A 141,632-nucleotide genomic window follows, 5' to 3' on the forward strand; every position below is an offset into this window, starting at 1 on the left:
CGAAGATCACAATTCCGTTAAAAATATAGTGAAATAAATAACTTTCAATATAACAAGAATAGAAGAACGGTAAAAAAAAAAAAAAAAAGTATCATGCATTTTTATTATTCATCCAGCAAAAGATAATTATATATAATTATATATATATATATATATATATAGTCTTTGATGTATTTTAATATTTATAAATTGAATTTAAAGTTATATATATATATATATTCTTTGATGTATTTTAATATTTATAAATTGAATTTAAAGTTATACGTTTAATTTTATTTTTTTATATAATTTTGTTTATATAATTTATTTTATTTTTGTTGTGTATGAATTATTGATATATTATTAATTTTATCTTAATTTTATTAAATGAATGAGAAAAGATTTGGAGTTAAATATGTAAAGTTGATAAATATATAAATAATATTAATAAGGTTAAAAAATTAGTCTAATAAAGGAATATTTTAAAAATACTTTTTTTAATTTGGAAATGAGTTTTTAGGCTGGAAATAAATTACTATTTAATGTGACGTTTACTGTATTTTAGGTTTGAGAATGAATTCGTGGGTTAGAGATGGTCTAAAAAATTTGGACACAAAATCCCTTTAACTTATAATTGAGAAATAATTGATATGAAAAGTGAATGAAAATAAAAAATGAAAGAATAAATTTAAATAAATTTGTCTTCCAAATAAAATTGAGATAGTAAGTTTGTCCCCAATTAAAAAAATAGCCCAGTTACACATTAATTATCAATTTCTTTTAATATATTGTGTGATAAACAAAAAAAAATTATTCTTATAATAATTTTTTGGCTTAAGTCACTGGTGGGTTCAAATAACACTTAAACAAAATATGAAATAATTAAGAAGTTCTCCTTATCGGCAATCAATTGCCAAGATTTATTGGTTTTATTTATTAAAATCAACTGTGACGGATTAATTGAATTTTCTTTCCTCAAAGAAAGATCAACATGTTTTCAATTTCCAGCAACTAAGATCATACACAATAGATTTTCGTGAATTATATCAATTAAAAAAAATCTAGCAACCATAGTTTCCTTTGATGGTTTAAAGTCTTTATTCGATATTGTTCATTTTGTTGGATTTTGTCCTCCTAGCTAGTTGGAGAGACCCAACTTGATGTGAGCTTTATTTAGACTGACGCTGTATAATTATGTGAAATGAAATTATTTTATATTTAGATTAACTTAGTTTTAAAAACAACAAGAGAGATCAGAGTAAAAATAGAGAGTTTGAGGTAGCAGCTGGAAGAGATTTCTGTTTGCTGGAGTTTACACCGTTTTGATCGATTTCAAACGTTGACAGCTTATTGGTTATTTCTGAAGCTACATTCTGAACATTGAAAATCTGTTTTTGTGAAGCTTTCATGTCAGTATAAGAGAAACCCGAATTGTAAAATTGATAAGATTGGTTGATCTTACTCTCTATGATATTTATTGTTATTTGCCAAGATTGTTGTGTGATCTTGGTGCAATTGATTAACGACTCTAGTTTGATTATAAGTAGAGTGAACAAATGTTTGTAATTTTGTTGATGATAGTGGATTGTTAAGTGCCTTGACTGGTTCTGTTGTTTCTTACTCTCAATTTGAAGAGTGGTTTTGAACGCTAAAACTTTTTTTGTATTGTCGTTTTGATTTCACTTGTGTTATGTTGTTATACTCATTTAACTATTGAGAAATTGTTTTGTTTTAAAAATTACATTTTTCCATCATATTTGTCTCCCGGTCCCAAGAGGTAATCCATATATTTGTCAAATTCATTAATCATTTTGCATAAAGTTTTAGTTTAATTAATTTGGAGACAATTTTGAAATGGTCAAGTAGGTATGTGAATGAACATAGGATGCTCCTACTAGGATTAATTGGTTGACCATGCACATATATCGTCTCTTGAAGCTGGCAAATGACAACGTTTTCACATGAAACTATTGAGTTGAATTATCAATTGTCAGAGTAAGTGTCGAGAAAATCATTACTTTAATGAATGGTATTGATTAGGGATTTTATATTGTATAATCATGGATGCCTAGCTACGAAAAAATGCAAGTGTGATTTGACGTGTCACTTGATCCAGGGTACACGTACGTCATCCACCTGCATGCCACGTTTCAATATCATCATGATTTATGTGTTGGATTAATTTAAACTAGAAAATTAATAATTGTTGAATGATTAATGTGGGATTTTGATCTTTGGTTAGGTGGTGTTATGTGTGTGGTAAATAATTAATTAATATGTGGTTTATTTAAATAGTTATGTTATTTTTAGATGAAGAATTCTAAACATATAAATTTAAGATATATATTTTAGTTGATAATTTTGAATGATAAACAAATAAATATAAATGTATGATTGAAATTTAAAATTATTTTCAAAAAAGTATTCAAATCAAACTAGGCTTAGCTAGTATATGATAGTATTTCATCATTGGAGAAAGAGTGACGGCTTTACATCCTATAAATTTGAATTAATTAAGGCCTTGTGCGATAAGGTATTTTAAAAAATAAATGATAAAAAAGTTAAATGATTAGGGATGATTTTGAAGAGATAATGATTATTTTTTTTAAAAAATATTTAAAATGTATTGATATATATATAAATAAAATAAAAAATATTTTAGTATTTTGGGTAACGAATTGTTTAATGTAATTGATAAGAGGTAGTGAAATAATGTTTGATTTATATGAATTTTTTGTAAAAACTCATACCAAACAAGGCTTTAAATTATATCTTTTTGGATAAGACTTGTTTTGATTTGAATTTTTATAAATAACTTATTTATTTAAAAAGGAAAGATTTGAGTTTAAACGGGATTATTTAATTTAAAAAATAAATATAATAATAAAATTTAAAATATAAAGTATTTTAATATTTTATTAATGAATTAAGAAATTTGATAAATGAAATAAATGATGAAATAATATATAATTAAATTAGCTTATTTAAATAATTCAAATCAAATAATAAAAACTTGTGATTTTTTTTTCTAATTCACTTCCATAAGTTACGGCGTTTATGGGGACAATGGGTCCCAAATTAAAACCATAACCTCATCATATTTTATTCCTTTCTAATTAGGTGACATTTGTAGCTCGATTTAATCATAAATATGAAATGGGATCCATGTAACTTTTTTAATGCACCACATATACTCTATCTTAAGATTATATTTACCATCATATATGTATTACGTATACTCTCTTTTTATTTTAAGAACAATCAATACATTATATGATTAATAATAAATAAATTAAGCGTTGGCTAAACGCCTAAACATAATAAATGATAAAACAAAAACACTTACATAAAACAAAAAAGTTAATTAAATCTTAAAATGATATAATTAAGATTCCCCATAATACAGTTAACACCTTAAAAAAAGTTCTATAAATTAGATTATTAATGTATTAAGTTTAATATGAATTTTTACTTAATTTAATTTTTAAGTTATTTTAAAAAGCCAAGCAGTTGAGGATACGACGTAAATATAATCACTGAAATTCGAGAAATGCAGATTGGGTTTTGAGGAATCTAAATTGGGATTCTAAACAGAGTAAGAGTAGTAAAAAAGGAAACTCACAACACAATCAGAATTTTAAAATTGTAGGTATGCTTTTGTTGTTTGTTACGGTAATCTTTGTTTATTTGTTTCTTTCTAATCAGATACTTTAGGGTCGTTTTTTGTCATTCTTTAATCAAATTTAGTGATTGTCTCTCTCCCACTTTTGAATTTTTTTAATGAAATAGTTAAACTGTTTTTCAAAAAAAAAAATATTATTTTATATTTGTACATTACGACTATAAATTAGATCAAAATAACTTTAAACCACGTAAATCCAATTAAAAAGCATAATTTTATTTTTAAATCATTAGTATTTAATTTTTATTTAAAATTTCTTAAATTGAAATAAGTATCTAAACCAAAAAAAAAAGTATGTTGTTTAATTATTATTATTATAACTTTTTGTATCTATATAAAATATTAAATTTATTCTATATCTTACATTATTTTTACACAAAATCATAAGTAAATTTAATATTTAATCCACAAAATAATTAACATAATGAATTTTATTTTCTTTACTTAATTTTCTGTACAAGTGGGTTTTATTATTTTATCATGTAATATACGCCTTCCTAAGATTTGCCAAGTGACTCATGATGGACACGTTTTCTCAAATCCAAGTCACATTAAGATTTGTTTAATTTGTCTAATAACTAAATAATTAATTAGTTAATTAATGAGCTTTTACATTACAACAAAATTAACTGGTTATCCATCAAGGAACCCTTTTATTTTACAAGAGTCATGTATTTTTTTTCAAAAATGAAATTTCCCTAAATTATTACATAATATCATTTTAATAATCAAATAACTTTTTTCCTTATTTATCAAACACTGTTTTTTTCAAAAATATCCTTAAAAATTTAAGATAACAGCTCTAAGAAACCTACTTTATTTCCAAATGACTTTATTTTCTCTTTCCCTGATTTTCTGCCCCAAAAATTATTTCATGCTTAGCCAAAATCCTAGCTAACTAGGTTGGGGATGATCTTGTGAAGGGCATGTTTGAGTACCAGCACTATAACGAATGGCCCATGAATATTTTGATCATTAATTTATATATATTATTAACTTATTTATAATTAAAATGTATGGTTATTTTCATTTACATGAATTAAACTTGAATATATTGATTTAAATATAATGGAAAATTTTAAATATTTATAAAATAGATACAATAGTATAACAGATTATATATAAGAGCATGGGGACAGAAAAGGAGCTTCTTGTTCACTAAAAAGACTTTAAAAGGGTAAAAAGCAGTCACCTTTTTGACTAATTATTTCACTATATAAAATTAAAGATAGATAGATAGATAATAAAGTTGATTCCCTTAATTTCTTTATGAAAACGCAAGGCCTTTTGGTGTGACATAAATAAATAAATGATCACATTTATATCTAGTTAAGGAACTGCACTTTCAATTTCAATTTATTACTCCATATTTCTCCAAAACAATGGAGAGTTTGTTTTATATTAGCTTAAGCTATTTCTCGCGATCCATAAGATAAGGATATTAGAGCGAATCTAGTATATGTTAGATCAATGTTGCTTAGGGCTTGTTTGATGAATGGGTTATTGAAATAAAATTCAGTTTTTATCCAAAAACTCAACCATCACATCATCAATCTAATTAATTTATTTATCTTTTAAAATACTAAAATTATACCTTACTTTTTTTAATATAAATTAATTATTAAATAAAAATTTAAAGAAATAAAGGATAATTTGGTCAAAAATAAATAAATAAACAAAATTTTCCTACTTTTAATGAAACAATGATTTTTTGAAGAAAAAAAATCCAAATAACCACTCCCTCAAACAAGCTCTAACAAATATTTGGCATTTGATGATAAAAGTATCACTATGAAGCCTTTAAGATTTTTTCAAGGTCACAGTAACATATTTTGTAAATATATTTACAAATTATTATAGTTTCGTTTTATATTTACATGTTACGCAAATGAATGAATAGTTTACGTTTCACTAAACAATCCCAACAATCCCTCAAATTTAAGGAGCCAAATATATCATTCATGGTTACTTTTTCTTTGAAATCTTAATTAGTTGGTTCTAGAAGCTGTACTTATTACCTCGTTTGTAAGATGGTCGTTATTAACAAGAAGGAGATTAATTCGAACATAGACTTCTAGGAATTATCCGGACTTAAAACTCGATCTAATACAATGAAAGAATTAAAATAATTATCTTTGACAACAGACAAATCAACAAGAAGAAAATATAAACCAAAGGCTTTATGGAATTATCAATTTAATATACCCATTTGTAAACATTTTGAATTCAAAATCTAAAAAGTGTTTTCAAATGAGCTCATTATTTTTTTTTTATTCTTTCATTTTTCATGTGTTGCTTGGAGCTAGAAAACGATGACCTAATAGATTGATGTTGTTGTTCTATTGGTAATGAATCTTGAATGGAACGAGGCTGATGGTTTGTGAAGCCACTATATTTTTTTTTTAAGAAGTAAGACTTTTTTTCATTAGATCAGAGTCCCGTGGAAATCACGTATAACTGTGAGTCAATATCGTGAACAAATAAATACCAAATTACAAATTATGACAAAAATAAATTATCACAAATATAATAAAATGAAACTAAAGTTTTGATAAGTGGATCACACAAAAATCAATGTTGATCTAAGCCTTGTTAGGGCACATATTAGTCTAAAATAACTACTCAAATTGATTTATAACTGATAATTATTTGTATATTTAATAATTTATAGCTAATCATTTCTATGATCCATTATTTTACATTTTTGTATATGAATTTGATTCTGATTAATTAAAGAAGGTCCTTAATTATCCGCTTGCCAGATATTTGTATACTACAAGTACTTGCACTAATTATGCATGGGTCTAGCTAGCTATAGTTAAAAGACAAGGCACCAAATCATATTACTAGCTAGTATTCCCCACATTTGCTTCATTATATACTTTGAAAAAGGCAATAGAAAATGCCAAACAAATACAAATAAATTATGATATATGTATAGTCACATCTCGCAACCATTTAATCATATTATACCATTTCAAAGTCCATTTCATTGAAAATTATCAAAAATAAATAAATTATGATATTTATGTTTTTAAATTGCATTCTTTAAAGAGATTACAAGTGTAGATAGTCTATGTGATTTGGGTGACATGAAATGAAGTTAGATCTTCGTCGAAAAACAAATAGACTAATAGGCTCATGACCAGCCTAGTTTTATGATATTATTGAGAATCTTAATTAATTAAACTTATAAAGGGGTCATATCAGCAATTTATGATCATGAGTGAGTCCATTATAGGATTGGAATGGCTACTATCTTTTAGAGTTGCTACCATATATACTCTTTTAAAATAAGAGTTTATTCATGAAGCAAATTAGTTCCAAATATTGAACACTCTGTAGATAATATTATTGTGTTTGAAGCCATTATTGCTTGCTAAATGATCAACCCTAATTATATAATGTACTTCTCTAATCAACTTTGATTACTGTTTAAATATAGCTTACGAAATGAAAGCAGGTCTCACCATCATCATAACTTGTTTTTTTCAAGTACAAGACCCCATCTATCTATCTATTCCTCATGAGTAGTAACACATCAAGATGATCAATCAATGATCGAATTAGACTATATCCACTCAAACTAATCCTTCATCATAAAACTTCTTAACCATAACGAAAACCTCATTCATACATACATATTCATCTAAATCCTTTCCAAGGCATTCTAGTCCAACACTATGGTGATCTTTTTTGAAAAAGTGAGAAGCTTCCGCATTAACTCTTGACAAATATATATTTTAAACTAATTCATAAATCCTATTAACGAATGAAAATGATAACTTGGGTAGATAAAATCAAATAAAATTTAAACAAAATTCATACAAAATTTAAACATGAATTAAAGGGTTATATTTATTAATTATGTAATTAACATTTAATGTTTGAAGAACAATTACCAAATTAAATATATTTAATTTTTTAATTGTCATTGTAACACTAATGAAATTATTGCTATCAATTTATTAGCAATTTAGAAAATTGTGTAATATATTTTTTTAATGAGGAGAAAATGCAAAGGGCAATAAAGAGGCAATTAAAGTCAGTCGTTAGATCAAAGATTGATGGTTGATTTAATTTTTATGAAAGTTTATCTTTTCAACAATATAAAACCCATCATCTCTAATTACAAACACACATCATCTTATCTTTTCTCACTCTAGATTTTCAAAAGTTCTATCCTTATTTTGTGAGTAATCCTCGAGTTTTTTGCTCGACATTTTCTGTTTAAACCCGGTAATAGTTTAGATATATATGTTGGTCAAGTTCGATACGTATTGATTTTAGTGCAAAATCATTATTGGATTCATTGTATCCTAGGAGATAGTCATCTGCAATAAGCTCCAGCACAAATGAGAGACAATTGAACTGTTTTAAAGGAAATGTGCTAAGCACATGCCTCAAATCAACCACTTATTCGGTGATATCGTTTTCATATATATTGTATTTAATTATTTTCTTTGTAACATCATATGTATATATATATTTTTAACTTAAAAACAAGATATCTAACAATTTTAAAATAGTTTCGTGTACTAAGTTATTTAGTAGCTTTTGCTGTTGAAAAATCTTTGTCTTTGATATTTCAAAAATACGAGTTACGATGATGCAAAATAGATAATGTCTCATTTCAAAAAGTTGAAATTATTCATCTTAAAAATGAGAAGAATCGGTTAATAAAGATAAGTCTTTATTATACATGTATATATATTAATTATTAACATTTTTTTTGTGCTATCAAAACTTAATTTTATAAGTTAATATATGTTGATATATAAATTTTTTGAAGAAAATTTCTATATACAATATACAAACGTTATCTTGAAAATAAATTAGAAAATAATAATTTATTTTCTTTTTAATTAAAAGTTTGTTGATTACTAAAATTATTATTAATAATAAATGAAAAGATAATTAAAAAGTTAGTTTTTAATTTTTAAAAAATTAATTGTTATATTTATTAATATTAATTATAATTAAACATATGCTTTCAATTTTAAAATAATTAATTATAATATATACATTCTAAAATTAATTAAGTGTCCCTTAATAAAGACTTGATAAGAATGTGTGGTATGGTGATCGATCGATCTATTTATTTATATATATATATATATAATATTTTGTTTTATATTCTACATTTTTCTTATGGTATGAAAACATTATTTTTAATGTGTATATATTTGTTTGTTGATAGAATTGAGTCACGGAAAAAGAATAAATTCTTCTAAATAAAGGAAAGAGAATGTGTAATAGAGTTAAAACAAGAGACCAAAAAGTTGAAGAGTTGTGTAGCTTGAATTTAAAGAGAGAACAAAACTCATAATTATACGACATTAATAAAGAGGGCATACTTGATTCTAGATTTGAATAATGGAGACTAAGAAGTTAAAGAGTTGTGTATTTTGAATTTGAAGAGTAAAAGAAAAACTCATAATTATGCGAGATTAATAGAGAGGGCTTACTTGTTCTAGATCTCAATAATAAGACCTTGTTTGATTTGGTCTTACAAGGAAAAATCTTAATTGATTTGAGAAACGATGCGGCATATATGCCAACATCATTAGATGCAAACTTGCATCCGAAAATAAATGTTCAAACAGTTTTGGCCAAAGATACTTGAAATATTATAAAAAAATTTAGAAATCATATGACATTATGATGAATATTTAGTTGATTAAATATTCTAATTTTTTATAGAAATAATATGCTGAGGGAATATTTTACATGATTCGACATTATAGTTTCTTATATAGAGATTATGTGAAGAATAATTTATATATGAATAAACATTTTAATCTCTTATATACAAATTATATATGAATGATTTATTCAATTAAATATCACAATAATAGTTATCTTATTAATTTAATGATAAGTATAATAAAAGAATTGTGTGTCAATTTCTTGATTTAAAAAAATGTACCAACACGAATGTGAGGGCAAATATTTTTATTGATAATAAATACAAAAATTATTATGTATATTATGATAAATAAAAATATAATTAATTATTAGAGAAATATGTTATCTACAAAAGATAAAATTGTGCAACTTTATAAAAATAAATAAAATAACAAGAAAATGTCTTATTTGTATTTGTTGAGTTGTTGCTCAAATTGATATTTTAAATTTGAGGATTTTGAAATTAATTAAGAAACTGTCATTATTTGACATTACTTTCATAAAAATTTAAAGAACCAATGTCTTCAAAAGGATTTTATGAAATAAATGAAAAAGAAAGTTTATAAAGTTTTGTATGATTTGTAACAAATTTTATAATAACGATATTAAAATTTAATCTTACTTTGATTAAAAAATGAATGTGACAATTGTATATAACAGGAAGACAATGAAAACTATTTCATTACGTGTCTTTTGTACGATATATTTATCGTTGAAAATTACGATAAAATGATTAAATCCACTAAAGGTATGCATTGCACTACACGAAATATCATGTTATCATCAAATTATATATATTGATATTATTAAATGAAAGACTTAACGTCTACAAGTGAATATATTTACACTTGAAAGTGCAATTTACGCATAGAAATCTTCTAAGAAAAATATGATGGAAAGATTAAACGTTATAATATATAATTTAGACTTATGTCGAAAAATAAAATATTTCTATGAAAAAATTGTAATCGTTTACACGAAGACGGAATAGTTCAAAAACATTTTGTCTACTAGTTAGTTAAGTAAATAATATTTTTATAAAAAAATGTGTTTAAATGGTAAGCATGTACAAATGACTATGTTTTTTATTATAAGATATTTCAAGATTATCTAAGAATGTACCAACAGAAAATTTTAATTATTATGATAATAATTTGAAATTGGATAAGCATAGAGTAAATGACAAATTTAAACATTTACATCTTAGACATAATGTCATTAGATTATATTCTCTAATAGAATCACATTTGACTGTGTTAATCAAAGATAACATTGTGAATTCACTAATCAAATTATTGAATACAGAGTTAGTTTAAAGTATTTTGAGACATTAGCCTAATTTAAGATGGTATGAAGGAAAACTCAACATATGCAGACTAGAGATCCCCAAAACTAAGTTCAATAAGACAACCTAATTGTAATTGTTGAGGATTAATCATATAACGAAACAATATATATTTTGACGAGATAAACAAATCACTTTTAATGATTCTTTGTGAGTAAAGAGATCACCTATGTGAGGGAGAAGTGGGTCGCTTCGAAAGAATTGCACGACTCAATTATAGACCCTCTCATAGAATCAAGTGCGTGTTCCATGGCCAAAACGGACACAACCATGAGAGTTTGACATGTATCAAGAAGAATTTTATGTGAAAGTGTGTAATCATTTACACAAAAATCAGAATAGTTTAAAGACATCGAGTTTATTAATCAGCTAGTAAAGTTATATACTTTCATAAGGGAAGATTCAAAATGTTACAATTACATATCCAACGTAGGACTCAACTATTAAACTTTTTATCAGGTTAATATTTCAATTTTCATTAATGTGGGAGATTGTTAGAATTTTAAACTAATTCATAAATTCTATTAATGAATGAAAATGAGAATTTTGGTGGATAAAATCAAATAAAATTCAAACTATATTCACATGAAATTTAAACGTGAATTAAAGGGTGAAATTTGATTAAATGTATAATTTGAATTAATTAATTTAAATTTATTAATTATGTAATTAACATTAAATGGCTTGAAGAACAATTATCAAATTAACTATATTTAATTTTGTTAATTGTCATTGTAACATTCATGAGATTATTGTTATCAATTTATTAACAATTTAGAAAATTATGTATTTTTAATGAAGAGAAAATGCAAAGGGCAATGAAGTCATTGGATCAAAGATTAATGATTGATTTTATTTTTATGAAAGTTTATCTTTTCAATATTATAAAACTCTTCATCTCTAATCTCAAATACACACATCATCTTATCCTTCTTTACTCTAGAATTCCAAAAGTCCTCTCCTTATTTTGTGAGTACTTTTCGAGTTCTTTGCTCGATGTTTTCCTTTTAAACCTGGTGATAGTTCAGGTGCGTTGGTCAAATTCAATGCATAGTAGTTTTAGTATAGAATCACTATTGAATTCGTTGTACCCTAAGAAACAACCATCTACAATAAACTCCAGCACAAACGGGAGACGATTGAATTGTTTTAAAGGAAATGTGTTAAGCACATACCTCGAATCAATCAATTATTCAGTGATATCGTTCTCCATATATATTGTATTTAATTATTTTCTTTGTAACATCATATGTATATATATTTTTGTAACTTAAAGACAATATATCTAACATATGGAAGATCGAGCTTTTCGGCAAGATTTTTTCTTCTAATGTGAATTATATTTGATGTTAATATATTGGTCTTTCTTAGGAAGTAGATTTCACTTAATATTTTGAAAATAAGTTTAAGCCGTATGATATAAATAAGAGTCTGCCAAGCATAGGATCCAAAGTGTCATGAAATACACCTGAAACTCAATGAGATTAATTATTTAGGAAATAATACTGAAAACATAAGCAAAAATTCTCACCAACGAACAAACATAAAAACTAGTGTTAACGAGTTCGGACGTTCGTAAGAAGATCAATTAGTTTATCGGCAACCTTCACCAATTAATTTTTTTTAAAGAGATCTCTCATATCATCGTTATAATAGTTTTACGTGAAAATTGAATGATACAAATATGAAACATTTTGTTTCTGACCTATTTATAGAGAAAACAAAAATGTATCAGTTTGTACTAGTTGTATCGGTTAAATGTGAAAATTTCTATACTTAACAATTTTGATAATATATTTGAAAAGAGTCTTGTCTAATAGAGCAAATATTTTAGATTATATTCTATAACATTAAAAATATTAAAGCCTTGTTTTTATTCAGGTTTTTCAAATAACCCAACAAAATCAATTATTACATCTCTCATCTATCCAATCAATCAATTCATTAAACAAAATACTAAAATACCATCTATTTTAAATTATTATTATTTATTTTATTTATATATATAAATACCTTTTAGGTCTTTTTACCAAAAAAAAAAATATCATCATTTTCTCAAAATCATCACTCATAATCATTATTTTCTTCCTCTAAGTTATTTAAATAACCTGAAACTTATGAATTATTACTGTTTGGCCAGGTTAACTTTTTTGTTATAAAAAATGGTTAGTCTTTATAATTGGTTAGATATGAAAGTATTGGCTAAATAATCTTGATTTTATAGGTACCCTGTCTTTGATAAGTTAAAATTTGTAAATTTGAATCCTAATTATAAATATTTTGTATTCTATGTAAAATTGATTTTTTTTTCCATAAATTTTGAAATAATATTGAATAATAAAAACTCTGATCTTTTAAAAAAATTAGACAGTCTATAATAACAAGTAAATATAAAATAACTTGGTTAAAATTTTAGTAATAAAATAAATTAAATACCGACGCTTAATTTGTCTTTACCGGCGTTGTTTTATGCTTTTCTAACTTTTTACCGACCCAATATTTGCGACGCATAATTAGTCATTTTAGGTGTCAGTAAAAACGTAATTTGTTATCTAATGGCTTTGTAGTCAGATCTAGCTAGGTTTTTCCTCTTCAACTGCAACAGGTCCGGTTTTGACCGTTTGTGTTCATATTCTAACCCAAATTAAATTTATTTTATTTATTAGTATGGACATAAACTTTTTTTTATCTGCTAACGTTGTAAAAATTCAGATGAAAATTAAACAATCATTATTATTATAAATTAAGTAATTGTTTTGTGTTGATTCAGATGAAATATACAATTTCATACCTATTTGATACAAGTACAATTTAAAATTTTGATCAAGATTATTATTGTTGTTCCTATTAGATGTTTTTGAGGCAATTATTTATACTGTAGCTAGGTTCTTTACTGCAATAATAATGAAGAATCTAATCAATAAGCCTTACCCCCGAAGGGCCCAACACACCAAATAAAACAATAAGAAATCTAACAATTGAGAGACATGAAGTATAATTGATGTCACCATCATTCATTCTTACACCAACCCGTGAGCAGGAAGCAGCTGTACTCTTCTGGATGTCCTCATCTACCCTAATCCATTATCATTTCGTCGTCATCATCATCGTTGTCGTATTTATTGTTTTTTCTTTTGAGTATATCCGAAAGGATTTGAGAGAGTAAGCCTTATGAGCCAAATTTGATTCCAAACATATCAGTTCCACAAACTTGTCAATAGGAGAAGGACGAGAATAAGTGTAAAAATCTTGTTTGCAATATCCGCAATACTTCTCAAGAAGTTCTTACACTTATTCTCATTCTTCTCTTTACATATTTCAAACAAGCTTTTAGATTTTAGTCCTCTCATCAGCCACTCTTTCATTTTAATCACACATAATACAACCTTTTTTATAAATAGTAAAAGAAGCCGAAAAAAGAAGAATCCTTAAAAAAGAGTTGGGAAAAACTGTTATTTAATTATTTTCTAATAATTATTCCTTTTTTCTGTCACTTCACATGAAAGGGGGAAAAGCTTTAATTTATGAAGAGACTCTTTTTATGTTTCCTTCTGAAAAGACTTCTTATCTTAATCTCTATCAAAGAAATATTGAAGAAAAAGGCAGCTTTAGGCTCAACTGAGATAAATTAGATCTTTTTTGTTAGCTTTAGATTCGGCTATGATAAGTTGATCAACAATCACAAGAATATGTAGCCAGAGAAGTTATGTTTACTAATGGTAGATGCACTAAACAAGAGTAAAAATCAAACATCACGAAAAACTTCTAACGTGTGCGCTTTGATACCGTGTTTAACAATCTTGAGTAAAAGTGATGTATAATATTGTATTCATCGATGTATAAGATGTTTAATTTTATAGACATTCAACCATGCTATACAGAAATTTTCCTAATAATTCGTTGATAGATAGTATCACAATCTCTAAAATATAAACTTAACCAAAATTTAGAAAGTAGTCATTAGAAAGATCTGAATACTGTGTCAAAAGCTAATAATAGTATTAATTAACTTAAAGTAAAACTGATGTAGTTATAGAAAAACAATGGGAAAAAAAGGGTCATCTTTCAAGAATGCATATTATGTGTGCTATTATAATAACCTGAAAGGATCTAAAGAGAAAACAGTGTCCAAACAGCAAAAAAAGAAAATTTGGGTAAGAGGAACCTTCTTTTGACGCCATTCTCATTCATGCGGTTTGCTCAAATTTATCCTATTATCCTCTTTCCCGGGTTTATCCTACATTTCTCTTCACTCTCTAAGACTTACAATCCATCAGGCAGATTTCAACTTGGATGAAGCGGATGCGAGGTGAGAAAGGTTCCTCTGCCCGACAAACAATATGAAGATTCCCAAGAGCCCGAGCACTTTCAATGTTGTGAAAAGATCCAACTGCAAAACAATAGAACAGTATTGGAGCCTACAGTTGGCATTGCAAATCTTAACCACAATTAGGGCTTGTTCATTTTTGGGTTATTGAAATGTGGGATCACAGTACCAGTGATAATTTGAATGACCAAATTAACAAAATGACCAAATTTATGATACTGACCTTCAACCAAAATAGCACGTAAAGTGAAAGAACTGCCGCTATGCCTAAATGGAACAGCAAGGCAAACGAGGCTGGTACCGTAGATGAAGGGAAGCTTTTAAAATTCACACCCAAACGCAAGCACTATTGAAAAATCATGAAAATCACACATAAGTCAAGATTCAAACTCAGAAAAAAACGATGGGTTGGTATATGAATAAATGAAAGAGAATTAGACCAACCCCGATAAGGAAGCCTAGGAAGGGCAAGAGAACCAGTCCTAAGAAGGCAAGAGCGAGCTCTTGTGGAGGACGCTTGTCAGGAACCCGGAAGATGTGGGCTATCTCTGCTTTGGGCCCATATCTTGATAAAGGATCAACAGATTGAGGAGGAGGTCTAGCTGATTTTTCTGGTGCTTCAGGAAGATCCAATTCGATATATCCCAGTTCTCGGAAGAATGAGTTATCCTGAAAATTATAAGAATAAGATAAATAATGATTGGTTGATGTATCTAAATAGAATCCTTCTCATGTCAATTGTGGACCTGTGGTAGTGAGTTATACCATTATTATTCCAAAAAAAAGTTAACTATCAGGGAAATATAAAAAAACTCCATAGTTACTTCCAATTACTGGGCAGAATTATCATTCATTTAATTAGGCTTTGCAAAATTGTGAAAAAAAAAAATCACAAACAAAACACTGTTTTAAAGAATTCTAAACCATAAACACAACCCAAATGCCTAAAGCTATTGGAATAAGGAGTAGGTCTTACCATAACAGAATCGCCAACAGTAAGTTGGATATCATATTTACCAGAAAGATAGAAAAACTTATCAACCAGCCCAAGGAAGTCCTACAAAAACGTAATGAAGCACAGTGTCAGGCAGCTATTTCAATCCAAATGCTAACATTCTTATTTTTTTCATAATGGTTGGTTGCATTCCAATGTAGAAGAGAAAACATGGATTGTTACTCACTAGTGTTAGCTCAAATTGCTTCTGAGAATTTTCCAAGACAAAGATGTGTTCGACCTTGGATTCATGTCTCAACTTGAGGAAAGCCTGAAAAAAATTATAATAATAAAGATTATGCAAAATCAAGAAATAAGGTTTTAATAAAATATATGAAAATGATCAAAAAAACAAAGGCCTTGTTTCATGTGGGTTATTTGAGATTAACTTCAAATAATTCACTATCCAATCAACAATCTACTCATCATTCAAATTATCAACCAAAATAAATTTTTATGAGAAAATCAATATATTTTATACCCTAACACGACTTTTTACCCAAATTTCCAAAAAACTACTTCAAACAAAATTATTTGAAAATAACCCACTTGATTATGCAAATAACCCTATATCAAACAAGGTCCAATACAGACACTAGAAGAATAAAAAAAAAGAAGAGGGAAAAAACCTGGTGTGGTTTAAACAGCTTTCCACGCGGAGTGGTCAATTTAAGGGACAACCGCAGCTTTTGTAGGTGGTTTGCTGACAAAGAAAATAGACTATCTCCTGCTATGTCTAGCCTGAGCCCATAAATGAATATATGATCATCACAAAACCGCAAATCCAATTCAGAAAAAGCATGTTAAAGGAGGAAACAGCAGCACAGATTTTTGTTAATGGTGTGATGATTTCATAATAGGTTAATGATGACATACTTTTTCTTTGTTTCAACACTCCCAAGGTCACTGTCCAGCACCGCAATTTCTGCATTATCCACATTGATAACTCCTGTGACATAAATGGGTACCCTTGACCTGCCTGCAGTGGCATATATTTTCTCATTCTCTGAATCAGATAACACAGTCTGCCACATGCAGAAGAAACAAATTAGGGATAAGGAAGGCGCATGACATTTTGTGCACAAGTTAGATACTAGTGGCTTCATTTGGAAACAATTTTTTGTATCTGAAATTTGATTAGTTTGTAGATATCTCCAAGACGAATTTTTTGAGCTCGCCAAGCCACATAGTATATCGCCTCCTAAGGGAAGAAAAATTCTGTCATCAACGCCTTTTTTAGGCGTATCTGGATCTGGGCCGGGATAATTTCAAATACACTCCCTTACCAAACGGAATCTCAACCGGATTCACACTCATACGAGAAAACAGATAAAATGGCATTTCCAAATGAAACCACTATCAGATGGACATATAGAATGGAAAAGCGAAAGAGGACATTACTTCAAAGATGAAAATGTAATTTCCAACATCAACGGTCTCTGGTAATGAGTCCAAGATATAAACATCATTGTCAGCATCGAATCTCAGCTCCTGCATCAAGAAATGACAAGACTCAGCCAATGAAGGAGATATAAACTAGCAGACCAGCAATACAAGCACATCATATAAACAAAGATTAGTCCATGGAGTAGTACCTGTTCTTCAATGACAGAAGAACCTTTTGAGGCCGAATGGGAAGCTTGAACTAGTTTTACTAGTAAAGACGGTGCAGAGGATCCAAGTGGAGTGCTAACCCTTACCTGATGTGAAAAACATCATAAACATAAGAGAAAAGAGACATCTTAGTTTCAACAGAAAAGGATTCGTGAAAGAAGAAACAGCTCTAACAGAAAAAACGGTTACAAGAAAACCTTTAGTTGATCATTTCTAGTCAGGGATAGCACGGTAGCTGGAAGTGATAGAATGAGTGGAATTGAAACACTGCAAAGAGAATGAAAATGTCAAATACTTTGCATATCATGAAAGAAAATAATTATATCAGTGCAGGTAGGAAAAGAAGCAGGCATGAAAGATTATTAGGTACAAGCCCAAAACATAACACTCGGGGAATAAATTTACATGAGCGGTCTTGGAGGATAGATCTCAATTAATAAGTTTTAAACTATATTTTTTCTATTACGAATGCAGAATATACAAGTAGATGATATATTTCTAACATGCAGGTTACTAGATACTATGAAAATATGTTTCATTTGTAAAACATGTCATTAAAGAACAGCGGAACTCAGTTGCATGAGCAAGAGAAAAGATTATACATACATAGTGACAAAATATATGAAATTCCATGCTTTCCATGCATGAAACTCAATCAAAGAGGATATATTGTAACTTTATGAGACAAATCAATTGTTTGCTATGTAGTCAGAAATACAGTAAGAGAGGATGTGTGTGTTAATGCAACAAAATTTCAGGTTAAATTCATAAAGATGGTGACCTGCTGCTTTCCAAGCACGCTAATGCATCAAGCTGGTCATACAATTCTTTTGGAGTACCAGGAATAACGCTTAGGAAAAAATTTGCCAGTCCGAGTATTTTTTCTCCTGGAAGCTGCACCATCCAATTCACAAACTTTTTAGTGATGACCAGAAATCAGACAAAAAAACTGAAGACAAAGGAATAAATGGTTGTCAGAAATTTACAAAATATATATATGAAAGAAAAGTACATTTAGATTTCCAGATGTAGCACTAGCAAATGCTGTCACGCCACGGACAACTGATGAGGTGACGGAAAGAATTCCATGGTTTTCACGGGCATCAACAAGTTTCTCATCAAAGTAATATGCCCCATCATCTAATCAAATGAAAGAAAACTCGTTAAAAGGGGGGAAAAAAGTATTCGCCAAGCCATTCCTTTGGAAGGTTAAGATACAAGCAGATAAAATAAAGTTCAGCAGCAAATCTCAAAATGTTGGTGTTCTTCTCCATCTAATGAAAGTGGTTAGTTACCCTAGAAGATGTTGTGAATAGAATGCCTTAACATTCAGAGCATGTCAACAAAAAATTAGTATGATCAGTCGACAAATCAATATGCATGACCTGGAAACAATTCTAATAATTATTTTAACATTTAAAACAAAATGAAGAAAGAAACTTTTAAAACTTCAACGAGATATATAAATGTGGCTTTTGATTAGAACGTAAAGGAACTTCAACATGAGGTCTAAGTAAGATAACATTGGACAGGCCATTACTTGGCTGTTTATGTTTAATCTTCCATTCAAATGAACCATTATAGCTTTTAAGCGTCACAAACTTGTTAAGTGAAGTTTGTTATCAACTAAGTTCTCAGATATTCATTCATCTAGAACATAACAACTGCAAAAAAAACAAAGTGAAGGTCCAACTCTCCATTGATAATCAAGTCTTAAAAAAGGTTCAGTTTTCTTTCTAGAGAACTGACCATCTTAGACAGAGAAGGCAAATTCTAACTGCACCATTTTCAACATTGCTCTCTTAAAATATAACTTGATCCCAATATAATCGAAAGACCACACCTAGAACACCCTAAGAATTTATGCATGGGACTTGGGTCTTGGAGAATGAGATTATCCACCATAATTACTCAGAATCAAGTAGGAGAAAAATGAAATAAAACACGTACCATATTTCTCAATACTGTCAAAAAGCTTCAGTATATCACTCTTCAAAGTAGCAACCTGTCCATAGTAAGAAAACATAAGTGAAGACATGAAGCAACTACGTCAATATGTACAAAGTAACACTACAATATTAAGATTCATGATACTATATTAAACTCAGTGACATGGAACTTTAGAATTGACAATAGTTTTAAGCATATAAATGAACCAGCTATACGAGTCCTATTTGTAACTGTCTTCTTTCATTAGGGTGCATGTCACAGAAGTGCAAATGGAAAAAATGATCTTTTCATTCAAGAAGACAAATATAATTATATAATAGATGGTTGAGTAAACCGTACACGTAATCAAGTATTTTTTTTTTCAACTTCCTGCAAATCAATGTTTATTGACAGAAACATGTAAAAAATGTAACATAAGTACCAGAAACTTATTATTTTTGTGCTCCAACCAAAATTCTATTACAGCGATGAGAAATGGAAGAATTTTTTGAAGGATGGTTAATTCATCTAAACAACACGTACTTGCTAAGAAGACTTGAACAGAAAGGTTATCAACTTAGATTGCATTTTGACAATAATTAGTAGCTATATGATTAACCTAAGATGTGTATATATGGCATATTTGTTATCACCTTTTATGATTGGATCATGATCCATAAAAATCTACATTTCTTATATTTGCCAAAAATCACAATGACCTAGAAAATTATATGGATAATTATATAGAAAATAATCTGATTTGTAATTTTCTACCAAACCAAAAATTACACTATAATTTGGATCATGATCTAGAAACAATCTTATTATACCAAACGGAAAAGAAAAAAAAATCACTTTCAAATTTAAATACTCTTTCCACTTGAGGTACTCTAGTGGGATATACTAGTTTCCAAATAGGCCCATAGCCTATCCAATATCACTATTCTCTTTTTGATGTGCTCAAAATGATGCTGAAATATAGATTTTTTATATACTTAGTCAACCAAAAACTGTTTTCAATAGCAAAAACAAGATAAAGTATTAGAGAGTTGTCTGCAGGAGGATAATTTGAAAATTGAGCTTCCGTCATAAGAGCCGTTGCATTTATTAACAAATGAGAACTACAATTAAGATAAAAAAAATTACATGCAGATATTATAAGACGGAAAATAAATAAATGTTTACCAGAGATGCGTCTATCTCAGAAGTTGTCAATGAGACTACACCTGCTAGTGTTTCAAAAGCTATTCCTGCAAAATTTGAATAACCATATGGGGATGTGGTGAGCAAAAAAACAAATATACCCCAAGAAATAGTGCAAAGTACTTGAAGTCAAGATCATGGAGGAAAAAATTACCAGCAGCATAAGTACTTGACTCTGTGTTGCTGGAACTGTAGCGCCATCTTCCATCACTTTGGCTCAACGCCTGTAAGATATTTTAGGGTGGGATGAGCTCAATAAAATCCCAAACAATGAAACAGAAAGTCAACATCATAACAGCATCAATGAACCTTTATGGATTTGAAAACTCCATTGGCGTCTGCAAGAAGCACGTCAATTTCTGAATTTTGGCCCTGCATAACAACACCGATGAGATAGAATGTCATTTTTAACATATTTCATCAATATGAAAATGCAAAATAAATGACACTATATTTTGGTACTATTACATTGAACGATGACAAATAAAGTTTAGCTTCAAGGAAATAGTGGATGGAGATAACTGTTACCTTGATAAGGAGTAGACTTCCTACAGAGTAGTAAAAGTCGAGCAAAGAATTTGCACTCTCAATAGATGCTTTAAGTCTCGAAGCAATGCCCTTGGGTCCCACAAGAAAAAAAACACGGTTAATTCATATTGTCATTAAGCACACAATGCATAAACAAAAGCTCGTTAATCCTATGAAAAAAACGTACCTCAAAAAGATCCTCTTTAACTTCACACTTCAATGCATTATTCACTTTTAATGCATAGAACAATTCTTTTGGACTTGATGAGGGTGATTCAAGAGTATGCACCACAGAAGAGCAAGTGGAATCCCTTATATTAAGATCCTTCTCAATTCCAAGAATGCTGAATGTTCTTATAGCTTCATGAGCTTCTGTTAAGCTGTTCATGTAGAAAGACAAATCAATAAATTACTTTCCCAGTGAAACAGTCACTATTTTCTATGGATAGCAAAATTTTACATAAGAGACTAGATGAGAAGAAACTGGAAAAACATCTAAGCCACGCAATTCAATAGAAAAAAATGTGTTAAAATTTCACCAACAAAAGGAACCACAAATAATCACATATAGAAAAATAAAAACAGGCAATTGAATCTAAGAAAATATACAAGGTCTGGCGTAAATGGGTTCTCATAGATCAAGCCTAATGTATACTAAAACTTAACTAGAATTGGCAGTAACGACAGGTTAAGTCAAAAGTCAAATCAATCAAATGAATAACCCATCAGTGAGACCCCGATCCCGACCCTGAAAATGATTTGATATAATTCGTGCAGTGAATCCGTAGCAGACATCAAAAATCAAGAAATGGAGCTCATTTCCTCCAAATCAAGTGGCGAACAGATAAAAGATGAATCAAGAAATTACACCAAATCTGGGTTTACCAAAGGTTTAGTATATTACCTTCCGAAAGATCCATCTGTTGTGGTGAAAAGTTTCAATGCGGCGGAGCGGTGAGCATCAGAAATGGGATTAAAGATCGAACCATTGCAGATCGATGTGAGACAGAGTGTGAGGACCAGAAAGGCTAGATTTCTGGCCATTCTTGGAAAAATTGTGGATTTTGTGAAGAACCCTAGTAACTAGATCGATCAGAAATTGACAAATGGGCTTCACTATGAGGGTGAGAGATTCTGAAGTGATGAGACTTGGAGTCGTCTCCGCTTGTACAAAGAGAAATTTCCGCTTAACAAGCTCTCTAATATAACTAGTAAGAAATCCTTTCACTTATAAAAATTAAAAATTAATATTAAACTCATTTCATCAATTAGTAAAAACCTTTTAAAGTGTTTCAAAATATTCTAAATTAATACAAGAGTATTGCAAATTTAAGAACATAAATAATATAATTATATTAAAAAATATATATAAAAAATAATAATAATTTAATAGTATAACATGACTTAAATTCTCATTATATAGTTTGTAATTGTTGAAGTGTATTTATAATTTTATTATTATTATATATATTATAAATAAGATTTGACTAATGAAAATTCATAATATCTTCGTTTACATTCACATAAGGATCTAAATCGAGATGTATGAAGTGATTTATATCTGTATAAAAAATTATGTATTTTGATTTTTCAGTTTAAACATATCTCTAATTCATTTGTAAATAAAATACTAAGATTTTGAATTAAAAAAATTAACATAAATCATGTATCACACGACACTACATATGAATATATTAAAAATAAATTCTAATTTTAAAAAATGAACTTTCAGACAGTATTGGTATTGAAAATAAATACAAAATCAATCAAAAATTAATGTAATCCGCTAGATATTAAAAGAATGGTTGAATTTGAAATATAAACATCTTTACATAAAAAAATATAGTTTAGTTTAAATTTTTAAATATAAAAAAAATAATATATAACAAACCAATTTTTACATTATATTATATTTTGATTAGTAACCCAAGTTAATGTAAATTTTTATTACACTAATTGATATAAAAAGATTTAAAATAATATTACAATTTAGATTATAATCTTTTATCTCAATTGTTATACAAAAAAAAAAATCAACAAGTTTTTAAAACATTATTTTCTAGATCTAGATTTTGGCTAACATTACAATTGTAATTTTTTTTCAGATTATGATTAAACATGAAAAAAAAGGTATATCAAACCACCCAAAAATCTGTGAATTGCAATTGAATCATGGGCAGTTTAATTGATTAAACAAAAACAAAGCACACAGACTACATTAACCAGTTGAAAGCACAATGTAGAAGATTTTAGAACACTAGAAAGTGTAGTGAAACATATTACAGAGAGGGTGGTTTAGACCAGATTACAAACTACCCAAGTTGCATATTTTCAAATTGAAAGATTCAAACCTAAGATAATAATAAAAAACACCAAAAATGAACAGCCGCTTAGCATAATGTTTAATGGGGGTTGTTAATCATCAACTTCCGCAAGAGCACCCCGAAAACACACACCCCTTCAGTATTTAGGAGGTGGGTTTTGGGTTGGGAGCAATCCAAAACGCTTCTTCAATAGAACCCTTTGCCTTGAAAACTTGTCATCAGGAGAAAACCGGGCTACACCAATATAATGAACAATGGTTATTGTCAAATTTTGTAAAGGGGAATACAAACCATGAGAAAGATTGAAGTTTGAGTCCCAATATCATTGCTACAGAATAAAATAAGCAAATCCCACTTCATATTCAGACAAGTTGATTAGGAATGATGAATTGTAAAACCCTAAATTAAATAGTCAATTGTATTCATTCAGCAATAAAATCAGTACCTGGATGAGCAGATTGTGTGGCTAGTCCAACTGGCGACTGTTTCTGCATTTACAAAAACAGATCAAGCAGTAGAGTATCAGGACAAACAATGATCTAAGCAATCACCATTAAACAACTTGTATCTAAAATTCAAATCAAACTATACAGAATGTTAAGAGATGAGTTTATCAACATGATTAATCGAAATAAGAATAACTCTACCATCAAAGAATCAATCACTGAATACAAAGAAAAAGATCAGTAATTAACTTCTAGTTATTGCATTGACATAGTCTTGAAATGGCTAAGAAATCAAATAATAACATTAAACACAAAATGGATCAAGCTTGAATACCTTAGTGGTGTAGACCTTGTCACCATTGTCATTAATATAAAACTGAAGATACATTGCAACAAATTGTTCACCTGCGCATATTTAAGAACTATCAGATTCATGTAAACAAAAACAAAAAACATAGCATATGATTCTATTAGCTCGTCCAGATCAATCAAATCAGTCCAAATCTAGGATGAAAAGTAAAAACCCTAGGTAGTCGGCAGTCAGAATAACAGTTCATGACTCCGAAAATCGATTAATATGTCTACAGAAACCTGCTTAATGACAACCTTCACAGAGCGGTAAGATGTAGAATACATACCAGCAGTGTGTGTGTGTGAGAGAGAATACTTAGAATTCCTGATATGTAGAGAGAGAAACTTACTCACAAGAGGCGACTCTCTTCTTCTTCTTCGTCTTCTCCGGAAACCCTAATTTCGATATTACGGCTAGAAGGGGTTTATCCCACATATATAAATATTATACAGTTAGGTCTTGTTTGACCTTGAGTTATTAGATTTAATTATTTGGGCCTAGTTTTGATATGGATTATTTGATATTATTTTCTACTAATTTATCATTGTTTCATTCAAATTATTAAATTAATCTTCTTTTATTTTATAATAATTTAATAGGTTTTTTCTTCTGAATTTAAACTTTAAGGAAATTAACACACTTATTATAATTTAATATATTAAATAATAAATACATTTTAACTCACTCTTTTAAATTAGGTTATGAAAATAGTTAGATGATTTTAGATAAAACTTGTATCAAACAAGATCTTTGATTATTTGAACAAAAATAATTTAAATATTTTAATTAATTATTTAAAAAAATGTTTAAGAATATCATATTCAATTGAAAGGGATATAAGTTTTTTTGGTTGTTTCATAAGATTGGATTAAATCAATTAAAATTGTTATTTGAATAAAATTGCAAGTTGGTGATAGATTGTCTTCATATTAAATTGTTGGAATGAAATATTACTTAGCTATAGACCAATAAATCTGATTATACTTTTATCAAGAATGTTGTGTAAACTAAAGTATGGTGGTGTTATTTATTTTATTTAACTGAAAAAAAAATGTTGCTTTACATTGTCCAACATGTTAATGTTTTTTAAAATAAATTTATCAATAAATACAATTTAGTATGAAAAATAACTAGTTGAGTAATTCTAATATATTTATAATACATATAATATCTTATAAATGTCTTAAGTTGAAAGGTAGGCTAACATTAAGAAAAAATAATACATATAATATTTGATCATATTTTCTTATAAAATAAATAATGATAAATATAACTATGAATAATTTTATAATTAGTATTGTGTCACGTATATCACTGACTTATAATTACCATCATATTTACGATTACTTTGATTTTGTTTTCATTTATTTTTTTTATTAAATTGTTATTTGAGACTCTAACATGAATCATTTTTCATCAAATAAGGTTGAAACTTTAAATTGTGTCACATGAGCTCTAAATTATTAAAATTTTAGTTATTTAAATTTTTTCTAAATTGAGAAAACATGGATTATCTTGTTTTAACGTATCATTTTTGTTTTTTTAATTAATTTATTATTTAAAATATTTTTAAATTTCAATGAAATGATAGTTAAAGACGTTTTAAAAGTAATTTTAAAAATTAAGTATTATTTTTGAAATTCAAACATTCTACTTTATTAAAAAAAACTTAATTTGATTCACTAAAAAAATATGTAATCTAAAGAAAGACTTGATAATTTTGAATATATATATGTTTTTCAAATAACTTCTTAACAATGTTAAGACTGTGTACTATCTACATTTAGATTTATTTGTATTTTTGTTAGATATACGCATTTAAATCCGTCGAATGTTTGAATGACTTGAAATTGTGTGAAAATATATTGAAAAATCAAAGAGAGAATTGTTATTTTATTTGTACAAATGTGGTAAATTAATTAAGAAAATGAAACTATTATGTTAAAATAAGAAGATTGATATTTATTCGTTTTGTAAAAAAGTCTTAAATAACTAAAATTACGATAGTTTAAATCTCATGTGACACAATTCAAAATCCAAAACCTATTTAATAAAAACGAATCAAATTCGAGCCGCAAATAGTAGTTGATCTTTTATTATTTAAATGATTTTTTTTATATATATATTTATTTTTAATAAAATTTTCAGTAAGTTACACAACAAAATTAATCATTTTTTTCTAACAAATATGATTGGTTTTGATTTAAAAAAAAAATGTAACAAATAAGATGTATCATGTGTTTTTATTTATGAGCAAATATTTAAATTGCTCTATCATCCTCTAAGTAAAATAAATATTTTTTTCACAAATTATTTTATTGTTCTTGTCAACTCCTTATTTTTTTTATTTAAGATTATCTCCAACAGAAAAACTCATTTCCAAACTCATTTTGGTGTAATGTCACATTAAATCTTTTTTAACTGAAAAATTCATTCTCAAACTCAAAAAAATATTCTTATAATATTTTTTCTTACATCAACTTTTTAATATAATCTCATATATTTTACAATATTATAGATTACACTACAATATTTTAATATCACCCCATTATTTTAAATTTATTTTAAAACAAATTATTAAAAATTAAAAAATCAAAATACACAAACTAAATAAAAAAATTTATTATAATATTTTTAAACATTATTATAACATTTTTTTTAACATTATTATAATATTTTTAAATATTATTATAATATTTAAACATTATTATAACTTTTGAATATTATTATAATTTTATTTTTTTAAATATTATTATAAATTTTTGTTATACAAAAAAAATATTATATAAATGAATTAAATTATATAAATAAATTAAAACAATAAATTATATAAATAAGTTTAACGTATAAAATAGATCTAAATTAAATATAGGGGTTAAATTTAAAATAAAATAAAATTGAGTTTCATGAATAGTGCCACCACCAGGGACGAATTTATATAGAGGCTTAGGTGGGCCGAAGCCCACCCCGAAAAAAATAATTATATATATATATATATATATATATATATATATATATTTACAGTAGAAATATGACATTACCCTTAATTTCTTAAAAAAAAATTAATATAATTCATTGTTTTTTATTTAATTATTAAAAAAATGGTAAAACTTTACTTTTATATACTTGTTTTTTTTCAAAATTTTCTTTTTATTATTTTAAGCCCACCCCATTTCGAAATCCTGAGTCCGTCCCTGGCCACTGCCAACCCCCAGAGAAAAAATGAAGGAAAACACATTTTGGGTTTGGGTATTGGTATCAGTTGGAGTGAAAAAGGGATTTTGAGTATGAATTTGGTGTTGGGTTGGAATTACTCTAACTACATGTGTCTGGATAATTGTTACATAATATAGATTATTTAAATCACACTAAAAACTTTAATTTGAAAGTTAGAAATATTTTGGCATAGAAGATTTTGTTAATAATAAAAAGTGATGTCAAACAAACAAAAATAAAAATTACACTGCTAATATAACCAAACAATTTTAGCAAAATAAATAAATATATATAAATATAAAGAAACCTCTGAAAATCTGCACCAAAATTCAAGCCCTTGGGAAATAACTCCGGCCATTCTCCGATTTATCGCCGGCAGCTGCACCGGAAAAAGTATGTCATTCAAAGAGGAAATAGAGGAGGAGGAATCATTCGATCACACTCTCCTAGTCGTCCGAGAAGTTTCCGTTTTCAAGATCCCGCCGCGATCCAGCAGCGGCGGTTACAAATGCGGCCAATGGCTTCAGTCCAATAAGATCTGGTCCGGTAGACTCCGAGTCGTGTCCTGTAAACAGCGATGTGAGATCCGTCTCGAGGATCCGAATTCCGGCGAATTGTTTGCCACCTGCTTAGTCTATCCGGGCACCCGAGACAGCTCCGTGGAGACGACGCTGGATTCTTCAAGATACTTCGTTTTGAAGATCGAGAACGGTAGGGGAAAACATGCATTCATTGGACTTGGATTCAATGAAAGGAATGAAGCGTTTGATTTCAATGTGGCATTGTCTGATCATGATAAGTATGTTAAAAGAAAGAAGGAGGATGAAGAATCAACTGATCATATTGATATCCATCCAGCAGTTAATCATAGATTGAAGGTAAACTAAATAAACTGTTTGATTTACTTACATTCCCTTCAATCATGATTCATGAATCATATGATTATATTGAACTGTACACAGGAAGGGGAAACTATAAGGATAAATGTGAAGAACAAACCAATATCAAATGGAACTGGTATGATTTCAGCTGCTGGAACTGTAAAACATAATAAACCACTGGGTCTTGCTCCTCCACCACCACCATCAAAAGGGTTTGTGAAAACAAGGTATCCATTGCTGCCCCCGCCAAATGTTGTTCACCCTGTCAGCCGGAAAATCTCCAATGGGGTGAACCCACAAAAGGAAAGTTCCAGGAATTCAAATGATCATGCTTTTTCTGACTTTTCTCAACTTGGGGTAATTTTTTTTATCAAAAAAATTCTTGCTTGGTTGATTGAGTTCTGTTTCATTGATTCATTTTCTATCTGCAGAAGAATCTTCCTTCGAGTGCTGGATCGGGAGCAGCTGAATGGACAGCATTTTGAGTTATAAAAATAGTAATGTCTTACTGGGAAAATGGTCATGTTTTAAAAAATAATAATAAGTCTTTTAATATGTGTTTGCTGTTTTGGGGAACTCTACTACCTAAAAAATTGTTTACAGATAGTTATTGATTGTCAAACTAAAACTAATGAATGCCTTATATAAAACATGCTTTATTATTATTATTATTTATTTAATTAATTTTAGGAAAATAGTAGATCATTAAGTCTTTCTTGTAGAAATGAAACTCAATTCATTTTTCAAACTAGGGATATTCAATTCTTCTTGTAGAAATGGAACTCAATTCATTTTTCAAACTAGGGATATTCAATTCAATGTATATATGATAAGAACTTCACATTAAGACGAGGGATGCACCGTTGAAACAATGAGAAGGAAAAGGGCTAGAGAAGATTTCATCAAATGTTCATAATTTATATTTTCTTAAATTCAAAAAAGGATTTAATTTGGAGGAAATTTTAGAAAATGGACATACATATATAGGATCCAACTGTATGAAATTGAAAAAATGGTCTGAAGACTTGAACTTATTGAGTAAGCCAAAAGGAACTGCACAAATATGGTTCAAGCTCTGGAATATACATGTAAATATGTACAATTCTGAAACACTTAGTCATTTTGCAGGTTTATTGGGTAGACCATTATACATGAATTCAATTACTGAAGAAGAAGAGCACTTATCATTTGCTAGAATTAGCATTGAAGTGCATTATAGTAAAACACTGCTGAAAAGTATGACCGCGGTAAACAGAAAAGGAAAATCTACTGTCATTGAAATCACTTATGAGTGGAGGTCAGATAGATGCTCTTTCTGCAATACTTTCCAACATGCAAACCCAAAATGTGATTTGGCTAAGGAAGAAGATAAGAAAATTCATAAATGCCAGAAAGTAAAGATGCAGGTAAATCAAACAGAGGTGCCTATTTTCAAAGCAAAATGTGGTTAAAGAACAGAAAACGAAAGATAAAAAAAATTATATACAAGAAGAAAGCAGTACGAAGAAGGAGGTAGAACCTCAACCTAATCATGATGAAGAGATAGTTGATGATTTTTAATCAAATCAAATTAAAGTGGTTGCTGATGAAAATAGAGAGAAATATACTCAAATTAATCAAGAGGAAGAAGAGAATTCTAAGGTTGATATAGAGGAATCCAAAGTTGCTGAGAATTATAAAGCTGAAGTTGAAGGAAATAAAGACAATGATCTCGAAATTCAAGTTGATAACAACAAGGTGAAGAACCCGGAAATTCTGAATAAAAATTATTTCTATCAAATCAGAATCGGTTCATATAAAGAAAAAATCTAAATGAGAATAGACAATATTCATCAACATCTTCAGTTCATCCCCTTTCATTGCAAGAGGAAGGGGAAGAGGAAGACAACATGTTGAAACATCAAGTTGGTATGAAAAAAAAATCTTAATTGGGATAATTAGGATTTGATATAGTTTGTAATCTCTGTTTCTTGTATTTTGATTGCTATTAATCAGGTTATTTAGGGTCTTTTGATTGTCATCATTTAATCATAGCTAAAATTTGTCTAGTTTTGATTTTTGACCCTCCCACTTTTGAGATTTTAATGAAATGGATATAACCGTTTTCCAAAAAAAAGTAACCCACTTTAAGGATTAGCTTAGCCAAATAGACAGCAACCAAAATAAATTATAAAAAGATAAAACAAGTTCTGAGACCTCCATTAAAAAAAAAAGAATACAAAATAAAAGAATTCAAAATTAAATATTTTGACTCCATAGTATCTGTTAGGGCGACATATGAGTCGAGCCGCTCAGTCAAAGTTCAATTTAAGTTTGATTTTGACTAAGTTCGAGTCAGTGTTCTAAATGACGGTAGGCGGTGGCGGAGCGGTAAGTGACTGCCTACTGCCTCATGTGCCTAGGCGGTACTTAGGCGGTGCCTAAGCGGTTGAATATAAAAAAATTTAAATATAAATATAATAAAGATATTCTATAATTATCATTTTATCAAAGAGCCAAATTAATATTCTCTAACATAGTAACATCTAACAAAAATAAGTATGTAGACGAGCTGAAGAAGAGATAGATGTTTAGATGATCTAATTATATGTAGATGATAAGGGAGGTGAGGTGAGGTGAATGAGATAAGAAACGGAAAAGAAGAAGATAAATGAATTGGAATGTAAAGAATCATTTAAAAATTTATATAAATAGTGGGAGATAAAGAGTGTTTTTATTGAATTTATATATATATATATATTAATATTAATAATTAATTAATTAAAAATAATAAATAATTAAATAATCTGACCGCCTCATGTATAGGCGGAGCGGTGTCGGACCGCCTACCGCCTAGGCGGCCGCCTCGACCGCCATTTAGAACACTGGTTCGAGTCAAGCTCATATAACACTTGATCGATAATTTGTCGAACTTTTTTGAGTATGATAATATATAATATATATTTTTTATTTTAATATTAAAATCTAAAATAAATATATTTCTTCACAAATGTTTGAAAATTTAATTTTAGTTCAAATTTTTCGAATCGAGCAGAGTTTATAGATAAATAGTCGAGTTGAACTTGAACTCAAATTTATAAACTCGTTCAAGTTCGAATTCGAGCTGAGCTAATAAATACTGAATTAAGTCGAGTTCGAACTTAACCGCTTGAGCTCGGCTTGACTCGTTTACAATATGAATGGATGTCATATAATGAAGTGATAATTTGATTTTATTACAATAATAACTTTTAAAAAATAAGTAATAAATGAAGTTATCAAATTTGCTATTTTTGTTTGTTTGTTCAAACACAACTGAATTGGGTATAAAAATACTAATGCTCGTAAACAAAGAGTTAGATATCGATCATTTTTCAAATCATATGTGTTGGTGTTTTTTTTTTTAAACTAAGAAAGTTAGAATGACCCACAGTCATGTCATCCCTTTCAATTTGAAGTATTTTAAGTGAGAATCGAACTCGTGACATTTGGTCTCTTAAGAATCACTCTTGTCACTTGAGCTAACTTAGTGGGTTATGTAATATTTTAACGTTAAAATTAATAAAATTAAATCAACTGATTATTATTATTATTATTATTAATTTTCTTTTGTAAAAACTTAGTTGTAAAATTATTAAAAATAAAAGCTTGGTTAATTCCTTTCATTAGCTTGCACTATTCATAGCACATGTATCCCAATTTCTTATATTTGTAAAGCCACCCAAATGTCAGTTTTTCCTTCTCTTGTTACACATATCCCTTTACTAATTCATTTTGTAGTAACAATTCTCATTTCAACATGTACAAAGTTATTAAAATCCTTCTTCAAATAACTGAATTGGAAACTGGAGAAGAGATGTAGTTATTGGAGGAGGAAACAAACAATAGTAAAAAGTGCCAAATAAATAAATAAAGCTCTTTTAAGGGGAGGGTCTTTTACAGAGTTGGTAATAACAATATTATCAGTAAAGATAAACAAGGATGGAAAGATCAAATGCCAGAATCCAGAATAAAAAGAGATAAAAAGATGGGGGAATAAAATTTACCCACAAACAATACATTATGAATCAATAATAATAATAATAATATTAGTACCAGTTAGTACCAGTTGCCGCGTTGCGATCTCCATCCCATCAGAGACTGGCACTGCTAGCACAAATTTTTCGTTCTTTACAGATTTATGGTTAATTCTGAGTCAAATTGGCTCTCTACAAATATCAAGAAGAATACGAAGAAGGAATAAAGAAACCTTTCCATATCATTCGCGTTCACTGCCTGCTGCTTCTGATGTGTCACAATCTTCCTCTGCAATGATAAATAAGGATGAGGTTAGTATAGTAATATACTAATGGGCAGTGGGACTGAAAAATAAAATGTTAAAGAGGCTGAGAAAACATCCCCTTACCAAATAATGATTTGATGGTTGGCCTCTTTGCCTTTGTGTTTTTCTTCTTCAATTCAGCTGCACAACAGAACAAAGACAAAGATTATATATCTCAAATGTTTTAGTATCCTTAATTGTGTCATTTATGCATAGATATAGGTTTTTCTTTTTTCCTGGAGGAGGTTAGCTCCCCACTTCAATCAATGACCTTTCTAATTCTGACTCTAATATAACTGCAAATAGATCCTTATTGTATTTCCATTTTAGCAAAATTCGATTACCTTTCACCAGATTATTTCCTACCATGTCCTAAGCCTATGAATAGCATATAAAATCGGATAATGGGAAATGCTGAGGAAGAGAGTAAAGGAATTACCCATTCCCGGTACTTGGTAATCATTGACAATTTCAAAATTCTTGTATGTGTAGCCAACAAAGTTAACATCCTTGGAGGACAGCATCTGAATAGAAGAAAAATTATAAGCAATGGGAAGCACTCAACTAAAACATATAATATACAACTGACAAGTCTAGACTTCATTTGAAAAAATTTAAAAATAAGAATAGGCTATTGAAAATGACCATTGAGTGAAAAATAAAGTTACTTTTTTTTATTTTTTGGAGAAAAGAACAATCAAGTCCCAAGTCAGCCAAATGAATTACCTTTCTCCAAGGACCACCTTTCGACGGAGTATGAGATTTGTTGTCAATCTGCAAAATTAAAACAGTGGAGCAAGTAAGAAACAGTAGCAAATATGTCGAATACTTTTTCTAAATAAAATCAAATGTAGTACAAAATGACAAATAATATATATTAAGAATGAAAAACCTCTTCAAACTTTTCAAAGTTTTGTGTATCCAACTCATCATTGACCTCAGGAATGAATGCAGCATCCATATGATATATTTTATCCCAATCGATGCTACTGAACCAAGGGTGAGCCTGTAAATGACAAAAGCAAACAGGTCGTTTCATTAATGAGAAAATTGTCGTGAATGCGAGAATCATTCAAAAGAAAAAAAAATGGAACACAATTACAGAAAATTAGATTCCAAAAGCAAACAGGTCGTTTGTATTATTAGCAAATTGTTCTTAATGGACATACAATACGCCACCTTTATTTCGTATGCCCCTTTTGATCCGAGCCTATTGTGGACACTACAAAGTAGTTTAGCGATAAGATCTTTAGCTTCCGGGGACAATTTCGCTTCTTCGGGAAACTTCAGATGTGTTCTCCAATTTACTATCTACAAATGCATCATAATCCAAAATGAGGAAATAAAAGATGATGGGTGAAAAGAAAAAGGATGTGAAAACCACACTAAAAGGATATAGCGTATTGTTCATAAAAATAAAAAATAAACACTAATGGTGAGGGGAAAATTGACATATTCTGGTGCAGCACAGTGTTAGAATAAATTGATTACATAATTTCTACCTTTCTACACGTGGACATGGGATCATCTGAGTAAAAAGGTGGATATCCTACAAGCATTTCGTACATAATAGCACCCAGTGACCACCTAAAAGAGATTTAAGATCGGTTATGTATACGACTATAGTATATATAACTGGAACTAATAACCCCATTTGGAAATACTTGTATTTTTTTTGTAACCAGATCCGGATGAGAAACAACCAATAAATTTTTTGAATTCGTCTCCGATTCAGTTTAGTTTCCAAACATAATCTCATCCGCATAAGTTGTAACCAAATTTTTTGTATCTATGTGATTTCCAAATGGGGATTTTGCTTCACTAACATATGAAATGATTAGATACAGCCTAAACAAATTGCCATAAATAACTGTTTTGATCATTTTAATTTCCCACAAATGCGTGCAAAAGTACTGACCAGTCGCATTCCATTGCATAGCCTTTTTTTAGCAGAACTTCAGGTGCAATATAGTCAGGTGTACCAACAGTAGAATAAGCCTGCATGTTCCAGAGCTCAAGATCAGAAAAAGAGAAAAGCCAAATAAAAAAGATGATAATCCAACCAACCCCAGAAAAACAATTAAAAAAATTATCTTCCGACTATGTATGAAGTTGCATTTGATCCACATCCAAAAACCACAATTTTAAGGTGGACATGAGATAAGTAGATTGCTTTGAAAAGCTAATCTCCTCCAAGAAGAATAAATAATAAAAAAAAAATTAACTTTAGGGAAGAAGCATACAAGCATCCTCCTGTTTTTCTGCCAATGCTGTAATTGCTCTTGTTGAGTTCTCTTTGGAGCTGAAGGGCGAGCATCATTTTGGGCAGTTCCATTAAGGTGATCCCCTAAGGAGAAATCTTTCTCTTGCAGAGTGCTGCAATCTAGAGGTTTACACAAACCAAAATCTGAGAGCCGCAAGTGACCATATTTATCCAACAGCAAGTTATCGGGTTTGATGTCTCTGTTTTAGATAAATTTTGAAAATTAAAAACAATCGCAATAGTTGCAAAGTAAAGAATAATTTAACCAAGCAGAATTCAAAAACGTATTCACGTGGAAACCTGTGAATGTAGTTATGTTTGTGAATGGATTCAATTGCCAAAACTGTTTCCGCTACATAAAATCTAGCCTCATCTTCAGTCAAGGTATCTTTCCTCATAAGCAAAGTCATCATATCTCCACCAGGTAGATATTCCATGATCAGATAGAGATGTTCTTCATCTTGGAAAGAACAATAGAGTTTGACAATGCAATTGCTGTCAACTTCTGCAAGAAGATCCCTTTCAGCTTTCACATGTTCAACCTAAAGGATGTCAGCAGCCAAGAACGCATAAATGTAGAGTTATAGCATAATCAATGTCGATTATTATTAAAATAATAAGATACCTGGCCCCTACGGAGCATCTCTGATTTCTTAAGCTTTTTCATTGCATATACATGTTCAGTAGTCTTTTCCCTACAAATTCTGACCTGAACGAAAATCCAACTGCTAATATTATTACAGGCTTCCATATTAACGCATAAAAAGAAAAACATTCAAGATGGAAACGCTCCTCTTTGAGATTTTCTTTTAGTTTGGACAGTGGTATTTCTAGCTTTTCAGTGGTAACAAATGCAAATGCATAAAATCTTAGGGGAATAACAACATTCAAATATAATTACCTCTCCAAATGCACCCTTTCCAATCATTGTCAATAATTCAAAGTCATCTACACCCATTTTATGCCTTTGAAGTCTCATGTATTCCGTTTCCTTCTTCTCCAAGAACTTTAGAAGGTTATTTTGATCTTCCTCTGAAACATCAGCATCCGCCAACTTCTTCTCAAGTAAATTGCGTCTGTTCACAGGAAAAAAGCACAGCAATGCTCAATCAATGATTCTCAAGTAAGATTTAGATCTACCAATAAGTACACAACATAAAGAAATTGAAAAACCGAGAAAAACTAAAAAAGTGCAAAACTATATTTCCAGACTACAGAAAAGGGAACTAAACACCAAAAAAAAGTAACAATTCTGTCTATCTTGAAGTGATCACGGATGTTTCTTCGACCATGCTACTTGAGATTTGTAGAAACACAGAAAATAAAGAACAATAAATGAAGTTAAAAGAAGAAGAAAAGCATTTGGCTGACCGTTCTTTCCTCTCTTGCAGATTCTTCATCTGCTCCTTGTAATGATTCTCAATATACTGCTTTGCAGCTGCAACCTTCTGTTTTGTAACATTAGAGGCTTCTTCTTCTGTCATCTCCCTGATATCCTCTCTTCCAGTTTCCTTCTTCCTAGTTGCTTTCATCTTGTCTCTAGGTTGAAGTTTCTGTAACCAACTTCTTGCCGAATCCATCACTTTTTAGTCAGCACAAGATTCAGCTGACAGTCATTGCGCAAATAGTTGAACTTGACAATCACACCTTGATCAATAGGATTTGAAAAACCAGGACTAAGAAGAAAATTGACAAATCCTCATCAAATGACTTTCCTCAACAATAAAAAATTAACCAGATTCAGTAAGGATCCAAGTCCTTAGTGTCTTTTTCCAACCTACATGCAAAATTAACCCCAGAATATGAGGATTGAATGTAAAATCAAGACAAGAATAGATCGCAGTTACAAATTCTAGCACACTAGAAACAGAACAATAAAAGATGAACCCTAAGAATTGAAGAAAGCTGATGAAAGAGGATCGTGGAGTTGAGCAATGAGCACAAAAAGGAAGTATAGAGAAGTGGAATTACCGTAAACGTCGTGCGTGCAGGAAACACAGTCGAGGAATCCGATCTATCCAAATAATCCTGATAAAAAAGAATAAATTATATGATTGACTAAAGAAGATGAACTAAAATATGAACTTCATTGGATAACATGAAACTCTTAATCCGCCATTTCAGTTCATATGGACATGCTTACAACTAACGATGACCTCTCCCTCTCTCTCTTTCCTTTCTCCTTCTTTTCTTATACTTTCTCCTGGTTATTTTTTTTACTTCATTTAGAAACAATTTTATTTATATAATTACAAAATATTTATTTTTTAAAACATTTCTAATTTCATAAGATAACTCGATCTTATCTCTTATACTTTTTAGTGAGAATAAACTCGTAAACTTTGATCTCTTAGGTAAGATTATTGTTACTTGATAGTTACGTTAATCGGGTTATTGTTGATTGAAAAAAAAAATGTAGATCATGCGGGGTTAAATGTTTAATGAGTAAGAAAAAATGTTTAAATAATATATTAGATTAGTGTATAGTTTTGATCAAAGTCCTATGATTGAGATAGCCCAGCCAGATTCATATTAATTAATTAGATTTCAATGCACAGGTTGGCATTGTTATCCCATGTTAAATATACATGGGTTCAGATGTGGTCAAAATTATTTTTAAAAAAAATCCTTTTTTTACCTCTTTATTCAGTTTTGTGATCTTTTAATAAATAAAGGAGATATTGTAATTTTATGAATCTGACATGCATTATAGATATGTTTTTATTTAATGTGGAAAATGGTTATTTATTAGGAAGATAACACCTTGCCCTAAGTTAGTGTCTTTGTTTAGTTTTTTTTAGTTTTATTTCGATATTAATTTGTTATTAAAATTTAATAGAAAATTATAATATTAAATATGTCTCGATAATCTCAATTTCATTTTCAAATGAAGCGTAGAATCATGATACCTTCAACTTAAAACGTTAGATTTAAAATCAAATTCTCTTAGCAATCACCTAGTCATCTTTTATTATGTAGTTATTATAATTTCTCGTGATAATTCATGTAACAACTATAATTTTATGAGTTATTATATTAAGTTTTATTACATGATTTTTTCACGTAATATTGGATAATAAAAAATAAACATTTTTCTTTACATAAGATTGGTAATAAATCTCATCTAATTGAAGTTTCTTAAAATTATTTAAATTTGTATTGAATTATGTAGGATAAGTGAATTTCATTAAAATTTAAAGTTTAATATATAAACAACACCACATAATTTAATTTCACCAATTAACGTGTAGCCCACTAATCATTGTGGAGTGCTCCTAAATGCTAAGTAATTTTATTTATCAAAATATATGAATTTTTATAATTACTTCACATTAACTAATCATTTTCTTAAAGATTGATCATTTTTTATATGTTTTGAAGGCGTAAACAAATTAATGCAACCCTTCATAATTTTGTATGTATTCTCTTACATTCTTTTTTAAATCGAGACTTTTTTCACGATCTGATTTAAACAAGGATTATGGTAATAAAATTCCAAATGGATAAGAGAACATTAAAAACATCTGTCCATTGAATAATGGACAATTCTTATCAATTGGATTGTATTATTCAATGAACATTATTCAGGACACTTATTGAAGACATTTAAATAAGTAATGACAAGAGTCTTTATAATATTATTGATACAAATTCAAGCCTTTAAAAAGAAAATGTTCAAGCACTTGTCTGAATTCTTCTTGAAAATTCAAACTCTAATTTTGGTTTTGACCTATACAAATACAATAATCTCAATACAACATCAGAGATGCAAGCAAAGCTTAAGTGAGATAGCAATCTTTGGAGAGATAACTAACCAAAAGATAGAACAATTGCAATTCTATAGATCATAAAGGAATTCACATATTGAAAGTGAAGTTTCGTAAGGATTGACAAGAAAAGAAGCACATCATCGATTCTTCAGCTCATGGGTTTCGTAAGGATGCCAACCTTTTCTCTAGATCATCAATGCCAGAACTGCTATGACAAACAACATAAATTATTTTTCTAAAAGAAAGAAAAACAACAGAGATTAGAACACAAAGTCAAGAGAATCAATAATGTTAGGCAAGACGTTCTCCAGTTATCCAGCATGAGCCATTTGCTCTCTTGGGCAAGACTCTTTTTACTCGAGCTACCTTAGTGGATTAATAATGTTCAAAGTTTTACAACACCCATATGAAATTTGTTTAGTCAAGCTACAGAAGAAGAAGACAAGGAAAGCTGTTTTGGAGACGCTTTATTTTTGTTCTATTGTTTATGATGATCTGGATCCAGATACTTTTGAAAACAAAACTTAGTCAGAGACATAAAAAAAAAATTGTTGTTTCTCTTCTGGATATATAACCAAAACATGTGTTTCAAATGGGACCATTATTATTCCTTGATGCGAGTTTCTAATTCTCGACAAATGAAAGTACAATTGCTTGATTCTATATTAAAGGGTCCAATAGTGGTGGTTGTTTAGATGTGAGGAGAAAATTAGTTGAGACATAAAGTAAGAACAAACAATGCCTATTTAATTTGTATTTATTTTGAGTAATATTTTTAACAGGATTCCAAAAATTCATACTTTTCACCCAGCAATAATCTTAAGAGTACCAAAAAAATGCTCTATTTAACCACCATACCATACCTGCTGATTTCCTCAGTCTTCTTACCAGCGATTTTCCCCTTTGGTGCAGAAGATAACTGTAGAACAAAGTAATAATGGTTAGAGACATGAAGTATGTCAATGAAGGAGATTCCCAATAAATTAATCGTATCAAACCTGTGAGGCAACATCAATGCCAATTTCATCCAGGACCTGCACCACCACAATACAAGACTTAAACATTAATACTGACTACAACCCTTTTCTCCACTGTATGCAACAAAACACGAGTGGAAAATGAACCTGGTTAGTTAGCTCATCAGTTTCTTCCTCAGCCTCATCGCTATCCAGAACATCATCTATGCTATCGGACATCATTTCTGACTGGATTATCAATCAATCAGTCAAAAACAGTTAAATTCAATTAACCAATCAACTCACATATGCAAATTTGCAATACAGACTGTTTTACTATTATCTTACAGTCATGTCCATTTGTGCCGACTGCTTCTGGAATTCCTTCATAACCTGAATCTGCTTAGCTGGTGCCATTTGCTGTAAAGGAATAGACAGTTAAAAATAGTATATACATAAGACTAATAGACTGTAATGTAACCTTATTCATTGCAGACATCGCATCAGTGGCTCCCTTCATCCCTGCAGCAACTGATGATTGAGCAGACATTGCCTGCACAAGAGGAAGGCATCATTCCAAAAGTGTGCCATGGAAATTTACATAAGCCTGTAAAATCTCATCTATAAGACTACTATACCTGTGTATGAGTAGCTATGCCTCTCATTTGTGCTCGACTAGTTTGCAATTTGGAAATTTGTTGTCTAAGTTGGATTAACTGACGTGCTAACATCTTAGTTGCAGCCTGCATTCGAAAGACATGATAACCTGAATATAGATACTTAGTGTTTCCAGGGCAGCATTTGATTATTTATTTCACCTCATTTCCTGTTTTTGCAGTTCTTTTTATCTCCACAACAAGTTTCTTTTCCTGTCATAACTAAACCAAATCAGATCAAGCACCCAAAGATGAACAGATCCAACATCAGAATTCCTTTGACTTACTTCGGATTGTAAAGTTGTAATTTCTCTCTCAATACCTGAAAGTAAGTGAAATACAATGCTTTTATGATATTGAACAACCTATTGATTAAAGAACATTAAGACACATAGGAAAGAATGTTTAAATCTACCTCTGGTGGCATTTGTCATGTCTCGTCTACTCTGTCTGAGGGCCTCTGTGATCAAAATAAAAGAACAAATTAATCTTATTGACCTTCTATCCTACCAGTTGAGCGAAAAATTGAATTCCAAACAGCTTTGTTTCATGAAGTGGATGTCAAATTAAGACCACAAAACGAAAAAGAGAGGAACTTGTGAAAGAAAAAACATAGCCCAAGATTTCCGAACCTTTGGCGGTGGGTTTTTTGGAGAAGATATTCATGTTTGAGTCTGATCGCAGACTTTCCTCAGCAATAAGAATAGGGATTCAATATGATCTAGATGAAAGAAAGGTGATTCAAAGAGAAAGAACTAACGAAGATTCCGAATTTTAGAAAGGGGAAAAAGGAAAGAGACGATGCATATATTTCTGGAATCGGCGTTTGGCTGGCTCCGTGGCTTCAACCGCTATCCAAAGAAAATGGTCAAAAGCAAAGAAGTCGACCTCTGCCATGTTAGCGCGCGAGCGAGCGAGAAGGGGAAGCTGAAAACGACTAAATAATTTACTATTTTTTATCTCTTCAAAATCATTTTCTCTTTTTATTAATATACATATTATTCTATACCAAATTAATATATATCAAATTATATTAGAAAAAGGTTAACAGATAAACACAAATAAAAATTGTAAAAAATATCCCTCCCCAAACTCGATTTTCATTTTACTATTCTATTTCGAACTCGACGAATATCTTTATTTATATCATCTTCTTTTATTCGTTGGATATCTAATACCTAATTAAATACATATAAATTAAAAAATAATACATATAATTTTATATAATAAATAATTTAAAACTAGTAATATTGAAAGTTTAAGAAAGAAATGAAAACATTAGTTAACTATTTGTTGTGGGTGTTCCTTGTCATTGCGGGCGAGTTTTAAATTTTGGGTAAACAGGTCAGGGTTTCTGTTATGAAAACGAGTTAGAGTATAAATACATTTTTTTGGTATTTTTCTCATAACACATCAAGGTTTAGAGAGGTCGAGAGAAAGTGAACATATATATGGTTTAATGATTTCCTTCTTGTTTCTTTGGCTATTTAGAGAAAAAGATTGGGGAGTTTATTAGTCATAAATTAATTATTTTTTCTCTTATTAATCATAAATTTTCAATTTTTTTAAATAGAAAAAATATTTTTTATTAGAAAAAAGTTAAAAAAAAAATTATAGAGTAAATGTTGAAAAAAAAAGAGAGTAAAGGTTGAAGATTAATATTTGTGAAAAAATATTTTATTATTTATAAAAAATTGAAGATTTATGACTAATAAGAGAAAAAATAATTAATGTTATTAATAAAAGAAAGTTTGTGAAAATATATGAAAATTTACATTAAACCTTAACAAAATACATGGAGGCACCTAAATTGGGAAACTTGTAATAAATGGTACATCAAAGTTTGAAAGAACTCACGAAATTTCTAATTTCTAATTTCTAAGTGCAATAAATTTATTTAGTTTGTAACTGGTTAGTATGCACTTATTTCCTTGTTCGTTTGATGCTTGTTTTCTTTTAAAAATCAAAATAGGGCTTATCTCTAGTTTGATTATGATCTTTAATGTTATTTTTTTTCTTTCTTTTTTTAAGATTTTTTTTAATAAAATGATATTAAGTTGTTTTTAAAAATAATAATAATTAATTTTAATATAATTGAGTTTCACACGCTCTTCGAACCCAATTGTGTACCTTCTCTTCTCCCGATTTAAAATACTTGAACCCAATCATACCCACATATATCGAATATACAAGTAACTTCTCGCAAGGTCGGTTTCCTTATTTATATATTTCATGAATTTTTTGTTCTGATGTGATATTTAGAGTTTTAGACATGCACCATTTTAAAAAAGAGAAGAAAGGTGCTATTTGACCCTTTTCATTTGGGTTATGATTGATCTCTTCCTACACAAATTTCAAGAGGCTTAATGTGACATTTTCCACATGTAACTATATTTTCTGACTTAAATACATCCAGAAATTTAGGGCAGATGTATGGTTTTTAGTTGACCAAAGGGGCATTCCCATATTCTGTTAATATTCTTCACCATAGTTTTGGTATATTGACATATCTACCCCCAACAACATGCATGCATCCCCAAAACCAAAAACTATCTCCAATATTTTCACATACAATTTTTCTTACCTTGATCATTTATTTTCTTTCCTTTCAAATCCCAAAAGAAAAAAAAAGATCAAGAAGGGGACAAGACAACCTATGTAATAACACACGATCGAGACCAGTTCAGCGCCCTAAACCCTGTCAATATCTCGCCCGCTTTCATCGCAAAAAGATAACATGCATACATAGCTTTTGTTTCAAAATGACCTTTAATTATTGGTTTTAGAGGATATAATTATGGATTTTGATCCCATATTATATCTATTAGCCTTATAATTAAGGTTTATATGTCAAAATGAGCACAAAGATAAAAGGAATCTTGAAAAGCCTGAGATTTATTTATCAAGTATTTGGTATGACCTTTTTTTTGGGTAATTAATTAAATTTGATAGGAATAAAGATTTTAATTGTTTTTCTAATCCTCAGAGGAGAAGAAGGAACATCAAGACATACAGATTGGAAATCCAACCGATGTTAAACATGTTGCTCACATCGGATGGGATGGTGCCTCTGTCGATCAACCACCTACATGGGTATTTTCGCGCCCCGCCATTTCTCTTCTTCATAGTCTTCGAGTCTTCGATTCTTCGTCTTCATATATTAATTACAATTTCTTCTTCATCTTGTTATAATTCAGATGAAAGAGTACAACTCAACCAATGAACATCACACAAAGTCTTTAAATAATGATAATGGAACACAAGCTAGAGGTTTGTCATTATGAAAAAAATGTTACATGTTCTTAATTTCTCTATCAATTTATTTTTCGTTTGTGTCTTAAAAGATGAAAATAAATCAGGTGCAAACCAAAAGGTTTCAAAGGATTCGTCGAGAGCATACTTGTCGGACTCTCCAGTATCTTTGCGAACGAAAGAGCGGTCAATGACAGCTACTTCAACCTCGGATAATTCACAAACTCTAAAATCATCGACTTCGACTAGACAAAGGCGCCCGAAAAAACAATTATCGACGGGTACTTCAAAAAGCTCTCCTTCAAAACAACCTACACGAAAAAACAAGGATGTAAGTATTAGGTCGGATTCTACGGATCCGGAGGAAGGTTCTGTAAAGAAGGTAAGACAGAAGAAATTGAAGGATTCGGAAGGCAGAGTTTCGAATAGACCTTCAAAATCTTTGAAGGACAATAATATTACTTTATCATCACCTTCTTGAATTAAATAATTAAACTTACATTATAATTAAATTATATTTATAATGTAATTGTGAATGTGAAATATGATTATACATTCCAAAACATTCAAAATGAGCATTCATTTCATTTGTATTTCAAAATTATTGAAGGGATAAACATAAATATGTTAACATTCAATTTTTTTTTTTATTATTGTTTCAAAAACCTCAAAACAAACTAGACCTTCTCTAATTTTAACACTATAATGTACTTCAAATTCAAAGAGTTTTGCATCATAAAAAAGTCAAAATCTAATATTTACTTTAAAATTGTTGGTTGATTGTAAATTCGTAAAATTGAGAGTTTATTTAGATGGTAAAAGTTAATTTTTAAAAAATATTAGTTATATATAATTAATATTTTTTTTTATATATTGACTAATTTTAAATATATATATATAATTAAGAATTAATTTCATTAAAAATGATAATAAATAAATGAGAGAATATATATTTATAAAATTAATTACATCATCTCTTATTTATTTGTATAAATAATAACTTTTTTTATTTATATAAATTCACTTTTTTTCGAGTAAAATGGTATAAAATTGTAAAGTCGAAATAATTTATAAAATCATAAATAAATGTAAAATAATAAGAGTTTAACTAATTTTAAGGTATATTTTAACTGATATAGAATTGTAAGATTTTAAGAGTTAACTTAATATTTTGATAATCTTAACATAGATTACATGTTAACATTTAGGTTAAAAACACTTTAATTTAAGTGAAAGTTTATGTTAATTTCGGTTCAGAAATAAATGATGTTATAAAAAATAAAAAGACATAAAAAAGACCTAAAAAGAGTAACATAATTCTCATATGAAAATGGAAATAAAAGAACATAGGATGTTGCTTACAATGTATTTACTATCTTTATGTTACTTAATTAGTTTCTCCTAATAGACAAGATAGAAGATGAAGAATTTATATTTATAAAATAAAATCGTTGAAGCTTGTGAAGATTGGGGGATTTCTCGATCATGAAATAATTTAATGGAAAAAAAGACAAGTTGATTTTGAATATAATTAAACAAGTTGATTTTATATAATTAAACAACTGAACTAAGCCAAGTTGATTAGATAAATTGAATGAAACAAAAGTTTCCGGTAAATAATAGTAATAATTAAAGATTCTAATAAGATAATTAAATTTGTGGTGAGACTATTTAAATAAAGTTTCAAATCTTCGTGATATCCGGTCCTAGATATTTGTCTAAGTGACTAAAATATCATTGTTATTAACAAACTTTTTTTATATAGTTTTAATAAATAATTAAAAAAATTAATTCGTTTTTCACTTAAAAAAAATATTGATCTATTATTAGTTTATTAATATTAAAAACATTAAATTAAAATAGTTATATTTTTGATGCTGTAAAATAAATGGAATTAAAATATGAGAAACATAAAACGAAAAAGTTCACCTTTTACATTCTCAAGGGATCCTGAATTTGGGTTTAGAAGTTCTCCGGACTACTGATCGGCTTTCATGGCGACGGCGAGCTTGTACCGGAGAATCCTCCCTTCTCCTCCTGCTATTGACTTCGCTTCCTCTGAAGGAAAGGTCTGTTCTTTCTTCTAACGCATTTATTAAGATTTTCTCCGTAAATTGCTTTTATTGTATGCTTTTCTTCGGTTCTTACTCCATGTGGTGCACTCACTGTTGCTCCAAATGGTATTTTACGCTATTTAACCTACCTTACATAATTTTACCCTTTTATGCTATGAGTTGGTTTATGATTTATGGTGTACAACAATTCCAATCACATTAGGTGAGATTTAATGAACCTCTGATGGTCCTTAATATGCAACTTCTTCTGAATGATTGAATAGACATGATCTAACGTTAAACCCATGATTTGAGTTCTTATGATTATACCTAAACACTATGTCACTCTGCTGTATTGGTTTGATGTGTTTTTTCAAACACATTTCTGGTAGGCTAAATTCTTAGACTGATGTTCTAGTTTGAGTTGTTGATCAATCATTTTATATATCAGATATTGGTAATTGATGTATTTTATGTTTCAGAATGTTATAATACAAGCATTGACCTTATTGTGTTAATGGAATTTTGCAGCAACTATTTGCAGAGGCCATTCAAAGTCATACGATGGAAGGTTTCTTTAAGCTGATATCTTATTTTCAAACGCAATCTGAACCCGCATATTGTGGACTAGCAACTCTTTCCATGGTCTTGAATGCATTGGCTATAGATCCTGGAAGAAAATGGAAAGGTAGATAATGTTCATTTTATTGAGTTTGTTAATCCATGCGAAATGTGTTTTTTTTAATGGTTGGTTGGTTACTATTCATTCTTAGGACCCTGGAGATGGTTTGATGAATCTATGCTCGACTGTTGTGAGCCTTTGGAAAGGGTCAAAGCTGAAGGCATCTCATTTGGTAAGCTTGTCTGTTTGGCTCAATGTGCTGGTGCAAAAGTTGTAGCATTTCGTTCAAATCAGAGCACCATAGATGATTTTCGGAAGTATGTTAGGACATGTACGTCTTCAGACGACTGTCATCTGATAGCGTCATATCATAGAGGGACATTTAAGCAGGTAATCATGGACTTTTATTTGCATCTTTACATTCTAAGAGAATGTAAATTGTAAGAAGATGCGTCTTTGCATTTGTAATAGTTGTTTCCATATTTCCTTGGTATTGGAGAGAACAAATTAGTAGTCAATGAATTTCCTAATTGCTTTTACTGCTTTTAGTAATGGGGAAGAATGTTTTTCAGTTTAATTATATTTTCCATGTTCTATTGTCTACTAGTAGTTTGGAATACTTCCATTTTTTTCCTTAATAGAGTATAAAGGTCAATTCAGAAGACTATATATACTACTGAATTTGGGTCTCAAATAGTTCATTTGGAAAAAAAAAGTATAAAACTTAAACTTAAGTGTTTGAATGCTGAATATTTCATTTTAAATGTCGAACTAGTTAATTGTGTGGAAAACTAAATCTGAATAAACCAAGTGAAAATATATGAATTTGAAGTACTTTATAGATAATTTGATTTGACGAGAGTTAGAATTAATATCAGGAGAGTACTTAAAGACTATTTTACTTTTATATTGACGTAAGTTTATTAATTTTTAGGGTTAAAGTTGTCTATTAGATGCTCTTACTAGATTAACTGATTAAGTCATTCATAACTTACTGAATTAAGCAATAAAATGCTTCATTTTAGCTGAATCTAAGTAATTAAGTGATTTAAGTAATAACTATGAAATGAACTCAATCATTTATAGTTGAAATGATAAGTTGTGTAATCAAATGCACAGGTTCTTGGAGGTTTCTTTGATGAATTTGAGACTATTATTGATGTTTATTGCAGACTGGAACAGGACACTTTTCACCTATAGGTGGTTATCACCCTGGGAAAGATATGGCTTTGATCTTGGATGTTGCACGCTTTAAATATCCTCCTCATTGGGTTCCTTTGCCACTCCTGTGGGAAGCTATGAATACTGTTGATGAAACTAGTGATCGACATAGAGGGTATGTGTTGTATTGTGCTTTCAAGTAATGTTAATATGCTCCCAGTCTTTCAAAATTTCTTTTCCAATAGCGAAAATGAACAGATATGAAAATGATCCAATAAATTGATGCTAATTTGCATTGGTCAATCATAGAGAACATGTTTGACTATCAAATGTGATTCTAAATTACTTTTTATTCATACACTTAGCATCCAATCATCTCCAGGTTTATGCTTATTTCTAAGCTAGAGCGACCACCTGCACTGCTGTATACGTTGGTACGTTTTAATTCTACACTTTTTTTTAAGACAATAGGCATTTTGGACATTTCTAGATTTCAACCAATCAACAAACATAACTTAGCACCTTATCTAAGATTAAGTGGTTATTTAAATGATCATTTGATAGTTGTTACTTAATATCGCTTCATTATTTAGATTCAAACTCAAATTAAGCTAAACAAATAAAGTAAGCTATAAATTACTTACTGAGGTAATGTAATAAGAGTATCCAAAAGTCAAATTTAACATAAAAAAGAATCTAGTAAGTGCTTTCTAAATATTAGTTCCACATTTTATCAAATCAACTACATAAAATTGAGATATTTTATTTGGTTTATTCAATATTTATTCTTCACATATACTTGACTCAACATTCAACACTTAATTTGCAGAGCTGTAAAAATGAGAATTGGTCTGCCACGGCAAAATACCTAATAGAGGAGGTTCCTATCCTTTTAAAGTCAGAAGACATGAATGACGTGAACGCAGTTCTCACGATAATTTCATCATCATTTCCTTCAGATTTGGGGGGATTCATAAAATGGGTAGCTGAAGTAAGAACAAGAGAAGATGGTGGTCAGAGCCTAAGTCAAGAAGAAAGAGCACGCCTTACAATAAAGGTTATTCTTCAAACGGTTTTGACTCCAATATTTAATCTAAAACACAAAATTTCATCTCAAGAACCCATTCCGTTTGCAGGAGGAGATATTAAAGCAAGTTGAGGAAACGGGTCTTTATAAACACGTGAAGGAATTTCTTGTTAGCTTGAGAGACGAAGATAATTTGTCTGAGATTGCAGCCAATGTATGTTGTCAGGGAGCAGGACTTTTATCTGGTGGATCATCTGATAAGTTCTGTTGTAGAGAAGCTTGTATAAAATGTGTAAAACTAAACGGCGGAAACAAACCTGTTACGTTGTTTTCTGGGACAGTTTCAAGTGGAACTAGCGAGCAAGGTGTGGACGTGATTGTCCCTTCGTCGTCCCAAACAATGGCTAGTTGCACTGGCATGTTCCCCACCAGCAGCAATGTCCTAACTGTCCTTCTGTTGGCTTTGCCGCCACTTACATGGAACGGAATTAGAAACCATAGTGTTTTGCAGGAAATAAAGGGTCTCACTTCGACTGCTGATCTTCCTTCTTTGCTTCAAGAGGAGGTATAGTAAGATGAGAATCTCACACATTCTTTTGTTCTTATCATTGTTGATCGTTTAATGTATAATTTGTAGGTGCTACATTTGCGAAGTCAGCTTCAGCTTCTAGAGAGATGTAAAGATAATAAGCTGGAGGAAGATTTTGATCCGCCTCTACTTTAGCATTGGCAAGTAATTGCAGAAACAGGTTCTTTTGTTTTTATTTATGTTTATGTTTTCTTTTGTCCCTTCATGAGAATGAACAGTTGTGATAATGTCCTAAACATGCCTTAGTTGGAATCGATGCATGATTTCATGAACAGATTTAGTTGCTCTGTTCTAATTAGGCAGGCCAGCTTGTACTCAGCATTATTGAGAAGAGGGGAAAACAAGATTCTATACCATTTTTAAGCAAGTCGTTGGTGATTTTCTAATCTAATGTATTAAACTCAATATAAGTGTGAAAAAGATGACCATTTGAGACTATGTCATTCTGGGCTGCACGCACTACACTAATGTATTCAATAAGTCTAAGCTCTTGGCCGACAGGTCCGGATAACGAGGAATTCCTAGTAAGCGCTAGTCATTATATATTGAGATCAATCAAAATAATTTTAGGATATGATTGAACGAGTGAAATTAGAAATGACATTAGAATTCTAATTACAATTACAATTTTTTTTTAGAATCGATATTAAATTACAATACAGTTCATTTAATATGTTTATGTTTAGGAAAATTCTATAATTGTAATTCAATTTATGAAAAAATAATATAATAAAAATAAAATTAAGACATATTATCTATTTTATTAATATATTGGTTTGAACAACTAATTTTAGTTTAAGTCTCATAGTTTTTGTCTAAGATTTTTATTTAAATAAAAAAAACGATTAGACATGTTAAACCTTGACCATCGTTCCTAACATATTTAAAGGTCGGTAATGTTAGAAGACGACTGTCGGTATCTGATGGTCAGATACCTATGGTCGGTACATGTTAACATCATAATTAACAAAAATATCAATTTGACATTTAAACTTTATAGTTTGACATTTAAACTTTATCGGCTCAATATGTTAATTTCTTTTATGTATATCGGTTTAAAATGTTAATTTTTATTTTTAATAAAAAAATTCGTTTTAAGCACAACGATAAAAATATAATATAAAAAAAAGTTATGTATAATTTTAATACAAAATAAGATCCACACGAATAAATTCACATATTTTTTGAATCTAAATTCTCTGACATCGTCAAGATAATGACATTGTAAATAATCTTTAATGACATACTTATTAAAAAAATTACGATTCTTTTTTAACTCGATATTTCAACAGAAAATTATAGGGATAAAGACTCCAGTTCTAAATCTCACATAATATTCTTTTATTTATTTATTTTTTAATATAATTTATTTATGAATCAAAGTCAACATCAACTAAAATTGGATTTTTAACATAAAACATGTAATCTAGGTTAAAGTTTTCAAAATATTGAGTTAATCTTAAAATCAACATAATTTTAGTTGTTTTTAATGAAAATTTTATCACAACTGTTGACTCAAAATTTTAAGACTGTTACTTCATGAGAATGAATAGTTGTGATGATGAAAATAAAATTAACTCAAAATTTAATGTTAATCTTAAAATCGACAAAATATTGAATTAATATTTTATTTTAGGCAAAATATTATATCTTTGCATTTATAAACCCTCTAATTTAAGTTGAAGAGGGGAAAACAAAATTCCATATCATTTTTAAGCCAGCATGTTTCGATGTATTTGGTCTTTTTCTAATCTAATCTAATACAATGTATTTAGTCTTTTTCTAATCTAATCTAATGTATTAAACCTTCATGATAAGTGTGAAAAGAGACCATTAGAGAATATGTCATTATACATAGAAATCAATTCAAATAATATTAAAATATATTTGGATGAGTGAAATTGAATTTGTATTAAAATTATAGTTTTGATTTGATAAAAATTAATATTAAATTACAATTTCAATTCTAATTCCCATTCTATATTTAAAAAAAATATTGTAATATATATCTATTTTATTAAAATATTGATTTGATACAACCAATTAAAATAACTTATATGTCAAGAGTTTTATCTAGGATTCAATTCTCTTTAAGAAAAAAAATATCAACTAGTAAAAAAAATACTATTCAAAAAACAAAATATTTGTTCTGACATATTTTCTTTTTTAGTTTTTTAGTTTACATTTATATTTATATTTATATTGATTCAAAATGTTAATTTACTAAATTAAAAAATACCAGTTTGATATTTTCAAGTCCTAAATTCAAAAGAAGAATATCAATTGAATATATTAATCGTGTTGTAAATGATAAAATAATAATATTATAACTTTAAATTAAAAAAGAAGTAAAATTTATAATTAAATTTTAATTTTAATTCTTAATCTTAAATAGGCTTATATTACATGCTTACCAAACATGTCCATTATCGATATAATTGGTTAAAAAGGCTGACACGACATGAAATAGAAATATATAGTTTGGAGATTAGATAGATTGTTTTATGACCGACTACTAAATAAGAGTGAAACATCATATTTATTAAGTTGGCTAGGCTACCATTAATGTGGGTTGACTTTGCTCTTTATTGGGTCCACGAGATAAAGTAACGTTAGCGGCAAGAAGTCCTATCCAACTTTTTATTTTTATTTTTTTTTTAAATTCCTTTTGCATTTAAAAATAAAATAAAAATAATTGTAATTGTTCCGTTTGAATTTATTTTAAATAAATTTATTTTATTTAAAAAATGTTTGTAGGCGGCGATTTTAAGGAGATTGAGTTTTTATTATTTTTTTTTTGATAACTTTAAAATGTTATTAAAATATAATAATTATTTTTTTAAAAAGTAAAAAATACTTTAAAATTTTAATTAATAAATTAATTAATTATGAATTTTAAAAAAAAATCGAGTCAAAACTTTGTAATGTGAAACCACATCCCAAAAGCATTTTATAGTAGTAGCCTAGTAACCTATAGGTATCAAAATAATTTTAAAAAAAAACTCACCCAAAAAATAAATTACATAAATTAATACATAATAAGATTTAACAGTTGTTTATGCTTCATCAAAGTTCAACTCATCGTAACAATATCAACCATAATCAAGGTAAATTCAAATATAGATGGTTTCAATTCTGCAATCAATTAAAAAACAACCTATTATTTATTACAAATAATTAAATAACAAAAGATTATTTTGTTCAAAATTTTCAAGTTTTTCGACGGTAATGTGTTAGTGACAGTTGTAAGTGATTTTAAGGATGGAAGAGGGTTAAGGGTGGGTGTAGAGATTTGGACTTTATAATATTTATGAGATTTGAGTAAAAAAATGTCAAAGTGTGGGTGGCAGGCAGATGAATTGATTCGACTTAATTTAATATATAATGAAACATATAATTAAATAACAATAAACAAAATAAATTAGGTTTAATTTTCGAGTTAAATCTCAACTCGAAAATCGAATAAAAAATCGTAATAAAATTCAAATTAGTTTAAAATTCGATTTGAAAGTATGTTTATACCATCATTAGTGTTATGCCTTCATTTATCTAAATTTAAACCTAATATTGAACCGTCTTATATAGTAAGTTGTACAGTTAGGCCTTTATTTATCTGAATTTGGTGTACCGTGCATTTTATAAAGTTTGTATTAAATTGTTAATACCCATAATAAATTTGTGCCGTAACATAAATGAAACTCAATGAGTAACACATAATAATAATAATAAAAAAATAAAAAAATCTAGGCTATTTGCAACGAGAAGCATCGTCTAACTCCCACAACTGAAAATATATATATATATAAGTTTTTTTTTTGGTTAGTCTACCGACAAATGGATATTCTCAGCCTTAGGGAGGTTTTGAATTTAAGTTCGTCAAACGACAAGTTCTGTGACTGGTTAAATGGTTGAGTGTGTTTGAATGTTATGTATTTAATTTGTTGTTTCATTTTATTTAAAAAAATTAATAAAAAAATAATAATAATTTAAATCAAACTAAAAAAATCATAAAATGTAAATGAAAGAGAAAATCTAATACCAAAATAGGTCACATAAAACAATATACATATTTTTGGTCTTTTGTTTAAAATAAAACTCAGCTAAACGTAAACATTGCAATTATGTGTAGATGTGTAACAAAAGATTGCAATTTTTTTCTTACAAATGAATTATTATTAAACAATATTTCTAAGAAAAAAGGTTTTCTTTTGTGGTTGAAGATGTGACAAATAGATACAACTTATTAAAGTATAACTCATCAATAATTAAGAATGTTATTCAGATAAAAAAAAAATCTAAAAAAAAGTGTCTGTGATGGATGAGAAATAGGATAAAATCATGTTTGATTATAGATACAACTAAACTTAAATTAAAAAATAGTTAAAAGATTAAATTAAAATTAAAAACCAAGGTAAAGAGTGGTTATGAAAAATAATTAATATTATATTATTATATTTTAATTAATCTTAAGGTTAAGAATGAATATAAATTTGGACCAAACTGAATTTGAAAATAAAATAATTGAATTAAATAGACCGATAACAAAATATAATAAATATACATGCATGCATCGTTTCCAAATATTTGAATTGCTTAAAGACAATTCAATGAAAGAGTTAAAACACAATACAAAATTTTATAATTAAATTTAAAATAATAATAATAATGAATATATTTGACTTAGGTGCAAATCAAATATTGTGTGATAGACTTGTGAAGGCTTGTCAATGTCAAAATAATAAACAGTGTATTAGTGGGTATTAATTAATGAGAAGGAATATATATTATAATTATCAATTTCATTAATTTATTTATTTTACCGTCTATTTATTTTTAATTCCAAATTATCAACCAAAAAATTTGTTTTTAACTTCAAATAACCTAATTTTCTATAATCTACATCAAAATAAGGTTATTCAGAAATTCAAGATAAAATTATATTTGTGATTGAGATAAGCAAACAGTCTATAGATTGAATTTAGTGGATTCATCTTATCATTGACAACAAATAAATAAGCTACAAGTTAATAGGAGTGTCAATTAAGCTACAAGTTAAGAGGAGTTTCAATTATAAATGATTTTGGATATTTGCTAAAAGTAAATTTAGATAAATATGGTCATTTTAATTTGGAATCAATTGATCAATTGTAAGTATTATGATCATTATAGACATTATGAGTTTTACTCTCTTTTTTTAATGCAAATAAGAAGTTCAAACAAAATATATTGATGTTATAATTTGTTACTCAGAATAGTATATTAAGCATTTTATATTAAATTTTACTATAAGGTTACATTCGAAAGTGGCTAGTCGACAGGACAGGCGCGAACAAGAGCTACTTCTTGGCAGTTTGCGGCTGGATCCAGATGCGCAAAACTAAAGGAATCGAAATAGATCGAAGGTGGTGGCGTAGTCTAGCAGGACAGGCACGGGACAAGGGCTACTTCTAGGTGACGAGATGCATCTTAAGTTGTAGTTCTATATTATCTCCTCGTCACAAAACCAACAAAAATTGAAATAGGTCGAGGTTACCTTCGAAGTGGCCTAGTTTGGCAGGACAGGCGCGGGCAAGGGCTAATTATAGTGGCGTGTATAATTTCAGGGATTACAAAATCTTAATTAGGCCATGTATCAATATATATTAAGTGCATTCAAAATTGTTAACATTTGACATGATTTTAAATTTTAAACAAATTTTATTATACATATTTATATTATTAAATAACAGATTAAATTAGTTATATAAAGTTTTGAAATTTAAAAAATATTATCATAAAATTTTTAATTAAATTTTACTTATTAATATAATTTTGAACAAATTATAAAAAATAAAATTTGTAATTAATTCAAATTACATATTTAATTCTATATTATCATAAAAATTAATCTAATGTATATTTAATATAATTCATAAACTATTAATTAAAATTTAAATTATTGTCATATTTAATTAAAGAACATATAAAATTATATAATATTTGTAAATTTTAAATATCTTATCATAAAATAGGATCATTGTTTCATTAGAATATATTTTAATTATAATTTTAAATTTGATAAACTTAATATACACGTATATATATAATTTGATATTTTGTAAACTATATTATACATAATTAATTATTTTTAATAAAACTAATAAATGAAGTTAACTAAATTAAATTGGTAAGGTTAAATAAAAAATAAAATCTGCCGTAGATAAAATGGTTAGGTTAGAATTAACCACTGTATACAACATCTCAAAAATCCGGTTAGTATTAAATCATTCTATGCTAACAGTTTTATTGCAATTAGTATTAGTTTTATCCACAATTAGTATTAACCCTAACTTGCATAAATTTATTTATAAATATTTCAGATAAAATTAATATTATTTAAATTTAATTAATTTAAAATTTTAAAAATTAAGTTTAATCTTAAGCTTAATATTTATATATATATATATATATATATATATATATATATATATATATATATATATATATATATATATATTTTATCTTCGATACCCACTTAACCTTCAATTCACTCTTATCTTATATTGTGACTCACACTTTTTTATATACATTTTTTATCCTCTCGGCGAACCACCCACCAATCTTAGTAACATCAATTGATAATACACCTCTTATATCTTGTCAAATTCAACCACTAATACTCCAATTGACCCTTATCTTGTGACTTAAATTTTTTCATATAACTCTTTATCCCTCGGCAAATCACCAACTGACCATAATCTTGTGACTCACACTTTTATATGTCTTTATCCCTCGACAAACCACTCACCAATATTAGTCAACCTCTTTTTTACTCTCACTTCAACAAATTAATAATCAATCTCAATTGATCACAGACCTCTTATCCAACTCCAAACCAATCACTAACCACTATTCGATATTCATCTCGTGACCTCACACTTTCAAATGCTCGTCAAACCAACCATTAATTCCAACCTCACATTCGACAAATCACCCACCATTCGACCTCCATCTCATGACCTCACATTTTCAAATGCTCGCCAAACCTACCACTAATTTCAACCTCACACTCGACAAACCACTCACCACTCGACTTTCATCACGTGAACTCACACTTTCAAATACTCGTCATACCAACCACTAATTCCGAACTTACACTCGACAAGTCACCCACCTCCATCTCGTGACCTCACTTCCAAATGCTCGTCAAACCAACTACTAATTTCAGTCTTAAACATAAAATGTGAACATTTGAACCGTTAGACCACTCATGATTATTGAAATAATTTTATTATTTTGTGTATGTATATATATATTTTGTATTTAATATTTATTACCAATTAGTTAATTTTTATATTAATATAAAAAATATTTATACTCATAAAGAAAATATTATGAGAGAAAAAATGTATGATAAAAGATAAAATGTATTTATATAAAATTAATGATGAAAAATAATATAATATATATATAAAGTAACAAATAAATATAAAATTACGAAGGTAGGTGCATTTATAATTAAAAATAAAATAAAATTGTTTTTATATATATATATAAATAAAATAAATATAGAAATTATGAAAGTATACGTATTTATAATAAAAAAAATTATTTATATCTTGATAATTAATATTAATATAAATAAATTTTTTAAATGATATATATATATATGATAATGAAAAATAAAATTTAATTAAAAAATAGATATAAAAAATGATAGAGAGAGAAAATAGCTCATAATGACCGTTGATTACGTGGAGTTAATTATATATATATATATATATATATATTTTTTTTTTTTATATATTTTTTTATTCTTTTTTCTAGCTGTTAGTAATTTTCGTTATATATAAAACGTGAAGTGAAATTACAATTTCTATCTTGAGATTTTATTATTATCATTAATTTACAATTTCAATCTTGAGATTTTATTATTATCATTAATTTCCAACTGTATTGTTGTTTATATTTTATTATAAAAAATGATTTATATTTATAGGTAATTCATATTATTATAAAATAAATAAACTTAAATTTTTTATAAAATATAAAAAATAAATATATTAGTTATAATATAAATTTAATTGTGTTTAGTGTTTTGAGCGATATCATCGTATCTTATTTCTGATTAACTATAGGTCAATTCGAAAAAAATTGTCCCAAACGGAACAATTTGTATCAAAAACCACCACTAATATTATAATTGTCTTAATCTTAATCTTAATCCTAATCCTAATCCTAATCATAATATTGTCTAATCAAACAAATATTGAAAACTACCTGCTAGCTCACAACTGCCAAATTAGGTATTTTAAATACAAAATTAATTGATATATAAGTATTCTTTTTATAATAAACATGACATTTGAAAAAAAATCACTACCAAAATACTTCAATTTTTGGACTTTTGTTTAATTTCATGAATAAACAATAGTTATAAGGAAAAAAAATTTGACCACTCATCTTCTTTTGCCTTCTTTTGTTATTGATAATGATATATCACCAATACAACTAAAAAAACGAAACATTATTAAATTCTCATTTAAAAAAAAAAAACGAAACATATTAAATTCTCATTTATAAAAAAAAAAAACTTATTTAAAGCAAGCAAGACCGGTTAGTTAGTAAAAAAACCGAAAAAAAAAACTAATATTATATTATTATATTTTAATTAATATTAAAAATGCAAATAATGAATACATTTATATAAACAAAAACGAATTAAATAATCGGTAGAGCAAAAATAGTATAAATATAATATATGCATCATTGTAAATAATGTGTCAAGGGATGGAAGAGATGAGAGAGAGTCATCCATTATTGAGAGGAGGGACCGATGAAGAAGAAAAAGACAACAGTTTCAGCCATGGTTTCTCAAAATCTCAGATCGAAGTTTTATCTTCCATCTGTGAGGCTTTTCTTCCTTCTTTGCCGGCGCCGTCGCCGTCGTCGGAGCAGCAGCAGCAGCAAGCCCTTGTCTCTTTCTACCATTCTTCAGCATCTCTTCCTCCTTTTCCCGATAAGGTATCTATCTATCTATCTATCAATGGAAATTCTGAATATTCTTCTGTTTTTTGTTTCGATTACTGATAATTGTATCTGATTGATTTATTTCAGGTGGCAGAGATTCTGGTGAAAAGGACATTACCAGAAGGATTGATATTGGTGAAATTAGTGTTGTTGATTTTGTCGACCAGATTAGGAACGTTATTTCTTTGTGGGTGGAATTGCTTGGATAAAGATTGGCCTTTTATTAATAGATTTTCTCGAATTCAGTTGGAGAAAAGAGAGAAAATTTTGCAGAGATGGTCAACGGCTACTGGGTTTTTTCCGATAAGGTTAACCTTTAGTATTCTCAAGATCTTGTCTCTCTTGGTGTTCTTCACTTGGGTCGGTACTCTCTCTCCTCTTTCTCTCTCTCTCCAATCATATCTAATCATAACGGACTAAATTAAGTTAAATAATAATAATATTAATATTTAACCAAAATCTAAATATATAATATATATATATATATCACCGAGTTGTGTATTATAATTTTTTTAATTTGAACTAATATTTTGGAATAATTTTTAAATTGGAATAATTGTTGTCAACCCCATGAATGGAATTAGAGCATGACAACAGAAGTTTGGTTCACTTTCTTAAGGAAATAAACTTGGTTTTGTAAAAATAAATACTTAATTTTAAAATAAATGATATTTAGCTGGACTTTTATTCCGCTAAAAAATAATCCTAAATATAGGGGTCAGTCAATAATGCCTTGTTTTTGTCAATAATTTAAGGCTTGTTTTTGTCAATAATTTAAGGTTGTATTTAGTTTAATGTTAATTGGTGAAGAATGTAAGTTGTCCTATATAATTCAGATAATAGATTCTGATTTAAATTAAAAAAAAAAAATAGTTAAGGTTGTGTTACTTTCTCAACAGTTGTGAAGCAGCAGTTGTATCTTATAAATTGCTTTTAATATTTTGATGGTCCATTCTTTAAAAGAGAAGATAATGTATTTTAAATTATCTTTTAGGATAGGCTCTTTTTGAATTTTAAAAAAATTCATTCAAAATCAATTTTTTAATAGATCACTTCTCAACGAATCAAATCTTTCATTTTATTAACTAAAATACTAAAATACTCTTTATTTTAAATTATCATTTTTTATTTTATTCATACATATCAATATCTTTTAAGTCTTTTTATCAAAAATAATCATCACCACATCACCATTGTCACTAATCATTACTTTTTTCCCTCTAAGTTTTAAAAAATTTTCAATCTGAACAATGCCTTAGAAAACCAGTGTTTTTTTAGTTATTCTATTATTACAGACCTAATTTATTATTATGAAAAGTAATAGTTAAATAATATACTGATTCTCAATATTTAAAATAATTTTAATATATATTTTGGAAATACTTTTACATTTTTTCAAAATTCTCATCTCTCAATCACCTAAAATCAAACTAGCCCTAACAAGTTAATGAAATTTATTGAATTGAAAATTTTGTTTCCTCACATCATGCTGTTTTGTGATAAGATATTTTCTCTCGTGTATGTCGGTTCCATGAAAAACTAGTTTATCGAAGTTTGAATGTATGAAATCATTTCATTAAAATAAATCTCAAAATTAAAAAAACTCCTCATCAATGTAATACAAATTAAGGACATTATTTGACTATAATTTGAGAAATTTGATATTAATAATATATAATTGAGTAGAGACTCATGTCTATTAGGTCTAGGGTAAGAACTCATGTTATTTTGGTGATAAAATTATCGATATTTTTGATATATAGAAATAAAGTAGCGTAAAATATCAATTTTTTTGGTATATTGAAAAATTTGTAATATATGTTACTGATGCCGAAATTGTGGGTAGAGTAAAAGTAGAAGGTTTTTAAAATTTTGATATATGACATATATCAAAATAATATTTATAAATTAAAAATATATATAATAGTTATAAATAATTAAGTTTTAATTTCTATTTCAATAAAATTTTAGTAAATTTATTTATTTTTTAATAAAAATTTGAAGTTAATTCTAAAAATATGTATATTATTTCTCTTTAATATTAATAAATTTATTTTCTTTTTTTAAATAAATTTGATGTTAATTTAATTATAAGAATTTATTTTTTTAAATTAAATTATAATATTATTAGATAAGAAAGGTCACAACTAATGGTATATAATTATATCATGTTAAAATTTCAGTATACTAAAAGTATGATAAAGAATATAATGTTTCGATATACCGAAATTTTTGGTAAGGATAATCTGAATGTATAAAAAAAAAAGAATGATAGGAGAGCACGACTTTGGGGGAGCGACTCGTAGTGACCTCGCTGTTATACGAAAGTGATCTCGCTATTATACAAAAGAGACCTCGTCCATTTCGTATAACAACGATGTCTCTTTTGTATAACAGCGATATCACTTTCGTATAACAATGATGTCACTTTCATTGTAGAGTCTCCCTCAAAATGACGTGTTCCCAATAATTTTTCATAAAAAAAAATCTGATATACCCATCCTACTTGCACTGTCTATGCCATGACATTTTTTCAAAAGAAAGAACATATCTTTTTCGATTGATCTTCATTTGTTAAGACAATATTATTTGTACTAAATTAACTTTTTTGATGAAACAGATAGATAAGAACATGAGAAATCCTTCATGGGAAGCAATTGGATATAAGATGAGCCCCAAACGCAACCCAAAGTCACCACCAAAAGAGGAAATTTCTCTTGAAAAGGGAATTGTAGAAACCATTAAGGAAGACGACACAACCCTACTTCACTCTCTCACAAAAAAAGGCTTAAATGTCACAAAAGACCCACAAGAAAACACCTACACAGTCAACTGCGATGTTTTAGTCATTGGCTCCGGCTGCGGCGGCGGTGTTGCAGCCGCCGTTTTAGCCAATTCCGGCAAGAAAGTTGTCGTCTTGGAAAAAGGAAACTACTTTACCCCTGAAGACTATTCCTCAATAGAAGGTCCATCAATGTCAGAATTGTTTGAATCTGGTGGAGTTCTATCAACAATGGATGCCCAAGTTATGATCATGGCAGGATCCACCGTCGGAGGAGGATCCGCCGTAAATTGGTCTGCTTCTATCCGTACACCGGATTACGTTCTCCGTGATTGGGCTGTTAATCAGAAGATAAGCATGTACGGAAGTTCGAGTTACCAATCTGCAATGGATATTGTCTGCAAGAGGATTGGAGTTACAGAAGATTGCATCAAGGAAGGATTTCAGAATCAAATTCTACGAAAAGGGTGCGAGAATCTTGGAATGGATGTGGAATTCGTGCCGAGAAATTCCTCAAATGATCATTATTGCGGGTCGTGTTCTTTTGGGTGTAAAACAGGGGATAAGAAAGGTACCCAATTGACTTGGCTAGTTGATGCAGTTAAAAACAGTGCTGTTATCATAACAGGATGCAAAGCAGAGAACTTGATAATGGAGAATGACAGTTCAAGTTCCCGAAAGAGATGTTTGGGAGTGACAACCTCAATCTTAAACAAGAACATAACAAAAAAACTTCAAATTCATGCGACAGTCACAATTTCATCAGGTGGGTCTCTTTTAACTCCTCCCCTTTTAATCCGTAGCGGTCTGAAGAACAAACACATAGGTACAAATCTCCATCTCCACCCTGTAGCAGTTGGATGGGGATACTTCCCTGAATCCAAAACAGAGTTTTCCGGCAGCAGCTACGAAGGAGGGATCATAACCTCAATGCACAGGGTAATAAACCCAGTTGATTCAAGTGTCCGTGCCATTATCCAAACACCTGGTATCGGACCTGGTTCATTCGCAGCCTTCTCTCCATGGACATCAGGTTCGGCCATCAAAGACAGATTAACAAGATTCTCAAGAACAGCCAATATCTTCGCTCTAGTTCGAGACCAAGGATCCGGTGAAGTAAAGATAGAGAAGAAGATAAAATACAAGTTCCATGAAACCGATAAGGAGAATTTGAAGGTGGGTTTGAGGGAAGCGCTGCGGATATTGATTGCAGCCGGGGCAGAGGAGGTGGGGACTCTTAGGAATGATGGGCAAAGGATTAATTGTAAAGGTATAAAGGAGGAAGAGATAGAGGAGTTTTTGGATAATGTAAAGTTTGATGGTGGACCGAGATCGAATGGAGAGAAATGGTGTATTTATGGTTCTGCACATCAAATGGGAAGTTGTAGAATGGGAGTTAGTGAAGAAGATGGTGCGGTTGATGAGAATGGTGAAAGTTGGGAAGCTAAGGGCTTGTTTGTTTGTGATGGAAGTGTTTTACCTAGTGCTATTGGGATGAATCCAATGGTGACTATTGAATCTACTGCTTATTGCATCTCAACCAGAATTGCAGAGTCCATGAAGAAGAAGAAGATAGAGATTTAGTTTACTTAATTAGTTCATCATTAGCATTATTATTAGTATTCTATTATTTATAATTCTCTCCCACTGCATTTCATTCCCTTATATTATGTATTTAATGAATAAGATGGCAATTTACTTTAATTTAAATTATTATTTATTATGAATTTTAAGTAGATTCTAAATAATGACAGTTGAGTTTTATTTTGGTTGGCTATAGAAACAAAATTATGTAAGAAATGAATGAATTAATCTAAATTTTATTTTTTTTAAAATAGAAAAGTAAATAGTCAATTAAATTTTAAAAAATAAAATAAATTATAAAGACATATTACATTTAATCATTTATACTTCATTTTTTTTAGGTAGATCCTTCTCTAGTTGAGGTGGATAGATGGTTTGGGAAGTACATCAAACTCTCCCGTCCATTCTATCTATCTTTTTCCTGCTGTAAAGTAGTTTCGGAAAATTATTACGGACATCGTTTATATCATATTTTTTATATAATATATTGAAAAATCATTCAAATTAATAAGGGTAATTTTTTAAAGAACAATTATAACCATTTCATTCTAATTAAGTTAAAATAGAGATAATAGATATGAGTGATTATACTAAAAGTTTTTTACACTAAAATAAAATATATTATAAATTGTTGTTATTATAAATAAATAAATTTACCCCATTAAAATAATTTAAATTTTTACAAGATTAAAAGTCATGAATTCAATTCTCATTTAAAATGCTATTAAATTGAATTGAATATAAAATTTGTAAAAATAATTTTAGCCGTCTTTATTAAAAAAAAAAAACTCTTAAAACTCTAATAAATAAATATATTAATATCTTAAGTGTGTTTATTGGTGTTACAATTAGATCATGGGACACAAATGTGGTAAAAATCATCCCAATTGGTAAATTTTATAATTGCCGTCCAAAATTTTAATTGAACAATGTTAAAATATAAAATAAAAACAATTATATATCTTAAAATAATATGATATTTAAATTAAAAAAAAAAGTAAATGATCTGACTTGAAAAAGGCACTAAAGAATTTGTCAGTTTGGATAGTAACAACGGTTAATTTACCGGTAGAGAAACGGTTGCCATGTGGCAGGAACGGAGCCTCACAAATAACAGTAAGTTAAAATTCCCGTAAAAACTAATTATAATAATTTAATTTTTATTGCTTTTCCCAATTCATTCAAAGATTCCTCTCTCCATTCCTATTCGATTCGATTCTAAATCAGAACGGGAAGGGAATCTCTCTCTAAAACCCTTTGATTTGATTGCTTATTACAGGATTAAAGCAAAAACGGAGTTCAATTATTGGAAAGTAAATATTCTTAAGAGCTTTACTAGATTCCTTGGTTGATCGGAGGGGTTTATCCGTGCCTTTCATGGTGGAGAGAGCGATCAGTTTGGTGAGTTTTATCTCTAGGGTTTCCTATTCTCTTTCAGCAGTTTGGTGCCGATCATTCATATTGAACTAGATCATCATGTGTTTTGTTAATGGATCATCTCCTTTGTCCAATGTTTGTTGATTTTTGGTTTGTGTAAAGTCATGATCATCTCAAACTCAATCGTTCTCATCTTTTGACTCTAGGTAATCAAACTTTGCTTCGTTTTTACTGATTTGGCAGTTGAAGTAGGGTGAATCAACCAACATGAGGGATGAGAATGGAGTGAATTGGAGAGGAGGGAGAAGTCGCAGTAGAAAGAGTCTGGAGAGAATGATGAAATGCCTTCGATCTGGAGAAAAGGATACGGTTGGAATGATACTTTCTTCTGAATCACCTGCAACCAAGGATTACGCTGAATATTTATCCCAGAATGATTATTCAGAAAGGAAGCCAGAAAATGGGAATATTGAAGAAGCTGAGTCCTCCCTTAGAGACCGTGGTAGCTTGAATTATGAGGTATAATTTACTTACTTTAGTTAAAGTTAAATCTGATTCTATGATCAAACTCAATGGACCTGCATTTGAAGTTGTTTCTAAAACTAACTTACATTAATGCTTTAGCGATCTGACTGAATGCTCTAATTATTGCTTCCCAAGTAATTGTTGTTAGTCCTTAATGAATGAACACTTGACGAGTTGAAGATAACTGGTAAGGCTCAATTTGCTTATATATATATATATATTAATTTTATTTTCAGGAAGCTAGAGCATTATTAGGAAGATATGAGTATCAAAAAGGAAATATAGAAGCTGCTTTACAGGTATTCGAAGGAATAAACATAAGTACAGTGACTCCAAAGCTGAAACTCACGCTTTCTAGAAGAGGAGGATATCAACAGAAACAGTTACACAGTGATGCAACAGCTCCCATGTCAATGCCTGCTGTTAATCTACTTTCCGAATCAGTATTTCTTAAAGCAAAATCATTGCAGGCTCTTGGGAGGTATAAAGGTAGTTCTTTGTGCAAGTGGGTAGATTTGTAGATTCAAATCAAATGAACTTATTTAGATAACAAATATTGACTCTGTGATTATATTAACAAAATAACAAAGTCTGGAAGATAAGTTGCACGCAAGTTATGTTTAAATGGAATTTAGAGTTCTGTTTAATTTCTTCAAGTTTTCATACTAAATGTTTGCATATAATCTCTTGCAGAAGCTGCTCAATCATGTCAAGTTATTCTGGACATTTTTGAATCTTCATTACCAGAAGGTGTGCCTGAAAATTTTGATTTTGACCGAAAATTGCTGGAGATCTTGATCAAGGCTGTTGAGTTGCTTCCTGAATTATGGAAACTTGCTGACCACCCAAGTGAAACAATCTTATCCTACAGAAGGGCCCTTCTCCATCAGTGGAACCTGGGGGAAGAAATAAAAGCAAAGATTCAAAAGAACTTCGCTGTTTATCTTCTGTACAGTGGAGTCGAAGCCAACCCCCATAGCCTCCTATCTCAAAGAGACGATTCGTATGTACCTAGGAGCAATATTGAGGAGGCTATTCTTCTTTTAATGATTATTGTAAGAAATTCTTCCTTGAAAAGAATTAAATGGGATCCATCAATCCTCAATCATCTTTCATATGCTCTATCTATATCAGGCCAACTAAGATCATTAGCAACACAAGTTGAAGATATCTTTCCTGGTTTGGTGGATGAGAAAGAGATGTATCTCATATTATCTCTTTGTTATTACGGAGAAAATCAGCACACAGATGCCCTGAATTTGCTCAAGAAACTGCTCAGTAACAGAGTCGACGCGAATTGCATTCCAGGTCTGTTAATGGCTTCAAAGATTTGCGGGGAAAACTCTTGTCCAACCGAAGAAGGTGTTAATTTAGCTCAGAGAGCCATTAACTGCTCACAGAGGACTTGTAATCGAACAGAAGGTATGGCTACTGCTTTCTTAGGCGTTTCACTTTCTGCTTACTCTAAATCGATGGTGGCCTACTCCGAGAAGGTTGATATGCAATCTAAGGCACTGCAATCCCTTGAAAAGGCAGGGAGAATGACTGAAATGGGGGAGCCAGATATCATGTATTATCTTTGCTTAGAAAATGCTGAACAGAGAAATTTGGATGCTGCACTTGTTTATGCAAAGTGCTTGCTGAATTGGAAGGTGGGTCTAGTCTTAGAGGATGGACATTACTGGCTCGGATACTATCAGCTATGAAACGTTTGTGGATGCTGAAGCTGTCATAGATGGTGCTCTAGACCATACTGGAAAAATGGGAACAGGGCTCTTTACTACGAACTAAAGCCAAGCTCCAACTTGCACAAGGAGGATAAATATGGCTATTGATACATTTATTCAGCTTCTTGCTATTATTCAACTCCAGAGCAGAGGTTTTGGAGTTTCGAACAAGCATATGAAAGGTACCTCAATTCATTTTGATTCCTTCATTCATCATTTCAAAATGACTTACAAAAAGTATATCTGGTCTTTTGACAACTTTCTTATTGTTAATTTAACCATGTTTACAGGGTGGTATTATGAATGACGATGAAAAAAATCTGGAATTGGAAACATGGCATGATCTGGGTAGAGTCTACATAAACTTATCTCGATGGCAGGATGCCCAGTTATGTGTTTCGAAATGCGAAGCCATCAGACAGTATTCTGCTTTGACATGGAATCTTAAGGGTATATAATTTTGTATTCATTACTAATGAAGTCTATATTTTATGGGGTTAAAATTGATTAGATATGAAATGTTGTTGGGGGAGGATGTGATGGGGTTTAGTCTTTTTTCAGGTTTGATTAATCAAGGGAAGGGTGAGAAGAAAGAAGCTGTTAGAGATTTCTCAAACGCTCTAGTAATTGAGCCAAGTCACATCCCGAGCCTGGTGGCAATGGCAGTTATTCTGAGGGAAGAGGGAGGGCAGGGTCGGGTTGTTGCTCGAAGCCTTCTGACAGAAGCGGTGAAGTTGGATAGGATGAATGCTTCGGCTTGGTATAATCTTGGTGTTCTTTATAGAGATGAAGAACATGGGTTAGGATCTGATCTTGAGGCTAGCTGAAGTTTTGGAGGCTGCTTCCATTCTTGAAGAGACCGCACCAATTGAGCCTTTCAGATAAGCCTTACTTTCTTTTTATATCTTGTAGTATGTGTGGTGGTTTGATTTTTTTGAAAGTTAATTGATAATGAATGTACATGATAATATGATATGGGAAAAGGGGATTTATAATTCATGATTATCATTGTGAAATATATAAAAAAAAAAATGGTTTGAACATTCAAAGCTAACACATCGCCCCTTTTGGTGTTAACATTGAAGGAGTAATTCTCACATATGAAAATTAATTTTATAAAAAATATATAAATTAGCATCTAAAAAATCAAAATAATACTATTCATAGTATAGTAATTTCAATACAAAAATTTAACAATTTTTGAATTATTTTTAGGGTGACTTCAAATACAAACTTATTTGAGTTTCATAACTAGATGTTGATTCTGATATCGGATCTTCTAAAAACAATTATAAAGAAATGAAAAAAATGGGAATACAATAACATTGATGTGAAGATAAAAAGTTTTAAGTGTGTATATATACTTTTTAACAACTCTTATAAAAGAATAAATTAGCATAAAACCCTTAAATTATGTATATACAAGCCCAAAAACCCATTAATAATTAATTAAGTTCATAATTGTATAAAAAACAATAACAAACCAACAACTTTTCATTTGCTGACAATCAATACTTAGACTCACAATCTCCCCCGTATAACTTGATTTTGTTCGAGATCTTCACACCAAGAACTCTCGCATTCTCGCGAATGTCTGCCGTGCTCTTGGTGCTTACGAACTCTACGATGATATGTCGATTTTTAGACACATTCACGAATGAATGGAACTCAAGTGTCGATGTGTTTGATGCGTCCATGAAACACTGGGTTCTTTCATTTAATGCTACTTACGAACTTGTTGTCGACATAAAGGGTTATTGGCCTCGGCTTGCATCCGAGCACCTCGCTCAATAAGTTTCCCAGCCAAAGTCCATGACACGACGCTGCAGTAGCTGTCATAAACTCCGTCTCACATGAAGATAAAAAAAACAATTTGCTGATTTTGAGATTGTCGGGTAATCAGATTTTCGTTGAGATAAAACACTATCCCTCCAGTGCTTTTTCTATCGTTTGTGTCACCGACTAGATCGCTGTCAGTAAAACCAGCGAGTTCTTCAACCTCTCGTCCTCTTCTTAATTGAATCTCATAGTTCATCATTCTCTTCTCATAACCAATAACGAAGAATGTGTTTTACTGCCTATTGATGTAAAGTGGTAGGATGCTCCATGTATCGACTGAGATATCAGGTCGAGTGTGCATCAAGTACTTGAGACACCCATTTGAGACACCCGATGATACGTCTATATTGCTTTGGATCCCCCAAGCTTCCTTCCACATCCATTTTGAGTTGCAACTTTGCTTCCAACGGATACTTGCTTGATTTGCAATCCTCAATTGCAAACTATTTCAACAATTTCTTTGCATAAGCTGCCTACTTCACCTCGATGCTATCTTTCTTCAGGTCCACCTCGATACCAATGTAGTACGAGAGTAACCCAAGATCACTCATCTTGAACTCATTTGTCATTTTCTTTTTGAACTCCTCAGCGCCATTGATGCATGATCATGTCACGATCAAGTCGTCGACATCTACGCCAACAATGAGTACTTCTTCTTCATGATTTCTCATGTATACATCATGCTCTTGAGAACAACTCACGAAGCCAAGACTCCTCATTCTCTTGTTGAGGCAAGTATTTCACGCCCGTGGTGCTTGACGTAGTCCGTAGAGAGCCTTGTATAACTTGTAAACTTTGTGCTATTTATCTTTTATGATGAAACTTTCAGGTTAAGCGACATAAACTTCTTCTTTGATGTCACCATTGAGAAATGCTAATTTGACATCCAAGTGGTGAATCTCCCATCTATGGTGAACTGCGATTGTAAGAATTAGTCTGACTGTGTCAAGTTTCACCACCGGTGTAAAAGTCTCCTTAGTCAATGCCTTGTTTTTGCACATAGTCTTTCACTACCAATCTCGTTTTATGCTTGATGATGTTGCATTCATTGTCTCTTTTCAACTTGAAAATTCACTTTAATCGATGATCTTATGACCGAGTGGTAAGTTAGTGAGCTCATATGTCTTGTTCTTCCTAATGGACTCGACTTTTTCTTAATGGCCTCATACCACGACTCTTCGACTGCCACCTCGCGATATGTTGTTGGCTAGTCAGTGGTGAACAACAACAATTCATCATGATCCATCTCTACAAGTGGTGCCTCCGCATAGATATCTCGTAGGATTCCGATCTCCACGAAATTTTGTACGAGCTCGTTATTGTCGGTGCACCACTACTATTTCTTCTCATCCTCGAACATGGCATCTTTGCTCACACGGATTTTACCGCAAACTGGATTAATAAACATGTGTGCCTTGCTTCCGTCTTCGAACTTCACATTTCTGGTGATCTTCTCGTTGAGCTCATTGAACTTTTCTCGATAGCTCGTCATATGATTGTTTGTTCAATGGTCAAGGTACCACACGCCGTTATGGTTGTACTCATCGTCAATTGCGACAAGGTTCGACATGACTTTCTCTTCATTAAGCAACACCACAGTTGGTCCTCATTGGGAATTTTTTTCACGAACTCTTCGAGGTTTGTTTCCTCGTCTTCAAACAAAGGATTTGTTACTCACTTAGCAAACATTAATGTTAGCTCCTCGTCATAGAAGCTAGTGATGTTTGTCTCATTGTTTCCGGGCAAAGCATCCGTCACTACCTCAATAAACATTAATGTTTGCTCCTCGTCATAGAAGCTAGTGAGGTTTGCCTCATCGTCGGGACTTTTGTTAGGGCACTCGAACGCATAGTGCCTATACTTTTTACAAACGTAACACTTCACTATGCTCTTGTCTTTGCGGGCTTGGTGTCTTTTGTCGATGTGAGTTTTCTCCACGACATCGCCTTTGTCATGACCTCGGTTATCTTCACCATTGTTGTTGCGACTCGACGATCTAGAAGAAAAATTGGCTCCTCTGTTTTTTTTCATTCGTGAGCAATATGTGCTCCTCCTCTTGGTATCTGTAGCCGTAAAGTCTCTTCTCATGGACTTTAAGACGACCGACGATCTCCACGACGATCATATTCTTAAGGTCACCAAATTATTCGATTCCGGTAATGATCTGCATGTATTTTTGTGGTACGGCCCTAAGGAACTTCTTGACGATAGAGATCTCCTCCACCTTCGCACCCAACGAGCGTATACCAGTCACGTTGAATATATTATAGATAAAATTAAAATGTATTATCTTATTTTAAAAAAAAAATTAAGCGTTAATTTGATTTTTTTTAATTAAATGGTTTATATTTTATAATATTGAGTGAATTGTATATATTAAATATATTATATATATATATATATATATAATATATATATATATATATATATAGATATCTATATATATATATATATATATATTACCAATGAGATAAAATAAAATGATATACAAATTCAAATATTTTTTCATTAATTCTTGATATTAACTCTGTATTATTTTTTATATATCAATTATCAAACAAACCCAGAAATAGCTGATATATTTTGAATAAAAAGTTATAAATTTATTTAAAAATATATTGTTTTAATATTGACTTAAATAACTAATATTTTGAAACATATTAAGTTAATTTGGGATGTAATTTTGTGCGGTTCATAATTATAGCAAATTTATTTTTAATTGTTAAATATTTTTTAATTACTAAAATTATTTAAAATAATAATAATTACTGCAAATTTGTGAACGGATAAACCCGCTCAAATTTACAAAATACCTATTTGTTCATAAACATTAATATATATATATAATTAATATTCATGGCATGACATGATTCAATGATTGCTAATTAATTAATATATATAGTTAGGACATGAATTAAAAATAATATAATTAAATATTAGAAAAACATAAAAAATATTTCCAAATACATGATTAATAATAAATATTTTAAATGAAAATTTCTGAAATTTTAGAGCACAACATTCCACAATCTGTCAACATAGAGACTAACAATCTTAAATCAATACTATCTACTTTATGAGTTGTGAACATCTAAATCAACGTCAAAATCCTTAATGCTGTCACACAAACAAATGTTTGTCTCCAGAAAGAGGGTTGGGAATGTTTGTCTCCAGAAAGAGGATTGGGCTTGTAAATAGTGCTGGGACGTGTCATTCACGGTTTGAAGAAAGGATTTTATAAATCATATAAATCTTCTATAGTTTGCGGAGGTCATGACTGTCGAAGAAGAATTAAGGCTGGTAAATGGAGAAATAAAAGAAGGTTATGGTTTACAAGAAGATGTATTATTGATTGATAATTATATTTATATATATATATATATAATCATTTTAAATTTATATATCCTTATTCCTTCCAAAGTCGATACCCTAATTCTTTAAATGTACTATAGAGTTTGAGTTGTGAACATCTGAATCAACACATCAAAAAGATTTTGATGTTAAACTGCCACACAAACGATTGTATGGCGTCCACATTGGGCTTCATGTAAAAAAATAGTTTGTCTCAAGAGGTAAACTCGAAAGACAATATTTTGGAACTTTTGACTTGTAGATAGTGTCGAAAATTCCGTGTTAAATGACACAAACTGTGTGAAAGAGTGTGAAAGGGAGGATTTTATAAATCATATCAATATCTTCACTGATATTATATTAAGTCTGGTAGATGGAGAAATAAAAGAAGGTTATAGTTTATAAGGGGATGTATGATTAATTGATAAATTATTCCAAAAATATTATTATTATTATTTATTTATTTTTAATCAATTAAATAATTTGAATTAACAAATTATACATGAATAAATTTAGTTATTAATTACATTATCATATAATAATAATAATTATTATAATATATTATCTTATAATTATTATAGATAAAATTATAATTATAATTAAAATGTATTATTTCATTTATTTTAAAATTTTAAACGTTAATTTGATTTTTGTTTAATTAAATGGTTTATATTTTTAATATATAGTGAATTGAATATATTAAATTAATTAACAAAAGCAGAATATATATATATATATATTATATATATAATAAATATATAATTATATATATATATATATTAACCTGAGATAAAATAAAATGAATAATAAAAATATCTTGATATACAATTCAAATATATATTTTATTAATTCTTTGATTTTAACTCTCTGTTATCTTTTATATATATCAATTATCAAACAAACTCAAAAATATATGACTAATATATTTTGAATAAAAAGTTATAAATTTACTTAAAAATATATTGTTTAATATTGACTTAAATAAATTAATATTTTAAAACCTATTTAAGTCATTTTTGTGATGGTGATTTTTTTACACTTCATAATTATACAAATCTATTTTTAATTGTTAACTATTTTTTAATTACTAAAAATATTTAAAATAATAAAAATTACCGAAATTTTGTGAAGGGATAAAACCGTTAAAATAAAAATAAAAAAACATATTTGTTCATAACATTAATATATATAATTAATATTCATGGCATGGCATGATTCAATGATTCAATGATTGCATGATTGCTAATTAATTAAACATGAATTAAAAATAATATACTTGAATATTAGAAAAACATTAAAAATATTTCCAAGTACAAGATTAATAATAAATATTTAAATGAAAATTTCTGGGAAAGCTAAAAATATAACGCGCTTGAGGTTTTGGTTGATATCCATGAATTAAGGATAAAGTCCATAAAGAATGTTTTTGAATCCAATTATTTTTGTTTATCAAATAATTTGGTTTCGAGTTTATAAAATATTCCATAGTAAGAAGACTATCTGAACCAACCTGATGACTCTGTATGTCCAGTCTTTTTTTCAATTATAGAGTAGTTAACAATATGTCTAACCCATTGAAAGACTTCCTAACGTGTTTGAGTTCGAAAATTGATTCTCCGAATATTTGTTTGACTAGAACCATGAACATGATCGGATCCGATGAGAGGGGACTTCCGTTAGAATCTTAACGATGAATCCAAAATCATAGGCACCATAAAAGTGATCCAAGCGCGGGGAATTTAGAGCACATCACTCCACAATCCGTCAAATAGAGACTAACAATCCCGAATCAATACCATTTTACTTGTTTTTTAAAGGCGATACCCTGATCCTTTAAAGTGCTATAGAGGGTTAGGGTCAAAACATATAAGTAGAGATTGTCAATTCGACGGGCTAATGAAAACATAGTGTCGATGCACTTTCTAAGTATAACTAAATATCAAATCCCATTTTAAAGAATCTCTGATTCTATAGTGTTCTTACTATTTTTCTAATTTTATGGAAATAAAATGGTATAGACTTTTTGTTGAAATATTAATTTTAATAGATAAAGCTAAAAAGGAGACTCTAATTAAATCTTTCATTCATTAATAATCTTATCTAAGATTCTATTAGGAGGTAAGTTATGAGATTTAATTATTGAGTCTAATTTATTTTACGAGATCGATTTATTTCAAATAATAATCTTTCGACGCATTCCAAAAGTCCAAAAGTCGTACGCGATATTTTTTGTTTGATCTCACTTAATAATAACTACAGTTAGAGTATGATATTTGAGTGTTCCAAATTTAGAACTTGTGTGCATCTTCTTCTCTAGACTGATGACAAGAAGAGGGTGGAACCGCTTGGTGGGTTAGGGTGGGCTGTAACCCATGTTCATTGTATATATAATATCTATATTAACTATCTATAATTAGATCTATAAATACTATAATATATATATATCTAATATCTATATTAACTATCTATAGACTATATAACTACTATAATATAAGAGTCATAAGTAGTGTATATCAACCATTATAAACACCCTTATAAAAAGTACATTAGCTTAGAAACCTTAAATTACTTGTACATACAACCTAAGCCCATTAATAATTAAAAATATTCTAACTACATAAAGACCAATATCTTTCAATTTATAACAATTAATGTTAGACTCACAGATTAGTAAAGAAGTAGAGAAAATCAAACAAACCCAATAATGCGGTGTCAGAATAATCTCTACACAAAAATTGTACTTGAGTTAGTTCAATTTGTCATTGATTGTGGGTTGGTAACAATGCCAAAAAATATTTGTCATCTCATAACTGACCCTTTATATATAAGGCAAAATAATGATAAACATGTACAAATCAGATATGATACATGTAAGAGAGAACTCCAAATGAAAGATCAGTTGGACAAAAGAGAAACAACCATCCCCTTTTACGGCTAAAAGGGAATGCACACAAACTCGTGACAAGCATCCTCAAGATATTTGGTGGGTATGAGCTAGCAATCGATCCACCAAATTAGGGTTATATTATCGGATTATAAAAAACCGGGACGAAAAATTCAATTCAACTAAACAATATGTTGAACCAAACAAAATACAACACCAACTCAAATATAAGTGGTGGACAAAGAAAAACAAGGACACCTCTAATGTTAAAGGAAGTCATCGGGGCCAAGAACAAATGACTTTTGAACTTCTCTAGAAGATTTTTTTTGCGAACGTTGTGTTCCGCTTTCTCCTTCGGAGTGCGGCTATTTCTTTACGGGATAAAAACATAGTTCGCAACACACTCAATCAATTTAATCAGGCGATTAAAATTGGCGCTTGACGGACTTGAACTCAAGATCTCAGGAGGCCGAGATATCCACTTATTTTTATTTTTTTAGACGTTGTTTACCAATTCTCTAGAAGGATTTAGAGAGAAATAGATACTAATATCTAAGTTAAGGTATTGAATTAGTTATTGCTCCATAATATAAAGTTATGCATATACTTTCTTTTCTAACAGTAATAGATTTTCGATGTAGGAATTAGCTAGGTTAATGAGTTTCTTAATAAGTTGTCCATTAGGGACAAACATGAAGTTTTAAGTGACGTGGCATACTACTATTTTATAGATAGATTCCCTAATAGACTAATTGAGCCCCTTCAATCGCAGATCAGATCTTCTGCTACCGAATTGGGTGTTTCCCTGTTGCGGACCAATCAAAACTCAGCATTATTATTATATTAATAAATTAAAATTGGGTTGAAAGGAAGAAAGAGAACCCGGAACCCGTATTTTATTCCGGGTTCAGCAAAAACAGAAATGAGTGAAGCTTCCTTCGCTTCACTCTGTTTTACATGACCATTGAAGAGACAGTCTACACTGTTTTACATAAGGTTGTCCATGTAAAACTGATTGATATATATTCACTCAGATGAATATAAAATACATTCATGTAAAAGCAGTTTATATGATAGAAGTAAAGCAAACTTCACTTGATATTAAATTTGTAAGATATTTAAATGAATTTACTTTAATTATTTTATGATTATATATTAAATATATATATAAACATGTTCAAATTAGCAGGGGAGAATCGTGAGGACGAAGTTGACGATGATGATGAACATGCACGTACTGAGACTACATTTGATGAATTCGTTCCTAGTCCTCTCATTCCTCTCAAAGCCGCGCTTGAAAAAGACAAGGTCATTTCTCTCTGCATATCCGCAACTCTTTTACGTCTCTATTCCTTCATCTATCATCATTATTACTATATTCCTTTGTTGTTCTCTTCTTACCTCTTATCTTAGGGTTTCTAATCATCACACAGTTTTTCTTCTTTGCCTCTAAGTTGCGTTCGCATTCGTGATCGTGAAGTACTGATTCGTTGATCTTTATTTTTGATTCCATCATGTCTCGAATTTCAAATCCAGGTTGATCGAGCATAGGTTCGACCTTTGAGGCTTTGAAATTCGAATTTGAAATTTAAATTGTGGCTGACCAGACCATTTGATTTGAACTCAACAGCTCTTGTTCAAATAAAATAAACAATAGATGATTGCAATATTAAGTATATTTACTCCTCAGGATGATGAAAGTTTAAGGAGGTGGAAAGAAAAGCTGCTTGGCCGTGTAGAAAGTGATCTAACTGGTACTTATAAACTTGAGAGTTGAGATCTCTACTTTGTACTGAATTCTCTCTTTTAATTAGTCATTCCATTTTTCCAGAGCAAATGGAGCCTGAAGTTACATTCCTCACCATAGGAATCATTTCTGATGAACTTGGGGAAATTAACACACCCTTGCCTGTAGACGAGACTAAAAGTAGAGATGTTCTATTTGCTCTAAGAGAGAACTCCGAATACCAGCTTAAGCTGACATTCACTGTTGGCCACAACATTGTCTCTGGCCTTGCTTACACTAACACTGTGTGGAGGTATGGAGTCCAAGGTAAAGAATCTACTTTATGACATCCTTTACCATAATTTTATCTCACTGGCTTGATTGGTTTCTGCTTTTAGGAAGCACTATAACCTGCTACAATTTTTCAACTGATTTTGTCTCTGAAGTTCTTTTGTAGATTAGAAATATGAATAGAAAATAATCTAGTATATGTGTATATGTATACATGTAAGTTTACTTTCCCTCTATGAATTGCCATGATTTGAATCCTGGGTTATCTGTTTTATGCTCCTAAATGGCTGGCTGGCTGGCATTTGGAAATACTTACTATTTTTGTTTTATATGTAGATCCGTTTCCAAATAGAACATAACTAAATTTTTGATGAGTCTGTGTCATGATCCGAATGTTTTTTGTATCTTGGAAATGATCCGATACAGAAGCAATAATATGTGTTTCACATGATTTTTGTACTCTAATACAAGAGACACCCCCTGATGAATTGGGCAATAGTGTTTCATTGTTGTAAAAAGAAATAGAATCAACCTTGGAATTCTCTATATCTCTTGACTAACATTTTGTTACTGTAAGTTATAGCCTCCTGAACATATTAAGCAAACATAGAGGTCTGTTTTTTTTTTCTGTGGTATGAAGAGTACTACTATCTTTACACTTTAGATGCTCCATTGTTTACCAAGAAACGTTAAACTCGGAAAAGAAAAAAAGTGTTCACATGGATTCCCTACCTCTATGCTGTTCCTGGATTTTTTTGTGAGGTTATTATTTATCACATTCGTTTTTTTTTTTTTTTTTTTTTTTTGTATAAAATGGCATAGTGGATGGGAGCAAAGGACATGCTGGGTACTTTTGCTCCCCAGCGCGAACCATATGCATACACACTCTGAAGCAGAAACCCACTCCATCTGGCGTTCTTGCTAGAGGAATCTACTCGGCAAAACTTAAGGTTAACAAATCTAGCTTATATAGTTGTTAATGGTGCTTGAATTGTAGTTTACTACTTGTACTTTTTATGAGTTGAGGTTGAAATTAAACACCCCAAAACCCTAAAAACAAATTTCTTGTAATTTTTGTTGCGAATGACAATTTCTGGAAATTTTTCCATCCTAATAGTGTGACTATCATATATTTACCATTCATGTATATCTTTAACCAAGTAGAGAGATTCACTATTAATACTAATCCCAATATATGGAAAAGAAAACAAAGAAATCTGATAGTCTGCATTAGTATATCCTCAATAATGGACCTTCAATTAGCATGTTTTCACTTTGATGTTTGTGCGTAGTTCGAAAGACGACGACAAGAGATGTCACATGGAGCTGAAATATTGCTTTGAAATAAGAACATAACATAAGGTTAGCCAATTCTTTTTCCTGAAAATCATGTTTGTTGTTTGCGTGTTGTATTTTCCTTGTGCTCTGTTCCGAATTTAGAACATCTTCATCCTTTAGATGCGCTAAGGGATTGTGTAATATTCTTGTACTTGGGGAAATTTATGAAGAATATAGTGTTCAATAATTAATCTGCCTTGTATAGTCTACCTTTTTAGTCTCTATATTCATAATTTAGAGCTTGTTTGATGTAGGTTTGATGAAAAGGTTGATTATTTGGATTAGATGAATTGTGGATAACTTCACTTCACCCTTTTATTGAAACGAACAAGGTCTTATTCTCTTATCTTACCTCCTAGAGAAGTAATATGAGAATTTACAAGTCTTCTTGCAATTGCCTCTTGGTTCTTGTGTCGGAGTTGTAAAAAACTTGCGAGCGAACGAATTGAAAGAACATAAAGTTAATAAGACTCAACACTGCATAGAATGCATAGTACTAGTCTAGATGCGAGACGTTCAGATTGTTCTGATCCAACACCCATCACCATTTTTCCTCTTCGTGACTTGAGCCACCCGTGGATACAAAGAAAGCTGCTCAAGAAGTATCAATTCCCAAGCTGGTGGTGAAATATGCAGTTTCCAAGGCTTTTCATTCCTTCAGGCGCCTGATCGTAGAAGAACTCGATCTTAGCCACCTCACGAAGTTATCAGCCACTCATGAGCGCAAACTGCGGCAAGAGTCTATGAATATGCTCACAGGCACGATCTGTTCCTTCCGGGTGATTCCGTGGTCCTGGCCACACCTCAATCTCTTCCTCTCCAATAAGAAAGCTATGGACCATGATCATTATGTGACATGGCCATGCCCTATCCCCATTCTTTGCAGCAGCGTGATCCCCTAGGATTCTTCGTGTATTTTTAAGCGCGGGCACGAGGAGTCTGTCGTAGATGACGATGCTGACGAGCCATGAAGATGGTGACGAACGCCGTCAGGCATGCTGGTGGGATGCTGAAATGTGGCCCCATGCTCCTGATCAGGGTGGTGCCTTGTTTTATGAACAGAGTGTGTGATTGAGCTAGCATGGTGCTGGGAATGAAAGGGCCACTAATATTGAATCATCTTCATCATTTGCTTGGTTTCTTCACTTGAGTCACCGGACATAGCTCCACTTCGACTTTGACCCGCTCTCGAACCGCACGCTTATCGACGAACCTGCCCACAAAAACTCTTACATATGTCATAACGTCAATATCCAGGGACCAGGATGGAATGCTTGATTACTTACTCTAAGGAAGAGGAATGGTCTATACGATCTGTTCGGGACGAAGCATAGTGTTCCAAGCTAAGCTCATAAAGCGTTTAGGGTCATTTGGAGCAACCACTTTCCATTCTTGACCGAAGCCACAAGCACCTTAGCCATCTTAGTTAAAGGACTACCCGAAGAGTTTTAGTCTATAATAGCGAGAGCCCGAGATGAAGTATCATAATTGAAACGGGAGGCCACTAGTTGGAAGCCCATAACCGACTGGCCAACTGACGGTGTCCTGTTATGTAGACCACGAAGGGTGGAAAAGAGTGTGCCAAAGAAGATGCTGACACATCACCAATGAAGAATGATAGCTTTTGCATCTCTCTTTTGGCTCGAAAGAGTCGAACTGGTCTGCCCCATAGTCGAGATGTTCGGTTTAGTCCCTCCTGTTCCAACACGCTATTATGTATAGCGCGCAATAGAAACACTCAATTGAAGGGAGGAGGCCTTCTTGTGACAATCCCTGGTCCTTAACATTTGGGCCACATGAAGGTGGCCTTAAGGATGGCAATGATACCGACAAGGTCAACAAACACATTCCTGTTGTTGTTTGAATCGGTTAGTATATGTGAGATCAAATCAATTAAACTAAACTAAAGGGGAAAATGAAGTATTTACAAGGAGATAAATGAGGAGGAGAAGATGAAGGTCCAATAGAGTCCTAGATGAGCATCGGCGATGTAGGCGCCCAATAACGGCATCATCCAACAGTGCTACCCAGTTGGTGACATTGTTTGAAGATGTGACTGTTCCTTCATGCAACTTCTCTGATAAATAGATGACAAGATTTGTTGCAATACCATAATCATGCCAATCCTCTCAAACACTTCATACCCTATACAGTATATGATCTGTGTTGTTAATTCATATATGATATAGTAACAAGTTGAGAAATTCAAGATACTACACTTACCAACAATGAAAGAACAAGCTTTCCATTGCCAGTTGTAGATCTAAGGACAGGTCTTCCCTTTAGGCCACAGTCCCATCTGTGTGTATTCTTTCTTCTTCATCCTTCTTCTTTCCTTTGCCCATAACCCCTCTCCTGATCTTCCTTCTTCCATGTTCATGTTCATGCTCTTGCTGATGATGATGATTTAAAACTATGTTGTTTGTAGTAGTAATTCAAGGATCTAGCTACCTAGAACTCACTATATGTAACAAGATCATCATCACCCTTCAATTAATTAATAATTTTTATTTTTTTTACTTTTACCTCGAAATCATCGACACGAATCCAGCGGCTGCTGATATGGACTTCAAACCATTTGTAAGGTTAAATTAAGAGACTCCCCATTTCAAATCAAACACCCCTGTAGGGAAGTTTGACGAAATAACCCTCGTAAGAGGGTATTTTTAAACTTAGCATAGGAAAATTAATTTATCAATATAACCTTTTGCCTATGGCAAAGACTCCTTTACCCCTCAAATAAAAAAAATTTAAAAAAAGTGCTATTTTGCCTCATTTTTTTCCCTTCCCTCTCTCCTCTTTTCATATTTCTTCAGTTTCTCTTCTTCCCCAAAACCCCGACGATCCATCAAGGCAAGAACCCCAATTTCTTCCTCTTCCAAACACCGACGACGCGACGACCACGATCCCTCCCCAAACACACCTTCCCTCTGACCACGATGCGCATCTTAGGTTTAGGTTATGTTTAGGTTTAGGTTTTGGGCTGACTGAATCGTTTGGTGTTTGAAATGGATCTGTCGAAGGCGGTTGCAGGTTGTCGAAGGCTGTCGCAGACGAAATGGCATCTGTCGCAGGCGAATGCGCATCTGTCGCAGACGAATGCGCATCTGTCGTAGGCGAAATGCGGCATCTGTCGCCTGCGACAGATGCTGTATTCGTCTGCGACAGATGCGCATTCGCCTGCGACACCAATAACAAATAGTGTTCTTTATTGAACACAATAACATACTATAGCTCAAATAGTGGTTTTTTACTATTCTACCCATTAACATTCTTTTGTTTCTATTCGTAACAAAAGAATTTGTACCTTGGGCTTTTTTTTGAACCTTATTCTTTTTCTTCTTCTTCTGTTTTTGTTTCTCCTTCTACCTCTATTTCTCATTTGTAATTCACTAAACGCATCTTGCGTTTTATTTTCAATAAGAAGTTGACCTTTTTAAAAAAAAAACTATTTACACATTCAACATCAGTGCAATTGTTTCAGAAATATATAATAAAAGAGATGATCCATGACATATATAGAAAAGAGTGAACTGTTTATTACATAGAATCTTGAAAATTCTATCTTGGGGACATTGTATAACACATATATAATGCGATACTAGTATATTATCACAATTCCTGGAATTCCCAACCAGTTCATCATCAAGAACCGATCATCTAGACATCTGTCATCAGCTCAATTAATATGCAGTACAAAGTGAAACATCAACAACATGCTAAGTTCACCAATAAGAAGAGTTTCTCTGGTCCCTGGAACAAAACAACAAGAGATTCATGAAATTCAGAACATTGCATAAGTTTATTATTATGAACACACACAATAGTAAGCAACAATCCTTATATATCCTGCATGATCAAGAACAAAACAAAACAAAAAAAGAAAAAAGTCACTAACCAAGGTTCCTACAAACCAAAGTATGTGCATGGATAAGCCGATTTGATGTGGACTATGCATGAAACTATCATCATCTAGCTGAATAGGCTGCAGGCATTCATGGAATTTCCAACCAGTTCATCATCAAAACCGATCATCTAGCCATCTGTCATCAGCTCAATTCATATACAGTGCAAAGTGCACTGCTAGGTCTTCCCTTTTGAAAGTTCACCAATAAGAAGAGTTCTCTGGTCCCTGAAACAAAACAGCAAGAGATTGACGAAATTCAGAACATTGTATAAGTTCATTATTATGAAACACAAACAATAGTAAGCAATGATCCTATTATCCTGCTATGATCAAGAAACAAACAAAAAAGAAAATAAAAAAGAAAAAAAAGTCCCAGCTCCTAGCCCTGCAAAACCAACATTAATCATGTTTTAGGACCTAGATTTTCACAAACAAGAGAATTTAGTTGGAATATAAGAACATAATATGATTATTTCAACTGCACACAAACCAACTATGCCCTCTATTTGTACTGGGGGACACCTGTACTGCAGGAAACAACATTCCACAAGTGAAAACAGATAAAAAAATAATTCGAAACATCACCATATGCATCTCTGCTTTCATTATTTGCAGAGAATGCAAGAAAACCAAAAGAAAGGAATTCACAGTTCAAATATGAAGCAGATATAGAGATCATATAATAAGACAAGTGCAGGTAATTACGAGTTAAACAATAACAGTAAGTGGAATAGTTATAGATGAGAATGAAGCAGAGCAAAATGGGAATGGGTGAAACAGAATATAAAAGCAGAGCAATTGGGGGGAGAAAAGGCTAATAATATTGTCTAGTTCATATCCATTACATCTCCAACTTGACTGCTGCATACTGGAGAAACTGTTTGTAAAGGACCTCTCAAAAGGATATGGATTGAACTGAGAATCACGGCTATGCTTAAAGCAAAGGAGGTGGTATCGAGGGTTTCAGCATCAAGCTTCCTCCTCACACCCTTCACTGCCTGCTGCTTAGCGGTGTTAGAGGAAATATCTGCTTGCTAACTCTGCAAAGGGAGCTATATAGTTATCATAAACAATCCTCTGGTTTACAGTTTTTATCACAGATGTGAGGTCTGCCCTGTTAGTCTGCAGCGAAACATGTTTCCACAAACGTGTTCGTTTCCACACTTCCAATCACACTTGGAACATGGTTTGAAGAACCATCTTGCCAAGAATACTCGACAGAAAAATTACATTCGATGCATTTGGGAGAGGAACGTCTTGCTCCCTTTGTTCCTGCAGCCAAATTAGTATCCTAGAAGTAAATTACCACAAAAGGTTAAGTCATCTATCGCAGACGGATACGCATCTGTCGCAGACGGATGCGCATCTGTCGTCGTCATCAGTAGAAAAGTTCAGAGCTGGGGGTTTGATCTTATCTGTGTGGATCTTTCTTTCCTGCAAATATTTGTATGGGGAAGAAGCTGCTTGATGCCTTGTTAGGAAGGACGTCCACCTTCAAATCCACCAAACTTAAACCCTTACTCAATCTCTCTCTCTCTCGTTTATCAGTCCTTAAGAACCAGCGCCTTTCTCGCCGCTCCAATGCTCATTCAGACGTCGTTCAACTCCTCTCTTTCCCCTGTCACCATCACCGAGCTCTTCTCCGTGTATGTTTGTTTCTTTATTCAACAATTCATTCATTCATTGTTAATAACTGATTATAGGTTTTGGTTGCAGGTTGAGCAAGTTATCAAAGAAGATAACATGATCGATGCCTTTGTTATGCTTGAAGGATACTGTTTCATGATTCTCGAGAGGATCAACCTTCTTCAACAACAGAGGTATGTATATATATAATTCATAATCCGATCTCATCGAAGTGAGTTGAATTGAATTGAATCGAGATTATGCAGGAAATGTCCAGAAGAGCTTAATGAAGCGGTGTCGAATTAGCCTGATTGTGTCAAGTTTCGCCACCGGTGTAAAAGTCTCCTTAAAGTCAATGCCTTGCTTTTGCAGATAGTCTTTCACTACGAATCTCGTATTATGCTTGAGGATGTTGCATTCATTGTCTCTTTTCAACTTGAAAATTCACTTTAACCGATGATCTTATAACCGAGTGGTAAATTAGTGAGCTACTATGTCTTGTTCTTCCTAATGGACTCGAACTTTTTCTTAATGGCCTCATACCACGGCTCTTCGACTGCCACCTCGTGATATGTTGTTGGTTAGTTAGTGTTGAGCAACAACAATTCATCATGATTCATCTCTATAAGTGGTGCCTCCGCATAGACATCTCGTAAGATTCCGATCTCCACAAAATTTTGTACGAGCTCGTTATTGTTGGTGCACCACTCCTACTTTTTCTCCTCCTTGAACATGGCATATTTGCTCACACAGATTTTACCGCAAACTGGATCAATAAACATGTGTGCCTTGCTTCCGTCTTCGAACTTCACATTTCTAGTAATCTTCTCGTTGAGCTCATTGAACTTTTCTCGATAGCTCGTCATATGATTGTTTGCTCCATGGTCAAGGTACCAAATGTCGTTATGGTTGTACTCATCGTCAATTACGACAAGGTTCGACATGACTTTCTCTTCATTAAGCAACACCACATCTAGTCTTCATTGAAATTTTTTTGCACGAACTCTTCGAGATTTGTTTCCTCGTCTTCAAACAAAGAATTTGTCACTCACTTAGCAAACATTAATGTTAGCTCCTCGTCATAGAAGCTAGTGATGTTTGTCTCATTGTCTCCGGGCAAATCATTCGTCACTACCTCAATAAACATTAATGTTTGCTCCTCGTCATAGAAGCTAGTGAGGTTTGTCTCATCGTCGGGACTTTTGTTAGGGCACTCGAACGCATAGTGCCTATACTTTTTACAAACGTAACACTTCACTATGCTCTTGTCTTTGCGGGCTTGGTGTCTTTTGTCGAGGTGAGTTTTCTCCACGACCTCGCCCTTTGCCATGACCTCGGTTATCTTCACCATTGTCGTTGCGACTCGACGATCCAGAAGAAAAATTGACTCCTCCGTTTTTTTTCATTCGTGAGCAATAGGTGCTCCTCCTCTTGGTATCTGTAGCCGTAAAGCCTCTCCTCGTGGACTTTAAGACGACCGACGATCTCCACAACGATCATATTCTTAAGGTCACCAAATTACTCGATTCCGATAACGATCTGCATGTATTTTTGTGGTACGGCTCTAAGGAACTTCTTGACGATAGATATCTCCTCCACCTTCTCTCCCAATGAGCGGATACCAATCACGTTGAATATATTATAGATAAAATTAAAATGTATTATTTCATTTTAAAAAAAATTTAAGCGTTAATTTGATTTTTTTTAATTAAATGGTTTATATTTTATCATATTGAGTGAATTGTATTTATTAAATATTAATTAACAGAAATATATATATATATATATATATATATATATATATATATATATATATATATATATATATATATATATATATATAAACATGAGATAAAATAAAATGGTATACAATTCAAATATTTTTTTCATTAATTCTTGATATTAACTCTCTATTATTTTTTATATATCAATTATCAAACAAACCCAGAAATGTATGGCTAATATTTTGAATAAAAAGTTATAAATTTATTTAAAAATATATTGTTTTAATATTGACTTAAATAAACTAATATTTTGAAACATATTAAGTTAATTTTGGGATAGTAATTTTTGTACGCTTCATAATTTTACAAATTTATTTTTAATTGTTAACTATTTTTTAATTACTAAAATTATTTAAAATAATAATAATTACCGCAAATTTGTGAACGGATAAACCCGCTCAAATTTACAAAATACCTATTTGTTCATAAACATTAATATATATAATTAATATTCATGGCATGAGATGATTCAATGATTGCTAATTAATTAATGTATAGTTAGGACATGAATTAAAAATAATATACTTAAATATTAGAAAAACATAAAAAATATTTCCAAATACATGATTAATAATAAATATTTTAAATAAAAAATTCTGAAATTTTAGAGCACAACACTCCACAATTTATCAATACTATCTACTTTTTGAGGTGTGAACATCTAAATCAACATCAAAGGATTGATATTAAACTTGTTTGTCTCCGGAAAGAGAGTTGGGCAAATTGGACAGTGTTAGACCAAATTGAATTAACTTGAGGGCGCCTACAATATTAGCTTTCATGTAAAAATAGTTTGTCTCAAGAAGTAAACTCGAGAGACAATATTTTGGAACGTCTGGCTTGTAAATAGTGATGGGGAATCCGTGTCGAATGACACAAACACACAAACGGTGTGAAAGAAAGGATTTTATAAATCATATAAATCTTCACTAATATTATAGTTTCAAACTTCACGAATGCAAATGGCGGAGTTCATGACTGTCGAAGAAGAATTAAGCATGGTAAGTGGAGAAATAAAAAAAGGTTATGGTTTGCAAGAAGATGTAATATATATATATATATATATATATATATATATATATATATATATATATATATATATAATCATTTTAAATTTATATATTCTTATTCTTTCTAAAGTCGATACCCTGATTCTTTAAAAGTGCTAAAGATTTTGATGTTAAACTGCCACACAAACGATTGTATGGCGTCCACATTGGCTTTCATGTAAAAAAATAGTTTATCTCAAGAGGTAAACTCGAAAGACAATATTTTATAAATCATATCAATCTCTTCACTAATATTATATTAAGCTTGGTAGGTGAAGAAATAAAAGAAGGTTATGGTTTACAAGGGGATGTATGATTAATTGATAAATTATTTTTTATATATATAATTATTTTAAATTTATTCACAATCCTAATCGAAAATATTATTATTATTATTTATTTTATTTTTAATCAATTAAATAATTTGAATTAACAAATTATACATGAAATAAATTTAGAGTTATTAATTACATTATTATATAATAATTATTATTATAATTATTATAGATAAAATTATATATTTTATTAATTCTTGGTTTTAACTCTTTATTATCTTTTATATATATCAATTATCAAACAAACTTAAAAATATATGGCTAATATATTTTGAATAAAAAGTTATAAATTTATTTAAAAATATATTGTTTTAATATTGACTTAAATAAACTAATATTTTAAAACATATTTAAGTTATTTTTGCGATGGTGATTTTTTTACACTTCATAATTATACAAATCTATTTTTAATTGTTAACTATTTTTTAATTACTAAAAATATTTAAAATAATAAAAATTACCTAAATTTTGTGAAAGGATAAACCCGTTAAAATTTTAAAAAAAACATATATAATTAATATTCATGGCATGACATGGCATGTCATGATTCAATGATTGCATGATTGCTAATTAATTAAACATGAATTAAAAATAATATACTTGACTATTAGAAAAACATTAAAAATATTTCCAAGTACAAGATTAATAATAAATATTTTAAATGAAAATTTCTGGAAAGCTAAAAATATAATGAGCTCGAGGTTTTGGTTGATATCCATGAATTAAGGATAAAGTTCATCAAGAATGTTTTTTAGTCTAATTATTTTTGTTTATCAAAATAATTTTGTTTGGAGTTTATAAAATACTTTTATAATAACTAAGAAGACTATCCCAACCAGCCTGATGACTCTGTATGCCCAGTCTTCTTTCCAATTATAGAGTAGTCGCCAATCTGTCTAACCCAACGTAGAGTCCATTGAAAGACTTCCTAACGTGTTTGAGGTCGAAAATTGATTCTCCGAATATTTGCTTGACTAGAACCATGAACATGATCGGATCCGATGGGAGGGGACGTCGGTTAGAATCTTGACGATGAAGCCAAAATCATAGGCACCATGAAAAGTGATCCAAGCGCGGGAAATTTTAGAGCACATCATTCCACAATCCGTCAACATAGAGACTAACAATCCCGAATCAATACCATCTACTTTGTTTTTTTCAAAGGCGATACCCTGATCTTTTAAAAGTACTATAGAATCTGAGTTGTGAACATCTGAATCAACATCAAAATTGTTGATGTTAAACTGCCACACAAACGAATGTATGGCTCCGGAAAGAGGGTTTAGGGTCAAAACATATAAGTAGAGATTGTTAATTCGACGGGCTAATGAAACATAGTGTCGGTGCACTTTCTTACTTTCTTACGTGTAACTAAATATCAAATTCATTTTAAAGAATCTCTGATTCTATAGTGTTCTTACTATTTTTCTAATTTTACGGAAAAAAATGGTAGAGACTTTTTGTTGAAATATTAATTTTAATTGATAAAGCTAAAAAGTAGACTTTAATTAAATCTTCCATTCATTAATAATCTTATCTAAGATTCTATTAGGAGGTAAGTTATGAGATTTAATTATTGAGTTTAATTTATTTTACGAGATCGATTTATTTCAAATAATAATCTTTCGACGCATTTCAAAAGTCGTACGCGATATTTTTTGTTTTATCCTCACTTGATAATAACTACAGTTAGAGTATGATATTTGAGTGTTCCAAATTTAGAACTTGTGTGCATCTTCTTCTCTAGACTAATGACAAGAAGAGATATATCCTAACCATGGCCGAACCGCTTGGTGGGTTAGGGTGGGCTGTATCCCATGTTCATTGTATATATAATATCTATATTAACTATCTATAATATATATATATATAATATATATATTAACTATCTATAGACTATATTTATATAGGAGTCTTATAATATCAACAATTATAAACAACCCTTATAAATTAGTAAATTAGCCTAGAAACGTTAAATTAATTATACATACAAGCCCATTAATAATTAAAAATATTTTATCTATATAAAAGACAATAAAGACCAATATCTTTCAATTTGTTAACAATTAATATTTAGACTCATAGATTAGTAAAGAAGTAGAGAAAATCAAACAAACCAATAATGCGGTGTCAGAAGAATCTCTACAAAAAATTTATGAGTGACAGTTAAATTTGTCATTGACTGTGGGTTGGTAAACAATGCCAAAAAATATTTTATTATCTGATAACTGACCATTTATATATATGGTCAAAATAATGATAAACATGTACAAATCAAGAAATGATACATGTAAGAGGGACTCCAAATAAAAGAAGATCAGTTTAAAAAACTTTTTATTGGACAAAAGAGAAACAACTATAAATATGACAACTTCATCTACTTTTACTACTAAAAAGGGAATACACACAAACTCGTGAAAGCATCATCAAGACATTTGGTGGGTATGAGCAGCAATCGATCCACCAAAATCAGGGATTATTATTCGGATTATAAAAAATCGGAACGAAAAATTCAATTCAACTAAACAAGATGTTGAATCAAACAAAATACAACACTAACTCAAATATAAGTGGTGGAAAGAAAAACAAGACACCTCTAATGTTAAAGAAGTCATCGGTGCCAAGAACAAAATGACTTTTGAACTTCTCTAGAGGATTTTTTTTTTTTGCGAACGTTGTGTTCCGCTTCTCCTTTGGAGTGTGGCTATTTCTTACGGGTTAAATACATAGCTCGCAAACACACTCAATCAATTTAATCAGGCGATCGAAACTTGACGCCACATAGACTTGAACTCAATATCTCAGGGAGACCGGGATATCCACCTATTTTTTCAGACGTTGTTTACCAATTCTCTAGAAGATTTTTAGAGAGAAATAAGATACTAGTATCTAAGTTAAGGTGTTGAATTTGGTTATTGCTCCATAATATAAAGTTATGCATATACTTTTCTTTCTAACCGTAATAGATTTTCAATGTAGGAATTAGCTAGGTTAATGAGTTTCTTAATAAGTTGTCCATTAGGGACAAACATGAAGTTTTAAGTGACGTGGCATACTACTATTTTATAGATACATTCCCTAATAGACTAATTGTCGAGCCCCTTCAATCGCGCCTATTGTCCTCATAATTTCATAATTCTTTTATAGTAGGCGCTTGTTCTATTCGGACTTAATATGCTGATATATAATTGTTTATTTTTTTATTTGAAAAAATAAATAATAAAATCATACTAAATTGTTTCAACAATATAAAAAAGTAAATTTAGGGAGAATTTACCTAAGGTTGCATCAAACCATTTTAGTAATATTGTTTGTGTATTGATATAATTATGAAGATCTTGTCACTATTCTAATAAAGGATGAAATAATATAATATAATTATTATTATTTAAATGGTAAATGAAAAATAAGTGTAGTTAAACACAACAAGAAAAATAAAAATAAAAATAAAAAATAAAAAATAAAAAATGAATTGATAAATTAAAAATAAAAAATAAAAACCAGTATAACGATATTTAGAGAGAATAATGAGATTACCCTTTTAGTTCACATTTTGATTTGATCTGATTTTAAACAACGTTGTGACTTGTGAATGGATCTTATCTGTCGTTTATAATTGTCGGAAACTTCTTCAAGTTTCAGCCAAATAATTCACACACACAAAAAATAACTTGATTTCGAACTAGCTGCCTCAACCAAATCTCCAAGAACTTGCGAATGAACTTTGTAATAACTCATTAAACCTATTCAAGGTTCAACTAAATCCTAACAATACACTTATAATACAAGAGGAGATGCAGAATGGACTCTTCTTTTTTAAACATTCCATCGTTGACTCACCTTCCTCAATTAAAATACAGTCAACCTTCATCAATTAAAATACCTCAAAATCTTTGTAAACACATTTGATTCTCATCCAACTCCCAACAAAAACAAGATGGGTTGACTTTGTTATCTTTTTTAATTTATAAAAATAAAAAACAAAGAAAAACATTTATTTGGTTTGAATAACAATAAAACAGATTCATGGTAAATTGGTAATTCCGGTGAAGTTTAAAATTCAGATAAGTTGGTGAAAAAAGATGCGTCCTCTATTCAAAAAGTGAAGAAGGCAAAATATGCGCGTCTCTGTCTGGCTTTCACTTTCTATTTGTGCATTACAGCTTTAGACAAAGAGATAGAAAGAGAAAATGGAGAGTGCGAAGAAAGCAGTTGCCGGACCTTCTTGTGGAATTCCCCCAAACGGTGACGGTGGTGGCTATGGCAGTGAAGCAGAGCATGAGAAAGATAGAGCTGAAATTGCTGCAAAAGCAGGGGAGAATCGTGAGGACGAACTTGATGATGATGAACATGCATGTATTGGGACTACATTTGATGAATTCGTTCCTAGTCCTCTCATTCCTCTCAAAGCCGCGCTTGAAAAAGACAAGGTCATTTCTCTCTGCATATCCGCAACTCTTTTACGTCTCTCTTCCTTCATCTATTATCATTATTACTATATTCCTTTGTTGTTCTCTTCTTACCTCTTATCTTAGGGTTTTCTAATCATCACACAGTTTTTCTTCTTTGCCTCTAAGTTGCGTTCGCATTCGTGATCAGTACTGATTCGTTGATCTTTATATTTGATTCCATTATGTCTCGAATTTCAAATCCAGGTTGATCGAGTATAGTTTCGACCTTTGAGGCTTTGAAATTCGAATTTGAACTTAAATTGTGGCTGACCATACCATTTGATTTGAACTCAACAGCTCTTGTTCAAGTAAAATAAACAATAGATGATTGCAATATGTGCTTATATTAAGTATATTTACTTCTCAGGATGATGAAAGTTTAAGGAGGTGGAAAGAAAAGCTGCTTGGCCGAGTAGAAAGTGATTTAACTGGTACTTATAAGCTTGAGAGTTGAGATCTCTACTTTGTACTGAATTTCTCTTCTTTTAATTAGTCATTCCATTTTTTCAGAGCAAATGGAGCCTGAAGTTACATTCCTCACCATAGGAATCATTTCTGATGAACTTGGGGAAATTAACACACCCTTGCCTGTAGACGAGACTAAAAGTAGAGATGTTCTATTTGCTCTAAGAGAGAACTCCGAATACCAGCTTAAGCTGACATTCACTGTTGGCCACAACATTGTCTCTGGCCTTGCTTACACTAACACTGTGTGGAGGTATGGAGTCCAAGGTAAAGAATCTACTTTATGACTTCCTTTACCATAATTTTATCTCACTGGCTTGATTGGTTTCTTCTTTTAGGAAGCACTATAACCTGCTACAATTTTTCAACTGATTTTGTCTCTGAAGTTCTTTTGTTAGATGTGAAATTATGAATAGAAAATAATTCTAGTATATGTGTATATTGTATAATATAAGTTTACTTTCCCTCTATGAATTGCCATGATTTGAACTCATGGGTTATCTTGTTTTATGCTCCTAAATGGCTGGCTGGCATTTGGAAATACTTACTATTTTTGTTTTTATATGTAGATCCGTTTCCAAATAGAACATAAATAAATTTCTGATGAGTCTGTGTCATGATCAGAATGTTTTTGTATCTTGGAAATGATCCAGATACAGAAACAATAATATGTGTTTCACATTGATTTTGTACTCTAATACAAGAGAAACCCCCTGATGAATTGGGCAATAGTGTTTCATTGTTGTAAAAATGAAATAGAATCAACCTTGAATTCTCTATATCTCTTGACTAACATTTTGTTACTGTAAGTTATAGCCCCTGAACATATTAAGCAAACATAGCAGGTCTGTTTTTTTTGGGTATGAAGGAGTACTACTATCTTTACACTTTAGATGCTCCATTGTTTACCAAGAAACGTTAAACTCGGAAAAGAAAAAAAAAAGTGTGCACATGGATTCCCTACCTCTATGCTTGTTCCTGGATTTTTTTGTGAGAGTTATTATTTATCACATTCGTTTTTTGTTTTTTTTTTTGTATAAAATGGCATAGTGGATGAGAGCAAAGGAATGCTGGGTACTTTTGCTCCCCAGCGCGAACCATATGCATACACACTTGAAGCAGAAACCACTCCATCTGGCGTTCTTGCTAGAGGAATCTACTCGGCAAAACTTAAGGTTAACAAATATAGCTTATATAGTTGTTAATTGGTGCTTGAATTGTAGTTTACTACTTGTACTTTTTTATGAGTTGAGGTTGAAATTAAACACCCAAAACCCTAAAAACAAATTTCTTGTAATTTTTGTTGCGAATGACAATTTATGGAAATTTTCCATCCTAATATGTGACTATCAATATTTACATTTCATGGATATTCTTTAACCAAGTAGAGAGATTCACTATTAATACTAATCCCAATATTATGGAAAAGAAAACAAAGAAATCTGATAGTTGCATTAGTATATCCTCAATAATGGACCTCAATTAGCATGTTTTCACTTTTGATGTTTGTGCTGTAGTTCGAAGACGACGACAAGAGATGTCACATGGAGCTGAAATATTGCTTTGAAATAAGAACATAACATAAGGTTAGCCAATTCTTTTCCTGAAAATCATGTTTGTTTGTTTGCGTGTTGTAGTGTTGTATTTTCCTTGTGCTTGTTCCGAATTTAGAACATCTTCATCCTTTAGATGCGCTAAGGGATTGTGTAATATTCTTGTACTTGGGGAAATTTATGAAGAATATAGTGTTCAATCAATTAATCTGCCTTGTATAGTCTACCTTTTTAGTCTCTATATTCATAATTTAGAGCTTGTTTGATGTAGGTTTGATGAAAAGGTTGATTATTTGGATTAGATGAATTGTGGGATAACTTCACTTCACCCTTTATTGAAACGAACAAGGTCTTATTCTCTTATCTTACCTCCTAGAGAAGTAATATGAGAATTTACAATGTCTTCTTGCAATTGCCTCTTTGGTTCTTTGTCGTCGGAGTTGTAAACAAACTTGCGAGCGACGAATTGAAAGAACATAAAGTTAATAAGACTCAACACTGCATAGAATGCATAGTAATAGTCTAGATGCGAGACGTTCAGATTGTTCTGAATCCAACCACCATCACCATTTTTCCTCTTCGTGACTTGAGCCACCGTGGATAAAAGAAAGCTGCTCAAGAAGTATCCAATTCCCAAGCTGGTGGTGAAATATGCAGTTCCAAGGCTTTTCATTCCTTCAGGCGCCTGATCGTAGAAGAACTCGATCTTAGCCACCTCCATGAAGTTATCAGCCACTCCCATGAGCGCAAACTGCGGCAAGAGTATGAATATGCTCAAAGGCACAATCTGTTCCTTCCGGGTGATTCCGTGGTCCCTGGCCACACTCAATCTCTTCCTCTCCACTAAGAAAGCTATGACCATGATCATTATGTGAATGGCCATGCCTATCCCCATTCTTTGCAGCAGCGTGATCCCCCTAGGATTCTTCGTGTATTTTCTAAGCGCGGGCACGAGGAGTCTGTCGTAGATGACGATGCTGACGAGCATGAAGATGGTGACGAACGCCGTCAGGCATGCTGGTGGGATGCTGAAATGTGGCCCCATGCTCCTGATCAGGGTGGTGCCTTGTTTTATGAACAGAGTGTGTGATTGAGCTAGCATGGTGCTGGGAATGAAAGTGGCCACTAATATTGGAATCATCTTCATCATTTGCTTTGTTTCTTCTACTTGAGTCACCGGACATAAGCTCCACTTCGACTTTGACCCGCTCTCGACCGCCGCTTTATCGAGAAACCTGCACCAAAAACTCTTACATATGTCATTAATGTCAATATCCCCCAGGACCAGGATGGGAATGCTTGATTTACTTACTCTAAGGAAGAGGAATGGTCTATACGATATGTTCGGGAAGAAGCATAGTGTTCCAAGCTAAGCTCATAAAGCTGTTTAGGGTCATTTGGAGCAGCCACTTTCCATTTCTTGACCGAAGCCACAAGCACCTTAGCCATCTTAGTTAAAGGACTACCCAAAGGAGTTTTATGTCTATAATAGCGAGAGCCCGAGATGAAGATCATAATTGAAACGGCGAGGCCAATAGTTGGAAGCCCATAACCGACTGGCCAACTGACGGTGTCCTGTATGTAGACCAAGAAGGTGTTGGAAAAGAGTGTGCCAAAGAAGATGCTGAACATCCACCAATTGAAGAATGATAGCTTTTGCATCCTCTCTTTTGGCTCGAAAGAGTCGAACTGGTCTGCCCCCATAGTCGAGATGTTGGGTTTAGTCCCTCCTGTTCCAACAGCTATTATGTATAGAGCGCAATAGAACACCCCAATTTGAAGGGAGGAGGCCTTCTTGTGACAATCCTGGTCCTTAACATTTGGGCCACATGACGGAGGCCTTAAGGATGGCAATGATACCGACAGAGTCAACAAACACATTCCCTGTTGTTGTTGTTTGAATCGGTTATTATATGTGAGATCAAATAAATTAAACTAAACTAAACTAAAGGGGAAAATGAAGTATTTACAAGGAGATAAATGATGGAGGAGAAGATGAAGGTCCAATAGCGTCCTAGATGAGCATCGGCGATGTAGGCGCCCAATAACGGCATCATCCAAACAGTGCCTACCCAGTTGGTGACATTGTTTGAAGATGTGACTGTTCCTTCATGCAACTTCTCTGATAAATAGATGACAAGATTTGTTGCAATCCCATAATATGCCAATCTCTCAAACACTTCATACCCTATACAATATATTGATCTTGTTTGTTTGTTTAATTCATATGATATAGTAACAAGTTGAGAAATTCAAGATACTACTACTTACCAACAATGAAAGAACAAGCTTTCCATTTTCCAGTTGTAGATCTAAGGACAGGTCTTCCCTTTAGGTCCACAGTCCCATCTTGTGTGTATTCTTCTTCATCTTCTTCTTTCCTTTTCACATAACCCCTCTCCTGATCTTCTTCTTCCATGTTCATGTTCATGTTCATGCTCATGATGATGATGATGATTTAAACTATGTTGTTTGTAGTAGTAATTCAAGGATCTAGCTACCTAGAACTCACTATAAGTAACAAGATCATCATCACCCTTCATTAATTAAAAATTTTTATTTTTTTATTTTTACCTCGAAATCATCGAACGAATCCAGCGGCTGCTGATATGGACTTCAACATTTGTAAGGTTAAATTAAGAGACTCCCATTTCAAATCAAACACCCCTGTAAGAGACTCCCATTTCAAATCAAACACCCCTGTCAATGGTTCCAATTCAGTCGGCAGACTATTATTATTATTATTAGGTGTCAATTTTATGTCCTTCTCCAGGGGACCTGCCTCAATGACTTTAAGGCCCGTTTTGTTATTTTGTATTTGTGTATATTAACCGTGTATTGCTTCACGCCACCATAAAAAAATAAAACAGAGCTTTTACTTCCGAACGTTATTGTTGTTTTTTTTTCTTTTTTTGAAAATGATCAATACAATTATATTATGAAATGAATAATCGTTTATGCACAACGACAAAAGCATTATATTTGTAAAAAAATCACACAAATAACGTGTGCGAAGATGTTCCAAAAGGGCAATGAGCTCTCCGACTGAATACCAGCTTCCCACATCGAACCTCATATAATGTTAGGATTATAGCATTGCGAAGGATGACATTGTTTGAAGATTTGTTTATTTGTGGCGTGCTTGGTGCGTAGTTTTTGTACTCCAGAATGGGAAAGAAATTAAATATAGATGTTTTTACGTGATTTTAATTGATAAACAGTAAAATAAATCCCGTGTACTCGGGAATCATTCAATCCCCTCAATATTAGGGGAATGAAACTCATTATAGTCTTTCTCCTTCGTATGATTTTCTCTTCACTCCTCTTTTTACTCCTCAATTCTCATCCATTCCTTATCTCCTCTTTCCATTATTTTTTCATGTCTTCTATTGTTTTTCTTTTCTCCATTTTGTGTGTGTAAGTGACCAATTTTTTTTTTTTTTTTTCTCAGACTAGTACATATAATTTTATATAAGATTTATTCAAAATAAAACTTTAGATCAAATTATTATAATTGAATTTTTCTTTATTTGAGTGGATATATATAAATTGTGTTTGTTATGTGTGATTTAATATCTATTTATTAGTTCTTATTATTTTATTTAACACAGTATTTTACGATTTTAACTTTTATTTAAATGATCACGTTAAAATTTATAATATAAACAAACTAAATTACATTGATAATAATTAATAAATATATATTTAAAAAGAATAAAATATTAAATATAAAATTTATTAATAATTTTTTTACTTTAACTCATTATTTCTTATTTATTTATTTTTACACATATATATTAAATTAAGTAATTAATTTATATATATTTTTTAATTGACTAATCATAGGAAGAGAATAAATAAAACTTATAAATATATAAAAATTAAATATATAAATTAATTAATATATAAATAAAATATTATTAATAGTAATTTCTGTGAAACCAAACAATATCAATGATAATAATAATTATTACAGGATTTTAACTAAACAATACACTTTTATTAATTATTCTCATTTCACGTATCTATCCATTTCAATCATATTCTTATTCCTTTATTTGAATCAAACGCCCCCATTTTATTTGTGATATAGTTTATTTTAGGGTAACTATTGTTACTTTCGACCTCATTTTTTAAATGATAGGTTTTTTTTAGTAAGAATAGAACATTAAATTTATGTTCTTTTAAATAAAACTTTTGTCACATTAATTAACTTGAATATATCTTATGTTTGAATGTTTGATTATTTCGAAATGTAATTAAAATTGTAAATCTCTTTAAATAGAGGAATTTCAAATTGAAAACTAAATAAAAGAAAAGAATTAAAAAAGAGAAAAATGACTCAAGATGTTTAAGTAAGAATCAAACTCTCTTAACATTTTTGTCTCTTAGTCACATCACTTTTGTGGGATATTAATAATCAATTTTTTTAAAATTAAAATATAATGTATTATTATAAAAAATTGACTGAGTGTAATTAAAATAACTAAAATCCTATTGCTATAAAATATACCCTGTAACCTTTATTTTATTTAAATTTAAAAAAAAAGATAAAAAAAAGTCCATATCCACTGAATGTAATATACACCAAATGTTTTACACTTAAAATGTCATTAGGGTGGGATTCATTATAATTTCCTAAATTTATAAAAAAAAAAATATATCACAATTGAATATCAGCTCATATTTAAAGATATATAAGTTTAAACAATGTTTAATTTAGTGCAATACTTTTTTATTATATTTTACAGATAACTTTTTTTATGATTTTATGTGGAAAAAAATTATAAGATACATATTCTAGTATTAAGTTTTTAGTTATTTTAATTATACCCATGATAATTTTTTTCTAATAATATGTTATTTATTGTTTTAATAAAAGATTTACTATTACTTTAATAATTTTTCAGTACAATCAAAATAAGAGAGACTGAAAAAAATTGATTAAGAAAAAACCATTAAGATTGTTTTGATCAAAAGAAATTAAGGCCTTGTTTGAGAGAAAATTTAGATGATAGGTGATGATTTTGATAAAGTAATGATTATTTTTGGTAAAAAGATTTAAAAGGTATTGATATTTATAAATAAAATATAAAATAATAATTTAAAATAGAAAGTATTTTTGTATTTTGGTTAATGATACGAGTGATGTGATGGATGAGAAGTGATTAATTGGAGAATGGATTTTGTATGGATTTTTTAAATAACAAACAAACCTAAAAGTTTTACTGTTGGATTGTAATAAAAAAAAAAAACAATTAAAGAAGCTAATAAGATTTTTTTCATAAAAGTCTTATATAAATACATTTTTAATAGTAAAAATCTAATCATAAAGACATATTTAATAATATAATGTTCCAACTTGTCAGGGATTGATGTTCTTTTTAACCTTTTAATTTAATAATCATAGTACTCCTGACTTAACGGTCATATTTCTTGTTCAAACGAAAAGAGGGAGCGTGTTTTGTGTCTTGTAGATTTCTTGATTCTTTCAAGTTGAAGAATCCCTCCTCTAATCTAATCGCTTCTTCTATCTCTAAACGAAGATGAACTATTAATCATTTTTTTAGTTCTTTCCACATCATTTGAAACCAAGATCAAAAGATAAATCTTTCCCCAGATGGGCTGTTTCACTGCGTGTTTTGGGATTTCTAAAGACGATAAGAAGAAAAAGAAGAAGAAGACGAAGACGAAGCAGAAGGTCCTGTCTCGCGACCAAGTATGGCAAATCTCATCACCCCTTTAGTTTTCTTTCCTACTCTTTTTGCCGAGAAAATGAACAGATGAAAAAAAGCTTGATCTTTTCTGGATTTCTTGATTTTAAATTTACTCAATTGCTCAACATATTACAGAGATGTGGAATTCAGAGGCCTTTACAACCTGTTGAACAGAGCCTAATTCCAGAAAAACAGTGAGTGCTTGTTTTCATCTACATTATTTTACGACCCCGTTTAATTTTATTAATGTTCTGTTTGTGGGTATTTCTTGGAATTGTGTTCAGAGAAAAGGAAGAGGATGAATTGAGTAACAAAAAGAGAGTAACTTTCGACACAAAAGTGAAAACCCACTGTCCCATTTCAATCCGTGAGAGTACCATTTCTTTGGACCTAATTGAAATAGCTATCAAGGATGATGAACCCGACAACAATTTGTTGAATCCGACGATTTCTCAACCACTACCCAAACTTGGATCTTTCCCTCCCAATCACCGCTATATGAATTGCACAGAGAGTAGTGACGAAGAAGAAGAAGAAGAAGAAGCCGATTTGAATGATGGAAGTGACAATGATGTAGTGAGTAGTTTGGAACATGTCTGGTGTGAAGAAATTCCAGTTGCTTCGATGGAGTTAAGAACGGATGAGGTAGAAGACAGCTGCTCTACCAAACTGAGCGTTGCTCCTGTTCATACTGTTCTTAACAACTCTAACCCATTAGAGAAAAGTTCTGAATGGAAAGTTGCTAAATCCCAAGTAACAACATCAACCCAACTCAATCATGATGGTCTCAATTCAAAGGATGCTGCCGAATCCATGGAAGAAATTAATTCAGTTGATGCTAGTTTGTCAAATTGGCTTGTAACTCCCCTCAGGCTTGAGATGAATTCTTCAGAGCAGAAGGAAGAAGAAGGATCATCAAAAAACCCAATGTGGAGCAGGAGGATTGAAGATAGACCTATTTTAGGTGTATTGACGGTGGAGGAGGAGCTGAACAAGTATTCATCTTCGGCTTCTTCAAGGTCGCCTAGCCGAAGCAGCCCGGGGAATGAAATGCCCATGATTGGGACCTTTAGTGGCAATTACTGGAGTAAATTAGAAAGTAACATTGACAAGAAGAAGAGCAGCCCTGGTTCTGTTTCTTCCTTTAAGGGCATTCCAAATACAACTAGCAAGTATAGAGAGGTATGTATGTAAAAGAGTTATAGTATTCTCTTCTAACTTTTTCTAAGTATTGATTTGATTGGTCGGTCTTACGTTTGTATGGTGCAGGATAAGAAAGTGAATTGGCATTCAACACCATTTCAGAAGAGATTAGATAGAGCCTTGCTGCAAATATGATGATGATTTGCAAATCAAATTCAGATTCAATTCTGTAAATGTCTTTTGTCTTGGATTCTTGAAGAGATTGCAAATATTATTTCTTTTCGGGTGATATATGATGATGTGATAAGAGTTCTTTTTTGTGCAAATTAGATTCAATATTGTGTAATATAAATGGTTTGTTTTCTTTTGGATGTGCAAATTAGCTTGTTTTTGTTATTTATAGAATGTGTTTACCTTATTTAAACTTAGCAAATGAACTACTCACAAAATTGGAAGTTGACTTAAGTGCACACAAGATTTCAAATAAAAGATGCTATCAATTTCAAAATTCAAATTTCAAAATCTCATATTTTTTTCTCTCTCTTGATATAAAGGAGGAGGATAGTAGTGGGTAAGAGACAATTATAAAGATGATTGGGCACATATTAAGGACATCAATTTTCGCTTACATTGGCCATCTTGTATTCAATTGGATATGTAGTTGACTTTTTCACAAAACCCTTTTTTATTCATCGGAAGATTCTCTGCTCCGGTGACCGACCGTCCATTCATGCCCATCATCGACGCCAACGAGGAAATTTGAATCAAAATTAGCTGTTTGTTTGTTTGTTTACAGGTATACAATATTCATTCCACCTCCTTTCTTTCTACCTACTTCTCCTCCTATATACCTACCTGTTTACAGATGGAACCCTTATTTTCAATATTATTATTATTATTATTGTCACCATCAACAGGAATCAAGGGATCGAGCTCTCTCGTCTGTTTGATTTTCACCGACGAAGACCCATTCATTTTTCTGACTAGCTTGAGGAATTCATCAGAGAAATGCGAAAGCAGATTGATGAAAGTGAAGGTGGGTTTCTGAAAATTTCTTCATTTTTCTCTTTCTTTAGATAGAATTGATTGGAAGAAAAAATGGTGATTTTGGGAGGAATTTTACAATGTATTTGGGTTTTCATTTACGTTTACATGTTTCGTATGGCTTTCAATTGCCTCTGTAATTAATTAATTGATCATTTTACAACTTGGAATCCACAAAACTATCATATTTTCATTTAGTAGTGTGTGAGTAACCCACAATCGCGATTCAAACTCTTTTACAATCACAAACCCAGAGAAAACGGGGACCAAGAAAGTTTAGACTTATTTTGATGGCTAAAGAAGAAGCCAAATAAACAGAGATACTATAATCTTTAACACTCAACCCCACATTGTTTAAGAATGGGTCCGGTTTGTTTAGCCAAGAAAGGATCAATCCGTACCCAAAGCAACGAGAAGATCGAAGCCAGAAGAACAGACCAAAGCACAACAATTGTCGGCGTCCTGTTCTGTCTTCCCATCAAACCTTTAAGAAAGGGATACAAATGTACAATCACCCAGAAAGCGAAGAACAACTTCCCAAACAGCGGTCCCCATCCTCCATACCCGTTATTGATCGCGTCAGACACTCCAGCCACCACCCCAACCATGTTCAAGATTATGAGTGTGGTCGGAGGAATAAGGAGGGTCGTCCATTTGAACAAATAAAGCTCTCCGAATTCGGCATCGTCGGCTGCCTTTGCAGTCACTGTGAAATTCGTGTCAACTCCGAACAACACCTTGAGTAGGCCTTGAAAGACAGCGAATAAATGAGCAGACACCCCTCCGATCACCCAGAACTGCTCGTTTCTCCACCAGTCCTCGATGCTTACACCGCTCCATCTTAGCTCAAGCACTCCTGTTATTATAATGGACAGGAACAGAGCCATGAACCATATGCTGGTGAAATTGTTCAGCTGCCCAAAGAAACAAAAAACAAAAAGCAGACACCAATCAACCATTACCCACCCAAATCAATGATAAATGATATCCATACCGTGGGGATGATGAATTTTCCGGTGAGGAGGCAGACGGCGGGAACAGTACAGTAAGCGAGAAGTGGAATGGAAGTAAAAGGGTAAACAATGGTGTTAATATAAGCAAGTCTGGATAGCCATTTCAGATTCCCACCATAACCATACCAAAGTGGGCAGTGACGGCTCAGAAAGATCTCGACTGAACCGAGAGCCCATCTAAGGACTTGGTGCAACCGATCAGACAAGTTGATCGGAGCCGACCCTTTAAAAGCAGGTCTTTTTGGCATACAGTAAACTGATTTCCATCCTCTACAATGCATTTTGAATCCTGTCAATATGTCCTCAGTAACAGACCCATATATCCATCCAATCTCTTTTCCCCATTCAGTTTTCTCTTCGTATCCACAGCTAATCACGTGAATGGCTTCCTTAACAAGTGAAGAAGAATTCGTCCCTTCAGGAAGCCCTCCGTCTTCCTTCAGAGTGGACGCGATGAAAACAGGCGACTGCCCGAATCGTTTCTCGAAATTCTTCTGGGACATGAGCGACGATTTTTCCAGCTCTTCGTACCCTTCAAGCCCCTCTTCGATTTCTTCTAGGTCAAATTGTTTCCTGGAATAGTTCTTGCCCATCTTCTTCTTCTTCTTGAACGACCCTACCAGGCCGAACAATGACTTGAGTCCTTTCTTCTTTGAATTGGGTTTCTTTGAACCGCCGCAGCACCATGATGGCCAGCAGTCGCATGTCATTTTAGGTCGCTTTTCCGACACTGGTGGATCGTAACCATACAATGCCTGGCGGTTGAAGACGCAACCAGTGCCTACATATACCGGTCCTTGAAGCCCGTCCAAGCCTTTCATGTTAATCTGAAGGAAACAATAATAATAATAATCAGTCAAATGAATAAACTACAGGTGAAATGCAAAAAAATTAGGTTTGTTTGCGATTGATTACATCGAAGAAAACAACGTTGCGATTAGCATATCGATCGTGACGGTCAATGCCATCGAATCTCTGAGGGAACTGGACGTAGCAGAGCTTTTTCCCAAGCTGTGGATCCATTAAAAAGCACATTGCTTCCCTCACAGCCTTACTGTTGTTGATGTAATGATCACAATCCAGATTGAGCATGAATGGAGAATTTGTGAGGACAGCAGCCACTCGAACCTGTGACAAACCAATTATATGCATAATGGTCTGATATTAACTATGATCCATCACAAAGATTTTCAAATACAAGAAGGTGTGCACTTCAGAAATCTGGATCAATTTGAATAAATATATGAAAATTCATGATGTTTCTATGGAACAATAACTAGAAATGTGACAATTTTCTTTTCTCCAAAAAATAAAACTTTGATCAATGTAGAAATAAGCAAAGCTTAATTACCAAAGCATTCATGGCACCAGCTTTCTTGTGGTGTTGATAGCCCGGTCTCTTCTCACGCGAGACGTAAACTAGCCGTGACAACTCCTTACCTTCAACGTCTAATGCGCCCTCTGATCCAAGGTAAACCTACAATCGATGATGAATATCGGCTTCAATGAAATTCTCATTTTCCAAAAATAATAATCATGTTACAAGTAAAGTATAGATCCTTCACCTGAATCATGCCGGGATGATCTCGAGTATTGTTACCAGGCCATGGGCTTCCATCTTGCATAACCCAACCTTCTTCAGGCTTCTTCATAGCCTTAGCCACCAAAGCGTTGATCCTCACTTTGAATTCTTCATACTCTCTCTACACACAACAAATTGACAAAAGAAAACAATCAATATTCTCCCATGTTCAGCTAAGCATAAGGTCGAACAGTTGGTGGGTGGACATTAACTTACTTTCATAGCCCTGCGATCCTTTACGAAAGTCGGCTGCACTTTATCCTTCAGATAATCAATCTTCTCCGAAAAGTAATACTCAGGCGCTCTAGGCTCCACCGCATACTTCTTACAGAATGGAACCCACCTCCGCGCGAATTCAGCGGTTTCCGCTAAGGTATCAAACAGAAGCATCGACGCACCATCGTCAGACACGTAGCAGGTGATCTTTTCGACGGGATAATCGACAGCGAGAATCGAGAGAACTGTGTTAGCTGTAATGATAGGAGGCTCTTTAAGCGGATCGACGGAACTGACGAAGACATCAACCGGAGCTAGGCGATTTGGTTCTCCCTCGCGCTCGAAACGGATTGAGAGGCGGTCGAGATAGGTCTCGCGGGTGATAGGGTACCATTTGGGGAATTGATCGAGGACCCATGAGAAACCAAACCAGATCTCGCAGATGACGGAGATAAGCCAGAGTGGATAAGCGTCGTAAGCCGGAGTGAGGATTCGGAATCGGAAGAAGAATATTAGAATTATGAGACGAAGAATGATTACAATACGATACGGACTGATCAAGCTTGATGGAATCGGTACTTTCCTCCATAATGGCTGCCGAGCTTCAGCCAATCTGCAAATTAATCAGAGATTAATGAAATTAAAGTAGAGCTTCCGCCATAGAGAGAAAGATAAGGTCGTGAATTGAGTATTTACAGATTGATATCATCATCATCATCATCATCAGGTGGATCATTGATTCCTCCTCCTCCTCCATGATTGTCCTTTGAAACGAGTCCCTTCTTCTCTTGCCTGATTTTCCATTTCTGAACTCTATCTTTCCATTCATCTGGTTCACTGTAACTCTCCTTCTGCTCGCCGCCTTCATAATCCTTACCAGTCACTATTCACCAAACAAATCTTATCAATTTTTTATTTTTATTTTTTAAATGTTTGTTTTTTTTCTTATTCGTAATGCGATTAATCTATCTGTAGAGATGATAATAGGGCGGATCAGGGTGGAAAACGCATTTACCATTTCGCCCCATTATATTTCGGAGATTCTTGTAAAATACAAATAATAAATAAATACATTAGATGTTATATATCAAAGTATGTTTATTAATGTTCGGGATAAAATTGAGGCGGACAAATGACGGAAAGTTGGAACACAATACCGTCCCGCCTCGTCCGGTTCGGTTTCGGAAAAAACCGCCCCTATCATAACAGTTCTAATCAAAAACCGCTGTGCGACTTATAATTGTAATCCCTACCGCCTTTGGGTTAAACATTTAGCCTATAACCCGTAAACACATTTAATCGTTCTATCAAACCTTCTCTCAATTTTTTTATATAAATAAATCATTTAAAATAATTACCACTTCCAGCTAAAGAGAAAGCTGACTGGACATTCTTATGCTGACTGTACTCTCCATTTCCCTGCCACGTCATTAGTAAGATTTAATGCATAATATACAAATCAGTCATTAAAGTTTCCTTTAAATTTAATTAACACCTTAAACTTACATTTACAGTAACAGGTACTGCAGAATGATCCTTAATCTGAAATTCATCTTCAAAATCATCTTTATCATAGTCATCATCGTCTTCATCGTCACCTGCAACTCTAGGGCATCCTTTATGACGTTTATAGCGAGTATTACAGTGAGGGCAACATTGATTCCCTTCAGCCCGTTCGTATTGATAACAAGGGCGGCAAACAGGAAACCGACATTCTTTACAGGCAACAAATGTCTCCCTGTTTTCATTAATACCGATCTCATCACTGCAAACACGACATATCTTGTTCGATCCTTTGAATTTGGTCGGAGAATGATCATGAGAGGCAGACATGGTGGGTGGTGGGTAAGAAGTGAAAGGAGATGGTGAGGAATTAGGGAGAGAAGAAGGGGCTGGTTATAAGAGAAGTGAGGATGGTGGTGATGATCTATCAATATCTTCTACCAGCTGATAGTTGGGTGGTTTGATTAGAAGAGACGTTATTGTTTATTATTAACCTATATTCACCATTGAAGTAGGTAGAGAATTACAGAGATTGCTTGATTCATGCTCATGCCACATTGTTGTTGTTGTCATAATTAACTTCAAATTATATTATATTTTATCCTCAAACTATATATTTTTTCTAATTAAGCAAGTCCCTTCTAAGGGCAAGTTCTTAATTAAGAGGAAACCTAATCTTAACCTCCTACAAAAGTAATAAAGATTTATAATGGAGAGAATGTTTAACATGCATTTTCTATATATATAATGATGCTTAATTTTTAAAGTGTTTAGATTGTCGTCGAAGTTGTGGTTAATTTGGATATATGTGAGAGCAAATGGATACTTGAGTCGGATTGTGGGTTGACCCGTACAGATATGGTTTGAACTTGCAACTTAACAAAACAAATACAATCATTTAACCAACTACGCTAATAACACTTTATATTTTAAATTTAATACCAAATTTGATGAATGCGGAACATTTTAACAATATAAGTTCAATTTTTTAACTAACTAATCTATATATATAATGATGTTTAATTTTTAAAGTGTCCGGATTGTCGGGTCGAGAGAGATTGATGGTTGATTTGTCGAGGGATAAAAGACCGGTAATAAATGATTGGTACTATTGAGATAGTTGGGTGTAAAAATGAGATTACGAGATAAGTAATATGAGATGTTTATTATGTAAGAAATAATAATTTTGGTTGACCGAAAAATTAGGATAAAATCATGAACTAATGAGAAAAAGTTAAATAAATGTCTACTTAATAAATTTGTTATTTTGTGTCATATATTTTAATAATTAGATAAAAAAAAATATTGAATAAAATTATAAAGTCGTATTTTTTATGTAATTTTTTTTTATTTTTTATAATTACTTGTGCAAATGCACGGGCTAAATGCTAGTTGTTATAATGTCTAAATTGCAGAATAAATGGGGTTCTAATTGTTGTATTGTTATAATGATTCTTTCGTGACTTTGTCTTATCAATCTAAATTTTACATTTCTTCTATAAATATATCCTTCCATAAATATTGTAACACTTATGACGATAATTTTAGGAAGATTTATTATATTTTATAAGATTAAACTCTCTAATTTAGTACTTATAGGATCGGGTCAGATAAATCTAAATTAAAAGTTTTGTGTTAAAAATCGGGTAACCGAAACAATCAAAAAGGGCCCAAAATTTTATTTTAATTTTTAAGACAAAAGCTTTAATATTTTATTTTATAACTTTTCAAAAAAAAGAAATTATTATCTTTATCTTATTTTTTTTATAAGTATTTTTTCCTCAACGAATAAAATTAGTGAAACCACCGTAATATTTATTTGGTTATAGTTACAATTTTAATTAAAATAAATAAATTTAAAAAACAAACAAATACCAAAAAAAACCGTTTAGAAAATAAAACGGTCGTTTTAAAATTTTAGTTCAAATTTATAAAAATTAAATTACAAAACAAACCTATACTTACAAATATAACCAATAATTTCGAGTCACTTAGATACCCAATATTTTATGTTTCTTGAAGTTTGAGTCTGATATGGTATGTTCTGGTTCAGGTTCAGAGACACAAAATTTTGCTAAGAGAAAATGTTGTTGATATAGTATAAAAGCAAATAATCCATAAATAAGGCCTTTCTCAGTTTTGGGTTCATCTTGTCTATAGTTGGTATAGTTGGGATGATCATGACATTTGTTTGTTTATAGTGGTTTGGTAGACAAGAATTCTAACTAGGAAAAATGAAATCCGCAAGGATAAAACTCCTAAGATATATTACTTAATCACAATATGAACACACTCACTATTCTCAAACAGGTACATCATATATTAAACTTCATACTTAGAAGATTTGAACTTACAATGGGAAAAGTCAAGCAACATAGTAGATGGAATTGGGTAGTTTAAAAGATCTATAATTAGATTTAGCAGAAGAAGAAGATGGGTATCCATTATCAAAGCTTGACCATTGATCACTTATTATCCCCAAAATCCTATACCCTTGTTCATCCACAAGTCTTCTTCTCACCCCAGCTTTATAACTCTCCACTTTCTCATCTTCAACTCCCCCCCTTAATATCAGGCCAGACCATCCTTGATAACCAACCTTTAGTAGATTCTCAACAGTAGCATCTCTCAAACACTCTCTCCTATTGGAGATAATGAAGATCTTCACCCCCTTCAACCTCACTTCATTGAAGATTCTCAGTGTATGCTCCAACACTACTGCTTTCCTCTCCTTCATCCATCCTTCAAGAGATGTATGATTCATCTTCTCTCCCCTGTTTCAACAGATTTTAAAGTTCAATCATAAACTAGACGACAATTAATCAATTGGGCTTACTTACTTACCCGAATCCATGTTTCTTGAAGTAAGGGACAGTGGACAAGAGGGTTTCATCAACATCAAAGATCCAAACATCCTTTCCATCTCCTTCAAGTGGGCAATATCTAGCAAGATAGACCTCTGCCTCCTCGATTGTTCTCTCTGAATCGGACTTGTACTGGGTCGACGTCATGTACTTGCCGACATAGTTAGTGCACTCTTCTGGTACAACCTTGAATTCCCTAATGTTGTTTAGCTCCACGTTTATTCTCCAGCTCTCGCAGTACTTCTGTAAGGTACTGCTGCCGACGTTTTTGTTCCCATTTCTCTGGTTTATGATGTTCCAGCTGCTGCTGCTGCTGCCGGACGATGATTCTCCGTTTGTTTGGCTGATCAGATTCATCAGAAGGCCGGCGATCAAGGTGATCCACAGATCTCTGCCCATCTTAGAGGAGCAAATTTGGGTGATGATAGAGGAGTAAATTAGTAGTTGGAGGAATCATTCATTACAGCATATGGGGGACTAGATGGATTATTGCTGTTGTGGACCCTTTTTTATTTATTTATTTTTTGGCTACAAGTTGTATACAATGTCTATTGTTATGTGTAAGTGAGTTTTAATTATTTTATTGGTATTATTATATTCTATTCAATTTACACTATATATCTAGTTTCATTTATACATATAATTACATTCAAAGTTTTATAAAAAATAATGGTTTTAATACCATTTGAGGCTCAAACTTGAAACGATCTAACCATATGGGCTCGAACTTTCAAATGTTTTATATAGGGCTCGAACTTTCACAAACGTCCGTTTATTTAAGACAACATTTTTTTTTCTACTACATAATTTTTTTATTGCCACATATTAAAAATAAATAAAATAAAAAATTATAAGCCGTAAATTAAAAATTCTAGATCGTAAAATCTCTTTTTCTCACTTATCTTCTTCTTCATCTAGGTTTTCTTTATATCTCGACGTTACTGTGATTCTCATCTTAAATCTTGGGCAAGTTCATCATCGCAGTTTGGCCGCAGTTCATTGAAGCCTTGGCCGCAGTTCATCTCGACTGACTGACTGAAATGTATGTTTTGTAGACAGATGAAATGTATGTTTTTGTTATTTTTCATTTCTTCAGTTTAATGCCGAAATGAGTTAGCGTTATGCTTCAATTTTCAAACCTACACATAAATATCCTTTGAATGAGTTATTTGTATGATCTATCCTCACATTTTGGAGATGTAAACTTAAAAAAATGAAACATAACAAAACATACTTGTACAAAACATACCTTTCAGTCAGTTGGTCGGGCAATCAATCGAGATGAACTATAGCCAAGGCTTCGATGAACTGCGGTCAAAACTTCGATGAACTGCGCTCAATTGAACTCGCCCAAGATTTAAGATGAGAACATAAACATTGAAATATGAAGAAGACGATAAATGAGAGAAAAATATATTTTTTAATATAGGGTTTTTAATTTTTGATTTTATTTATTATTTTTAATATGTGGAAAAAAAAGAATTAGAAAAATGTTGTCATAAATAGACGGCATTTAGTATGCCTCTGGTTAAATATGTGAAAGTTCGATTCTCATATTTTAAGTTTGAGTTTCAAATAATATTTAATCTATAAAATATTAATTTTATATTTTTAACTTAACTTAAAATATTTTAAATATGAATTAAAATTTTAATATTTAGTTTTTTATAAACCACCTAAAAGTAGAGGTTATCTCATTAGTTAAAAGATTTATCATAACAACTTAAAATATTTTATGATTTGAGAAATTTATTACCTTTTAAAAGTTGTATTGTTATGAGGGTCAATTTTAATCACAGATCAATTTTATCATTTAAATTACATTAAGATCATTAAAAATCTATATATTACAATTTTAACTAGGTAGGGTGACATGGAACATTCACCCATAAAGTTTTTGTAATGAAGGGTGTAATCATTTAAAATAGTAACAATTAATAAAAATATTTACTACACCAAAACCATTCTAAAAAGGGTAATCAATTTTGAACCTATTTATTATTATTATTATAATAAAAGATATCATAACAAAAAAAATAAAAACCTTGTATTTACTTCAAAAGGAAGAATTCAAATTTATCATGATATAAATTCAATAATTATCTGATATCCAACTACTTCTTGAATTTGAGTGAGTGTTTTCTTATTTAAGATATTTGTAAAAAAATATATATAATCAGAGAGAATAAAAAAGCGTTGGGCTTGAATGAATAAAATAACAAAGAAAAAATGGGCCTTAAGCTTACCGTTTATGGGCTGATTCAGTTATTAAGCCTGTTCTGGTAATTTCATATTGCAAGATTTTCCCTTTTTAAGATGAAGTTCCCCCTCTAAAGTCTCAACCTTTCTTTCTCTTCTTCCCCAAAAGCTCTGATTTACGCGCAACTGCGGTATTTTTGTTGACTCCTTTCTCGGTTACATTGTTTCTTTCTCTTCCTAGCTGTAATTCTTGAAGCCTGAAGGTGAAGGGTATTACTAAAGGTCCATTCTTTGGAACTGGTCGGGGAGGAGTTTATATAAAGTTACCCATCCAAACCCATTTGATTTTAATTTAAACCCTAGGGTTTCTTGATTCAGGGTTTTGTCACAGAGGTGGCGGCAAACTCCTTGTGGATCTCAGATCCGTTGGGGGCAGGGATTTTACGATTCGATTGATTGATTGATTGATTGCTGCTCTGTTAAAGGTAGTATAAGATGGAGAATGGTTACACCGGTTCTGGTTCTGGTTCTGTTAGTGCCACGCAGGTGAATAGATCAACGATGTTTAATTCACGATGGTTGTGTTGGGTCTTAATTTGTTTTTGAAATCATTCATGGGTTTGTTTGTTTTTCAGGTTGGCCCTTATTTCGTTGGACAGTACTATCAAATTCTTCAGCAGCAGCCTGATTGTGGTCACCATTTTTATACAGATTCTAGTACTGTGGTTCGGGTGGACGGTGAATCAACTGAGAGGGCAACTGCTATGATGGTATTTCTTTCTCTTTTGAAGAAGATGTTCTTGCTACACTATTTATGTGCATCTTTAGAGATGCTTTGCTTTTGAATGTTCTACCTCTGCATCTCCTATTTCAGTTCTGGTTAAGATCAATATTCTATCAATGTATCGTTCAGAGGATTTTGGGTCTTAGTGCTTGCTAATCTACTTCTAGACTCCTTTCTGTTGACTAGCATACATTTATACTGATATTTTCCCCAATGATTTGTGACCTTTATTTTGGAAGATAATACTGATATTAGATCTTTTTAACAATTCAATTTGGAATTATGTATGGTTGTATTGTCTGTAAGCCTTGAACATGGGGACTGATTGGTAATTCAGCTGTATTCTGTTGTTTTTTTCTTAACCTGGCTTTTATTTCCGGCTCTCAAATGCGGTACATAAAACATTATGGTCTAATTATGTTTCTTTTGTTTGTTACAGCAAATCCATACACTGATTATGTCCCTTAACTATACGGGGATTGAGATAAAGACGATAAATTCACTTGAGTCTTGGAACAGAGGGATTCTTGTGGTGGTTTCAGGTTTGGTTAAAACCAAACATTTCAGTGGGAAAAGGAGTTTTGTTCAATCCTTTTATCTTGCTCCCCAAGAGAAGGGCTATTTTGTCCTCAATGATATTTTTCACTATGTAAACGAGGAAGTGATACACCATTACCCTGTTCCCACATTATCCGAGAGTCAAAATGATCAGCAACTCTCTACCTCCACACCAGTTCTAGCTCTAGAGCCTACAGGTATCCCACTTTAGTGTTTTTTTTTTTTTTTTTTTAAATAGTAGTATAGTATAGAAGAAACATGCTATCAAAACTGTTGTTGAAAAGGTCATCTTACATATGATTGGCCTCTAAGGGGCTTGAAAAAAAGATGATTATAATGACACTCTCATGTTGAGATTAAAACACAAAACCTTCAGCTATCTGTATTCATCATATGCAAATTCTTCCTAAAGGTTTTCTGTAGATTATTAAGTAATTTTCTGTCTGCAGATTTTTTAGGCCTGTCTTCTAAGTTTGATCTTATCTGATGAAATAACTTCATGAATATGTTTGTGTGTCAAGAATGTCTTGTGTATAACTGTTCCGTAGCTGTGTAGAATTCTCTTTTTTTTATTGGGAGTTTATTGTACTTGAGCTAATACTGCAATTTTAACAGCACCTGACTATGGTCTAGAGGCACAGGCTGTAGAGTATGTGAGCTCTGTGCACATCGATAGAGAGGTTCCAATTGAACATTACAGTTTCCAAGAGCACCAGCAGGACCTGCAGCAAGACTTTGAACCTGAGCCTGCTTTGGAGGAAGCTTATGTAGAAGATTCAATTGCTTATATTTCAGATGAGACCGTTGAAATCCCCCCAGAACCGTTGGTTCCTGTATCGGAACCTGTTGGGGAGCCTGCAAAGCTTTCATACGCCTCCATTGTATGTGTACCAATGAACTTTTTAGGCATAGTAGTAAAACCCTCGGAATCTTAGGTGTTTGATGAAAGCTTATTTGAATTTAAAAATATTGAATACAAATGAAACTATTTAACCCTAACAACCCCAAATAATAATCCACTTTTTCATCAAACAATATATTTTTTCAAAGAACCCCTACATCAGCAAGCTCTTAGATAATTTAACCATAAAGAGGAAATGGAATTTCCATTTTTAAGTTGCTATTGGATTGATTCTCCAATCTGACACCTTAGGTAGTTCACAGTTGCATGTGTATTTGTACTTGCACCAGACTTATTGAAGAATTGCCAGATATCTATTTTGTTTTTTTATGCTTCTTTATGGGTTTGGGATCAATGAGCCAAGCCCATAGTAAATATTATTAGAAAGGGAATCTGGTTCTTAGGATGAATGTGGTCATAGTTTCTAGGAATCTGAGGTTCTTTAATAGTAATTGATTTTGTATTTATTTTCTAGCTTCCTATATTAATTAATTGGTGTTTTGTATTTGAAATATTGGGTCAACTGACACGTACTTTTATTTTTGTATTGGATGCGAAAATAGTTAAGAGTTGCTAAAGAACCTTCAGCCACAACAGTTGTCACAAGGCCATCTTTAAGCAAGAGCCCTGCCCCCGAGTCTGAGTGGGAGCAAACACCAAAACTTGCTGCACCACAGTTCAATCACTCTGAGCCTACCGTGGAGGCACCGGAGGAAGTGTTGCCTCAAGAAGATGAAGGTAACATGTTTTTCCTTCTTTTTTTTGTAAAGTAGTTTTACATTGTCCCCATTTGGAAACATTTAATTGTTGCTGTACCTGGTGACACTTAATTATTTCTGTGTTTGGCTGGATACATATCCAGAAAAAACAAAAATAAGTGTGACACCAAATTTTCTTCTGAGTGCTTATGATGTTGATTAAGCAAGTTGTAAAATGAATGATAAAATCATGAATCGTTAGTATGGTAAGTTTTGGGTGCATCTTGTTATTTTGATTGCGTCGTGCTTAACATGAGACCGATCCTGGTCACTCACACTATTTCAAAATCTACAGTAGGTTTTGTGTACATTTCTCAATGGATGGTTCAGTAATAATGTAAAAGTCTAATTTATGCAGGTGAATTTAAATCTGTTTATGTGAGGAACTTGCCGTCTTCAATTGTGGCATCTGATGTTGAGCAAGAGTTCAGTACTTTTGGCAAGATCAAAACCGATGGTGTTTTTATCAGGAACCGAAAAGTCAGTTGATATTATCATTTTCTTCATATGTTCATGATGTTGCTTTTAACTTGAAAGGAACCTAAGATGTTGTCATACATTTACAGGACATTGGTGTGTGTTACGCCTTTGTGGAATTTCAAGATCTTCATGCTGTTCATAACGCAATCAAGGTGAGATTGCTTAGGCCTTGTTTGATGAAGCGTTATTTGGATCCAAGTAACTTCTTGTCACATCATCAATCACTTCATCCTTCAAATCATCAACCTTTACAATATTTAAAAATATTAAATATTAAAGACATGTTGGTCACTTTACCCAAATAACACAAGGTCCTTCTCAAATAATCCAGATTATTTCCAAATAACCCTACATCAAAAAAGTTCAAAAATCTGTAATATGAAAACATTACCACCACCTCGATAATCCCTTGTTTGAGTCCCATGAAACATGAATATATTTTTTTGGATGAATAGCGTTAGTAGCTTTTTAGTACCATTTTCAATTCCATGTTAGTTACTGTACATCTTCTGTTAATTTTATTTGTCCCTAATTCATCTGATGATCATCCATGGCTTGTAAGTGTTTAATTTTTATTATCTCCACTCTCATATTCAATTACTTGTTTTGTAGGCATCGCCAATAGTAATGGCTGGAAGACAAGTCTATATAGAGGAGAGGAGAGCCAGCACTATTGGTGCTCCACGCGGTGGAGGAAGTATGTATTAATTATAAATACACATTTCTCTTAACTTTCATGTTTAGTGTATTTTTAGAAAAAAATAACGGGGAATATTTGTGTATTTGTAGGAGGGGGTAGGGGCGGAAGAGGAAGAGGAGGCTATCAACCGGAGATGGCTTCAAGAGGAGGACGCTATGGTGGCCGTAGCTCTGGCCGAGGAAGAGGAAATCAAGATGGCGGTGATGATTCCTACAGGTCTAGAACCAATGGCAATAGCAATGGCTTCCGCAGCTACTAATTCCTAATCATCTATCTTCTTAAGTTAGTTAATGGCGATGAATTTCTCAAGGGTTTCTTTATTTATGCACTTTCTTTTTTAATGTATGATTTGTGTGGTGTTGATTTTTCATTTTGGTTGGACAAAACTTCTAGTACCTGAGGATCATCAACATTTTGTAGTTTTGCCATTTGATTTTGCTCCCTTTGGGTAGTTCTATTTTTTATTCAATTTTAAGACTGAGTGTTTAACCATTGTGATAGAAGCATACAAATGAGCCATAATTATTTAAGTTTATTGTTTGGGTAACCATTTTGTGTATCTAATTTTATTTTGATAGTTTAAGTACCAAAGATGATGAGTTATATAACTTATATTGACCCTAATGATTGTATTCTATATAAAAAAAATTATGGGTCCAAGTTAGCCAATAATGTCTCATGAAATCTTAGGGTTTCTTTTCCCAAAATATTATTTTAAAAAGTAAGTCATTAAAAATGAACAAAAATTATGCGCATCCGGGGAATCGAACCCCGGTCAGTACCGTGGGAGGGTACTATGATACCACTACACCAGATGCGCTTATACGTATTTCAATAATCGTGGTATTTTAAAATTGTCAGTGATTATTATTATTTGTTTTTATTAACTCTCAATTATTAAATTTTTTAGAGAATCACCAAGGTACCAAATAGACATGTTACTAATTTTCATATTCATATAAATTGGATGAACTTAAGTTGAATGACATTGATACCTTCAATGTTAACAATGTATTTAGATTTTCTTTATAAACATATTGGTTTAGGAGAAGGCATGGGTCATATTCATGAGTCTTATATAGGAGGAAGATACTTTTGATTCATTGTCCATTTGTAAAATATATTTGTGAATCACAATATGTCTAAATAAATTAAAAAATTACTAATATAATTCTTCTCGAAGCATATAAATTAATTGGAAATAGAGAATGTTAACATTAGAAATAATCCATAGAAAAGAAGTACAAAGAAAAATGAATGGGTGTTTTGGAGATGATTTAAAAAAAATTATGAGAATCTAAGATACGTGATAAGATCTCATTTCTTTTGTAGTGTTATTTACGACAAAATTCAATGATGATAGATGTATGCGAAAAAAACATAATTATTGTGAGTCGTTGTCGTATTTATTAAAAGGATACGACTTCTCGTCTGTTTTTACATTGTCATGTTGTTGTAACTTGTAAGTATATATAAAGTTTTTTTAAATCCAATGAGTTATTCTGTATACTATCGCTGACGACTAAAAAAGCAAGACTTACAATATATATTCTTGTTCGTATAATTTTCTGCAGTAAGGTCTTCTATGATCGAATCACACATGTTTCCTTTCATAGGTAGGGGTAAAATTGTATTTTTTTAATCATTACACCTTTTTGTGAGGGGCACATGTTCGATCACATATAGAGGACTCTACCACAATTTTCTGTTATAATATCTGGTTTAAAAGAAATCAAAATAGATAGGAAAATATATTCACAATATTATTTTTATGATGTTCCAAATTATATTAGAAAATCATGAACCACTTTGAATTAGATTTGAAAATCATATGAATTATGTGTAGACAAGTAATTGTATTTATGTTTTTTATGAATTATTTTTTTCTTCTTGTAATATTTTTGTGATTAAACATATTTATTTTATTAATTGGATAAAAAAATGAATGGTTGTTGTTACTGCACATCATCATCATCACCATCTCTATTATATTCATTCGTTTCCAGCTCCCCTTTCTCTGGTTTTGTATCTGAAATGGCGAGTCTTCAATCCTTTTCAGGTAAATTGATCATAATTGAGTATTTCCTTTTTGTTGATCAACTTTGTTCTTTATTAATAATAATTAAGAATATGTTATATGTGATAGTGTTGACCAAATTTAAAGGAGAATCATTAAACCTGCGACGATCAAATTGTGCCATTCGAAGACAAAGTTATCGTTTTAATATTGTAGGGATGATAAAGACAAAGATTCAATTCATTCAAGGAATCGATGAGATTACAATTCCAGATGTTAAGCTTACAAAATCGAGAGATGGTTCTAATGGGAAGGCAATATTTAGATTTGTGCAGCCTTCGATTTTCGATTCATTTAGCGATTTGAGCGAAATTACTGGATTCTTCATGACCGATGAAGAAGGTCTTCTTCAGTCAGTCGATGTAAGTGCTAAATTTGTCAATGGGAAACCATTTGCGATTGAAGCAAAGTATATTATGAAAACTCCTAGAGATTGGGATAGATTTATCAGATTTATGGAGAGGTATTCTAAAGATAATGGCCTACAATTCATAAAGAGTTGAATTAAATCGAATTGTTACTTTTGTAATATTTGACAAATTGGTCTTATGTAAAATAGTAATATTTAAGAAGAATGAGATCAATGCATTATTATTTTTCAGAAAATAAATCCATAAAAAAAAAACAATATACTGTCGTGTTAAAGTCTTAACTAATAAATAAAAGTTGGTTTTAATAGGGTCTTCGGTCATGCATGTTAACTGCCAGAAAAAAATATAAAGTAACAACTTTATTATCACTTTAAATTGAAAAATACAGTTCAAAATTAATGATAAATACAAAGACTAGAATTTTTTTTATAAAATTATTAAAGTAAGCTAATTAAAAAAAAATTATTATAAGTTATAAATTTTTTTTATTTGAAAAAAAAATATTTATTACATGATATTATTAAATAAAAGAAAGAGTTTATTTTAATAAAGTTGGATTATTTAAAAAATGAAAATGCTTGTAAATTTTTTAGAATGTGAGTATTTTTTTAATAATTTTATTATTTTAATCAATAAATTAAATACTATTTGATTATTATTGAATTTTAAAAAAATAACTGAATAGATTCTAAATGTCATGATATTACCCCCATATTACTTATTTATATATCATTAACAACCAAAATATGACCACCAATTCTATGTAATGTATCAGAGTAAGAAAAGAAAAGTTTTTTTTTTTGAAAAATAGAATGTGTAGAATAAAGAATTATATATATATTATTTTTTTTGAAAAATGGCCAAGAGAATTTTGTCACAAAAATGACCATATTCTAAGAGTTTTTTTTTTTTTAAAGATTTTTGAGTTCACATACATGAGAGTGGAAAAAAAATATATTTTAAGGAAAATGAATGTAGAGATTTTTGATTTGAATATGGGCAAAAGATTTGTTGGACAATGTGCAAGAGACATAAATATATATATATATATATATATATATATATATATATATATATATATATATATATATATATATATATATATATATATATATATATATATATATATATATATATATATATATATATATATATATATATATATATATGGAAAATGTCTATGTTCAAGAGAAGAGATTTTTGTGACTATATTATTATTTTTTTTCCGTAAAAATGACCGGACACAAATGATTACGGAATATTCAAATTCGTGTTCTTATTTTCGTTCTAAAATTCAAATTCGTGCTTTTATTTTCGTTCCAAAATTCTTTCGTGTTTTTTTAAAATAATTTTATTAATACATAAAATGCGCCATTAATTGTTTTCAAATGAAAAAATAAAAAATAAAAAAAATGAAGGAAAGAGATGGTAGTTACAAATTTGTGTACGGCCATAGGTGGCAGCCAGTTATGATATGTACGGAGGAGTGGAAAGGTTTCTCGCCTTTATTGGGTTTTGTCTGATTTCTATCGCCCAAGTTCCAAATTCCATTTCTTCTTCTTCTCCTCTCTGTCTGAAGGAATCGCTTCTTAGGGTTTTTTTCTCTCTTATCTCCTAACTTATGTCATTTACCCATTCTCTATCAAATCCATCATTCAGCCGCACTGATCGATCGACTTCTTTTCCATCGGTTAGTTCATTCCTCAAATTCTATGTTCCATTTACTTTCTTTAGATTCTAAAGAAGTTGATAAATGATAAAACAGTAATCTTTTGGCTTCTTGTTATTCATTTCTTTAGTGGGTTTTCTGGGTTTAATCGGTGTTATAAACTCGGAGATAGAATAGAACGATAACTGTCTAATTGGGTATTTCTATGAAATCGGGAGCGCCTGCACTTGAAATGGGCGATGATGAGGGTTTGGGGGAGGCCGGAGACCCTTGCATTTACGGCGGCGCCATCGGTACCGATTGGATATTGGAAATTCTGGATAAGTTGAACAGAGATGAGGATGTTATCTCGGGGGAGGAGGAAGTTACTGCTGTGAACCCTAAACCAAATCAGTTGGAAGAAGAAGCAAATGATGATGATGATGATGATTGCATCATTTTGGATGGCGACCCGGAAAAGCTGACTCCGGCGGAAACTGTTTCTACCGGCGACGGTAACTCGGATGAATTGGAAGTCATTGGAACCAAAGGAGAGGTATTTGAAATATACTCTGATCTTCTTTACATAAGCCTTCAGAGGCACATCTTCTTCATTGATCATCTTAAACTGTCTGTTTTACATTGTGATCGCTTCTTCTTACTCTCTGAATATATGAATTCACTCGTTTCAGAACAATTTAGTTCTTTTTTTTTGTCCTGCTGAACATAAGCAAAAGAGACATAAGTCTTAACTCATCAATTTGCTTCAATCTATTCTCTACCATTGTTGACTGCTTACATTTCTTTATCACAGATTGCTTGCAGAGACTTTCCTCATTCTCGTCACCTTTGTGCTAACTATATATTTACCTCCACCCCACATGAGAACTACTGTCATCTGGTAAGATAGATCATATTTCTTAGCTGTCTGACTGACTGATATCAACCCATCATATGTAATTATTACTTTTTGGTTTGAATCAGTGTCACTGTTATGTCTGCGACTCACCTGCACCATGTATTCATTGGGGTACTGGGATGTTAGTTCTCGACCATTGTCATGCCACAGACAAAGATGATTACTGGGTAAGAGAAAGGAAGATACTAAAGAAGGGAGATTATAAAGAAACTACCACATCTTCAATACTTGCTGATACTAATATTCATCCCCCGATAAACCCTAACCGAGCTTCACAAGTTTCTAGGGTGTTGGTTCAGCCACAACCTAACCGGGATCTACAAACTTCTAGATTGGTGTTGCAGCAGGCTCATCATCACTTGGCTATTCAGAATCAAGTTGGGCGAATAATCCAACCCAATTTGCAGCATCAAAACAGACTGCATCAGGTTTATGGTGGCTGTTCGTTATTCAAGCGTTCAAGCAGGGCCGGTTTGCCCCTTAATCATCCATATTATGCCCATCAAAGCTACTCCCAGTTTCCATCTTCTATGGGAGCCAGTACTCAAATTTCCCAATCCTTCCAATATGGAGTGCCATCTTTTCCCATTACCAACCAGAACTATATTCGAATAACACCCCAATCCCAATTGAACACAGCAGCTGCATCTATATCCATAGCACAGCAAAGACTTTTGAACCAAAGAATGTCTTCTCCTCAACTGCTGGTTCCTTCTTTCCATCCAAGTATTGGGGACATGAGTTTCCGATATAGTCAAGATAACCGCCAGGTGATGAACAGATGGAATGGAAATGGTCTTGAAAATCATTCAGATTGTGAACCATCTAGTGCTCCTGCTGCTGCTGCTGCTGTTGGTCGGAGCAATCATCTGCTGCGATATGGATCAGATATCTATCAGCAAGTTGATCCCCAACTTGCAGCAACTGGAGTTAATCCGGACCCATTTGGGTATGAAATCGATCCTTGGACATTGCGCCAATCAGTTGCAACAACGACTGTTAATCCTGGTTTGAATGTTGGCTCATCAGCAGATCTTCCTTTTGGTACTACAGTTCGGTTTTCAGACATGTAAGTGTAGTTGGGTTGAGGGTAAGGAAGTAGTTTTTGGACTATAGTTGTCAGTTAATTAGAGTGACTAAAGCAGACAACAAAATGTTATAGCAACACTTGGAAAATATGACATATCTTTGTTCTTCCTCTGTACAGGTTATAGGGGCTTTATCTTGCTTTGTATTGTCTTCTTTGGCCTTGTTCTCTTTGGATTTAAAAAAAAATCCATCAAAAATCAATTTTCCAATCAATCACATCCACTCATTTTATCAACTAAAATACCTTCTATTTTAAATTATTATTTTACCAAAAATAATCACTACATCCTTAAAATTATCATCAATCATTTTTTTAAAAAATTCCAATATGAAAAGGCCAATCATTTTTTAAAAAATTCCAATCTGAACAAGGCCTTAATGTTATCTATATTTAGTTTGCTTTCTCTTTTCTATATTTATTCCATTTGGAAATTCATATAATATGGTTCTGAGTTCTGACTAAGGTTAGTTTCCAAGTTAATACAAAAATAGGTAGTTTCCAAAATTAATGATATAAATTAATTCATCATATTAATCAATCAAATATAGAATATTTTTATGGATTTGATTCATTTATTTTGCTTAATTTATCTTTTGATAAATTAATCAAGAAGATAGTCAAGGTATCAATCCAAAGGTTTAAATTGAATTGGAATCTAATATTTGTTTGAATAACAGCTCAGTTTTTGCAAATATATATACTCTCGAAAAAATAATATTCGATAAAATTATAACATCTAAATTCAAAGTGTTCGAATAACTAAAGTAATAATTTCGATAAATTTATTAAGTAATATAATTTTTTTTTGCGCATATAGGTCCCAATGGATATATAAATTAATAATATACTATTTTTTTTAATAATTCAGAGTGCCATAGTAAAATTTGAGTCTACCGTGTCTGTTTTGTATTAAAATTTATATCTATTTGAATCTCATCCCTCACTTTTTGTAAAGTTTTATGAAGTTTCATTGCTGCTCTAATTGCTTCTTTGCGAGAAACAGGCTTCAAAACACGACTATCATCATCATTGTCTTCATCTTAATTGTTTTCTCTAAGATCCTCAATGATTTCTTCATTAGTTAAAATCTCAAACGTGTCGTTTTCACCCGGATAATCCAAGAGTTGATTCAATTCATTGCATTACGATAGTGTAACTCTTTTATTGTTGACCCTAATTCCGTAATGCCTTCTTCCAAAGGCTATGAAACCACATTTTCTACCGAACGAAGTTTTCAATTGAAAACAATTTTCAATTGTGGTAATCTTAACGTCGTTCATCCAAGCTGAGATAGCAATGTTGATTGCATCTAGAACATTGATCTTCTCTAGATTTGTTTCTCCAGACTCAAAACTCTTTAGAATAGAACGACAAAATATGCGACGATAATGCATCTTAAATGCTCTTATAATTTCTGCATCACATGGCAGAATTTTTTAAGTTGTATTGGGTGGTAAGAAAAACAATTCAACATTTTGTAACATTTGAATTACCTTTGGATGAGTAGGACAATTATCAATAACCAATCAAACATTTCGTCCATCCATCTTTTTGTCGAACCATCGAACCTATTCTTCAAACAATACTCTAGTCATCAACGCTCGTTTATTGGCACAATATCGGCAATTTAAACTTTGTAAATTAACATTTTTAAAACAACGTGGTTTCGCAAACTTACCGATGATCCATAATGGCATTTTCTCTAGCCCATCTTCATTGCAACAAATGGCTACTGTCATTCTTTCTTTGTCCTTTTTTCTTCCCTCGAGTTGTTTTGTAGCCAATGAATGATCAGCTTGTAATCTATAAAACAACTCAGTTTTATCTATGTTGAAAACATCTTTCATGACAAACAACCATAGTTTCTCTCTTATTGTTGACAAGTTGCTATTCACATCTCCCATATTGACAGACCCGCTTTCACTAAAACGCCTAAAGGACTTGATACCATGCCGTGATTTAAACCTATCCATCCAACCAAGAGAGTAATCAAACTCTGGACCATTATCACCATACAATATTTTCATAAAATCTTTTGTCTTCTCTTGAATTAACTCTCCCAATATATTTACCCACTCTTGATGTTGAATAATTCATTCATACAAAGTCTTTTTTAAATTTTAAAATTCAACCAAATTCAATAAAATTATATTTTATTATTATATATGTAAAATAATAAATTATTACTTTATCGATTAAATAATATTTCGATAATATAATATTTTTAACTTACCCAACGTTATTATTTTATAGAGAGTTTATTGTACTTTATAATAAAGTAGAGAGTTTACTGTATATTAATAAAGTGATATTTTTTATTAAAATAAAAAATATATATTAGTTTAGACCCTGACTTAAGAAGTAGCTTCAACATAGTTATAACATTTTTTGTGTAATTTTTTTCCATTTTTTTTGGATGAGCATCTCAACCTTAACGTAGTTCTGTCAATAGTAGATATCCACAACCTAAATAAACTTGTAGACAAAGCTTCAACAAGCTAGGTTGTTCTTCTTTTTCTAGATGTGCCTCTTCTTTCCTACAATTTAATTAATATGACAGTGATGAGTAGGATTTGAATTTTTAAGTATGGACCAACAAACCCATATGGAATTTCATGAATAACAGGAATTCTTCACCTGAAATGGCAATGGTAATGGCAAGACCATAATTAGATATCCATTAATGGGACCCAAACACAAAAGATAAGGTCAACCTTCCATTATATTTATTATTGAATCAATTTAATTAAGTATATTTGTAATAAGTTTAATCCATTAGCTTAAACAAAACTACGTACCTTTAAAACCAAACTACAACAATTGACTTTTCAGGATGTTATTTTAAATTAAATATTTAGGATGAATACTATTTTGATTAAGATTAAACCACTAGGAGTTTAGGATAATTCAATGTCAAATGTCAAGAGTAAGTAGTGTCTAAAATACCAACTATCACAATTTAATTTCTACTAAGTAAGTTAAAGTTTAGAGTAGTGACTAGCTTAAATTCTAAATATAAAATAGTTTGATTAAGATTGAAAAATATCAATTAATAGTGTGCACTAACACTTAGTATAGTATACCAGATTTATCTTGATTAGTAATATTTCGCCAGAGTTAACTAACATTCTCACATTACTTTGTAATAATAATAAGGGCAAATTATCTATGCGGCCCTTTAATTACCCCGTTTCGCTCACTTTTAATTCTCAAATTAATTTTTGAAAAAAATCGTCCGTTTAACTTTTAAAAATATCACCGATGGCCCTTCCGTCAACTTTTTAATTAAACATAACGGCTTAAGCTTAGAATTTTTTTTATATATAGAAAAAATTACCTGGACGACCCTCTAATATATAATTATTAAATCTCTTATATATATTATTTATTTTTATTTATCTATCTATATATTTCTATATCTATAAAACAAAGTTTAAAAATAATTTATATATATTATCTTTAATCATTAATTATATATATATATAAATTTATATAATATATATTTTAAAAAATAATACGAGGGTTAAAAGTAATGGTAACCTTCCAACTACTCAATTAATTTAAACCCTCAAATTATTTTTTAAAATATATATTATATAAATTAATAATTAAAAATAATATATATAAATTATATATATATATTATATAAATTATTTTAAAGTTTATTTTATATAGATATAAATAAAAATAAATAATATATATTATATAATTTTTTTTAATAATTATATAAATATAAAATTTAATAATATATATATATAATATTATATATAAACGATTTAATAATTAAAGTATAAAAAATAAGAATAAAGATAATAGAGCAAATTATCTGAGCGGCCCTTTAATTACTCTGGTCGTTCACTTTTAGCCCTCAAATTATTTTTTAAAACAAATCGCCCTTCAACTTTTAAAAATGTTACTAATGGTCATTCCGTCAACTTTTTGTTAATTATAACGGCTTAAGCTTAAAATAGTTTTATATATATATATATATATATATATATATATATATATTATCATTAATCATTATTTTTTATATAATTATTAAATATATATATATATATATTATCATTAATTTTTATATAATAATATAATTATTAAATCTCTTTCATATATAGATAAAATATATATATATATATGAAAGAGATTTTTAATCATTAATTTATATATAAATATATATATATATATATATATATATATAATATTTTAAAAAATAATTTTAAGACTAAAAGTAAAGGTGACCTTCCAACTACTCAATTACTTTTAACAATTATATAAATATATATATATATATAATCGATTTAATAATTATATATATATATAAAATAATGATCGAAGATAATATATAAAAAATAATATTTTAAGCTTTAACCGTTATGTTTAACCAAGAAGTTGACGGAAGGACCATTAGTGACATTTTTAAAAGTTTAAGGGGCGATTTGTTTTAAAAAATAATTAAAGGGATAAAAGTAAGCGATCAGAGTAATTAAAGGGCCGCCCAGGTAATTTGCCCAAAATAATATATAAAAAAATTATTTTAAGTTTAAGACGTTATGTTTAACCAAAAAGTTGACGGAATTTGGTGACATTTCTAAAAGTTGAAAGGGCGATTTATTTCAAAATTTAATTTGAGGGCTAAAAGTGAACGATCGGAGTAATTAGAGTATCGCTCAAATAATTTTCCCCTAACAATAATAAAAAATAACCTAGAAGGAAACCATCTATTTACACATTTTAGTTTGCATCTTCTTTATGGAAATGGTTGTTTAATAAGCACAATATTTTAAGAGTTATCTTATGCAGACTTTAATAAAACGATAGATATAGGATTTTAGAGAAGTTTTGTGCCTCACCCATAAACTGAAAAGCTTCTCTTTGTGGGACTACTCAATTATAATTACCTTTTATTATTTTTTTGGTGACAACAATATTTATAATTGGTGAGCTTTTAACTACAGTTTTTATGGTAATTAATGTGAAAAAAAGTATTTGCTTAGTGGTGACAACAATATTTATAGTTATTTGGAATTAATATTAAATATGAGATTTTTTCAAATAAACCTTACTTATTTTGCTCAACATGTATATTGTAATACATGGGAGACTAATGGCTTAAAACAGATTTTGTAAAGGGCGAATTAATGGCCACATGCAACTGCACTATTTTTCTGTATGTGTGTGGGTGAGAGAAAGAGGGGAATTGAAAAACATCTCAACTGTTTTACCGACCAAATGCGACCGTTGGGAGATGGGTTGTGTTTCTTAGTGAAATAATAATATATACAATATCATAAATATATATACAATTAATTATGAAGAGATAAATAACACTCAGATACTATCACATTCAAAGCTGCCACAATTATTTTATTATTATTTACCCTCATTATTACTTAATTAATGTCTTCCATTATTGGATATGAAGTACCACTCCTATATATATATATATATATATATATATATATAGTTTTAAAATATTTTTGAGAAGTAAATTTCTTTTTATTGAACCATTATTTATTTTCATGACAAGAATGTTGTTTGTTATGTTCTTTTTTTACTTTTAAAGATAGTTCTTTCATAATAATGGTTTCTATTTTGTTTAAAAAAAATAATATAATATAATATAATATAAGAGTGGTTTAAGTTTAACAATACAAATATTATAAAGATATATACAATGGTAGAAAAAATGATTGCAACTTAAATTATATAATTTAAAATAAAAAAATACAATTGTAAGAAAAATGATTGAAACTTGAATTATATAATTGAGTTTTTTCTTGTTGAAATTTTATCTATAATTTTTTTTTGTATAGTGTTAACCATTTTTATTTGTAATGTAATTAACTAATATTTTTTTACATTTTTAAATATTAATTAAATAAATGTATCACTGATACTTCAAAATTAACGTACTCATGACGATCGAGACGGGCAAAAATTGCATTTACCATTAACTACCCGTTTTACTTCGGGAATTGTTTTACTAATATTTTTGCTCCGTTCAGTGTTAAGGAATCTCGTGGGAACACCATTTAATTAAATATTCTCTAAAATAAATATGTAATAAAATTATATAATCAAATTTTTTAATATGTTATATATTATATTATAATAAAAATTTATAAATTTTAAACCTTATAAAATATAAAGAATAAATTAATATATTTAATTATGTTTATATTATTCGGGGCAAAATAATGATGAGATCGGACAGAGTTGGGTCGGTGACATAAATATCATCCCGCTCCATCTTTGTTCAACTACCAACAAATAAAAAAAAACGTCTATAACAAAACAAATCGGATCGAAAACGGTTGGACGAGTTATAATTGTCATCCATATTTATTAAATAAAATTATAATAAATACTGCTTGTTGTATTATTGTTCTCAAAGACCTCAACTATTTTTATTTTGTACTCATGAGTTATTTGATCAATCATAATTCTATTTATGATAAATAGCTAGCTTTGAAATCACGGTTTTTTTCGGTTTAAATAGCTATCAAAGCGAAGAAAATATTTGATTATGCTTCCATATTTTTAAGTGTTTATTAAATTAGTTGTCCCAATTAAGAAATTATCATGACACTTCATGTAATAGAGTAAGGAACACTTGTCACAATTTGGTTTAATTAGTGGATTATCAACACGTTAATTAATAAGTAACTAGAGAAAAATATTTTATTTTTTTTTGGAAAACCTAGAGAGAAATATTGAATACACCTCAATCACATGTAATTAATTAATTAATTAGTTTATGGAATAATATTCTAATGGGTCATCAATCATATTATATTAATGTATTGATAATGTTTATTCATGAATTATTTAACTGGCGTGGGATTGCTAATAATAAGTTGTTAGTCATGTGTTTATAAAAGGATCATAATCAAATCGATGGGTGGCCCAATTTACTATATATAGATCAATAAAAATTGTATAATCAATCAATAAAGAGCTAATTTATTATTCATTTTATATATACTTAATGCTATTAATTCTTTCGTTATATATAATATATATATATATATATATATATATATATATATATATATATATATATATATATATATATATATATATATATTTAAATAATTTATTTAGTAGATGGATCATGATTCTTACATATATACCGATGATGAAGGAAATAAATACATACATATTTAAAGAGAATGTGAAGTGGGAGGAAAGAATGAATTGAATCGACATCAAGTTAATAAGAAAAGGTTTAGATAATTTATTAATTAATGAAATTAAGCAAAAAATAACCATATACCTAAAATGACTCCAATTAATAGACCCCAAAATATGGACACTCAATAAGAACACATCAATTGTCCATTTCAATGATAACAAAAACATACACATGCAAGATTAAAAAAGAAATACAAGATCATTAACATTTATATAATATCCCAAGTTAGGACTCATATAGGTGTATATTAAGAAATATAAAAGACGAGTTTGTAAAGCAATGTGATGGATCCATTAATTAAAAAAGTCACTCAAAAGGGTATATGAATATATGTCGAAAAAGCGATAAACAATGTGCATCTGTTCATTTTCTACATAGATATCATATAAGCAAGAAAAACAAATTAAGCAAGTTTGTGCATGCGAGAGTTGCTGAAAATGTGTTGAAAACTAGGTCAACAATTTCTTACTCGGCAAGAAAACACGATCCGAACATGAAAAAATCAGGTTTGGATTATATATTTTTGAGTTTGGGCCGAAATCAGATCGACCCGTTTAACTTAATTAATAAAAATGTCAAAATTGAATCGACCTAAAATGACTAAAAAAAGACTCGTTAACACGTGTGCAATTTTTTTTTTTTAGGGTTATCGTGTTTGACATGAAGCAAAATTTTTATAATTTCATTGTTCTTTTATATTTATGTCATTATAATATGAAATACAAATATGATTTATTTATATTAGGTTGAGTTCGAGTTGAGTGATCGGTTCAAGATTAGGTCAGTTAAAAATAAATAAATTTAGTTGAGATTAAAGATTTTGACACGAATTATTAAATATATTAAATAAATTTAGTTGAGATTAAAGATTTTGACACGAATTATTAAATATGTTAGATTCATATTGGTATTTTTTTAACCCGCTAAATTCGATCGGAATTCTCTCCCTATTAAAAAAGCGTGAAAGATCATGATGCTATTTGATAACTAATGTGTGTTTATTCCTTTTCTGCATTTAAATATCAGATAAGTTGGATAAGTGCACACACTTATCAATTGATATAATATCATCAACCTATTGCATATCCACATACTAATTATTACCATAGTATAATATATATATCATATTATTGTTATGTAATATTTATGTAATTTTTTTGAAAGGCGCCATAATTTCAAACTCTTGGAACTAATTTTATATTTTCATCCATTATTTATTACGTACAACTTTTGTGCCTAAAATATTTATGATATTGATATTCATATGTATTTCAAATTCATTTTCGATTTATATAGATAAGTAACATTTTTATTTTTATTTTTATTTGTGACAACTCTTTAGATTTGGACGAACATGCGTGTGTTGACTGTTTGTAATTAAGAATTAATTATAGAGCAAATAATAGGAGCATTAATTAAGTTATGTCCATGAACCTTAATTTCAAAAATGTTATATTTGTTAATTTCAACTTTGATGTTATTGATTGTGTCGATTTTTATGTCAGGTATATATATTTACATATTTATACTCGACTTGGTAGTTTGAGTATGACAATTCACAATCAACTCATGAAGAACAGATAACATTGGATCCAATTACAATCCAATTGATACTTTCTTGACATCATGAAATACTAATCATGTTGAGATAAAATCACTAACTAAAGAAATATTTAACAACTAATTTAGCAACAATAAAAAAGTCATTGGATTTTATTAATAATTGAACTCAACTAAGTGATTAAAATTTTAAAATTTAAAATAATATTTTTTCTATACAAATATTTTTAAATTTTATTTTATTTTAAGTTTTTGAGTCGAACTTGTATGTAATAGTCGAGTCAAACTCAAATTTATAAACTCGTTCGTGTTAGCTAGAACTCAAATTTATAAACCCGTTCACGTTGAGCTAATAAATATTTAATCAGCTAAGTTTTAGCTGATTTGAGCTTGGCTGTCCACTTTTAAATAGGAATATCAAGAATATTCTTTATATCTTAATTAATTAATTATTAATTGTAAATTTAACCGCTCCAAAAGAAAGTTATTTTATATATATTTTTCTATATATATAAAATGATACATGAGGAAGAGCATTTCGCTTTGATTTGCAAAGCATATTCATGATGATTCTAAATAAAAATATAAAAAGTTAACATTGAGAGCTTCCATGAAGCTTATAAAAGAAAGAAAAAAAAAGCATTAATTATGGCCTCAACTGATAATGTTAATAATAGTGATTTTATTCATTCTTTATTATATATGTTTTTTTAGTAAATTGGTCTTTCAATATTTTTGTGTTAATCTGCTAGAGTTTGTTTGATCTTGGGTTTTATTCAAAAAAATCTTGTTAAATAAGAAAATTGATGATTTACTTATAAATTATTAAAATGTCTTTTTTTAATTTAAAATTTAAATTTAATAAAAGTAAAGTAAAGATATTTTAGTGTTTTTATTAATAAATTATTTGATTTAATTATTAGCATGAAAGAGATGTGATAAAGAAATATTTTTAAAAATAGAAGTACTCAAAACTCAAATAAATCAACATCAAACCATCCCTTAGGGTTTGTTCCATATTTTGGTTATTTCACTGTTTTGTAAAAAAAATTGTTTGTTATTTGAGTTTTTAATTTGTTACTTTTTTAAAATTTAAATTTTAAATTTAAATTTTATAAAGATAAAATAAGAGAATTTTAGGCCTTGTTTGGATTGGAGTTTTTGAAAAAACTTAGAGAAGGAAAAAAATAATGATGGGTGATGATTTTAAGGAGGTGATGATTATTTTTGATAAAAATACTGAAAAAGTATTAATATATATGAATAAAATAAAAAATAATAATTTAAAATATAAGGTATTTTAGTATTTTGATTAATGAAATGTGTGATGTGATTGTTGAGGAGTGATTGATTGGAAAATTGATTTTGAATGAAACTTTTTAAAAATTCAAAGAGAACAAGGTCGACCTTAGTATTTGTTTGATAAAACGAGTAATTTGATGTTTAATAAAAAAAATATAAAAAATAGATAAAATTCAAAAAAAAAAAAATCTAAAAAAAACCATCAAATTAAGGAGAAATGAAAGAACTAAAAGTTGGGTCACATCTTAACTTTTATAGAGTGCAAAAATAAGTACAAGAATCAAAAAAGAAGGGAAGAAGTTGCCAAGAGGCAAGAGTCCGATTAGGGTAAAATAATTAGATAGAGAATTATAATAAAGTAGAGGAGGAGAAAAGTTATGGATACAAAAAGAAGAGAAAGATCCATTAGCCTCCAGAGAGGAGAAAGAAGGCTGGCAGTGGAGCACATTTATATATTCATTTGCAAATCCTAGCTGGTTTTATTGATTGATTGATTGATTCATAGTACTTTTGTTTATAACTTAAACTTGAACTTGAACAGCCAACACCATTTCACATCCATGCAACATTATATATGAATCTCTCTCATGAGAATAATTAATTAGCAATATGAATATTTGTTCTTCATTTTACCCTTAAAAAGAGGTCACTTTATTTCATATTACATATATAGATTAATCTTAATTGGGTTAAGTAGGAACTAATGAGTGAATAAGGTTTTTGAAATCTATAATATTTGGTAATTGATTTTGATTTCTATATCTGTCTTACTACTTTTAAGTACTCCAAATATTTGTAAATATATATGAATTGTTTTCCATGTAAGATTTGTGTTGTGTGTTTAAACGATTAGTCAAATTGCTACGAAGAGATTAATTGTTTTTTTATAGAAGTTTCAAGACATTAAAGACATGCAAAAGGGAGAAACCAATAAAATTAAGATGTATTTTTTATAATGTTTAATTTTTCAGTTTGTGCGTCGCCACTTTCGAGCTAGCTCAGATCCTCCCCAATGACAAGAGATCCATTAAATAGAACAATAAACGTGTTGATCGATACAATTATTTTTTGGAGCGAATTAACCATTTCTAAATCCATTTTTTTCAATTCTAATTTGAGATAGGCTCCCCAACCTTGTCCCCACACACCACCACCACCTATCCCTGGCTACTTAATTGATCAATTCATTAGATGTTGATAAATTAATCTAAGAATTGACCAAAGAATATACAGTTGGGTTTAATGATAGTACTAATCTTGCTCTTGACAAAAGCCCCTTTCTTGAAGTTCTTAATTGAGAAATAAAGTTGAAAAGCTCTCATTGGAAAGCCAATGCTTCTTCATATACATGATTTCCCCTAGATACTTTATAGTTTGCATGAATCTCCAACCTTTTGTTCATTGTTTATGGATTCTTTTCTAATATGCATATTCATTAGTAATGATTCTTCATTTTTTTCTTTTTATATTTAGCAAGATCATTAATAGGTGATGTGTTGAACTTTATTTTAATGATATATGATGTAATATATATTTTTTCCAAACCCCATAACTAAAGTGTCACACATTTATTCTTTTAAAAGAAAGAATTCATTTCATTAATCTGATCACAAATTTATTATGGAGAAAAACCCAATAAAAAGTCATAAATTGTAAGTATCAAATGACTCGGAAATAATCGTGAACCCTAAGATATAACAATATCAAGAAGTTTACGACCTTCATCTTGCAATAATCTCGAATGTTCGAGACATCAATGGTAAGAAATTAATTCACGAGATCAAGATTCTTTCACTTCGACTCTTTCGAGAATCTTGATCTCGAAAGAGTCGAAGTGCACATAGATCTAAATACTTTTATATTAGTATAAGCTTTCAAAATTTTATCTACGTGCAACGTAGTTTACTCCGTTTTATAACTTACATATAGCTTATTTGTTGAATCTAGCATTAATTTAATGGAATCTTTTTTTAATATACTTAAAACATATAGTTTGATGGCATGGATCACTATATATAGTCTCATGTTTGTAACCCTAAAGTTACCAAAAAAGGTATTTGAACGTAGAAAGAATATCATAGTTTTAAAGATATATGCATGCATTCATTTGACAAATAAGTTCATATAAGGACAATTTAATTAAGCATATAAGAGCTGGAGAAGTTAGATGGGCTATGTTGACTAAATCTAACCAATAACATTAACGCACGCCTTTAATGTGACAATTAATCTCGAACGATGATTGGTGTGCCGTTATAGGGACAAACATATGTTCCGATCGATAACAAGACAAAATAACGTGATAAGTTACGTGTGACGGGATGGGCTTTGTGGACCAAATTATCAATTAAACCCCGTTGAAATTGTATATTCAAATGGCTTATGATCATGTAAATATAGGTGGGGGTTCCAGCTAGAGCTATATATATATATATGTAGGGGACCTAATTAAGCACCCTCTTGCCCTCAACCCTCCTTCATGTTCTTCACATGACAAGTCTTCTTCCATGCCGACACGTTCTATTTGTGTTGTCTAAAAAAATGATTTTTGGCCCCGATTTGTCGAGTTGATTATTACGTACTAATTAAACGTCAAAGAGAAATATTAATTCAAGGACCGGATCTACTAACCCTAGGACAACGATTTTGTTATGTGGTCATGATGAACTTGAACAAAATTTAATCAAAACATTATTAATGATTACAAGTGTTAATTATCTCGTTACATTTATTTAATATTAATTATCTAATAACATTTATCCATGATAAAAATATTAATTTGATTGAGCGTAGGTTTATGAAAAAGTCAAATGAGAATTTTCTTCATTTTCTAAGGTTTCCAAAGCGCGTCTTTGCTAGGTTTTGCAACAAAAACGTGGATATGCATTTTAAGGAATTGTTTGGTTATGTTAAATATATTATACGTTATAATTATCTTTTTGATAGGTTACTTTTTCTGTAAATATTGTTAATGTTTATACATATAAAATAATATATATATATATATATATATATATATATATATATATATATATATATATATATATATATATATATATATATATAAACATTTATATCTGCCCATGATCTATCAATACAAAAGTCGCATGATCGCATCCAGTATTACAAATAGTGACATATATAATATTGAAAAACATTAATTAATATACAAACTAAAATCATAATAAAAAGATACTCTAAACCCTGACAGAATCGTCTCAAATCTCAATAATCTAAATCAAGTTTTAAGAATAAAGGGCGTGTTTGATTAAGATTATAAGCTAAGCGTTTAACATTTACGTAATGATCTGGTACAGTACTTTTGCGTAATAAGTTAGTTCAAAAAATCATAATCATACACATTTTGCGTTTAAACAAAAAAAAAATTATAAATCTCTTATCTAATTGAATAGCTAAGTATAAACTGAATAAAACTTACCTGAAGTGAAATGAGTTTGAAGATGATTTTTAAGTATCTCGTGATCATAACAAACCTATCCTACTTTCCATATTCATAATTTATATTGCTACTTAATTTGTGTCATCCTTTTATTTAATAATCCTAACCTTTTTATTATCAGCCATCTTTGTGACTAAGTAGATAGTCATTTCATGATTATGGATAAAATCATGAATATCCTTTTCATAAATAGTCATCATAACAAAAATCTAAAAAAATAAAGAAAAAAAAAAGAGCAAAATCAACCTAGCTAGTATAATATGGGGTTTTTATATTTTTCTCCAATAAATTAATTAAAAATAATAATAAATGTAGAACAATATTTGGCAACTTGCTAAAATGAGGTCAAACAATATTCAAAAGTGTTATTATAATTAAAACTTGAACTAAACATTATTTGTATTATATTTTCACATTTTCAAATATATATATATTAATCTCAATAGCATTATATTATATATATTGAACACCCAAATAGGTCAAACCACTGGCTGAACCTTCAAACCAAAAATGGTGTCACATTTAAATTATTTATGCATCTCATGGTACTAATTGATTCCAATATTTATTAATGATGGTACATGATAATTCAAGTAACATGGTGCAATATTTAGTCCCCTTTCAAGAGATAACCCCACTTAAATAATTTATTAGATATAAATTTAAATAAATAAAAAAAACTAATTCTTTTATTTGCGGCTTCATTTCAAACCCAAACACAAAAGTATACAATATGCATAAATCCACTTTGTTAATGGCTGCGTTTCAAATCAATTGCAATAAATATCTGGTATACCTCAACAGTTCTAAAGTAAATAATTGAACTATAATCTCTCATATTCCTTTGAAATAATTAAAAAAAAAAAAATCATTTATTGAGAATTAAAAGATGGTATATACCCGCAAACACACTTAATCATTTAATCTGACGCAGAACTTGTCGTCTGACGGGCTCGAACCCAGGAACTTAGGATTAGTGAGTTAGTATACACCTCTTATTGTCGATAGGCTAGATAGAAGAGGGGATTATTTACTCTCCTTTCTATATACCTTTACAAACCGCTATTAAAGATAAATATAAAACAATAATACAAAGTTTATCCACAACAAAACAACATTTAAATAAAACAAATAATTTTTTTTTCTATATACAACTTCATTTGTAATTTAATTAATTTATCCTCAAATGTAAAAATAATTCAATAAAAAACAAAAAAAATGTTTAAAATAGAGTAAAACATGACACAATGACACATATTTGGCAACAAATCGAACGTAAAGATAACTATGTACGTAAAATCAATTATTTATTAAATAATAAATTAAATAGTGAAGAAAGGTAATATTTCAATCACCATCTAGCTTAATAAAATCATTTATTTCATTTTTTAATTGAACCATTGGGAGCTCGTTTTTTTAGTAAAATTTTTTTGTTTTATCAGTTTTTTTTCTTAAATTTTTTGAAAAAATAATAATTTTGTTGGGGGTTAATATACCAAAATACTCTATAATTATTTTTTTTCTCTATTCCTTTTTTTTTTGGTTAATAAAGGATAATTTTAGTATTTTTAATAGATAAAAAAAAAAGTAATTATATGAATAAAGTGTGGTTAGATTTTAAATAAATTTTTTTTAAAAAAGACTAAAAAACCATAGATCAAATAGGCTTTAAGTAACAAAACTGAATTGATTTAAGTAAGGGGTTAAATCCGTCGGTTAACCGGTTAAACGACTTCAATTAAGTCTGGTTTTATCTCTTATTTTACGAATCGGTTTTGATTTTACTGGTTCTGATCAGTACCGATCGATTAACCAGTTTAACCGTGAACTGATAATTCAATTTTTTTTAAATAAGTATTAAACTTATTTTAAAAAATTCGAAATCCTTGTTTGCGGCGTACCATATTATATTTATGTTATAATATATAATATTATTGTAACATTATAATATATTTTAAAAGTCTCCATTTTTAAACTAATATCCATATAAATTAAATTTTTTTTAAAATAATTTTATACAAATTATAATTCAAAATTTGAAAACCGATATTTAAAAAATAACTAATATAAATATATATGGTTAAATTATTATCGATTTATCGGTTAACCCGTTAAAAAAATAATTTAACCTAAAATCGAATCGGTTAACCGGAACCGTTAGAACTGGTTAACCAATAAACTATCGATTCGATTGGGTTACCGAATTTTCAAAAAATTTCACGACCTATATTTAAATATTTAAGTATATAACTAATGATAAAGATACAAACCTAAATAAAGAAATTTCTCTCTAAACTCTAAAGTGAGAGATGGAGTCTTTGTACTAAATATTTAAGTATATAACTAATGATAAAGATACAAACCTAAATAAAGAAATTTCTCTCTAAACTCTAAAGTGAGAGATGGAGCCTTTGTACTACTTTGTTGCAATATATTTCTAAATTGAATAACTTCTTTTCTAATAAAATAATGTATTTTTTTAGTTAAGGATAAAGATAAATTAATCATTAAAATTGACAAGTAGTTTATGTTGAGAGTTATTGGTATTAGAGAGTAGAATTTTAATAAGATTTTATTTGGTAGGGTCAAACATTAAATAAATAAAAAAAAAGAGAGCTTTGGTCTATAGCCAACCAAAACCATTTCCCTATTTAACTTCCTTCTTCATCTTCCTCTTCACAGTCCAACACAAACTCTCATCTTTCTCATCTCTCAAATTCTCTCTTTCTTTCTACTAGATCTTTTCAAACTGAATCATAACTCAAAAATGTTAAATTTATCCATTGAAGAAGACGATTTCCTCACACGCAGATGCGTTTGGGTAAACGGACCGGTCATCGTCGGCGCCGGACCAGCTGGTCTCGCCGTCGGAGCTTGTCTCCGGGAAGAAGGAGTCCCATTTGTAATACTAGAAAGAGAAGATTGTATTGCATCACTCTGGCAAAGAAGAACATACGACAGACTCAAACTTCATCTTCCTAAACAATTCTGTCAACTCCCTAAATTCCCTTTCCCCGATCAATTCCCAGAATACCCGACTAAGAAACAATTCATTAATTACTTAGAATCATACGCTAAGAAATTCGAACTCAACCCTCAATTCAACGAATGTGTTCAATCTGCTAAATTTGATCAGGCTTGCCGGCTTTGGCGGGTGAAGACGAAGCTGGCCGGAGGAGGAGAAGTGGAGTATATTTGTCAGTGGTTGGTGGTGGCGACAGGGGAGAATGCAGAGTGCGTTGTGCCGGAGATTGAAGGGTTGAAGGAATTCGGCGGTGAAGTTATTCATGCTTCTGAGTATAGGTCCGGCGAAAAGTTCGCCGGAAAACGTGTACTTGTAGTGGGTTGTGGTAATTCCGGCATGGAAGTGTCACTTGATCTATGTAATCATAATGCAATTCCTTCCATGGTTGTACGAAGCTCGGTAAGTCAATTAAACTTAAAGTGTTTAACTTTTTTGTATATAGGAATTCAATAAAAAAGAGTTTGTAATGAAAGTGAGCTCTGTTTTAAACAGGTTCACATTCTACCGAGAGAAATCATGGGGAAATCCACGTTCGAATTAGCGAGTCTTATGATTAAATGGCTGCCGTTATGGCTTGTTGACAAGATCTTGCTGGTTTTAACATGGATGATTCTGGGGAAGACAGAGAAATGGGGTTTGAGGAGGCCAAAAATGGGACCTTTAGAGCTTAAGAACACAAAGGGGAAGACCCCTGTTCTTGATATCGGAGCTCTGGAGAAAATCAGATCAGGCGACGTGAAAATCGTGGGTGGAATCAAGAGATTCCTTCCTGGGATGGTGGAGCTTGTTAATGGCGATATGATTAAGATCGATTCAGTTGTTCTTGCAACTGGGTATAGGAGCAATGTTCCTTATTGGCTTCAGGTGAGAAATTAAGGAAAAACTTCTCTCTTCTTGTTCTTGTTCTTGTTTTTGTTCTTGAAAAGAAACTTATAAAATTTTGAAAAAATACAGGAAAGTGAGTTATTTTCAAAGGATGGGTTTCCAAAGAATCCATTTCCATGTGGGTGGAAAGGGGGAGTTGGTGTTTATGCAGCTGGATTTACAAGAAGAGGTCTCGCCGGAGTATCGTTGGACGCCGTTAAGATTGCCGGCGACATTGGGAAACTCTGGAAAGAAGATTTGTACCAAAAGCAACAAAGAACTCCCCGCCATGGCCGATGTATTTCTCAGCTATAGTTAATCCTTAAGATCTCGTTTGATTCAAACTTATCAAACACTTGTAATAATATGCGGTTAAGCTCTACGCATATTAGTTGAATCAAACTATGCCTTAACAGGCAATTTTTGAGGATATACATTCTCCCCCCTATACTTTGTAGCTAGCTAGGATATTGATTTTAATAATAATGATGATGCTGCATGAAGCTTTTAATTCTATATTTAACAATTCTTTGGAATTATTAATTTCAAGTACTAGGCCTTGTTTGTTTTTATTTTTTATTTTCATTAAAATTTAAAATAATAGGTTATTATCAAGGTATTGATAGTCATAGATATGGGTATAACGAGTCAAATTGCTCGTGAGTAACTCAATTAAAACTCGACTCGAACTCGATTTGACCGACCTCGAAGAATTGCTCGATTTTGTAATCGAACTCAAATTGAGCTTTATATCTCGAGTAACACGTTTTATAAATATTTATAATATATATATATATATATATATATATATATATATATATATATATATATATTTAGGCCGTGTTTGTTAGATAGTATTAAACTGTAGGTATAAAATAATAATACCAACAGTATTTAGTTAATTGTTTGGTTGATTTATAGAGAAATGATTAGGTGAGGGAATTTGGTGAGAGAATTTGGTGAGGGAATGACGTGCCATAATCTTATTCGCTGAAAAAATCAAATAATTTCTCTCTTTTCTCTCTTTCCTCCCATTTTTACATTTTCCAACCAATAAGGTGATGCCACGTCATTCCCTCACCAAATTCCCTCACTAAATTCCCTCACTCTATCACTCCTCTATTTTATATAAACAGTGTTTGAAAGTTATATAATTTATGCTTCAAACTAGGTACAAGTTTGTACCTAGTAGAACCTATTACAAACTTATATAAACAAATATATTCCATATTTACCCTTCTATTTTTACTTTTATTATTTTCTTTATTCGAAAACCCTAATTTTACATTTACCATTCTATTTTAATTATATTTTTTTTCTTCTTATTTGATATGTTATTTACATTTTTTTTTAATTAGGTGAATCTATATAAAAAGTTAATATATGGATCATTTACTCCCTCAATTTCAAAAATGTTAAAATTATTTACAAAAATGTATTATATATAGATTATATTTAAATATATATAATATTAAATAAATAAAAATTTAAATAAATGATTGGTGCTATAAAATATATAAGATAATTTAATATATTATGATAAAAATAATAAAAAAATTAAAATTAAATAAATATTAATTTAACAATTAAATTAAATTTATATAAATATAAAGGGTAAAATTGTCTTTTACATTTTATACAACATTTTTATATTACCAACCAAACACAAAATTATAAAATCTATACAATTTATAACCCTCTTATACTTTCAACCAAATACAAATAACATATATAATTTATACCTCTTAATACCCTTTACAACTTATACCCTTACAATTAATACCTATATAATTAATACCATATAACAAACGCTACCTTAGCACATCTTCTCTCAAACTCATTCTCACCGCTCCCTCTTTTCTTCCTCCAATCAAATGAGCAAATCTATCTTACACGTGCTCGATTTTTCCCATTTCATCAAAGAATAAACAAATCGAGTTATAATAAAATGTGTATTTATGTATAATAAATTTTATTTTCGTATTTTTCGAGTTTAAGCTCGAGTAGTTCGAATTGTCAACAAATAAAGTTCCAACATAAATTTTTGATACTTATTAAGTCCGAGTATATATAATGCAAATCAAGACGAATTTGAATAGTATGGGCTCGTTTAGTCATATAAAAAACTTTAAATTGACACATTTAGCCCAATATTATATCATATTTAATGATGTTTATTTGCAATTTAATAAGCAACTATTCACCCATCTCCATAATAGTTATACAAAAACAAAAATTAAAAAATGATGTTTTAAACTAAAACTTTTAAATGATACATATATAACTCTATACTCCTTTAGTCCATTTTTTATGATCACTCCATGTTTACATTTTTTTTTTCCAAAATCTTTCATTTATAATTTGAGTAGTTGATAACAAGTATTAGTTATAAAATTTAAAAGTTTATGAAAAGGGGTATTTTCTAAAAGTTTGAAAATAATTTTATTTGAATTTAATATTTAATATAAAATTTGTAAAATGATTAAAAATTGATTAATAGAATTAATTTGAGATAACATAATTTTTACAATCTCTTTATATCTCTCCTTCTCTAGTCGACGTGGATCTCTCATAGCCGGAATATGATTTTCAGAGTGAATCCGGCCGACGTCTCATATTTCATATTTCATGCTCTGGCGGAGCTGTATCCATGGCTATGGTGGTGGTGACGACAGTTTCCTCTATCATCAGATGTTCATACATGGATCATCGAAGAAGCGGAACTCCCCGCCTTAAGCTTTACTCCACTTTGATTCCACCAATCGATAGAGCTTTCTTCCTGCCTCAATCCAAAACCCGCGTCTTTCCATCCGTTTCCATCACTTGCGCCGCTAACAAACCCTCCTCCTCATCAGGCATCAGGTGGGTTTAGTCTCTTAGGTCTTCAATTTCTTTGTATTAGTACGATACAACGAATACCCTTTAATATTCTGCAATCATATTACTTAATTGTTCAGTTCAACAGCCAAGATTCGAAGTGAAGTTCTATCACCATTTAGAACAGTTAGAATGTTCTTCTATCTTGCATTTATTGCTAGTGGATCCCTAGGTGGATTAATTGCTTTATCTCAGTTAATTGGGGCATTGACGAATGCATCAAGAGCTGCTGAAGTACCAAACAGTGTATCTGGACTTGGAATTGATATTGCAGCTGTTTCATTGTTCTCATTTCTATATTCCATAGATAACAATGCCAAGAACACTCAATTGGCTAGACTTTCAAGAGAGGAAAACCTCTCAAATCTTCAACTTAGAGTTGATGAAAAAAGGGTTATTCCAGTTAGCAGTTTAAGAGGAATTGTTCGCCTTGTTATTGTAGCTGGACCATCTTCTTTCATGTCAGAGTCTTTTAAGCTCAGTCAGCCTTATACTGAGAAGTTAGTGGAAAGAGGAATTGTAGTTGTTCCATTTGCTACAGATGGAAGTAATCCTGAATTTGATTTCAATGATGGAAGTGAAGAAGGGGGTGTTATTGATAACAAGAGAAAGAGGCTTTGGCAATTGAGTCCTGTTTATCCAGCTGAATGGTCTAAGTAAGTAAGGAAAGGAAAGGAAATGATCTTTGTGGATATAGTTAGTTATGTTAGTTTATCTAAACCATATTTCATTTTCTTTTGTTCTTCTTTTGGAGGTGGCTTGATGAACAAAAGAAAATCGCAAAAGTCTCCCCTGAATCTCCTGTGTAAGTTTATTTACGATATCTCATCTAAATTGGTATGGAGTAGCTATGAACCAACCAAATCACTTGGTCTTTTGATTATTATTATTGATTGGGGTTGCGTTTTTTAAATTTGGTGAAGATATTTATCGCTTCGATTGGATGGGCGTGTTCGTGGTAGTGGAGTTGGTTACCCACCTTGGAATGCATTTGTTGTACAGATACCACCCATGAAAGGAA

At 30.6% G+C, this 141,632-nt stretch overlaps 19 protein-coding genes, 1 non-coding gene and 2 pseudogenes across 25 annotated transcripts in view; 13 read left to right on the forward strand and 9 right to left on the reverse strand.

Moving 5' to 3' along the window:
• Positions 1–14,602: 14,602 nt before the first annotated feature.
• On the reverse strand, positions 14,603–22,472 carry LOC124930647 (dolichyl-diphosphooligosaccharide--protein glycosyltransferase subunit 2-like). The gene is made up of 19 exons (XM_047470978.1): positions 22,194–22,472; positions 21,477–21,669; positions 21,290–21,379; positions 21,071–21,133; positions 20,916–20,985; positions 20,744–20,808; positions 19,580–19,634; positions 18,642–18,769; positions 18,411–18,523; positions 17,827–17,896; positions 17,611–17,715; positions 17,417–17,506; positions 16,892–17,040; positions 16,645–16,756; positions 16,203–16,286; positions 15,998–16,078; positions 15,466–15,690; positions 15,245–15,367; positions 14,603–15,084 (listed from the first exon to the last, which is right to left on the reverse strand). Exons 1-19 carry the CDS (start codon positions 22,331–22,333, stop codon positions 14,968–14,970), a joined length of 2,073 nt encoding a protein of 690 aa, XP_047326934.1. The 5' UTR covers positions 22,334–22,472; the 3' UTR covers positions 14,603–14,967.
• Positions 22,473–23,515: 1,043 nt separating this feature from the next.
• Positions 23,516–24,845, reverse strand: LOC124932289 (H/ACA ribonucleoprotein complex subunit 3-like protein). Of its 2 annotated transcripts, none has more exons than XM_047472905.1 (4): positions 24,761–24,845; positions 24,394–24,464; positions 24,059–24,101; positions 23,516–23,847 (listed from the first exon to the last, which is right to left on the reverse strand). In XM_047472905.1, exons 2-4 carry the CDS (start codon positions 24,445–24,447, stop codon positions 23,750–23,752), a joined length of 195 nt encoding a protein of 64 aa, XP_047328861.1. In that variant the 5' UTR covers positions 24,448–24,464; positions 24,761–24,845; the 3' UTR covers positions 23,516–23,749. The 2 variants fall into 2 exon arrangements, with proteins under 2 accessions (XP_047328861.1, XP_047328862.1); XM_047472906.1 differs by having other exon boundaries at positions 24,765–24,783.
• A 3,097-nt stretch (positions 24,846–27,942) lies between these two features.
• On the forward strand, positions 27,943–29,190 carry LOC124932768 (uncharacterized protein At1g03900-like). The gene is made up of 3 exons (XM_047473448.1): positions 27,943–28,505; positions 28,590–28,865; positions 28,940–29,190. The coding sequence occupies exons 1-3, from the start codon at positions 28,023–28,025 to the stop codon at positions 28,991–28,993; spliced, it is 813 nt and encodes a 270-aa protein (XP_047329404.1). The 5' UTR covers positions 27,943–28,022; the 3' UTR covers positions 28,994–29,190.
• A 3,182-nt stretch (positions 29,191–32,372) lies between these two features.
• Positions 32,373–37,272, reverse strand: LOC124931405 (serine/threonine-protein kinase 38-like). 2 transcript variants are annotated; one of them, XM_047471861.1, is made up of 15 exons: positions 37,215–37,272; positions 37,043–37,099; positions 36,443–36,848; positions 35,973–36,147; positions 35,697–35,780; positions 35,372–35,613; positions 35,052–35,271; positions 34,727–34,806; positions 34,311–34,395; positions 33,988–34,119; positions 33,701–33,814; positions 33,535–33,582; positions 33,248–33,332; positions 32,893–32,949; positions 32,373–32,792 (listed from the first exon to the last, which is right to left on the reverse strand). In XM_047471861.1, exons 3-15 carry the CDS (start codon positions 36,649–36,651, stop codon positions 32,746–32,748), a joined length of 1,578 nt encoding a protein of 525 aa, XP_047327817.1. In that variant the 5' UTR covers positions 36,652–36,848; positions 37,043–37,099; positions 37,215–37,272; the 3' UTR covers positions 32,373–32,745. The 2 variants fall into 2 exon arrangements, with proteins under 2 accessions (XP_047327817.1, XP_047327816.1); XM_047471860.1 differs by having other exon boundaries at positions 37,043–37,271.
• Positions 37,273–38,602: 1,330 nt separating this feature from the next.
• Positions 38,603–41,335, reverse strand: LOC124931407 (vacuolar protein sorting-associated protein 2 homolog 3-like). The gene is made up of 11 exons (XM_047471863.1): positions 41,086–41,335; positions 40,869–40,913; positions 40,741–40,775; positions 40,616–40,666; positions 40,436–40,540; positions 40,279–40,350; positions 40,146–40,217; positions 39,966–40,046; positions 39,840–39,875; positions 39,705–39,760; positions 38,603–39,046 (listed from the first exon to the last, which is right to left on the reverse strand). The coding sequence occupies exons 1-11, from the start codon at positions 41,117–41,119 to the stop codon at positions 38,995–38,997; spliced, it is 639 nt and encodes a 212-aa protein (XP_047327819.1). The 5' UTR covers positions 41,120–41,335; the 3' UTR covers positions 38,603–38,994.
• Positions 41,336–43,308: 1,973 nt separating this feature from the next.
• LOC124929751 (CRIB domain-containing protein RIC10-like) lies at positions 43,309–44,186 on the forward strand. The gene is made up of 4 exons (XM_047470146.1): positions 43,309–43,366; positions 43,440–43,546; positions 43,651–43,723; positions 43,813–44,186. Exons 1-4 carry the CDS (start codon positions 43,309–43,311, stop codon positions 44,184–44,186), a joined length of 612 nt encoding a protein of 203 aa, XP_047326102.1.
• A 1,453-nt stretch (positions 44,187–45,639) lies between these two features.
• LOC124931406 (glutathione gamma-glutamylcysteinyltransferase 1-like) lies at positions 45,640–49,432 on the forward strand. The gene is made up of 8 exons (XM_047471862.1): positions 45,640–45,774; positions 46,291–46,447; positions 46,533–46,771; positions 47,554–47,717; positions 47,925–47,976; positions 48,372–48,599; positions 48,679–49,134; positions 49,207–49,432. The coding sequence occupies exons 1-8, from the start codon at positions 45,700–45,702 to the stop codon at positions 49,291–49,293; spliced, it is 1,458 nt and encodes a 485-aa protein (XP_047327818.1). The 5' UTR covers positions 45,640–45,699; the 3' UTR covers positions 49,294–49,432.
• Positions 49,433–57,927: 8,495 nt separating this feature from the next.
• On the forward strand, positions 57,928–62,650 carry LOC124929528 (long-chain-alcohol oxidase FAO2-like). Its single transcript, XM_047469914.1, has 3 exons — positions 57,928–58,161; positions 58,255–58,527; positions 60,788–62,650. Exons 1-3 carry the CDS (start codon positions 57,928–57,930, stop codon positions 62,531–62,533), a joined length of 2,253 nt encoding a protein of 750 aa, XP_047325870.1. The 3' UTR covers positions 62,534–62,650.
• A 1,103-nt stretch (positions 62,651–63,753) lies between these two features.
• Positions 63,754–67,205, forward strand: LOC124930779 (annotated as a pseudogene).
• Positions 67,206–75,409: 8,204 nt separating this feature from the next.
• On the forward strand, positions 75,410–77,875 carry LOC124929752 (rho GDP-dissociation inhibitor 1-like). Its single transcript, XM_047470147.1, has 5 exons — positions 75,410–75,544; positions 75,927–75,990; positions 76,068–76,289; positions 77,076–77,205; positions 77,549–77,875. Exons 1-5 carry the CDS (start codon positions 75,410–75,412, stop codon positions 77,607–77,609), a joined length of 612 nt encoding a protein of 203 aa, XP_047326103.1. The 3' UTR covers positions 77,610–77,875.
• Positions 77,876–77,967: 92 nt separating this feature from the next.
• Positions 77,968–82,877, reverse strand: LOC124929753 (annotated as a pseudogene).
• Positions 82,878–90,387: 7,510 nt separating this feature from the next.
• LOC124929383 (rho GDP-dissociation inhibitor 1-like) lies at positions 90,388–93,172 on the forward strand. Of its 3 annotated transcripts, XM_047469732.1 has the most exons (6): positions 90,392–90,722; positions 91,111–91,174; positions 91,254–91,475; positions 92,259–92,383; positions 92,726–92,794; positions 93,033–93,172. In XM_047469732.1, the coding sequence occupies exons 1-5, from the start codon at positions 90,483–90,485 to the stop codon at positions 92,786–92,788; spliced, it is 714 nt and encodes a 237-aa protein (XP_047325688.1). In that variant the 5' UTR covers positions 90,392–90,482; the 3' UTR covers positions 92,789–92,794; positions 93,033–93,172. The 3 variants fall into 3 exon arrangements, with proteins under 3 accessions (XP_047325689.1, XP_047325688.1, XP_047325687.1); XM_047469731.1 differs by lacking the exon at positions 93,033–93,172 and having other exon boundaries at positions 90,393–90,722; positions 92,726–92,987; XM_047469733.1 differs by lacking the exons at positions 92,259–92,383; positions 93,033–93,172 and having other exon boundaries at positions 90,388–90,722; positions 92,726–92,987.
• Positions 93,060–95,471, reverse strand: LOC124929382 (protein NRT1/ PTR FAMILY 5.3-like). The gene is made up of 5 exons (XM_047469730.1): positions 95,336–95,471; positions 95,033–95,272; positions 94,732–94,949; positions 94,074–94,645; positions 93,060–93,996 (listed from the first exon to the last, which is right to left on the reverse strand). The coding sequence occupies exons 2-5, from the start codon at positions 95,202–95,204 to the stop codon at positions 93,114–93,116; spliced, it is 1,845 nt and encodes a 614-aa protein (XP_047325686.1). The 5' UTR covers positions 95,205–95,272; positions 95,336–95,471; the 3' UTR covers positions 93,060–93,113.
• A 2,769-nt stretch (positions 95,472–98,240) lies between these two features.
• On the forward strand, positions 98,241–99,942 carry LOC124932725. Its single transcript, XM_047473394.1, has 4 exons — positions 98,241–98,480; positions 98,614–98,672; positions 98,763–99,660; positions 99,748–99,942. Exons 1-4 carry the CDS (start codon positions 98,382–98,384, stop codon positions 99,814–99,816), a joined length of 1,125 nt encoding a protein of 374 aa, XP_047329350.1. The 5' UTR covers positions 98,241–98,381; the 3' UTR covers positions 99,817–99,942.
• Positions 99,943–100,835: 893 nt separating this feature from the next.
• Positions 100,836–105,340, reverse strand: LOC124932466 (cellulose synthase A catalytic subunit 4 [UDP-forming]). The gene is made up of 9 exons (XM_047473099.1): positions 104,983–105,340; positions 104,835–104,895; positions 104,173–104,359; positions 103,477–104,089; positions 103,244–103,381; positions 103,030–103,155; positions 102,594–102,806; positions 101,660–102,505; positions 100,836–101,579 (listed from the first exon to the last, which is right to left on the reverse strand). The coding sequence occupies exons 1-9, from the start codon at positions 105,307–105,309 to the stop codon at positions 100,998–101,000; spliced, it is 3,093 nt and encodes a 1,030-aa protein (XP_047329055.1). The 5' UTR covers positions 105,310–105,340; the 3' UTR covers positions 100,836–100,997.
• Positions 105,341–107,223: 1,883 nt separating this feature from the next.
• LOC124931075 (acid phosphatase 1-like) lies at positions 107,224–108,316 on the reverse strand. Its single transcript, XM_047471464.1, has 2 exons — positions 107,824–108,316; positions 107,224–107,753 (listed from the first exon to the last, which is right to left on the reverse strand). Exons 1-2 carry the CDS (start codon positions 108,240–108,242, stop codon positions 107,345–107,347), a joined length of 828 nt encoding a protein of 275 aa, XP_047327420.1. The 5' UTR covers positions 108,243–108,316; the 3' UTR covers positions 107,224–107,344.
• Positions 108,317–110,185: 1,869 nt separating this feature from the next.
• LOC124931371 (nuclear transport factor 2-like) lies at positions 110,186–114,698 on the forward strand. The gene is made up of 9 exons (XM_047471821.1): positions 110,186–110,588; positions 110,678–110,812; positions 111,266–111,581; positions 112,000–112,265; positions 112,849–113,023; positions 113,402–113,523; positions 113,610–113,675; positions 114,136–114,220; positions 114,313–114,698. The coding sequence occupies exons 1-9, from the start codon at positions 110,538–110,540 to the stop codon at positions 114,480–114,482; spliced, it is 1,386 nt and encodes a 461-aa protein (XP_047327777.1). The 5' UTR covers positions 110,186–110,537; the 3' UTR covers positions 114,483–114,698.
• A 274-nt stretch (positions 114,699–114,972) lies between these two features.
• Positions 114,973–115,043, reverse strand: TRNAG-CCC. Its single transcript has one exon. It is a non-coding gene; the product is annotated as a tRNA-Gly (tRNA).
• A 1,158-nt stretch (positions 115,044–116,201) lies between these two features.
• Positions 116,202–116,831, forward strand: LOC124932397 (photosystem II reaction center PSB28 protein, chloroplastic-like). Its single transcript, XM_047473016.1, has 2 exons — positions 116,202–116,282; positions 116,370–116,831. The coding sequence occupies exons 1-2, from the start codon at positions 116,258–116,260 to the stop codon at positions 116,801–116,803; spliced, it is 459 nt and encodes a 152-aa protein (XP_047328972.1). The 5' UTR covers positions 116,202–116,257; the 3' UTR covers positions 116,804–116,831.
• A 1,377-nt stretch (positions 116,832–118,208) lies between these two features.
• LOC124932098 lies at positions 118,209–120,470 on the forward strand. Of its 2 annotated transcripts, XM_047472704.1 has the most exons (4): positions 118,214–118,361; positions 118,471–118,875; positions 119,134–119,220; positions 119,304–120,470. In XM_047472704.1, the coding sequence occupies exons 2-4, from the start codon at positions 118,546–118,548 to the stop codon at positions 120,309–120,311; spliced, it is 1,425 nt and encodes a 474-aa protein (XP_047328660.1). In that variant the 5' UTR covers positions 118,214–118,361; positions 118,471–118,545; the 3' UTR covers positions 120,312–120,470. The 2 variants fall into 2 exon arrangements, with proteins under 2 accessions (XP_047328659.1, XP_047328660.1); XM_047472703.1 differs by having other exon boundaries at positions 118,209–118,875.
• Positions 120,471–136,577: 16,107 nt separating this feature from the next.
• LOC124929754 (probable indole-3-pyruvate monooxygenase YUCCA8) lies at positions 136,578–138,049 on the forward strand. Its single transcript, XM_047470148.1, has 3 exons — positions 136,578–137,269; positions 137,363–137,734; positions 137,825–138,049. The coding sequence occupies exons 1-3, from the start codon at positions 136,613–136,615 to the stop codon at positions 138,047–138,049; spliced, it is 1,254 nt and encodes a 417-aa protein (XP_047326104.1). The 5' UTR covers positions 136,578–136,612.
• A 2,256-nt stretch (positions 138,050–140,305) lies between these two features.
• LOC124930731 (protein LOW PSII ACCUMULATION 1, chloroplastic) overlaps positions 140,306–141,632 on the forward strand; it is a 1,501-nt gene continuing 174 nt past the window's right edge. Inside the window, exons 1-4 of the mRNA XM_047471078.1 lie at positions 140,306–140,596; positions 140,692–141,267; positions 141,366–141,416; positions 141,535–141,632. The exon at positions 141,535–141,632 is cut by the window's right edge and continues 174 nt beyond it. Of these exons, the coding sequence (XP_047327034.1) occupies positions 140,385–140,596; positions 140,692–141,267; positions 141,366–141,416; positions 141,535–141,632 (937 nt within the window). The 5' untranslated portion in view covers positions 140,306–140,384. The remainder of the gene's footprint in view (positions 140,597–140,691; positions 141,268–141,365; positions 141,417–141,534) is intronic.

This window comes from Impatiens glandulifera, chromosome 3 (assembly GCF_907164915.1).
Source record: "Impatiens glandulifera chromosome 3, dImpGla2.1, whole genome shotgun sequence".
Classification (NCBI taxonomy): Eukaryota; Viridiplantae; Streptophyta; class Magnoliopsida; order Ericales; family Balsaminaceae; genus Impatiens; species Impatiens glandulifera.

Coding starts and splice junctions, on each gene's coding strand:
- LOC124931405 (XM_047471861.1), bottom strand. CDS start 36,651: ATGGATTCGGCAAGAAGTTGGTTACAGAAACTTCAACCTAGAGACAAG. Junction 36,148..36,442: donor CTGCAAGAGAGGAAAGAACG/GTCAGCCAAATG, acceptor TCCTGTGAACAG/ACGCAATTTACTTGAGAAGA. Junction 35,614..35,696: donor AGATGCTCCGTAGGGGCCAG/GTATCTTATTAT, acceptor GACATCCTTTAG/GTTGAACATGTGAAAGCTGA.
- LOC124932289 (XM_047472905.1), bottom strand. CDS start 24,447: ATGTATCTTCAGTTTTATATTAATGACAATGGTGACAAGGTCTACACC. Junction 24,102..24,393: donor ACAAGGTCTACACCACTAAG/GTATTCAAGCTT, acceptor TTGTAAATGCAG/AAACAGTCGCCAGTTGGACT. Junction 23,848..24,058: donor CACACAATCTGCTCATCCAG/GTACTGATTTTA, acceptor ATATTGGTGTAG/CCCGGTTTTCTCCTGATGAC.
- LOC124931371 (XM_047471821.1), top strand. CDS start 110,538: ATGGAGAATGGTTACACCGGTTCTGGTTCTGGTTCTGTTAGTGCCACG. Junction 113,024..113,401: donor GTTGCCTCAAGAAGATGAAG/GTAACATGTTTT, acceptor TAATTTATGCAG/GTGAATTTAAATCTGTTTAT. Junction 114,221..114,312: donor TGCTCCACGCGGTGGAGGAA/GTATGTATTAAT, acceptor GTGTATTTGTAG/GAGGGGGTAGGGGCGGAAGA.
- LOC124932397 (XM_047473016.1), top strand. CDS start 116,258: ATGGCGAGTCTTCAATCCTTTTCAG. Junction 116,283..116,369: donor GAGTCTTCAATCCTTTTCAG/GTAAATTGATCA, acceptor TATATGTGATAG/TGTTGACCAAATTTAAAGGA.
- LOC124930647 (XM_047470978.1), bottom strand. CDS start 22,333: ATGGCCAGAAATCTAGCCTTTCTGGTCCTCACACTCTGTCTCACATCG. Junction 21,380..21,476: donor TTAAAGAGGATCTTTTTGAG/GTACGTTTTTTT, acceptor GTGGGACCCAAG/GGCATTGCTTCGAGACTTAA. Junction 17,716..17,826: donor CTAGAAATGATCAACTAAAG/GTTTTCTTGTAA, acceptor TTTTCACATCAG/GTAAGGGTTAGCACTCCACT.
- LOC124931406 (XM_047471862.1), top strand. CDS start 45,700: ATGGCGACGGCGAGCTTGTACCGGAGAATCCTCCCTTCTCCTCCTGCT. Junction 45,775..46,290: donor TCGCTTCCTCTGAAGGAAAG/GTCTGTTCTTTC, acceptor GGAATTTTGCAG/CAACTATTTGCAGAGGCCAT. Junction 48,600..48,678: donor GAGCACGCCTTACAATAAAG/GTTATTCTTCAA, acceptor TTCCGTTTGCAG/GAGGAGATATTAAAGCAAGT.
- LOC124932725 (XM_047473394.1), top strand. CDS start 98,382: ATGGGCTGTTTCACTGCGTGTTTTGGGATTTCTAAAGACGATAAGAAG. Junction 98,481..98,613: donor AGGTCCTGTCTCGCGACCAA/GTATGGCAAATC, acceptor AACATATTACAG/AGATGTGGAATTCAGAGGCC. Junction 98,673..98,762: donor AGCCTAATTCCAGAAAAACA/GTGAGTGCTTGT, acceptor AATTGTGTTCAG/AGAAAAGGAAGAGGATGAAT.
- LOC124929751 (XM_047470146.1), top strand. CDS start 43,309: ATGAGCACAAAGATAAAAGGAATCTTGAAAAGCCTGAGATTTATTTAT. Junction 43,367..43,439: donor ATTTATTTATCAAGTATTTG/GTATGACCTTTT, acceptor TCTAATCCTCAG/AGGAGAAGAAGGAACATCAA. Junction 43,724..43,812: donor TAATGGAACACAAGCTAGAG/GTTTGTCATTAT, acceptor AAAATAAATCAG/GTGCAAACCAAAAGGTTTCA.
- LOC124931075 (XM_047471464.1), bottom strand. CDS start 108,242: ATGGGCAGAGATCTGTGGATCACCTTGATCGCCGGCCTTCTGATGAAT. Junction 107,754..107,823: donor TTCAAGAAACATGGATTCGG/GTAAGTAAGTAA, acceptor CTGTTGAAACAG/GGGAGAGAAGATGAATCATA.
- LOC124929528 (XM_047469914.1), top strand. CDS start 57,928: ATGGAAGAGATGAGAGAGAGTCATCCATTATTGAGAGGAGGGACCGAT. Junction 58,162..58,254: donor TTCCTCCTTTTCCCGATAAG/GTATCTATCTAT, acceptor GATTTATTTCAG/GTGGCAGAGATTCTGGTGAA. Junction 58,528..60,787: donor TCTTGGTGTTCTTCACTTGG/GTCGGTACTCTC, acceptor TTGATGAAACAG/ATAGATAAGAACATGAGAAA.
- LOC124931407 (XM_047471863.1), bottom strand. CDS start 41,119: ATGAATATCTTCTCCAAAAAACCCACCGCCAAAG. Junction 40,776..40,868: donor CATGACAAATGCCACCAGAG/GTAGATTTAAAC, acceptor ACTTACTTTCAG/GTATTGAGAGAGAAATTACA. Junction 39,761..39,839: donor GCATTGATGTTGCCTCACAG/GTTTGATACGAT, acceptor TTTGTTCTACAG/TTATCTTCTGCACCAAAGGG.
- LOC124932466 (XM_047473099.1), bottom strand. CDS start 105,309: ATGTCTGCCTCTCATGATCATTCTCCGACCAAATTCAAAGGATCGAAC. Junction 103,156..103,243: donor ATCATCCCGGCATGATTCAG/GTGAAGGATCTA, acceptor CATCGATTGTAG/GTTTACCTTGGATCAGAGGG. Junction 102,807..103,029: donor CTGGTGCCATGAATGCTTTG/GTAATTAAGCTT, acceptor GGTTTGTCACAG/GTTCGAGTGGCTGCTGTCCT.
- LOC124929752 (XM_047470147.1), top strand. CDS start 75,410: ATGTTCAAATTAGCAGGGGAGAATCGTGAGGACGAAGTTGACGATGAT. Junction 75,545..75,926: donor CCGCGCTTGAAAAAGACAAG/GTCATTTCTCTC, acceptor TTTACTCCTCAG/GATGATGAAAGTTTAAGGAG. Junction 75,991..76,067: donor TGTAGAAAGTGATCTAACTG/GTACTTATAAAC, acceptor CCATTTTTCCAG/AGCAAATGGAGCCTGAAGTT.
- LOC124929383 (XM_047469732.1), top strand. CDS start 90,483: ATGGAGAGTGCGAAGAAAGCAGTTGCCGGACCTTCTTGTGGAATTCCC. Junction 91,476..92,258: donor GTGGAGGTATGGAGTCCAAG/GTAAAGAATCTA, acceptor AAAATGGCATAG/TGGATGAGAGCAAAGGAATG. Junction 92,384..92,725: donor TCTACTCGGCAAAACTTAAG/GTTAACAAATAT, acceptor TTTGTGCTGTAG/TTCGAAGACGACGACAAGAG.
- LOC124929754 (XM_047470148.1), top strand. CDS start 136,613: ATGTTAAATTTATCCATTGAAGAAGACGATTTCCTCACACGCAGATGC. Junction 137,270..137,362: donor CCATGGTTGTACGAAGCTCG/GTAAGTCAATTA, acceptor TGTTTTAAACAG/GTTCACATTCTACCGAGAGA. Junction 137,735..137,824: donor ATGTTCCTTATTGGCTTCAG/GTGAGAAATTAA, acceptor GAAAAAATACAG/GAAAGTGAGTTATTTTCAAA.
- LOC124932768 (XM_047473448.1), top strand. CDS start 28,023: ATGTCATTCAAAGAGGAAATAGAGGAGGAGGAATCATTCGATCACACT. Junction 28,506..28,589: donor CAGTTAATCATAGATTGAAG/GTAAACTAAATA, acceptor AACTGTACACAG/GAAGGGGAAACTATAAGGAT. Junction 28,866..28,939: donor CTGACTTTTCTCAACTTGGG/GTAATTTTTTTT, acceptor TTCTATCTGCAG/AAGAATCTTCCTTCGAGTGC.
- LOC124932098 (XM_047472703.1), top strand. CDS start 118,546: ATGAAATCGGGAGCGCCTGCACTTGAAATGGGCGATGATGAGGGTTTG. Junction 118,876..119,133: donor TCATTGGAACCAAAGGAGAG/GTATTTGAAATA, acceptor TCTTTATCACAG/ATTGCTTGCAGAGACTTTCC. Junction 119,221..119,303: donor ATGAGAACTACTGTCATCTG/GTAAGATAGATC, acceptor GGTTTGAATCAG/TGTCACTGTTATGTCTGCGA.
- LOC124929382 (XM_047469730.1), bottom strand. CDS start 95,204: ATGAGCATGAACATGAACATGAACATGGAAGAAGAAGATCAGGAGAGG. Junction 94,950..95,032: donor AGCTTGTTCTTTCATTGTTG/GTAAGTAGTAGT, acceptor TATATTGTATAG/GGTATGAAGTGTTTGAGAGA. Junction 94,646..94,731: donor CCTCCATCATTTATCTCCTT/GTAAATACTTCA, acceptor CAACAACAACAG/GGAATGTGTTTGTTGACTCT.